The sequence below is a fragment of the Zootermopsis nevadensis genome, unplaced genomic scaffold, assembly GCF_977971745.1.
Source record: "Zootermopsis nevadensis isolate Lab colony 2312 unplaced genomic scaffold, Znev_1.0 Znev_ptg000022l, whole genome shotgun sequence".
Lineage (NCBI taxonomy): Eukaryota > Metazoa > Arthropoda > Insecta > Blattodea > Termopsidae > Zootermopsis > Zootermopsis nevadensis.
In genome coordinates this window covers 6,458,156-6,565,250 of record NW_028259154.1, presented here as the reverse complement: position 1 = coordinate 6,565,250, position 107,095 = coordinate 6,458,156, and the positions used below count along the sequence as shown (strand labels likewise).

General features: G+C 39.8%; 4 protein-coding genes and 1 long non-coding RNA gene across 14 annotated transcripts; 3 read left to right on the top strand and 2 right to left on the bottom strand.

The window, feature by feature from the left end:
• The first annotated feature begins 4,154 nt into the window (after nucleotides 1-4,154).
• LOC110836120 (uncharacterized) lies at nucleotides 4,155-7,382 on the top strand. The gene is made up of 3 exons (XR_002545179.2): nucleotides 4,155-4,660; nucleotides 5,027-5,054; nucleotides 7,147-7,382. It is a non-coding gene; the product is annotated as an uncharacterized LOC110836120 (long non-coding RNA).
• A 7,834-nt stretch (nucleotides 7,383-15,216) lies between these two features.
• LOC110834266 (uncharacterized) lies at nucleotides 15,217-29,049 on the top strand. Of its 3 annotated transcripts, none has more exons than XM_087353357.1 (5): nucleotides 15,217-15,429; nucleotides 26,088-26,240; nucleotides 26,342-26,400; nucleotides 26,835-26,897; nucleotides 28,421-29,049. In XM_087353357.1, the coding sequence occupies exons 2-5, from the start codon at nucleotides 26,171-26,173 to the stop codon at nucleotides 28,457-28,459; spliced, it is 231 nt and encodes a 76-aa protein (XP_087209483.1). In that variant the 5' UTR covers nucleotides 15,217-15,429; nucleotides 26,088-26,170; the 3' UTR covers nucleotides 28,460-29,049. The 3 variants fall into 3 exon arrangements, with proteins under 3 accessions (XP_087209483.1, XP_087209482.1, XP_087209484.1); XM_087353356.1 differs by lacking the exon at nucleotides 15,217-15,429 and adding an exon at nucleotides 19,675-20,054; XM_087353358.1 differs by lacking the exon at nucleotides 15,217-15,429 and adding an exon at nucleotides 25,209-25,390.
• Nucleotides 29,050-29,128: 79 nt separating this feature from the next.
• Nucleotides 29,129-68,548, top strand: LOC110834262 (uncharacterized). Its single transcript, XM_087353336.1, has 11 exons — nucleotides 29,129-30,080; nucleotides 30,258-30,310; nucleotides 30,511-30,576; nucleotides 40,224-40,356; nucleotides 51,347-51,440; nucleotides 52,320-52,657; nucleotides 54,279-54,433; nucleotides 58,180-58,343; nucleotides 59,548-59,717; nucleotides 61,255-61,430; nucleotides 63,302-68,548. Exons 7-11 carry the CDS (start codon nucleotides 54,294-54,296, stop codon nucleotides 63,324-63,326), a joined length of 675 nt encoding a protein of 224 aa, XP_087209462.1. The 5' UTR covers nucleotides 29,129-30,080; nucleotides 30,258-30,310; nucleotides 30,511-30,576; nucleotides 40,224-40,356; nucleotides 51,347-51,440; nucleotides 52,320-52,657; nucleotides 54,279-54,293; the 3' UTR covers nucleotides 63,327-68,548.
• On the bottom strand, nucleotides 66,768-87,754 carry LOC110840396 (uncharacterized). Of its 8 annotated transcripts, XR_015536308.1 has the most exons (11): nucleotides 87,177-87,528; nucleotides 86,565-86,698; nucleotides 85,344-85,451; nucleotides 83,257-83,961; nucleotides 82,628-82,738; nucleotides 76,638-82,080; nucleotides 74,417-76,436; nucleotides 70,273-73,771; nucleotides 68,171-68,885; nucleotides 67,542-67,652; nucleotides 66,768-66,906 (listed from the first exon to the last, which is right to left on the bottom strand). XR_015536308.1 is itself a non-coding variant. In XM_087353351.1 (3 exons), the coding sequence occupies exons 1-3, from the start codon at nucleotides 68,237-68,239 to the stop codon at nucleotides 66,877-66,879; spliced, it is 210 nt and encodes a 69-aa protein (XP_087209477.1). In that variant the 5' UTR covers nucleotides 68,240-68,278; the 3' UTR covers nucleotides 66,768-66,876. The 8 variants fall into 8 exon arrangements, 3 of the variants coding, with proteins under 3 accessions (XP_087209477.1, XP_087209476.1, XP_087209475.1); XR_015536309.1 differs by lacking the exons at nucleotides 86,565-86,698; nucleotides 87,177-87,528 and adding an exon at nucleotides 85,887-85,942; XR_015536310.1 differs by lacking the exons at nucleotides 86,565-86,698; nucleotides 87,177-87,528 and adding an exon at nucleotides 85,887-85,936 and having other exon boundaries at nucleotides 85,344-85,472.
• Nucleotides 87,755-89,415: 1,661 nt separating this feature from the next.
• On the bottom strand, nucleotides 89,416-90,450 carry LOC147872962 (protein CFDP2-like). The gene has a single exon (XM_087354023.1). The coding sequence runs from the start codon at nucleotides 90,448-90,450 to the stop codon at nucleotides 89,416-89,418; it is 1,035 nt and encodes a 344-aa protein (XP_087210149.1).
• Nucleotides 90,451-107,095: the final 16,645 nt, after the last annotated feature.

Sequence of the window (107,095 nt, the reverse complement as noted above, 5' to 3'; positions counted from 1 at the left end):
GAAAAAATCCAAGTGGCTTTCAGATGAAGCTGTGCGAGTCGCTACTGAAAGAAGAAGAATGAAAGCCGGCAGGAGACACGACGATTGAATGCAGAATTTCAACGGCAAGCAAGGAAAGACAAGGAATTATTCCTTAATCAAGAATGTCAGCTAATAGAAGGAAATGACAAAAAACGAATAACCAGAGATCTATTTAAGAAAATAAAAGAAATCTGTGTTAAATTCACACCTAGGTTTGGAATAATTAAAGACAAACAAGGAAATGACCTTATTGAAGCGGAGAAAATGAAAGAAAGATGGAAATAATACACCAGAAGCTTGTACAACCGTGATTGTCAAATATCTTAAATTTCTGAGGTAAAAGATGAATATATAATGGAGCCAGTACCCCTAGAATGTCAAGTAAGGTGGGCATTACGACAACTACATAATAAAAAAGCCTCTGGAGTAGATGAGATACCAATCGAATTGTTTAGGGTCGTAGAGGAAGATTCTATTAAAGTTTTAACATGAATATGAATCACAACCACGTGGCCTACAGAAAAGAAAAGATCAGTGTTTATCCCTTTTTTCAAGAAGGGAGATCCCACACAATGCGATAATTATAGAAGTATAGCATTGATTTCTCATGCGACTAAAGTGTTACTCAAAATTATAAAAAAAGACTATATCCATATCCACAACGGAACAGGCGAGTTTTTGGAAGGGAAGGAGTACAAGAGACCAGATTGCCAAAATATGGTGGGTCGAAAGTTTAATAAAGAAGTATTTCTTTGTCTTTTTGATTACAGTAAATCCTTCGACTATGTAGATCATGAAAAGATGTGGAATACATTAAGAACTGTGGGAGTACCAGCTCGTCTGATAATCCTCATGAGAAATCTCTACCCCATCGACCAGAAAGCTACAGTGAGGATTGAATCTGCAGAGACTGAATGGTTCAAACCAAGCAAGGGTGTGAGACAGGGATGTATTCTCTCTCCATACCTTTTCAACTTATATAGTGAGTCCATATTTAGAGAAGCAGGTCTTGATGGAATGGCAACAGGCATTCGCATTGCAGGAAGAACTATCAACAATCTACGATTTGCAGACGATACAACTCTACTGTCAGAAACTAAAGACGGATTGGGTCATGTCATCAAAAGGATTAAATCAGCAAGGGAAAGATTTGGCTTAAACTTAAACCTGAATAAAACAAAAATAATGTCAACTTCTATCCTTAGACATTTTAAAATTGATGACGAAGAAATAGAAGTGGTTAATAGTTTTATTATATTAGGTACTATAATTAATATTAATGGTGATTGTGCTGAAGAAGTGAAGAGAAGAATAATTTTGGGAAAAAGAGCAATGACAAATCTGGAAAATATTGTGAAAGATAAGGACATTGAACTAAAAATAAAAATAAGAATCATCAAAGCAATGGTCTTCCCTGTAGTAACTTATGGATGTGAAAGCTGGACAATGAGGAGGATGGAAAGAAAAAAAATGGTGCATTTGAGCTTTGGGCTTGGAGGCGACTTTCAAGAGTGCCATGGACTGCCAAGAGAACAAAAAGATGAGTTCTTGGGCACATTAGGCATGACTGTTCCCTTGAGGCCGCGATATGCAAATTAAGACTAAAGTACTTTGGTCATATCATGTGAGCCGATAACAGTCTAGAAAAATCGATAATGCTTAGAAAAGTGGAAGGTAGTAGACACAGAGGAAGACCCAGGATGAAATGGATTGATGGAATCAGGGAACTCTGTGGAAAGGCCATGGAAGCATTGAGGACAGTTACTAGTGACAGAAGAGGATGAAGGGATATTGTTCATAACATCACTAGGGGTCGGTCCCGATTCGATGGTACCTGAACTGATCTAACTAAATAACTAACTAACTAGATGGCTTACCGAACCCGAAGTTTCATGACCGAATTATACGAAGCTCTCCACCGGACCCTGTCCTTGGCCGAATTTAGTATCTTACGATTTGAAATAGTGAAATTGTGAATTAAATTTTGATTTCAAATTGTCCAAGAATTTTCGACATTTTGTAATTGTGGATATTTTAAAATTCTTACAATTTCTAATTTTTTGTTTTAGCTTCAATTAAACTGATTTTTTTTTAAATTTCGAAAACTTGAAATATTTAAAAATTAAACATTACGAGACTTTTGAAATGTTGGAAAATTCTGAGATGCACAAAATAATAATTCTCAACATCTTACACATTTTAATCTTGAGGAATTTCAATTTTTTAAAAAATTACAAATTATAAAATTGTGTGTGAAAGGAATTTTTGACAAATTTTAAGTTCAGGAAATACAGCGTGTTTCAAAAGTAGCTTCACAATTTGAGGGAGAGATATTGGTGAACTGATAGGAGAAACATATAATTTCAGAACATATAAATGTAGTCAAACACTTAAAGTTTTATGTCCATCTGACGTTTATGGTTCAATGCGACTTCCAGTTGTTATGCTGCAGACGTCCCATCTGTAGTCAATATCTTGCCACACGTGGTGTAGCATCTCTGGTGACACTTCAGCAACTGCGGCGGTATTTCGAGTTCGGAGTTCGGCCGCATTTGCAGGTAAGGGTGGCACGTACGCTCGATCTTTAGCAAATCCCCACAAGAAAAAATCTAAAGGTGTTAGATCCGGGGAACGAAGTGGTCATGCTATTGGTGCGGCCCGACCAATCCACCGACCTGGGAAACGGTTGTTGAGGTACTCGCGGACTTCTCCGTGGTAATGAGGGGATGCACAGTCTTGCTGGAAGTGAACGCGTCCTTCCTGGTCATCTTCGTCTTCATCTTCTTGAGGAATAAGGAACTGTTGGAGCATGTCCAGACACACAATGCCGGTAATGGTCTTCTCCATGAAAAAGAAGGGGCCGTACACTTTATCTTTGCTGAGGGCGCAAAACACATTAACTTTTGGACTGTCACGAACATGTTCCAGGAAGGCACGTGGATTTTCACTACCCCAAATCTTGCAGTTGTGGATGTTGACCTTACCAGTGACATGGAACATGCTTTCGCCACTCAAAATTACAGAGTCCAGAAATCCTTGTGTCGTCTTCAACCCACCGCAACATTTCCATACAAAATTCCTTACGATCCAGTTTATCGCCATCTGAAATGGCTTGCACCATGGATAATCTGCACGCTCTTAAGTGTAAACGTCTTCGTAACACTCGCCACACAGTCACATGTGGAATCCCACTTTCCCGAGATGTCCTTCTCGTTGACTTGCGTGGACTTCGAGCGAAGCTCTCCCTAATTTGTTCCACGGCGTCTTCAGAAACACGGTTTTCGATACTACAGTTTATGTGCATGAAACTCGATGTGTCTGGCTAAATTTGTGTATTTAAAAATATTGCGCGCGTCCTTTAAATAAACTTATATTCTCCTGCGAAGTTGTAAAGCTACTTTTGAAACACGGTGTAGTGATCTTGAAGAATTTTCCAATTTTGAATATTGAATTTACAATGTGGTTTCGTTGAATTTTCTTTGCTTTGGTTAGGTTTTTTACTTGTTAGGCTTTGTTTGATCAGGTTAAACTAAGTGAGGATAGAACAGATTAGGTAAAGTTGGGTTACTCTCGGCTAAACTTCGGTCGGTTACGTTATGTTAAGTCAGCTTAGGTTAGGTTAGATAATTATTCATTTTGTGTGTTTCGGTTTAGTTTAAGACATGTTAGGTTGCGATGAATGTCGAGATTTGAAGTTTAAAATCTTTCAATTTCGAATATGAGTATTGACTAGATAATGATTTTTCGGTCTTATAATTTTGAAAACTTTCGGACTTTCAAAAATACTGAAAAATGAAAATGAATAAATACTTCATATTTTAAAACATTATTTCCTTTCATATTTTGTCCCATTTCTTATTATAAATTTGTTTGTTTGGAAGTTTTAAAATTTTCTAGGTATGCGAACTTAAACATTAAATTTCGAAATATTGATAATTTTAAAAATTAAGACAGTATTATGCCAAGAGGTTGGAAAATTTTTAATTTCTATAAATTTCGATTTTGAGAAACGTTTAATTTCGGGAATTTTGTGGGTTTGCAGTCAGTAAAGTCTTAGAACTGTGAAAGCAGATTTTAAAAGTTTTGTACTTTTCGAAATTTTGTAACGTTGTTCAGTCTAATGTTAGACTTACAATCTTCCCATTTCTGTAAATGCCACATACGCACATACATCACAGACCTCCAACCTGAGGCTCCCTTCTAATTCAATTTTTTTATATCCAATTTCTTTCTTTCAATTCACACAATAGCGGTCTTGTAATCAGCACACAACAAGCAGATTCATTAAAGCAGTCACATCGTAACTGTTATAATGAATGGTCGAGGATGTCATCTGTCGTTGTGGAAACGCTGCCGCCGAGGAGCTGATTGTCCAGACCTCGGATGATAAACGAGTGATTACGGATAACAGGTGGGTTATTGATCAGTCGAAACGAAGGACCCGGAGAGAAAAACTGTTTCAGAGCCACTCTCCCGGAGACTGACGGCCTGAGCTATTGCACGGTCCATTTGATACATACGTATCACAATATGGAATCTATTCCCTTGTTTCAGGTCTCTCTCTCACAGCTACAGGGCAGCAGAAATGAAGATTTTTGTACGCTTCGTCCTTCTGTGCTGCATTATGGTGATAATGCAGGTAAGCAAAGCCTTAATCTACAAAATATTTTCCAAAATCAGCAATTTCTGCCCACCGTTCAGAGCTTAGCGTTCAAATATATGTTTCTTCATAATGAAAAATCATGGATTTACATGTAATTTGTGTCTTTTCCATGAATGCAGCATGGCCACCAATAAAACTTGTTTCCTTCAACCTACTTCATTAGGTAATCTAAGAATACCAAACCAGATGAAGATGAAGTTTGTCAGCTTCTTTTGTTACGTGGGTCTGTCATCACTCTGTGACGCCCAAGAATGACTTTCGAGAAATGTCTAGTATGAAATGTGTTGCATTCCAAATTCAAATGAGTGTGATATTCTAAACATTTGACGTCAATTGTTTCAGGAATCTTCCTTTTCTAACTGGAGTGTCAGTAAGTGAATTCCATCATTGTCTTCTATTATAATCCAGAAGAATGTTATAACTAATTAAGCCTACATCCGTGTAATTGACTGCAGTGTGAATTACCTCGTCTCAACAGGAGGGATGCCAAGCTCAGGGCCCTCGGTCGAAACCGGCCTTTTTTGTATGCTTTACGATGTTTGATCCAGAAACTAAATTTCTAACTATGAGTGGCCATACATGTCCCAGTTTTAATACATTACATAAGTTTCAAATACATGTTAAATACCTACTTGAGCGTTAATGTTCGTATCTTACATAGAGCGGAAGTGCATTTTAATGAAATTGGCATTTGTGCTCGCTTCTAGGATAACAGTTGAAACAAACGTAGGCCCACACCCTTTACAAACTTATCATTTATGGAACAGAACACAAATAAAAAAAATTATTTATTAGCAGAATAAAAACAAAACTCAGATATACATAAAAATGTAGACTAATGACAGAATATAATAATGAAACAGGAAATCAGAGCCGTGAACATGTGTCAGATATTTGTCCCACTTTTAAAGCCAGAAAAAAATCCAGCAGACCAGAGCACACTCTGATGGGGAAAAACGCAAATGTTAGGACACGGTGATGTTAAACAAAGGTAGGAAAGTACACGACGATAAAACGAAAAATCACACAATAAAAAAAAATTATATATTCTTTTTAACATAGTCACTAATAATTATCTCCGCCCATGAAATGGCTTCGAAAACGTCGTCTCTACTTCTTAGCTTATCCTAGAACCAACTGAACAGCAGTCGTCTGCTGGTGAAGAAAGTCATTTGTTTTAAATGACCCCAGTGTTCATACCATTCAAACAAAAGTTAACAAACGGATCTTCGTCCGATCAATCCAATCCAACCCACATCATCAGAACACGATATTCAAGGAAGCTATTGGCCTTTACACTAACGCAATGACGAACTGAGCAATTTGGCGTTTTGGCGAAATGAAGCAACGGAAACGTCCAAACGATAAATGTAATTAAATCTCAAGGTCTTCTAAACACTGATACACATTTTCATGAGTGGTATCCTGACATTTATGTTGTGCTAAACCTCGGAAAACACCTGGTGGCGATCACTGAAATTACTCCTTCGGCAAAAATGGATTTCCACTGTTTGGCTCGTTGCGTCACTGGCAACGCCATCCATTCTGATAAATGCATGCACACATCTGGCTCCAGTCCTTCAGGTCTTCATTCAGAACTAGCTTAAAGAGGGGAGATGGCGTCTTCTGGATTGTTGCTCCTTGCGGTATGTTAGAGGTATTCCAACGTTTCAGAGGTACTTGCTGCCTCCATCTTTAGCGCGATGAGTCGTCACAGCAAGAACCTCTGAAACGTTTGAAAATTCCACCAAAATACACGGGCAACCCACACACCGGCCATTTTTGGACTCACGGTCGTGAGAACCTCAAATCCTACTTAAAGTAGAAACGTCAAAATCAATCAAAGTTAATAAAATATCCCTACAATGCATACGATAATTAGCAACTTTCAAAATTATTGGCAGTGTCAAGAGAAACTGGTCGACACAAAACCCACTCATCTTCTCCTTACCCTTGCCTCAATATGCAAAATAACTTACAAGTAAAATTAAAGCTGTTCCGCAACACGCCAATGCAGGCGCTTGGGGGGAGCGCAGGTATAACTCCTACTTTTTCTTGATCTCGGCACCAGATGGAGTGAGTGGTCAGGATCACGCCCCGGCCGTGTTTATCCCCGGGATAGGACTTCGGTACCCACTGGACAGGAGACTGGGTGGGCCCCAGCACCGGTCTGGACGCAGAGGCTAGAGGAAAAATCCTCTGCCTCCGTCGCGGATCGAACCCCGATCGCCCAGTCCGTAGCTAGTCACTATATTGACTGAGCTATCCCGGCTCCTATGCAAAATAACCTAAGCCGTGCTTAACCCAACTTAACCAAGCCTAACCTAACCTAAAATAACAATCTAACCTAACCTAATTAACCTAGAATAACCAAACAGTTCTGATAACAATTTCGGTCTCCCCACAGCCTACTTAACATTTTAACAAATTAGCCTCAATGTACATTTTCCATTTACCCACAGAACTTCCCGGCACCTACGACTGTCTGCAAGAACATCCTTTCACGTTCGGAAAGTGCCACCAAGCTTGTTCCGAGTATGGCAATACCATAGGCCGCTGCTCCAATTCGGAATGTGTTTGCATTTTACAAGGTTAATAAGTGTCGCTGTAAAATTATAGAATTTGTTAACCGAATTCTGTGATGTTAATTTGTGTATGATGACAAATAAAAGCACGAACACGAATAAAAATAAACTAATTGTTTCGCATGGTTCGACTGTCAATATCTACACTACCTACCTTTTGCCAAGTATAAATATTCTGGATTTCCTTGGTCCCAAGTTTTACCTACGGAACTGTCTTCTCGTTTTCTCACTAGACGGCGTAACTTTGTAAATAATAAAGCGACATGCATATTCCACACAGACCGTACGCGTTGGTTGAGGCAATAAATTTCGTTTCCTTCTTCGGGACGTAAAAATTTAGAAATTTGACTTGGACGTCGCTTCAAATTTCATCTTCATGTACGCCTGAAACTTCACTTGCCAAACAGGCCTTGGACCAAGTAAACCAACCACGAAGGTGAGGGCGGAGTCCACCACAAGAGTAGAATATCGCCTCTAGAAAGTTTAGCCATTTCTCCGCATGAAATAATTTCCTGGAATTGTTAAACCGAGCTTTAAATACATAACGGGGGTGTGATGCAACCAACCAAGCAAACACCTTTGAATAAGTTGGCCCCGTTGTAGGGTCTTGCACTGTCTCGTTCGAAACCCAAACTGATCGTCACTCGGAACCAACCCACGCTCGTTTTCCCCTCGTAGGACCCGACTGAGTTGTATCTTCTCCAAGTCCTCGACGGTGTCATCCGCACCGTATAATGAAGTCTGATGTTTCTCGGTTCAGTCGGTAATGTTTTGTGACCAAACCACTGGAAAAACCTGAGAAGTGTGGTGGATGATGGGGAACCCATGTTGACCGCAAATGCAGTGGTGGAAACCATTTTTATGTACATATATCTCGGGCATCTAAGAATTTACCAAACCCATCAGCGACAGTTCATTCCTTGCGTTAGGGAGAATCCTGGAATTATAACAGTGTCCTTAACCATCTTATAAATCTTCCGCCAGCTTCACGTAAAATCCAATTTTCCCCTCTTATAAATACATGACACATTATATAACGATACATAACATAAATCGAACGTCGCGGTCAATTGAATAGCGGGCATGCTTCGATTACAGAGGTCCGCGCTTCAAATCTCGACCTGGAGACCGGATATCCTGAGATAAGATGTTCCTGGTTTTCTTCAGGCACCCAGAGCAAATTCTCTTACAGTATCTAATTTTATACACTATCATTTGACGCTAGTCTGATCTACTGAGAAACCGATCTTAAATAAATCATTAGTAAGTGAACAGAAATTTTCAGTGATGGAGACTAGCTCTTAATAATAGCTCCAACTGAGTTCGCACCTCTCGCCTGATTACGGAAAAAGAGTCGGTTTCCGAAACGTCGTAGTTTCTTCTTATAAACAAAGACGATGGAAAAAGTCCAGACAATGAATACTTTTAAAAAAGGCATGAATTAAAGTGTGTTATGCTCTACAGGTCAAACCCTCTCTCTGTCTCTTTCTCTTTTTAGCCATCGGATAAGGACTTTGATAAAGGAGCAGTAAATATGACATACTATATAAAACTCCAATTACAAAAGCTACATTAATAATATTTAATTATAAAATACATTTCCCTGACCCATTAACTAGCTCAAACCAGACCAAGTATCTCACCTACAGTCACAGTAAAACAAACAAGTACTCACCCAGACCACACACCACCGCGAGCACGAGCGACACAGATTCCAGTAGCAACCTTTCTTATTAGCGAGAGCCCCTTTTTAGTACCAATCCTTCAATTTTATACAGATCAAAAGACGCTGTTATGACGTGGTTCACGGGAACCGCCCTGGAATCGGCGTTTCTCATTGGTCAATTGGATTCGTAATTCCCCTAACCACATTAAGGAAGTCACGTATGCATTATTTCCCAAGAAAACACAGAACTTGGATGTTAACTTCTGCGGTAGGACGAGTGGTTGGTTTAATCCGACTTCTCCGGACTTCCTACCAGTCATCCTGTATATTGCGTAACACTGTGAAATCCCAAGACTTCTGAAACAAGTGCTACCCAGGGGTGCAAATACACGGCAAGGGGCCGCTGGCACAACAGTTCTACTGCTGTGCATTTCCAGCACAAAACAGCGAGCACCTCACACTGATGTGGTCCTGACTTGCCCAAAAATTGTCATGGCACAAAGATAGGTTTCTTCACTAGACTTAAATATTTTTGTTCAATATCTGTGAATAATTTATTATTCATCTAGAAATTCAGTATTATTTTTATATCACCCACAATGAATATATTAAATGTATCACAGCCCATTTAATTGGTATTTTAAATATAATCACATAAGTTTTGAGATCGTGTGAATGCAAATGGGAATATGTAATGTTATTACACTGAGGTCCTATTCGGTGTCATCCAAGACCCAAGAGGATGAATATTTTGAAGGATCTGGACGAGCATATCAATAATACTGAATACCCAACACATACAATTGAATGAATTTCAACAGAACACGTTGCATGCGTCTCTAGGAGAACAGAGGCACGACGACTTAGCCTAACGGCAATGTTTACAAGAATAGGAACTCTGCGAAAACATTCAGCAAGCCCCAAATAAACATTGGAGCGCCTTGGCTAAAAAACCAACCTTTAAGCCACTGCAAATACATAATACGTTATACTGCCTGAGACAGTTCATAGGGAACCAATATTAAAGTTAAAAACTAAATAATATACTCGTAACTGTAATAAATAATGGAAAATTAAGTAACTGAAGTTATACACATACAATGTGTCAGTTCACTTACAGTCCTAGAAATTTTAGTTAATTACTACGTGAGACTAAATAAAATCAAGGCTTTGCCTTAATAACTCAAGTGAACCATAAACAAACTAATGACTATATATATATATATATATATATATATAAAGTAAGTTATACTGAACCCTTCTTCCACTATCATGCAATCTCTCAAACACAAGCACCAACTTGAGAGAATTTACTTTACAATCGTTCCCAATATCACGTGTGATCTCATTAACAAATCACCTTTACCCATATGAGAAATAATGAAAAGTACGTCAGTAATAAAGGAACAAGTAAAACTCACGGACAAACCCAGAGATTCAAGATAAATACATTACATAATCCACAAAACAATTTAATTTAAATATTGAAATCAGTTTTATTTCTGCTACTTGTCAACTGACCTCCATTTAGAATCACGTACTTACAATGGCGTAACCATATATTATCCAACGAGTTGCAAAGCTAAATTTTCTAACACTTTAACTTCAATACAGTAATGATATGGAGCAATAACTTTACAGCTATGCTGTCACGGAGCGTCACACGCTTACTCGTACAAGTATAAGATAATTGTTATCATCATTTCACAGTGAAGATTTGAAAAAGGTTTTCAAAAGATATTAGGATTGTCCTCCATAGTTTTGACAACTAGCACTGACGTACCTAAACACTCATAAGATTTAATTCTGCTTGCGTAAGGAGACTAAAGATCTGCTATTCCAATTCTACATAAGCATTGGCTTGATAAATAAATAAATAAATATATATCACAGTTTAGAATGTCGGCAATGCCAATGGAACTTCTTTTTCCTTCCAACATAATTTACAGATATTTGCAAGTGCAGTTATTTTCAATTATTTGTTTAAATAATAATATTGAGGTACAATATGTCCTAATACCGTCAAATGTGAAGAGAACATTACAGTTCGGTCCAGGTGGTCTCTGTTGGTGCCTGCAAATACAAGATAAAGTTTACTTCCTAATAATAAAGTCACGTTTAAAAACCAGACTGGCAGAAATATTTTACAGTTAACCTGAAAGTACCGCATTTACATCTGATTTATGGTAAATGAAATGAAAGGTATCAGAAATGTCTAAATAATTTTCTGGTTCTTATGTTACATGGTGAATCAACACTAAAGAAACTTCCAAAAACTTTCTGTTACGTCACTGCAATCAGTGCTTTTGCCATATTTCTTATTATCTGTATTGACTATACTATGCCACTGGGGAAAATGATGTGGAAAGCTCAAAAATGGTAATTCTGACACAACTTTGCAAAATCCATCGTTCAACGTGTAATTATTTTAAATTATAAAAAGCTTAAAAACCGTTTCCATACATCATGTATATTTAAAGAATCGGGGTCTCTTTTAACGTGGCTGAGAACAATCCCCAGAGGGAATCTTCAATCAAATAAATTGCAGATAGCGTCTAAGCCAGCTGAGCCACCACCAGCTTCTCAAGGAGGATTCTCGTAGGTCAATTCAATAATACGTTTCTAGGTGCCCACTTTCTAGAAAAGCATTTATTTCTGAAACATAATAGCCTTCATATTTGCGTAGAAATAACAGACTCCATTCAGCGGCCTTGCCTCCCCCCAAAAAATCGGTCTTATTTGACCATCAGCCAAAGTGATCCCGCTTTGTTTTTTGGGTTCAAATGGTTATCTTGTGGGTTGATGCGTCGTGATAATTTAGTATCAGATTACAGACTCTTCTGTGGTAAATGCTGCCTCCATCTTCAGTGCGCTGCTGGTGGCAAAGCCATCTTCACGCTTCTCGCCGTGAGAACCCGAAATCTCACTCAGTTGATGCGAATGAAGTAACAGGGATCAAAGTGGAGGGGGAATACGTTTTTGCTTATGGAATGGAGGGATGGGCGGGGCATATAGCACGCGTCGAATAGAAATCAATCAAAACATATTTGTTAGGAACCCACAAGGGAGGAAACTCCTTGCGGGGCCCAGAACAAGGAAGAATAATTAAAATGTATTGGAATATGAAAAGCCTCTGAAACTGCTCTTTAAGTGCAATTTCGAATACGAGGCTCCGTTAAAACGTGCGTTTTGGGGTTACTCTTGCATGGGCCACCCCCCGGAAAATCACGATTTACGAAGATAAAGTGTACAATTCCAGAAATCAGATTTATTGGTAACATTTGAGGTTCTGACGGCGGCGAAGACGTGGCTTAGTCATCGCACTCTTGAGCCCTGAATGGCTCAAGACTCGATCTTACCGGGGAAGATGTCGTGGCGTTCCCTGCATGGGCGTGCAACTCTATTAGCACGTGCAGGCACGTGCCAATTATGGCTGTCACAATGACACCAACAGACATTCCAATCCTAACAATAAGACGGAATGTCTGTATGGTGCACCATTCAACAAACCAGTGGCGCCAGCGCCCGTGGCAGTGCCCATAGATGTAGCCCCGGCAAATCTGAGGCACGGAACAAAACAGAAAACAAAAATAAGAAATAAGGCATTTCTTAACTTACATCTGAAATTAAATGTTGATTTAAGTTACGCCAGTGAATCGAAATTATGCTCTTGTATTGTTTCTGCTGTACTTACAATTCTGTGCAGTAGATTAGCGGCTTGAAATGGCAGGCCTAAATATATCAGATAAAGATCCCTTGGTCCTGTCCTCATATTTTAAACTGGAGTCTGCTTATTTATTGCACGCAGTTTTAAAAAGTCATGGGCGTTTCCCCTATTAAAGGAAAGAACATGTGATTCGGAGACTTCCTTCGATCTCCGGGATCTAGCCACATTCGAAGACTGACTTCATTTAGTTTATAAAGAATACGGAATGTTCGTGCCTGTCAGCGAGGTTTTATGACTTGCAGACTAATTAAATTGTCTGATCAGGTGAGCGAAATTACAATTAGCTCCAATTTGCTTCACTTAATGCCGATCCTAGGCACTTGAAAGCAAATTTCCCTACTTGTTAGATCCTGCACACTCTGCCATTTATCTTATTATTACTGATTTATTTCGGTTTCCTTCTGGCTCCACTTTCTCCGCTCCTCCTTCTCCTTCTTTTAAATAATTTACACTTCTGCGTAATAAGACTACGTCAAAGGTCATCTCATAGATCGTTCAAGGCTTAGGCAGGAAAAGAATGGGCGTGCGAGCAATGAACACAGAAACCTAAGCCTTCGTGTCACTTACCGCGAAAAAGAAGGCGATGCCAAAAGACATCGCCATTACAACGAAGCCGGTGGTGGTTGTGTGGCCAGTTTTCGTAGCTGCATAGATGGCCGTTCCCTGATTAACGAGGCCAAAGAAAATGGCCACCACTGCCACAATCTTTCCAAATTTCTTCCATTTCGGGTGCTGTAATGAGAAAGTGCAAACATTTTAATCCCTGCGATCAAGATCTGCAACTGCGTATCCTGATTCATGATTTATGCATCACTTAAGGACACTCCAGCACCCAGCACTTGTTATTTACCTCAGAATAATGTTTGTCTCTGATAATAATAAGTTGTTTAATTATCGCATTCATAAAAACGCTTTCTCGGCTTACATCGGGGAATTAGCCTGGAAGAACCGAGGAAAATCCAGTTTTCTAGACATTCAGACCTGGGTCATTTTGATTTGCTAATTTCTCTCTCCGTGCGTGTGTTTTAAGGGCAAATACACAGTCGAATGCCTGCGTGCCTCATTCTCGCTCGTGAAGGAAATGCCGGACGCCTTAAGAGTTCTTTACATGAATGTGGAGTCTTTCAAGGACGAACAATCTGCATAAATTCGACTCTCCCACCTCTAGCGTAGTTTTTCGAAATGAAATAAAGTAATTTCTCTGGCAAAAATCACGTGACTGTACCATTAGGTCCACTTATGAGTAATGTTGAGAGTAACCAATCGACGTAGAGCCCACACAAAAGTATTTTATTTGTAAACAATTCGGAATAGCGTAACCCACACCCATGACCTACCCGACTGATCTAGAATTAGGATTAAAAGATCACTTTCATTTAATTGAGCAATCATTTCGTTCCTTTGGTAACATAAGCTTCATTATTTACAGCGTGCCAATGTTTGTTTACGTCAATGGGTGTCTGATTTATTCGTCAAATTTTGGTTTAATTCTTCGCTAATTTTTCCATGTGAGTTATCGCACTGCAGAGGCCACAGGAAACGAAGTTCATTGGCGTCCATTGACAAAAAAGGTTAGCAAAAGAAGGCCAATTTGACTGTTGTCTGCTATTGCACTCCAGTTGACTTATCGTTATGTTATCTCCTACTGCGTCGGCCGCCCGCCACGCCAACTACTACTTGGCCTCAGATTTTCCTCAGTCACTCAACTCAGTGACTGTCGCAACTGCGCGACTTTGTTTGTGAACATGAGAGGATAAAAAGATTGCAAACAAAGAACAGAATCGCTCTCACGCAGCGAGCGTTTGATTTGTTTCTGCCTTCAGCATTTTTCATTGGTCGAAATTAATCGACAGGCAAGTTGGCGCAGGTCGACTACACGCGTCGAAGTGTCTGACATTCTACGATTGGTTATGGAATTATCCAGAATTCAGAATTACACTCAATCAGAGTTTTTAAAAATTAAAATGGAGATAACAGCTCAAATGTAAGAGCAATAACCTAATGAGGCAACAAATCTCCTTTGCTATCAGATAGAACAGTCTGCGTTATTTCTACCCATCCGTTCCATCAATCGATTCCAAGTTTTGTCTCTGTAAATGCAACATCGGAAGACAATTTTACATTTCACTTTTATTCGGGGGCTAGCCGGGACCTTCGCGATTCTAGGGAGGAAGCTCTGTCCCCATCTTCAGGGTTCTGATGTGACTAGATCCTCGGAAGTCGCCTGTGTAACTGCGTGCACTGGTCCCGATCAGCCAGTTACATCATAACCCTGAAGATGGGGACAGTTTGTTGCCGAAACGTCGGTTTACTGCGGTAACCAGTTAACGCGGCTGATTACTTTATAGTATTGTGAATTTGGTCATTCGTCCATCCGCACACAGCGCTTAAATTTCACTGCATTTCAAACTTAACAGCTTCAAAGTTTGAAAGTCAATTTTAATCCATTTCTACGCGGTTTCGTGAACGCGCAGCAAAATTCTTTCGCCAATTTGGCAACTGTGCGGGTCGCAGCTTTTATCAAATGAGATACCCATTTGGCAACACTGCTGCGTCGTCAGAGTGATAAACCTGGTTTATCGATTGCGTTCACAAGAGTCGCCACTTGGCATCCGTCGATACGTCATTGAAAAGGTACCACATATTACGGGAGTTTTCTTTTCTCAAACTGAAGCCCGCCGCCTCTGCGAAGTTCGACTAGTGACAAAGTGTTTGGGCAGAAGTGATATTCAAATCTGGCCGCCTCTTCAAGGAGGAAATGGCATCAGTAAGTTGACCTTCTTATACGTATTTTTGCTTTCTACGCACATTCATTTACTTCGCGTTAATTTAGAATTGGCATTAGATCTTACTTAAATTCCAAGGTACGTTTTGAGCTGGGATTTGAGACTTTCGTGGCGAGTACAACCAATAAAATCTTCCTGGGCAATCAGCCGCGTTAGCTGGTTACCGTAGTAAACCGACGTTTAGGGAACAAACTCTGACCCCATCTTCAGGGTTCTGATGCGACTGGATCCTGGTCACGAGCAGGCAGTTACACAGGCGACTTCCGAGGATCCAGTCATATGAGAACCCTGAAGATGGGGACAGAGTGTTCTCGAAACGTCGGATTACTACCGTAACCAGCTAACGCGGCTGATTGCCCGAGAAGGTTTTATTGGTTTACTTTTTGAGCCTTCGACAAATTGTTAATCCAAAAGTCTTGCCACCTTTTTCCAGTCCAGCAAAATAACAAAGTGAGATTACACAAAACTATTGATGTGACCTTGGACCATCCTAGAAGACATGTTGGATGTCTTTGAAAGGAAAATACCAAGAAAAATTTATGGTCCAAAGCTGGTAGATGGAGAATTGGGTATAATTATGAAATTTGTGATTTGTACAAGGAACTAAAATTTTCCCTGTTTATTAACCTCATGAGATTGCGGTGGGCTGGCCATGTAGCAAGGATAAAGGATATGACTCAAGAAACAATACATGTATACGGAAAGAGGAGAATATGTAAACCCAGAAAGAGGTGGGAAGATGCTGTGAGGGAGAATGCCAATGAATTTCTAGAAATAAGGAAAGATAAGAAATGAATGGAGGCAAAAGATTTGAAGAGGCCGGGGTTCAACTTTGAGAGGTTAAGGCTGGACAAGCTTTCTAAATTTTACTTGTTATTTCATCTTAACCGGATGAGTTTTCTTTAATTTCAGGGACCGCGTTACACTTTTCACCTCAGTTTTAGTGGTTGGAATAATATTAATACTAGGAATTTTTACAGGAAATGCGGCTTTTAAAAATGAAACAGCATCTTCTGTCCCTGCTTGATGTACATTTAAGCTTTCCGTAATTGTTAGAAAAAACTTAAGCCACTTTTCCAGGATCTTTTACTTTTTCATTGCTTATTAGAAGATCTGATAAATATATTTTTCCTGTCTCCCTTTTTATTATGTTCCACTTTGTTTTTATTTCATCATCTGATTTTGCTATAAGTCTCCTGTAATGCTGCTTTTTAGCCCCTTTCATAACATTATTCAGAATTTTACAATTCTTAATATAAAACGCTTCTGTGTGTGGCTTTCCTAAAGCCTAATTTAGTTTAATGTCAATCCACAAATAAAACTATTTCACTTAATGTCAGTCGCACGACCACAAATAAACAGACATAACCTAAATTCACCCTCTCAGGGGCTCGCGTCTTGCGAGTGCGGGGAGCAGCGCTCCCGAGGTTCATGAGCTACCCAGTGCCTGGGGGATGTAAGTTCGGGGACCTGGATTTCCAGGTTGGGGGTTGACGACCCCCACCTTGGAAAAAGCAATTCTGTTGAGAATTCCCAAAAAATGTGGCAACCTAGCAAGAACATGGAACTCCGATTAGGAAAGTGTAATTAGCTTTCATTATATAGAAGTGGGGCGCTGGAACAATTAATTGAAGTAACAAATGATTATAAAATTGACATTCTTGCCATCCAAGAGATGAGATTGGCCAGAATTATAGTTGCCATAAGAATTTACACAATTCACAGTCCATAAAACAGTGAGACATCTTCCAGCCTTTGATATGAAAGAATGTCAAATAAAAATGCGAGGCAGATTTCATGATTATAGCTATGGCAGCGTCAGAAAGACACTTAATTACGCATTCTTTTTACTCTGTCAATGAATTTATGTTGTTTACAAATAAGTGGTAAATTCTCTTCTGTGTGCAATGGGTAGATCTATTTGTAACTTATCATTTCTTTAGGTGAATCCTTAGTTTGCATTATTTGAAATTTATATAATAGTAGAATTGTACTTTATAATAAGTATTGTATTATTATGACTTTTTCCACATCCTATCATCATCTGACTGTCTTATGGATCCATGAAATGCAACTCAATATGAAGCAAATTTTTATGTTTTGCAGAAAACAGTACATTTTGTGAGAAGCTCAAGCTCAGACGTTGGGTGCAAGACAGACACACAGAAGAGAATTTTCTTATGTATGGACACTAAATTTCACTAAAATTGCAGAATCTCGCTTTGAAAACAGAAGACGATGCTAGAACCCTTTTCTGAGGACTTACCTGGACTTGTGCAGCATCTTTGGCTGCTGCTGCTGCAGTCTAAGTTGCTAAAGCACTTGTTGCCGCTGTTGCTGTCCGTCGCCTTGCGTTTCTTGCATCCACTATTCTTTGGATCAGCCCAACCGTAAGTAAATTATCAGCAGCACAAGCAGCATCAGTAGTAGCTGCTCCTGCTGTTTCAGTAGCTTTCACTACTGCAGTTTCTAGTGCCGTGACTAGATCAGGCTGAAACACAAAACTCTTTAATTTATTGAATTCGTTCCTGAAACGTCGCTTTACTACGGTAACAAAGTTAACGCGGCTGATTGCCCGAGAAGGTTTTATTGGTTTACTTTTGAGCCTTCGACAAATTGTTAATCCAAAAGTCCTGCCACCTTTTTCCAGTCCAGCAAAATAACAAAGTGAGATTACACAAAACTATTCATGTGACCTTGGACCATCCTAGAAGACACGTTGGATGTCTTTGAAAGGAAAATACCAAGAAAAATTTATGGTCCAAAGCTGGTAGATGGAGAATTGGGCATAATTATGAAATTTGTGATCTGTACAAGGAACTAAAATTTTCCCTGTTTATTAACCTCATGAGATTGCGGTGGGCTGGCCATGTAGCAAGGATGGAGGATATGACTCAAGAAACAATACATGTATACGGAAAGAGGAGAATACGTAAACCCAGAAAGAGGTGGGAAGGTGCTGTGAGGGAGAATGCCAATGAATTTCTAGAAATAAGGAAAGATAAGAAATGAATGGAGGCAAAAGATTTGAAGAGGCCGGGGTTCAACTTTGAGAGGTTAAGGCTGGACAAGCTTTCTAAATTTTACTTGTCACTTCATCTTAACCGGATGAGTTTTCTTTAATTTCAGGGACCGCGTTACACTTTTCACCTCAGTTTTAGTGGTTGGAATAATATTAATACTAGGAATTTTTACAGGAAATGCGGCTTTTAAAAATGAAACAGCATCTTCTGTCCCTGCTTGATGTAAATTTAAGCTTTCCGTAATTGTTAGAAAAAACGTAAGCCACTTTTCCAGGATCTTTTACTTTTTCATTGTTTATTAGAAGATCTGATAAATATATTTTTCCTGTCTCCCTTTTTATTATGTTCCACTTTGTTTTTATTTCATCATCTGATTTTGCTATAAGTCTCCTGTAATGCTGCTTTTTAGCCCCTTTCATAACATTATTCAGAATTTTACAATTCTTAATATAAAACGCTTCTGTGTGTGGCTTTCCTAAAGCCTAATTTAGTTTAATGTCAATCCACAAATAAAACTATTTCACTTAATGTCAGTCGCACGACCACAAATAAACAGACATAACCTAAATTCACCCTCTCAGGGGCTCGCGTCTTGCGAGTGCGGGGAGCAGCGCTCCCGAGGTTCATGAGCTACCCAGTGCCTGGGGGATGTAAGTTCGGGGACCTGGATTTCCAGGTTGGGGGTTGACGACCCCACCTTCAAAAACGCAATTCTGTTGAGAATTCCCAAAAAATGTGGCAACCTAGCAAGAACATGGAACTCCGATTAGGAAAGTGTAATTAGCTTTCATTATATAGAAGTGGGGCACTGAAAAAATTAATTGAAATAACAAATGATTATAAAATTGACATTCTTGCCATCCAAGAGATGAGATTGGCCAGAATTATAGTTGCCATAAGAATTTACACAATTCACAGTCCATAAAACAGTGAGACATCTTCCAGCCTTTGATATGAAAGAATGTCAAATAAAAATGCGAGGCAGATTTCATGATTATAGCTATGGCAGCGTCAGAAAGACACTTAATTACGCATTCTTTTTACTCTGTCAATGAATTTATGTTGTTTACAAATAAGTGGTAAATTCTCTTCTGTGTGCAATGGGTAGATCTATTTGTAACTTATCATTTCTTTAGGTGAATCCTTAGTTTGCATTATTTGAAATTTATATAATAGTAGAATTGTACTTTATAATAAGTATTGTATTATTATGACTTTTTCCACATCCTATCATCATCTGACTGTCTTATGGATCCATGAAATGCAACTCAATATGAAGCAAATTTTTATGTTTTGCAGAAAACAGTACATTTTGTGAGAAGCTCAAGCTCAGACGTTGGGTGCAAGACAGACACACAGAAGAGAATTTTCTTATGTATGGACACTAAATTTCACTAAAATTGCAGAATCTCGCTTTGAAAACAGAAGACGATGCTAGAACCCTTTTCTGAGGACTTACCTGGACTTGTGCAGCATCTTTGGCTGCTGCTGCTGCAGTCTAAGTTGCTAAAGCACTTGTTGCCGCTGTTGCTGTCCGTCGCCTTGCGTTTCTTGCATCCACTATTCTTTGGATCAGCCCAACCGTAAGTAAATTATCAGCAGCACAAGCAGCATCAGTAGTAGCTGCTCCTGCTGTTTCAGTAGCTTTCACTACTGCAGTTTCTAGTGCCGTGACTAGATCAGGCTGAAACACAAAACTCTTTAATTTATTGAATTCGTTCCTGAAACGTCGCTTTACTACGGTAACAAAGTTAACGCGGCTGATTGCCCGAGAAGGTTTTATTGGTTTACTTTTGAGCCTTCGACAAATTGTTAATCCAAAAGTCCTGCCACCTTTTTCCAGTCCAGCAAAATAACAAAGTGAGATTACACAAAACTATTCATGTGACCTTGGACCATCCTAGAAGACACGTTGGATGTCTTTGAAAGGAAAATACCAAGAAAAATTTATGGTCCAAAGCTGGTAGATGGAGAATTGGGCATAATTATGAAATTTGTGATCTGTACAAGGAACTAAAATTTTCCCTGTTTATTAACCTCATGAGATTGCGGTGGGCTGGCCATGTAGCAAGGATGGAGGATATGACTCAAGAAACAATACATGTATACGGAAAGAGGAGAATACGTAAACCCAGAAAGAGGTGGGAAGGTGCTGTGAGGGAGAATGCCAATGAATTTCTAGAAATAAGGAAAGATAAGAAATGAATGGAGGCAAAAGATTTGAAGAGGCCGGGGTTCAACTTTGAGAGGTTAAGGCTGGACAAGCTTTCTAAATTTTACTTGTCACTTCATCTTAACCGGATGAGTTTTCTTTAATTTCAGGGACCGCGTTACACTTTTCACCTCAGTTTTAGTGGTTGGAATAATATTAATACTAGGAATTTTTACAGGAAATGCGGCTTTTAAAAATGAAACAGCATCTTCTGTCCCTGCTTGATGTAAATTTAAGCTTTCCGTAATTGTTAGAAAAAACGTAAGCCACTTTTCCAGGATCTTTTACTTTTTCATTGTTTATTAGAAGATCTGATAAATATATTTTTCCTGTCTCCCTTTTTATTATGTTCCGCTTTGTTTTTATTTCATCATCTGGTTTTGCTATAAGTCTCCTGTAATGCTGCTTTTTAGCCCCTTTCATAACATTATTCAGAATTTTACAATTCTTAATATAAAACGCTTCTGTGTGTGGCTTTCCTAAAGCCTAATTTAGTTTAATGTCAATCCACAAATAAAACTATTTCACTTAATGTCAGTCGCACGACCACAAATAAACAGACATAACCTAAATTCACCCTCTCAGGGGCTCGCGTCTTGCGAGTGCGGGGAGCAGCGCTCCCGAGGTTCATGAGCTACCCAGTGCCTGGGGGATTTAAGTTCGGGGACCTGGATTTCCAGGTTGGGGGTTGACGACCCCACCTTCAAAAACGCAATTCTGTTGAGAATTCCCAAAAAATGTGACAACCTAGCAAGAACATGGAACTCCGATTAGGAAAGTGTAATTAGCTTTCATTATATAGAAGTGGGGCACTGAAAAAATTAATTGAAATAACAAATGATTATAAAATTGACATTCTTGCCATCCAAGAGATGAGATTGGCCAGAATTATAGTTGCCATAAGAATTTACACAATTCACAGTCCATAAAACAGTGAGACATCTTCCAGCCTTTGATATGAAAGAATGTCAAATAAAAATGCGAGGCAGATTTCATGATTATAGCTATGGCAGCGTCAGAAAGACACTTAATTACGCATTCTTTTTACTCTGTCAATGAATTTATGTTGTTTACAAATAAGTGGTAAATTCTCTTCTGTGTGTAATGGGTAGATCTATTTGTAACTTATCATTTCTTTAGGTGAATCCTTAGTTTGCATTATTTGAAATTTATATAATGGTACGAATTGTACTTTGTAATATGTATTGTATTATTATGACTTTTTCCACAACCTATCGTCATCTGACTGTCTTATGGATCCATGGAATGTAACACAATGTGAAGCAAATTTTTGTGTCTTGCACAAAACAGTACATTTTGTGAGAAACTCAAGCTCAGAAGTTAGGTGCAAGACAGACACACAGAAGAGAATTTTCTTATGTACGGACACTAAATTTCACTAAAATCGCAGAATCTCGCTTTGAAAACAGAAGATGATGCTAGAACCCGTTTGTGAGGACTTGCATGGTCTTGTGGTGGTGATGATGATGATAGGGGTGGGTCGTCTTGTACTGGGTTTTGCTGTAGATGAAACACAAACCCTTAAGTTATAATTTTACAATGACACGTTTTTTATAGAACTTGCACTCACGCCAAATTTCACTAAATTCGAAGAATCTTGCTTTGGAAAGACTTACCACCTGCTCCTCATATAATAACTTGACATAAGTTAGATCCACATCTCCAATCTGTTCACTGTTATTAATAGTTCTCTTTAGTCTAAGCCTTTGTAACTTGAGTAAGTTTTAAGATAAGAATAGGTCTAATGAGTTATCAGGCAAATGTGGCTCGTGCCAGAAAGAAGTCTGTAAAGGTACATTATGTGACAACTGTAATTGGTGGTTCCACTGGGAATGTGCCAACACCACTGTTAATAATGTAGATGTAGCTAAGCCATGGTTTTGTTTGATGTGTAAACAGGCCAGGATAGTTAGGGAACAGGAGGAAACTATTTTGGATCTACGGAGGGAGTTGGCTTCGGCTTATGATCAGATTGCTAGTTTGAAAGCTGATAACAGCTCCAATATTAAATGTAACTATTCGTCCACTCTTTGGACTGAAGTTAAGGCCAAATCGGAACGCAGAAACAAACGTCTTTGCTCCAGTAAGGGTTCAACATTTACTGTTAAACTGAGCAACAAATTTGAGGCTTTGACTGTGTCGGAACCTTCAGGTGCTGCTCAGTTAAAGGAAAAAGATGCAAAACAAATTGTTAGGAATAAAAAATGTAAGAAGGTCCTGCTCTTAGGCAGTAGTCATGGTAGGGGACTACGTGAACGTCTTCACTCAGTCCTAGGGGATGAATATATGGTTACAAATATATTCAAACCCAATGCTACACTTGGCAATGTTGTTGGGGAACTAGAAACACTAAGCAAAGATTTCACTAAGGATGATAATGTATGAAGAATCTTCATACTAACCGCTGTGAAAACCTCAAGTCTTACGATGATAATGTAATTATAGTGGGAGGACTGGGAAATAGCCTTGACATGGACCGAAATTACAAGATTGAAAATGATATGGACAGCATTGCCAGGAAAAGCTTACATACTAATGTTGGTTTTGTTGGCCTTCTCGAGCGGCATGACAGGCCTCATATGAGCAAGTGGGTTAGGAGTGCAAATGTGAGACTTGAGCATGCGCTTTGGAATGCGGACAGATCGCACATTAGATTAATTGATGTGCCATCTGTGAAAAGGTATGACCACACCAGACATGGATTGCACCTAAATTCAAGGGGTAAGGAGAAGCTTGTGCAACTCATTGCCAATGAGATTAGGAGCAAACCAAATACTGGTAAAATTCCTGTAATCACTGGTGTAAGACCTAGGCCTTTTTTAGGTTAAGGCCCAAATGTATCACTAAATTCCTGAAAGATATCCAAGTCAATGTAAATAAGCCAGTTCTAAATTTAGATCACAATCAAAATAAAAATTTCATGTTATATCATTAGAACATTAGAGGCCTTTCAACCAAAAACTTAGAAACCACCCAGAAAGAAAATCTCCTGGTTTTCCATCAGAACATCAGAGGACTTTCCCCAAAAACTGAAGAATTGATAATTTCTCTTAAAAGTGCCAAATTACCACATATTCTTTGTCTAACTGAACATCATTTGAAAGCACAATACAATATACATACACTTCAGAACTTTCTGTCGAGCCACGGCCACGTGGAAGCAAAATTAATTAAATTTAGATAATATGATAAACGTATTACACAAAATTAGAAATTCATATTACTTTCGCATTAATTAGATGCCAGAACTTATATTTTATTAATCATACGTAATAACGTATTTCACAGAGGTAGCACATCCATTCGTGAAAACCATTTCAATCAATCACAAAACTTCCTTAAAATATCTGAAATGAGCAAAATATAGAACTCACCATTGTTGTAATAGATAATTTGATGACTGATAACAAAAAACAGTTTTAATAGTTAAGCGTTTCCAGCACCCAAGTACCTAACACACACTGACAATGCAATCAAATGACGCTGTGCATTGGATATATAGAAATTCTGGCGGCATAGAATGCAGACATCTCAGTGGTTCGTATGGGTGCGGTCCTCCAAGACACGACACCTTATTGGCGAATTTAAACAGGAATCATTTGTACAGCTATTTAATCTATAAACGATTAAAGCATAAAGTATTAATAAAGCCATAATCTATTATGAAACAATTCATTTTAAAAACAAATATCAATCAAGATATTTGTTTATTTTAAACGGCTTTACAAAATTGCGTACATAAAATATTTGGGGTGGGGTAAGATGATGGAATAGCCGCTGTTGCATCAGCTCCGTATACGCCACAATAATTTACCTTAAGGCAGGGGTGGCCAACCCAATTGATCTTTCGGGCCACTTTGGAAATGCATCATAACTCCGCAGCCCACATATAAAATTATATATCCCCATATTCGATTTAGATACACTATAGACTTTTTTTGGAGTGAAAAATTGAAACATAACGAGTTATTATTATTGTGTTTACTATTATTCTTACATGTAAACATAGATAATATAATAATAAAATGTTCAAGGCGGGCCACATGCGGCCCGCGGGTTGGTCACCCCTGCCTTAAGGTATACTTTGGCTGTACGCGACAGAGACAAGCGACCGAGACAGGCGACAGAGACGGCAGACGGACACATCGCAGCTTGTCGACACACACTTTTGAGGTGACGACCGAGACATGCGGCAAAGTGTTTGTTTTCTTTGTTTTGTTGAGACATACGTGTACATATTCTGTAAAAAATGAGTACAAAAATGCTTCTAAAAACGTTACTCGAAGAAGAAGATGATGTGTTGCTGTGTTATTTGTTGCGAAAGAAACAAAGAAAACCTATGAGTTCAATATTCAAAACCAGACGTGAAGAAGGATCTTTCTGTCGGTGGTCAGTGGTCGGTTTTCTGCTACTGATTCTACCAATTGCTCATCTTGGTCACCAGTAAATTTAATTTCTGCCATTATTTTACTCAACAACACACGTGCTGCCTGAGCCCGTCGCGAGACACTACTGGTCCGAGAGCGGTAGCCTGTGCTTTGTCTCGCGCTCGTAATTGTACTTCATACGATTGTACAGAGAGCAGACAGGAAGCGACCAGTCTCGGTCTCGTAACTCTGTCGCCTGTCTCGGTCGCTTGTCTCTGTCGCGTGCAGCCAAATTGTACCTTTAACCAAAAATTGTCAGGTATTATAAAAACATGTAATAGTGGTTATGTTTTCTTGTGTAATTAAAATTAAAAACCTGAATTTGTGAAAGTGGCAGATATGTGGTTTAGCTTCAAGGGTTTCTGAAAATCACTTTATTATTTTTAATTATTTGTGATCTTACTCAGTGAAACAGTAGATGCTAGCATGTATTTAGCATTCTGTCGCGGCTGTGATTCAGCTCATCGCTGCATTGGTAACAGTGACTATGATAGTACACAGTGATGGAACAGCTTGTTACATCCTGTGGAACATCTATTTGTTTTTTTAGATTATATTTACTTTATAGTCTGTGGAGTGCTTTATTTCAGGAGAACTGTGCTTTTTAAGCACTTCATCTAGTATTCAATCCTATCAGTGCCATTGTTTCTAGGAATGTGAAGATGGAGGCAGTATGTACCTTTAAAATGGTGGTAAGCAACACAACATGATAAGGTTGTGAGGTAGCTGGATTACAATCCACAGTGATGCCAATATCCATGATCCTCTGCAGTAGCTGATGATGTCATCACCTCTTATGCCATCATTGACTGTGTCACTGTTTGCATCATTACTTGTTAAATGAGAATGGCTGACAAATTTTCATGGAATTTGGTGTGGATGTCATGTCATTGGAGGTTATTCCAGATTGTTACTTTTAATTCCATTTCTTATGGAAATTGGTTTGTTTGTTTTAGGTTAGCACCCATGGCTACCCTCAGAACCTTATACAAGCTTGGAAGTATCCTAGCCTGAGACAAGCTTGCAAAACTCCCTGGCCATGTCTACAGATGGAAAAAGCCATCGTAACCGGCGCCTGGAATGTGTTCAGCGTAGCTCGTTTAAAGAAGGTAAGATGGGGGAGACATATATCTTGTAATGTTAACATTTCCTAAGGTTACATTTGTAGACATTTATAAGAATGATTGATGTGATTTTCATCTCATTTCAGGAGAAGAAATCAGTCCTGGACCCCTTCACCAGCATCCGATGAAGAATCTGCAGAAGCTGGTTAATGCATTGTCCATTTGTTTTTGCTCTGTGTGACTGTTTTGTTCAAAGTCCTGCGCCGTAGCCACACGGTCTGAGGCATCATGCTTCGGACCGGTGATATGGAATGCACGCTGGTTCGAGTCTCAGGGAAAGGAATTTCTCATGAGATTTTCGACCAGTGTATGGGACCGGTGCCAACCCAGCATCGCGAGGAAATTGGGAAGCTACAATGGGTAGCATAATCCAGTTATGAAAACCATCAATGGCTGGAGGAACTTCATCATCATCATATCTTTTTCATTGTCAGTTCTTGCATTGGAAAACTAACTTGTAGTTATCCTGAGATGTCGGGCAAAATATGGATTTGATGCTTCTTAATAGCACTTAAGACATTAGTAACCTATTGTACATCCTGCAATTCATTCTATACTTTGTAATGGTTTGTCTTGTAGGCTGATGCATCGGCATCCTTCACTCATCATGTTCCAGTCTGTGAATCGTCTTATCCCGCCATGGTAAGAGTAGAGTAGAGTAGAGTAGAGTAGAGTTTATTTACATTCCATAGATCCTTCTTAGGACTCAACCAAAGGATGTACAACATGTCATTTCATACAATATACATACACTTCAGAACTTTCAACACAAGTACAAGAACGTGTTTCACATGTGAATGTACATAACCTTCAGATTCTGCAATACAAGTATGAAAAATAATTTTACAAATTAATATACATAAACCTCAGAATTTTAAATATAAATACAAAACTTGCTTTGCATATACGTAGATTATGGATATAAAGCTTAAACATTTTCAGCAGAGATGAAATCATCTACAGAATAGAAGGAGTGAGTAAAGAGGTAATCTTTCAATGCAGGCTTGAATACGTTTATATCATAATTTAGACTTTTAACTGTTGGTGGAAGATTATTAAACAACTTGATACCTGTATAGTACACTCCTTTCTGATATTTAGTAAAGTTAGCATTTGGCACATATACGTCTTGTATTTAAATTATGTACATCTGTATTTCTTTTAAAATTATCCAATTTTTCCACCACAAATGATAGCAAGCAGAGTATAAATTCACTTGCAAGTGGAAGTATATTAAATTTACGAGACAATTTTCTACAATAAACCGTGCTTTTGACACCTTCCATTATTCTAATTATTTTCTTTTGCATGTAAAAAACCTTATTACTGTCTGTTGAATTCCCCCAAAATATTAATCCATAAGACACCACAGAGTGGAAGTAAGCAAAGTGAACTAGCTTTAAAGTATCTGTTGTCATGGGTGGTATGACTGTTCTCATGGCAAAGCATGCAGAGCTTAATTTGGGAATAATATACTCAATGTGTTTCTTATTGCTATTAACTTTCCATTGTATATGTTATTCAGACATGCCGTTCATCATAATTAACCACTTCATTTGTCTTCCCAAATTGACTCGGGTTAAAAATATATCTTGAGTTAACTCATACCAGTTAGAATTTTGTGGCTGCTGTCATCACACAATATTAGAGTCTGATCAAATTTCTGATCTGAGAAAGAAGGTAGCCATATTTCTTGATAAAATAACAGATTTCTGAAAATTAATTAGTTCTTCATACTCTTTAGGTAGGTTTTGAGAAATTGTAATCCTACAAATTGATAGCTGCCAATGATTCAAGACTTGCTGTACCCATCCATAACTGGCCTTGAATTTAGTTACAGAAATGTTAAATGTTTGTGCTATTTTATAAACTTCCAGCTACAGAATTTAAGTAGAAACTACATGTGTTCCCCATGGCACGGCATAAGCAGAGTTCGTCTTCAATTTGAAAGAAGCTGATTTGCTTACTGTGAAATGTCTGCTTTCTGTCATTGAATTGTCTAGACTTTTCATTATGTTTACACCATTTTCTAAAACACCGTTTGTTCACATCAAACTTATGACCTACAGGTCTTTTGCCTTGTTTCTCTGCATATTGGTACAGCTTGTAGCTTAAAACTTATGGTGTTACTCAATATCTTGTTACCTGTGCATTTGTTACTGCAGCTCACAAAAACCAACAAACTACAAGAAGGATGCAGATAAACGAAGTGGGTCAGCAATTGTTTTTTGAGTTTTGCATTTTCTGTTGCTGTAAAAGAAAAGCCATCATCTGACTGACTTTAAATATGAATGCATCTACGTAGGTTTCATAAAATACCAGCCATAACAATGAATGCTGACACTGTCTGCATAATCTTCAGACATCTTATACTACAAAACATTTTGTTCCTAAACATGTTAAACACAAATACTTAATTTTTTAATTTTCAAATCCAAAAATAAAGGTGTGTGTTATATGCAGATAAATGTATATATTCCTTTTTTAATGTAGTGATCACAGAGTGATATTTTGTGTTTATGAAACATGAAAGTGAATGTGTTGTTTTTCTTACTAAATTTGAAGACTCCTCTATGGATGAATGGGGAAGTGGTACTCCTACTAACGTGATACCAATTGCAGGCTCAAATTCAAATATTTCTGTTGACATTAAAGATTTACAAAGCGTGGGAATAAAAAATTCAGTTCTAGTATACAGTACAAAACATCTAAAGAGAACTTGAGATAACTTAAGATAATGCAGAAGGCTTTCTTGTATTATAAAATGTATTTTGAAATAAATTTCTTGAAAGCATTTTTGTACATCACAGAACTTTACTAAAATACAGGTATACCATTGAATACGCAACCCAGTATCATGTACCATGGTACAAAAATCTGTCTGCGTTCTACGCATGTTGGTGGGCTATGGGAGGCCGGTGTGAAATCATTTAAATCTCATTACAGAAGAGTGGTTGGAAACACTGCTTTGACCTTGGAAGAGCTCATTACCTTGACAACTCAAATTTAATCTTGTTTCAACTCCGCACCTTTGACAATGTTTCCCAGTGAACATTCTGACCCATCTCCAATCACCCCAGGTCACTTCCTAATTGGAGACTCCCTCATAGCTTTGCCAGAAACTGATCTAACGACAGTATCAGTAAATCGCTTAAGCAGATGGCAGCATTTCTGGCATTGTTGGTCCAAGGAGTACCTCAATGAGCTTCACAACGAGGAAAATGGAAATTTGAAAAACGTAACATCAAAGTGGGGCTCATCCTGCTTCAGTGAGAAGACGGGCTGCCACCCCTTACCTGGAGAATGAGCAAGGTCATAGGAAGAGTTGGCGACAGTTAAAGTTGCAAGGGGTCAGGTGAAAAGACATAAATAAACTGTGTCCACTTCCATATTACTAGTGAAACGGGCTTTAAACAAATTAAGTGTGAATAAGTTTTTGTTTTAGTGACCGATGAATACGAATATCGTTCAACTTACACATCATTTTTTGTTTTGTTTACATTTGGACAATTTGGATTTACAAGTAATGTAATTTGTAGTAAGTGTTGACATCCGTCAAAGTAGACGGAATGTTCGGTGTTCATGTTGGCAGGACTGTAACCTTAGCTAATGTTCGATGTTTTAAAGTTGGTATGACTGTAACCTTAGCTGTTGTTAGGTGTATAATGTTGGTACTGTAGTCTTGGCGTCTTCTGCCTTGTGCGTTTGTCGAGGATCGGTGGATGCAAGTACTGTGCGAGTTTGAAGTGTGTTTTAATAAAGAAATAGTGCGCTGTAGTGGGACATACACCCAATCAAGGAACAACAGTGTTACATTTAACTGATGTAAGAATTTACGTACCTTTGTTACTGTTAAGTATTGATGAATTATGTAAAGTGAATATGTAGAGAACGCCATAAGTGCTGGAAAATCTGATTGGCACACTTGTAACTTAATATTCCTTTTATGCATAAAAGCGTCTTGTTACAATAATTAATTATCTTCATATATCTGGTTTCCAGTGCGGTGCAGCTGTCCTGTGTGTGGGAGGAAGCAGCTTTGAGTATTCAGAAAGGTGAGTTTTTATTTGTAGGCTTTTGCAATAAAATTAATATTTCAGGTACTATATCACCAAGTTCAACAGAATAGAGAGGTCATTTACGACATAATGAAGTAAAAGTGTTATATATAACTGTTATATGGGACCATTAAAATAATATAACTCCTTCATGTTAAAATAATTAATTATCTTGCTATATCTGTTTTCCTTTTCAGTTTGGTGCAGCAGTTATCCTGTGTGCTTGCCTGTGTAGGAGGAAGCTGCTTTGAGTATGCAGAATGGTGAGTTTTTATATGCAAACTTTTACAATTATATAATATCTTAGGAACTATTTCACCAAATTCAATGGAATAAAGAATACAATTGATCATAATGAAGTATATGAGTTATATATAACTGATATAAAAGGCCATTAAAATAAAAATTTACATACACAAATTCCTGTCAATTATTGATGAGTTTGTGGATGATCAGTGTGAGTTCAGATGTAACAGATCAACAATAGTTATTGATCAGATCTTCTGCATTTGTCAGATACTAGAGAAAAGATGGGACAGTACATCAATCAATTAAAAGTTTCTGAATGGCCTACCACTCTGTTTAAAAGAAAAGTGTTACACAATATTCTCATTGAATTTGGTAAACCAAAGAAGCTAGTGAGTCTAATAAAAATGTGCTTACATGAAACCTGTAGCAAAATTCGTGTGCTTAAATATTTATCAGAGTCTTCAAGACTGGTCTGAAACAAGGAGCTGCTTTGTCTCCATTGCTCTATAATTTCTTTGTTAGAATATGCCATCAGGAAAGTCCAAGATAGGCCGGAGGGTTTGCAATTGAATGGGACACGTCAGCTATTGGCATTTGCTGATGATGTTAATTTATTGGGGGACGATATGAATGCAATAAAGAGGAACGCAGAAGTTTTGCTAGAGGCTGGTGGACAGGTGGGGCTAGAAGTAAATTCAGGAAAAACTAAGTACATGTTGGTATCTTGTCGTCAGCAGACAGGCGGGCAAAATTATCATAGGGTGGCTAATAAATCCTTTGAAAGTGTGACAAAGTTCAAATATTTGGGAACAACAATAACATCAAAATTATATTCATGAGAAAATTAGGAGCACACTAAATTTAGGAAATATGTGTTACTTCTCAGTTCAAAATAGGGATAAGCTATATCGATTGGGCCCAACAGATTAGGTTTTACCTGAAGACGGAGATAGGCGTATATTGATTTCATTTAGTATTGGAGAAATTAATGTAAAAATTCTGTTGTAGATTTTATAAGTTTGAAGCAGTTGATATTATTTTGTTATGCTAAAGAGAGGTCTGATGACAAGCTCCTAAGATGCTACATTTTCAGGGGCGGAGGTTGGTAGGTCTAGGGTGCGACCTCAGCGGGCTATCAGATTAACAGGAGCGTATGTTAGCCTCGGCTGCGTCTGTAGCAGGCAACTGTCTCAGATGCTAGGCTGCTTCTACAGCAGGGTACCATCTGATTGGCATAGGTTGGTAGGTCTAGGGTGCATCCACAGCAGGCTAACATTCATAGGTTATTTGGGCTCAGGTGTGTCCTTGGCTGACCACCAGTTTAGTGTCATAGGTTTCGTTTGACTAGGCTGCGTCCGTACCTCGCTACTTTCTCAGTAAAATTAATATCTCGGGAAGTATTGCACAAAAGTGATCACAATACAGAGATTGTTTGAAATATATTGGAAGTAAAACAGTTATATATAACTGTTAAGAAGTGTCCGTTAAAATAAGAAAACTTTGGATACATTAATTACTCTTATTTATACATTAATTATGTAATGGATATATGTAGCTAATGCCGAAATTACTGGAGCCCTTGATGCACACATGTTTGTGACTTGGTATTCCTTGAATTTTATCTGAGGCGATGTCGAAAGAATGCTACGACAACTCAGGTGGGGTATATAAATTTATATGCAGACTAAAATTAAAAATAAATAACTCGGGAACTATTCCCAAAAATTAAACAGAATTAAAAAAATTATTTAAAATATACTAGAGTAAAACAAAAGTTCTATATAACTGAAATGAAGGGCCACGAAAATAAAAATTTTCTTACATTAATGACTGTTAATTATTAATGAATTCCATGTATGGTGGGGGTCCCTCATACCACCGCATGGCGTGTCCTCAGGTTGCGGATAGAGGGACATCCTCCAGGTATGGATGTTGGCTGCGAATATATAGAATAAGGAGTCCTGGACAGCGGTCAAAGGGTGGTCCTCAGTTTGGGGGGTAAGGCTAACAACTTTTCACCTTAAAAAAAGCATAGTTGCGAACACATTAACTGAGCCTCGGACCATGACGGACTCCTTGGCGCGACCATGGAAATTTAAAAAGGATATGGGATTTGGTACTTGGAACATTAGGAGCCTCTATACGGCTGGGGCACTGAAAGTCAGTGGAGAATTATTTGTTAGACTTCGTGGCAGTGCACTAATGGGATATAATAAATAGAAATTGACTTTACTCGTTTCTGCGGCCTTTAATTTCTCAGCACCATATTTCAAAACATTACCAACTTGTCCTTTGATCAGTGACAGGCATATATATTAATGCTTTTAGAAATTGTCTTCGTTGATTCTGGTATGACCATAAGTGGTCCTTGCCACACTGTAATGGTGAAAGTGGGGTTTAACCTCGCGGGCCTACCTCAGTTACGACAAGCGTGGAATGGCATATTTTCCAGACGCAGTCTGTGATTTTATATACTTCACTGAATTTTATGTTTGTTTGTTGTGAATACAAATCCATTGTCGTAGAGATAATTACAGTAGAGATTCATTATTAATGTTTTCATTACTTCATTATCATCGCCCACGTGTCACTGCTTACACAGGATCCAGCTGGCCGTATACGACTTCAGAGCACCACTAAACTTGTTCACCCTGAGTTAACATCCATCCAGCAACCCCACAGCACAAGGGTTTAAATCCTCTATTAACCATACAATACAGGTTAAATATTCACATATAAAAACTGTTGTCAAATAAAACAGAAATTGGGAGGGAGGATATCTTCAAACCCACGATAGGCAGCGAGAGTCTCCATGCACTTAGTAATGATAATGGCGTCAGAGCAGTGACCTTCACCACATCAAAAGATTTAATTGTAAAAAGTACAAAATTTCCACATGGTGATGTTCATAAATACACTTAGACGTCTCCAGATGGCAGCACACACAATCAAATAGACCATGTGTTAGAAGATAAGAGAAGGCGGAGAGATCATTCAGAGGAGCAGATTGTGACACTGATCATTATCTGGTGGTAGCAAAATGGGGGAGCAGCTTTCAGTAAGTAGACGAACTAAACAAAATTTTGACACAGAAAGATTTGATTTGAGAAAATTAAGTGAGGGAGAGGCGAAAGAACAATATAAAGTTGACATTTCGAATAGGTTTCAGATTTTAGAGACAAATGAAGATAATGAAAGTGTGGACATCAACAGGGAGTGGGAAAATGTCAGAAACTGCATCAAAATTTCAGCCAAAGAGAAACTAGGATACTACAGGAGAAGGCAAAATAAACCGTGGTTTGATGAGGAATGTTCCAAATTAATAGATCGAAGGACTCAAACGAAACAAATGCGGATAATCTATGTAACGTGAGGCTAGTAGAAGCTTTGGGAATAAGAAAAGGGAATACCTGAAGGGCAAAATTGTTGATCTTGAGACAAATAATAAGGGAAAAATATCAGAGACCTGTACAGAGGCATTAAAAACTTTAAGAAGGGATATCAACCCCAGACAACGATGGAAGGAATCCATAATTATTCCTATTCATAAGAAGGGGGACAAGACTGAGTGTGGTAATTACCAAGGAATTTCTCTGCTATCAGCCTCATACAAAATTCTATCAAACATTCTTTCGGCAAGATTAAGTCCATGTGCGAATGAAATTATTGGAGATCATCAGTGTGGGTTCAGACGAAACAGATCACATCAGCTATTGGCATTTGTTGATGATGTTAATTTATTGGGGGACGATATGAATACAATAAAGAGGAACGCAGAAGTTTTACTAGAGGCTGGTAGACAAGTGGGGCTGGAAGTAAATTCAGAAAAAACTAAGTACACGTTAGTATTTCGTCATCAGAAGACAGGAGGGCAGAATGAACTTAGGGTGGCTAATAAGTCCTTTGAAAGGGTTTCAAAGTTCAAATATCTGGGAACAACAATAACAAATGAAAATGACACTCATGAGGAAGTTAGGAGGAGATTAAATTCCGGAAATGCTTGCAACTTCTCAGTTCAAAATATTTTGTGTTCCCGTCGGATTTCTAAGAACCTGAAAATTAAAGTATACAAAACAATAATCTTGCCTGTTGTTTTGTATGGGTGCGAAACATGGTCTCTCACTCAGAGGGAGGAACACGGATTGCAGGTGTTTGAGAATCCGGTGTTGAGGAGGATATTTGGGCCTACGAGAGAAGACGATGGGGCGTGGAGAAAAGTAATTAATGACGAGCTTAAAAATCTGTACTCCTCCCCCAATATTGTGAGGGTGATTAAGTCGAGAAGAATGAGATGGGCAAGGCATGTAGTGTGCATAGATGGGACAAGAGGTGTGCACCGGGTTGGGAAGCCTGAGGGGAAAAGAGACCTCTGGGGAGACCTAGACGTAGATGGGAGGATAATCTCAGGCAGGAGGAAGCCTGAGGGAAAGAGACCTCTATGGAGACCTAGACAAAGATGGGAGGATAATCTCAGGCCGGATCTATGGGAGATAGGAGTTGAAGGAGACTGGATTTTGTTGGCCCAAGACAGGGCTTTGGTTAATTCGGTGATGAAACTTCGAGTTCCATAAGCCATCTGGTTGGTTATTAATGATTACATGTACTGATCAGTGGAAGTACTGTCAAATGTGATCCACATATAAATTTGGCTTGATTTTCTTTTTATTGTGTGGCAAAGACTGAAGTAATTCATGGAACTTTGGTAGGGAGATTAAATTTATGTGCAGACATTTACAGGAAAATTAATACAAGATGATTTATAATATAATGAAGTGTTATATATGACTGATATAAAGAGACAGACAGAAAGAAAGATGCAATTAAGGAGAAATGAATGTAAAAAATCTGTTGTAGATTTTATAAGTTCGAAGCAGTTGATATTATTTTGTTATGTAAAAGAGAGGTCTGATGACAAGGGGTGGAGGTTTCTTATGACTGGGCTTCGTTCGTAGCTCCAACTTCTCTGTTTGGCGAGTATTTTTAATTGTTCTTTTTGCATTAATACATTTATCAGGAAGTAAATGAATTGATTATTAGAATTAGGAAAAGTGAATGTGAGAATTTGTAAGGAGGGCGTACCAAAGAGACTTGCATGCCAGGAGAGTGGAAAACCAATGTGGTAATTGTATGGAAATACTTTCGTTGTTGAATGCGTGGAGCACGGGCCACGCCCCTTCGAACGACCTGCCCAGGGCCATCGGTTGCTTGGAGACAGCATCGTCCGAAGGAGGGCACTTTCCGGTGGGCATACGTTGGTAGGGCTGGGCGCGGGTGCGTCCGCTGCTAGGTAATTTAAGAAAATAATTGAAAATATTTTTTTTTTTAAATCGTTCAATAAGCGCGCAAAACTAAACAATAACCAACCAGATGGCTTACGGAACCCGAAGGTTCATCACTGAATTAACCAAAGCCCTGTCCTGGGCCAACAAAATCCAGTCTCCTTCAACTCCTATCTCCCATAGATCCCGCCTCAGATTATCCTCCCATCTACGTCTAGGTCTCCCCAGAGGTCTCTTCCCCTCAGGCTTCCCAAATAGTGGACCCAACCAACCAAATGGCTTACCGAACCCGAAGGTTCATCACCGAATTAACCAAAGCCCTCCACCGGACCCTGTCCTGGGCCAACAAAATTCAGTCTCCTTCAACTCCTATCTCCCATAGATCCCGCCTGAGATTATCCTCCCATCTACGTCTAGGTCTCCCCGGAGGTCTTTTCCCCCTCAGGCTTCCCGATCAATACCCTCTTGCCCCATCCATGCGCGCTACATGCCCAGCCCATCTCATCTTCTCGACTGTGCCAGTCCAGGTTCCTAGTTCGACTCACGAGATGAAGGCAGACCTGGATTAGGCGCTTATATAAACGAGGGAGGCGTGATTTGATATTTGATACGCCTTACTTCATCCACATTTATCGAGATTAATAATTTTGGCTTTGTTAATTTATTGGATCGGAGAGAGAGGCGACACTCAGTGGCTTGAACGTGAATTCAAGTGCTGTTAGGAGCTGGTCTGATTTCCTTTTTAACTTGCGTAAGACGGAAAGGCGCTTTGCGAAATATGGTCTGAGAGGATCGCAGTTCCTCGTTTGAATACTGACCGTGTGAAATATTTTTCACGGACTGTACCACTGACGCCAGTGTCTTTGTGCGTCCTGTCTTTCGATCGATAAGACTTTGACGATGTCTAAACATCATTTCATATTCTCAGAACTAGGCTTCCTTTCGAGCTAATTTTTTTCGAAAGTTCAAGACCGGGAACGTGAAACAGAAGTCACTACCCATGAAGAATGTTTGATAAGACGACGAAAGAATACTCTCATGTCAGTGGCGGATTGTTCTATGCGGCAAAGATAATTAAAAAAATAGAATTTCCTAGTAGGAAGATGGGACATTTGTTTTTTTAACTTCATCAGATATAAAATATTTTTATTCTAAGTAAATACGACAGCGACACACTCGATGGTCGTTCCTTCGCTCTGTGACGTAAGGCTTCAGTTTTCTCTCCTGCCTCCTTTTGCTGTTACCAGGAAAACTAGGCTAGAAATGGGGCAAGGAAGAAGGCTCGAATGATGTGCCGACAGCCTCAGTTCGACTCCAGATCACGTAAAACAAGTGAGGAACTCGGTGCGACAAAGGGTTAATCTATTTCGAATAATTAATGAATTTAAAATAAAGGCGGATAATTAGAACATCAAATAGAACATTTTTTTTGGTTGGGGTCGATTCTTAAAAAGTCGCGGCCAATCAATGCCATGCAGAAGGAATTTCCAGCCTAATTTTTATTGTGCGAGCGACCTCGACAAAATTTGGTCTGTGTGCGAGTTCGATGCGTAAGACGTGGACTGTATTAAAAAATAAACTGATGATAATGTGAAGAATTTGTAAAAAAAGAAATGCAATCCAGAACCCAGGATGAGGTGTGTTTATTTTCAGCGCATTTTTACAAAATGAATTAAGTCTCCACAAACGAGAAGCTCGTGGCCTGCGCTCAGAAGCAATTTTCTTTTCCTCCCAGAGGTGGGCGTGGCTTGTTCAACGTCGCCCAGACAAAAGCCTCACGTGATAACTCGGTCTGAGAGTGAACGAAAGCGAAGTTTCTTATTTTTTAAAATTTTAGGTGTTTTCGAGTTTCGTATTTCTGGAACTAGGAAAAAAGTAGCTGTTTGTGGAGATTCTTTATTACTTTTATTGCTGTTAATTTTGTTGTTTAATTCATTTCAGGTCTGCATTGAGTTTTGTCGTACTTGTAGGTCGGTCGTAAGTCTGCAGACTGCAATGCGCGTACCATCTGATACCCTCTGGAGCAGCGGCCCCGAAACATACATTCATCAGGGCGTCGGGAAACTTTTAGCCTGATAACAATTCGTAGTGATGATTACGTTCATATCAGATCGCAGGATGACCGAGACACTGAACGAATGACCACCAAATTACGTATCAGCTTTTGGTCCTGCCTTCGAACTCCGGCTCGTTCGTTGTTGGGTTTTCTTCTCTCTCTTTGGCACGTGCTCAAGTCTCGGCCGGAAGACGCTCTCTGTCTCGACAGAGGTTCGAAGGTCGTTTCTTTCAAACAATGAGCAAATGGTCTTTATCAGCCCTAACACGACATTTGCTTCGAAACAAATCGCCCTCGCTATTGCGCCAATAGTTACACAGAACGACGCAGTGGTTTTAAATTACAAATTGCGCCCTGGCGCCATACTTCCGGCGTCAGCCTTTCACGAAGTGTCCCGAACCAAATTATTGTTCGCTGTCACAAGACACTAGAAAAATAAAAAAAGTTTTCCAGACAAGCGTGAGGTGGAATATATTTAGTCAGCACTTCACAAAATGGCCCCTTGGGATTCTCAGACACTGTCGTTTCAGTACATTTCAGGTTAAAAACGTAACTTACGGGATTTGAACTCTGAAATTGTATTAATTCAACCGTGGATAATGTATGAGGGGATGACAAGGTCCGTCTAGATAATCGTCCCAAATAGCAGAGAGGAAGTACCCCAAGGGATGCTGTGACATCCTGAATATAATTCATTCTAAGCGTTCCGCCTTCTCAAACCGGTTTGCTGAGGGGTCGCTGAACGGGGCGTAGTTATGCAGACTTGAAATATATTTTATTATAAAGAATACAAATCATGTGTAGCACCATCGTCCCCTTCTTTAAACCAGTGGTCTCCAAAGTGGAGTGCGCGAGATAATTTCAATTTAATTTTATTTGTGATTTTATGATGTGCTGCTAGATTAAATGCGTACCATGCAAATTATTTATAAATAAACATAATAAAAATTACACTTATATATTTATTTGTTCCGGGGGTGCGCGACCAAAAAAGTTTGGAGACCCCTGTATTAAACCACTTCAAACAGACTCAATAGCCCCCCCCCCCCCACTTTTAGGCTGTACAACTGCGTCAGTCTGAAAACACGTGCAATATCTCGACCATCTTGAAGGCAACTCCACAAGACAAACAGAAAACAATTGCACGACTTGCCCACGTGACCTTGCGTCGAAAGAATAACTAAGTACAAAAACACTTCGAAAGAAATTAACAGTTGGGATTTGTTAAAGTCCTTGATCTTCCAAGTCATCACCAACAATAGAATCCAAAAATCAGAAACTACCACGTGTCAAACTAATACAAGCCGTGAAATACCAACAATGGACGTGAAGTGCGCGCTCGGGACCAAACTAAGGTTTGCCCGATTGCAATTTGCAGTACATGAAATTTTATTAATACGTACAAAACTGCGAAATATTAAAACAAGAACCCGTGACGAGAAACCTTTGTGCTCCAAGGCCACTTTTAAACTGTCTGAACCCTGCGTGAGCCGTAAGCCAATTGTTAAAACTGAAATTAATGTTTTTCAATAACATTTTGCATTAAGCGTTTTAGTGACGAAAGAGTTGATTGTGAATGCAATGAAACAATTCTATTTATATTGGTTTTCTTAAGACTGCGAAAACGTCTTTTAGAACCCGTTCACGGTTTCCTTTCCATTACATTAACAAAGTAATTAAAAGGGGATTCCATAGCTCGGACGTTTTCAAATATTATCATCATCCTTATTTATCAAAATAAGTAAGGATGAGCACGAATGGGAAAGATGAGATTGCTCGCATGAAAGAGACCTTTTGGAATACTTTAACGTTGACGGGAGAGTAATATTAAAGTGGAACTGAAATTTGAAATGAAGGAGTGGCATGACATATAACTTGCTCAGAACGGACACGAACAGTAAGCTTTTGTGACTGCGGCAATGAACTTCATAAAAATCTGTTTACCGCGTGGGGAAACGGCTTGGGTGCGGCCAAGGGGGGGGGGTTACCAGGTGGACTAGAGAGCTGCTATTGGTGGGAAGTTCATCACACCATCGAGTCACACTGCTACACACAGACTGAAAACATCAAGCAGTTAAGAGTAGCGTGTAGTGAGTGCACTTTTAATGTGTTCTGCGGGTGTTGCGATAATATTCTAGATTAAATAACTTTGCCCCTCTGAGGTAATCTTAAAGCTGTACCCATCAGAACACATGAAAGCCTGTCGTCTGTTGTTCGTTCAGTGGTTGTGGAACGAATGCTTTCAGGATGGCTAGTAGCAACGCGTCATTTCCCCCCCCCCCCCATACTCGTTACATTTCAAACTTGTGTTCTTTGTTCTTTGCAGAAGCTTCCCGCCTCGCAGTCTATGGCGTGCGTTTGTGAGGAAAGGTTGCAGTTCCTTGATCTTCCATGGCGTGGCGTTGCGTTGCGTTACTTCACTTCACTTCACTTCACTTCACTTCCCTTCATAGACCCAGGTATTAAATCTGAATATTCATTGCAGTAAGGAAACTGAGGTTTCCCTTTTATCATTCGATTATCCTTCAAGACGCTGCAACGTACGTTGTTTGTGTTTTGTCTCTTGAGGTTGTGATGAGTTTGCAAAAAGGGGGGGGGGGGGTGAGAATGGAAAAAACCCTGTGCCTGTGAACTTCAATGATGCGTGGGCATTAGTTGATTTTATAAATGTACAGGTTATATTTTAACTCTGGAATCATGGTGGCCAACTATTGCATAAGAAAGTTACTTGTTTCTGTTTGTAGCAAGGTCAAATAACACATCGGAGTCATGGGCCTTCTGTTCATTTATGATATTTTGGTGTTTTGTATTTATGGGATTTTTCTAAAATGTCTGAGAATTTTACCGTTTGAGGCTTTGATCTCGTCCTCGGTGCTAAAGTGTTGATCACCTTGAGGATGAATATGTTTCTTAGAAAACAGATTTCCTCGTCTTTCAACCACCTGGCATGGCTGGTAGCCTGAGAGAAATTCATTATATAAGTGAGATGCAGTGTTTAAATGACAGTTTTATCATGCAGCGTGGAATAATAACTTGTAAGACTTGAGGTTCTCACAGCGGTGAGTATGAAGATATCCGTCTTCTGGGTTATTGCGCTGATGATGGAGGCAGTATGACCTCTGAAACGTTGGTTAACATCGACCAGACTACACCGCGCAATAACCCAGAAGACGGAAATCTTCGAATAATAACTTCATTCCAATAGTGTAAGATAATGGAAAGAGATTGATTTGCATCCCAAACCATTTTCTTTCATGGACACTTTCACTATTTTACCATTTGTTTTGCTGTCTTTGCCTTGATGTCAATTGTTTAGAGCCAATTACGTAGCAGAATCAAATTAAGTCATGTCCCAGGTTCTAGTTCTGGTTTTCACAGGTGCCATGACTTGAATAAAAGTCGCCTAGCTTTCTTTTGTCGTGCCACGCCTCGAGTGAGCGAATGGAATTGAATTGTCTGTGGAACAGGTGCATAATGAAAGTATAAAAGAAAGAAGAATCAGAAATAAATTTGTAAATGTAGACACTGCGGTTATTTCTACAAGATTTTGATTTTTTTTGATAAAATTAAATGCTAGAAATGGTTTTATTTGAGGATGTTCTCGGAATTGGTGAGTTTGAAAACAGTCTCTTTCTGCGCTGAGCAATTTTAGGTCTACTGCCTTTTAAGTTTTATCATGAAAGTTTTAAATTCATCTTTTAATTACGTCGACTGGAGGCGCTTAGGTTTGCGGTTATTGAAATGTGCCTGCACCAACAAGGCAGTTATTCAGACCACATTTGTCTGACAGTGCGTAGGATGATGTATCGGATGCTGAGGTGTGAAAGGGCTGTTCTCATGGCGTAACTTTGGAAATTCATATTTATCTGAAATATATAAAATGATGCATACAAACAGAACAGTTTGAAAAGCATTTAGTGCCAAATGTGTTTCGACCTCATGAGGTGATCATCAGTGGCAAAAACATTAATTCTTTAGTCTGTCTATTAAAATCTTACAATTCAGGAGACGATTGTTTGTTATAAAGCGCTCGGCATAAAAAGGTTGCACTTTTTGAAACCGTGCTTCGTGTAATACCACACTGAATGATAAGCTTTATGTAAATTTAGTTGGCTTAATGTCCGCTGGCCTAATTTGGGGTTTCCGTTGTTGTTCTGCTGTGAGCCGTGGTTGCGTTGTCTGACTGGATTGTGAACTTCAATATTGCGTGAGTAATACTGTCACCACGGCTTGCTTACGAAGCACCTTGTTCATGCTCGTAACGTTCTTTTACATGTCGTAAATCTGCGACATGGGACTGCTGGCTTTCATCGATTGTCTTATTGATCATGTTTGAAGCGGGAAAGTAATGAGCGTTTTCATAATTTTGTAATGAAACATTTTCCCATTTGTTGGTGTTGATTCGTGTACCAGTAAATGAATATTGAAAAATGCCCAAACTTATATTCTGCCTTTTTTGTTCATTTGGATTTATTAAAACTGATCTCTATACTCAAGTGTATGAAAATTTCTTTGTTATTCTGACAAATTTCTGTTGCTGAAGCAAAACCACTTGACCCCAGAGTACCAACTGAGAGGATGAAGGAATAACGTTCATGCAGCAACAAGAAAGTAGTTTTTCATAAATAGTTTGATTTTTGTCATCATCTTTATCCCCCCCACCCCACCGAATAGTCTGTCTATACTGAGGATGATGTTATTAAATATGTACAAGAGTCCTATTACATGGAACATATCAGAAATACGGTGTTCTGTAATTTTGATGAGAATATTACTAAAATGGTGAACAGAAATTGATTTAATCAGAAATAATGAAGTGGTTTTATTTGTTGCTTGTTGAGGTTCTTGGAGTATTTCATAGAGGGGCATGCCCTTCTGGTTTGCTGACTTTTCTCAGTAGGGGAACTTGGGTTGCATTTTTTTCAGTAATCTCTGCTTTATACGCTGATCTTGTGTCGTCTGCCGTCTCTTACACAAATTTAGTAATTTGAATTTTATTCTGGGTCCGGAATAAAGGTTATAATATGAGACCATGGAATTGTGTTTCATAGGCTATTAATTAATTTAGGAATTATCTATATTTACCTCATTTGATAGATTAGTAATTAAAGTCAGCCACGTCTCTTTGTATTCAGATTTGATTTGTGGACGTAGAGTATGGAAGTGTGTGTTGGTTTTTGTGGTTGTGATGCCATGTGGCCTCTTAGATAGGCACCAGTGCTTCAGAAGAACATGCCTCCTCCATCTTCAGGGCTGAAGTGAGGTTTTTGCAGAAGATGGAGGTGTTTCTCAAAAACTGTATCTGCCTACGAGTCCACGTGGTGTACCAACCAGAATGCCAACACTGCCATCAACTTGGCCACTGCTGTAACCATTCGTCAGCTGCTCGTGGTGGGATGTTTAGTTGGGTGAATGGTGCGGATTTTTTTTTGTTCAGGGTCACATTTTCTCGGTCCTCAGGACGTGTAACGCTCGAATCGAATATGGCGGCGGAAATATATAGCTCACAAGTTATATCAGTATTACCACACAGTACAAATGCAATTCATAGAATGCATCTACTGAATAAAATGTGCGTTCTGATAGGTAGGACGTCAGCTCGTTCTTGTAGGTCCTAATTTCCTCCACTTTCCTAATTTGAATTGGTAATTTATTGTATAGTTTTATTCCTATATTCACCGCACCTTTCTTGAGAACATTTGTTCTACAGAACTGGGCACGGAAGTCCAACTTTATGTGGCATCTTCTTTCGATTGTATACATGCATGCTAATTAAATTAAATTAAATCCGTGGCGTTGCAGCTCCAGGGAGCCAAAGCCGACTAGCTGGCTGCTGGCTTCACGTTCACATGCCTAAGCAGAGGTGAACGATCATCCAACCAGATATAGGGTGACGTGTGGTCAGCACGACGAACCCCCAGCCATTGCTAGTTTTCCTGACCGGGTTACGCTACTCATTGTAGCTCCTGGGTTGGCACCGGTCCCATTCAATGGTCGAAAATCTCATGAGAAAATTTCTTCTTCCCCGAGACTCAAACCAGCGCGCCTTCCGTATCGGCGGTCCGAAGCACAAAGCCTGAGACCGCGTGGCTACAGCGCGGGACTCATGCATGCTAATGGGAGTATATTTATATCCTTAAGCAGTTGCCTACATGATGCATATCTCCCCACACCACTGATTATTCGTAAAGTCAGGTTTTGTAGTTTAAGGACCCTTTTACTTTTTTTGTCAGCACCCCAGAAAATTAAGCCATACCTCAGATGAGCGTGGCTGTGTGCAAAGTAAGTGCTCTTTATGATGTGTGGACTCGTTACATTTTTGAAGGATAATCTAACGTAATTTACTAAGTTTGGAACTTAGAAACTTTACATGTACTTCACATTTCATGTTTAAACAGAGATGCAACCCTAGGAATTTTATTTCTGAATTATAATTTATATCTCTATTGTCAAGTTTGACTTGAGGTACAAAATGACATTGCTATTGTCTTGTCAATGTTTTTTATAAGACCGTTTGCGTAAAACCACGAAGGCAAATTGTTCATAGAGCTATTTATTTCCTGTTCAAGGATGTGGCCGTTCTCTGCTGTTACTAAAATATTTGTGTCATCTGCAAATAAAATTATCTTTGATTCTTGGATATTATTTTCAGGTCGCATAATGAAAGTAATGTCGGCTCAGGAATTGAACTCTGTGGCATTCATTTCTGTTACAGCTGAAGCATGTTGTCCTTGATTTGCATAGTTACTACCTTTATAGTTCATTTAAACAGCTTGTTTCCGGTGTGCTAAATAAGATGAAACCACGAGTACGCAGTGCCTCTAACGCCGTATACTTACAATATGGCTAATAGAATTTCGTGGGTTATGACATCTAAGGGTTTCGTTAAATCACAAAATTTCAATCTACTTTTTTCCCCAATGGAATCCTGCGTGCCGTTGAGGATGGATTGCATTGCTGTCTCTTTTGACTTTTTTCCCCCTAAATCCATTTTAGGTTTCTGTTAATATATTGCTTCTTGATAAAAAGGAGATTTTCTAAAATTTTCGGGAATGACCGCAGAATGGGTATCGGTCCACAACTTTGTATGTAATTCTTATCCCCCTTTTTTTAGAGTGGTTTTTCTTTTGCAATTTTAAACCTATCTGGAAAAATACCACATTCCATAGAGGCATTTCAAAGATGTGCTAAAGGTTTTTTTAATTTGCTTTGTACAATTCTTGAACAAATAATTTGGTATTTCATCAATGCCTGCAGAAAATTTTCCCTGAAATTTTTTATCGCATCTTCTATTTCAGTCTCCCACTGGAAAAGTAAATACTCGCATTAGAGCCATTTATTTTGTTGACATTTGACACAAAGATTTGTTTTAATTATTTTGTTTTATAAGTTCTGCTGTTTCTGAAAAATAGGAATTTCGCTATATCCCGTGGATTTGTAACTTTTTCCTGTTCATTTGGTGGGTTTTCCCCCTGCTTCTTTATTTATTACTTGCCACATTGCTTTGGTCTTATTTGCTATGTGCGTATCATTTTCCCGTTTTCTGGCTTCCTCTGTTCCTCTCTTAAATATCGTTCTGTATTTGCTGATATAAACTTGACTTTCTCTCGTGTTTGTGATTTTCTTGTCTAAACCATTCAACCGACGCGTGTCTACTTGAAGTGACCCAACTTTTCCATTGTGGTCCCTGCATTGAACTACTTTTAATGGGCAAACATTTCCATAAAGGTTTTAAATTTTGCGTTAACTTCTGATTCTGGAAACAAACATCTCCTGCCACGTTTCCTTATTTGAAACACTTCAATTCTCTTGTGCCTTCTTCATTAAACACTCTTTGTGCTAATGGTTAATACTTGGGCTTCAATAAACTTATTCTTATCCGTGATGATTACACCAAGTAAAGATTTAGTACTTTTTGTAATTCTTGTTGGAAGGAATTCTGTATTTCACAGATTATATAATAAAAATAGAATCTGTAGCTCGTTTAACTTTACATTCCGATGGAAGGAATTTCTATTCCTTTAACAAATAATTTGTGGATCACTAGGTCTAACTTTCTTGGGAGATATCAAAATTTCCTTAAGGTGACCTACGTACCTGCCCCTGGTCGTGTGATTGAGGCGAATAATTTCTTGGGCTGAACTGAGTTCTAATAAGGTATAGCAGTCCAGAACCCCTTTAATTGTTTGACTTTAAACTTGAACTGGCCAGCAAATCACGTGTGCTGGCAAGTCGTGTGTGGAGGTTTCCACCGCTGCAACCTGCATTACTGAACGTGCGTTTTAAATTACCTTGGTAGCGTCTCTTTGTTGTTTGTCCAATGTTTGGCTGAAAATCCTGAAACTGGATCACCATAGAGTAGGATCATTTAGTAGGTAGGGTCAGTCCTTATTATTGTTTCAGAACTCTGATGATGGGAGCAAATGGACCCTGAAATGTCGGTTTCTTATTTTAACCATTTGATGCGGCTGAGAAGATTTTATTAAGCCATTACAAATTATGTCTTGTCCTCAATTCCTCTTCTTCTGGCTCTACAGCCCTTCATGAGCATTGGCCTCCTGGAGAACCCTCCTCCTCCATTCATTTCTTTCTTGTATTATCACCCACCAGGCCTGAATATTTAAGGTTTTGAAATCATTTAGTACACAGTTCCATGTTCCAGTTCGTAGTTCCTTAGCAACTCTTGGTTTTCTTTGTCTACTTCCTGTATCTTATTCTTGGTTCTGAGTTTCCTAAAGTTTTTCTTTTTACGGGATGAGGTTGTTGGCCGAACCCACAACCTAGAGGACCTGCCCCCCATATTTATATCCCCCCCTGAGACAGGGTTTTCCGGTTATACCCCAGACAATGGATAGCTCTGGTACCCACTTCGAGGGCCCCTTGAGGGGTGTCGTAGATTAGGCAATTTTTTATATTTCCTTTCGGTGAACACGTGTTTTATCCACAGATTTTGTGCGTCTGTGTTGTGACGCTTGGTCGCGTAGGTGTTTTTGATGTTCCGGATGGAGTTGTCTCTCCATGTTCGGGGTTGAAGCCAGAGAAGGACGCGCATTTCTCCAAAACTTTTACCTCTATGGAAGCATCAGATTTCTTACCAATGTAGGCATTTATTGAAAGTGCCTCCGTGTGTCCTCGGAGAGATGCCCTGGTGTTTGCATTGTAATGCATGGTTCGTCACGCTGCACGAATGTGCAATGCCTACAAAATTTGTTTGTTTCGTGGGGGTGCAGAGGCGGAGCCCCCCAGACAGATCGTCTCGGTCTTTGTTGGAGGAGCCAAGCGTGATAAAGATCCTGTTCAGTCATGATGAGTTAACGAAACTGTTGCAGGAGTTCCCTGTGCTTTGTGCTTCGCTTGTCGGGATGATGAAATATGCCACGTGTCTGCAACACAGATAATCTAGACTTTGCAAACATTTTAACCGTATGAAGTTTTCAAAATGTGGGAAATTACGGTATAGCCTAAACTAAGTTAATTTTGTTGCGTTATATTTGGCATTAGTTTGGTTGTTTACATTGTTTGGGTGAAGTCAGGCAATTCCAAGCTAGGGTAGGCTCATTTTAATGCAGATTTAGTCAGGATTGGATATGTCTGGTCATGTTTACTCTAATTTTAACAGGTTGGGCAGCCTTAAAACTTTGCTTGCCGTGTAGTGTATTAGAATATAAAGTAAACAACCAGACAAACTATTCACACTAAGAAGACACTTGCCATACGCGGTTCAACCTCAAGAGGTCATCACCTGTGGTAACAGGGAGATTAATTCATTTAATCTAAATGGTTTAAAATTGGTCTAAATATGGTTTAGAAAAATCATGACGTGGAGTTATTTTACAAAAGCACGTCAAGCGAACATTACACTAGATGTTGATATCTCAGGAGTTGAACTCTGCACTTGGCTATTGATCCGATGGTCCAGTGGCCGTAGCTGGTCTGCGGCGAGCTGTTGTTGCGTCGTCCGTACTTTTTCGTGTATTAAGAAAGCTCTGAGACATTCATGTCTTTGTACTCGAAGCCCTGACAACCTCAAGTTCTATACATCTTATCTTCTATTCATCCATTTTGATTTGTTATTATTGTTTCCAGATATTTGAACTTTGTAACACTTTCAAAGGACTTATTAGCCACCCTAAGTTCATTCTGCCCGTCTGTCTGCTGATGACGAGATACGAACATGTACTTAGTTCTAGCCCCACTTGTCTACCAGTCTCTAGCAAAACTTCTGCATTCCTCTTTATTGTATTCATATCGTCCCCCAATAAATTAACATCATCAGCATATGCCAATAGCTGATGTGTCCCATTCAATTGCAAACCCGCCGGCCTATCTTGGACTTTCCTGGTGGCATATTCTAACAAAAAAATTATAGAGCAATGGAGACAAAGCATCTCCTTGTTTCAGACCATTCTTGAAGACTCTATATTGGACACTTTTAATTGGAACCTGCGAATATCCTATAATTTTACATGTCCACAACACCCTATATCTTGGACACCCCTCTATCCTGGAACTTGAACACCCCTTTTGTTGTAAGTTGGACAGGTTCATGCACTTAGCTTCAATGTTTTTATGGGAAACATTTACAGTTAGTATTTTGTTATTTTGAATTTCTGACTGATGAATGCCTTCTACCTGAGGATTAGATTATGATTGAGGGTGTGAGACTTTGAACCCATCATTGGAATGCAGTGAAAGTGTATATTTATTCTTTTGTTGAACCCTTCACTGGACTACAGTACATATTGCTGGTACAGTTCTAACTTTGTCAGTTGTCTTCCCATTGTTACTAAGGTGCCCTGGTACATTAGTAACAGGCAAATACATGAGGATCTGGGGGTCCCTTTCTTTGCTGACCACACCAGAGCACCAGAGTGGTTAGACTACTCCCCTACCCTGACTGAGGTTTTCCGTGCTTTTCCTCAGTTGTAAGGCGAATGCCAGGGTATAACTTAATAGGGGCACGGCCCGCCACCCCGATCATGGAGGCCATCAGCTGAAGTGATCTCCCCCCCATGCCGCAGAGGCCTTCAGCCGAAACGGCCCTTCCCTCTCTGTGTTCAAACCCCAGAGATCCAACCAACCAAATTCTTTTGGACAACTTGCCTGATGGGATAACCTCCCATCAGCAGCAACAGATCCCAGTTTGAATGGTCGAGGCTCCAGCCACGCGTAACCCCGTTAGCGTCAGCAAAATTTCCGTTTTTTATATTAAGACCGTTTACCATTTCCAGCAATGCGCCTTGAGCGCAGGAATGGTGTCACCTAGGTAGGGACGATGCTTGCGCTTGCTCAGGCCTCCACCCTCAGTTAGCTTTTTGGTTGGACTTTGTCAGTACTGTGCTTGCAGCTGAGTTAGCTTGCAACAGTGTTAACAGAAATTGGACTTTTCTTTTTGCGATGGGGAAACGAAAATTGGTGGAATTAACTCTGGAAAAGAAGAAAGAAGTTTTGGATCTTCTGAAGATAGGAGAAAGTTGCAGGAAGCTGGCAGAGAAATACGGCATCTCAAAATCTACTGTTTCCAACATCAACAGCAACAGAGCCGCAATTACCGATGCGTGGGAAAGGAAGTGTAATGCAGACAGAAAAAGACTACGAAAAACACCTCATGATGAACTAAATGACAAAGTGTTAGAGTTTTTCCGGTGTTGTCGTGCAAAGAACATTCCCATTAGTGGCACACTTTTACAGGAGAAGGCTAGAGAAATTGTAACTAGACTCCACACCGAAGATTTCTCGGCGAGCAATGGCTGGTTGGATCGTTTCCGTAAACGAAATAACATAAGTCTGCACGTCCTTTCTGGCGAATCAGCTTCTGCTGATCTTCAAGCTGCTGAAGATTGGAAACGCAAACTTCCAAGCCTTTTGTTGGGATACGCAGAAGAGGACATTTTCAACGCAGATGCATCTGGATTATTCTACCGTCAACTTCCAACGCGATCCTTAATAGAAATGAGAGAGACATGTAAAGGAGGGAAGAAATCTAAGGAACGGATTACTGTTTTGCTATGTTGCAATTCGCGTGGAGAGAAATTAAAGCCATTAGTTATTGGAAATGCTGCACGTCCTAGAGCTTTCAAAACGAACAATGTGAAATTGGACGATCTTCCCGTAATTTGGTGTCACAACAAGAAGGCTTGGATGACATCTAAAAATTTTTCTGAGTGGTTGAACGAGGTCAACCTTAAAATGAAGCGGGCTAATCGGAAGATATTATTGTTTTTCGACAACGCTACAAGCCACGTCAGTTCAAATCTCTCAGACGTCAGTATACAATTTCTGCCGCCAAATCTGGCCAGCGAAGTGCAGCCACTAGATAAGGGCATTATTCAATCTGTGAAACTGCTCTACAGGAAGCAACTAACGCAGACACTAATCAATGCTGCAGATAAGTGCAAAGACGTGACCGAATTTTCAAGAAGCGTTACAGTCTTAGATGCCATTCGGTGGATTCATGGTGCCTGGGCAGAAGTTTCTCCTCAAACCTTTGCAAAGTGTTTCCGACATGCAGAATTTATGGCAGATTCCATTCAGGATGAAGGGGAAGGGATGGAAGAAGACAGTTTTCATGAAGAAATAAACTGTCTTCCTGAGGAGTATCGCAACCAAATTCCTGATGTCCAAGCTCTTCCAACGTTCGACAACATTCTAGAGGTTCACGACGATGTCGCTGGAACAATCGATAATGTGCTAGACAAAGTGATGACTTCAAGTGACGATGTGTGTAAAGAATCTTCAGAGGAAGAAGAGTTATCTATGTACGAAGAACCACCTACACATCAGAGGGCTTTGCAATGCACGGAAGAATTAGAACGGCATGCTTTCGCTCATAATCAACCAACAATGGTTGAAACTTCATTCGGGTTGCGGCGAAAATTAGAAAGAGGATGGCAAATTCCAAGATAAAAGCAAAAAAGCAGTGTCTTGTGACAGACTTTTTTACAAGAATTAAGTGATACCATATGTTGAGCTAATGCCGTAAGTACAATTAAAAAAATACATTCTGAACATTTAAAATTTCTTTGAGGCTGGGGTGTAATGTGCAACCATGAGAGTGGGGTTCAAAAGATTATTAATACTATTGTCATCAATTCTTAATTCAAGCAAGCCTACAGTAGTTAGATTATGTAAAATAGAATACATTGTCGGTAAACGTAAGGTATTGGTGCCCTTTCCTTTGAGCTATTCAACCAGCAGATTTAAATTCTTCATTTGTGCTTGGAGCGTAGCTGGATATAAATTTCCTCCATTCTGCTGTGATTGTCGCCGTAAAATTTTAATTTAGTTTTCCTGTTAAGAGTCCAGTGCAATTACGTTATGTGGAGAATTAATTTTGTATATTGTGTTTTATTTCAAGATACTAAATTGGTCAGCTTTGGATTAATTTTGGCCCAAAATTCCAGTTATGTGTAATTAAATAAAATTTGAAATTGATTTTTTTTCCTACAGGAAAATGCTACTACAGGAAGTGATGCAGATTGGATTGGACTGTACTAGAGTAGCACAGATCATACTCCTCCAGAAATATTGAAGGGGTATAAAGGTAGGTGTCGAAATCTACCTCTGTAATTACCTATAATGTGCTGTAGGAGAGCGGTAAGGGAAATTATGTAGCCCATGCTGTAACATGAGATATACTGTACCCAGGCGAAATGATCTGAGTTGTGACTATGAAGGAGATAATGTTTTAAATAGCATATAATTACATGAACAAATTATGTGACAACCCCAATATTTATATATAAGATGAATATTTCTAAAATATGTGAATCTGTTACTGTTCTTATTTTGTTGTATGCTATAATAGTTTTATTTTGGTGACATCATATAAACCATCTTCAGACTCACCGCTGTGAAGCCCTCAAATCCTGACAATTGGTACTTGACAAAACCAAATTTCTAATATTGTATAGCTTCATATATTTTAATCTTTACATTTGTATATAGTAGATGTCTCCCTATCATAGCCACTGAAATACCATGTCCCAACAATATTAAGCAGCATATATAAACCATGGAGTTCCTCATTGTGTAATATTTTAAATTGCCACTTGCTTAATTTCTCTTAGATCCATATATTTTCCTCAGTAATTTATTTTTATATCCTTGTAGTTTATGTTCTTCTCTCAAAGTAAAGTACCATGTTTCATACCTACAGAAAACCACTGTTAGAACTGGTGTTTATGTATGTTTTTCTGTAGTGTTTTGAGAGCAGTGATAAAGGTCTATGAGTATGTACATATGAAAGAATTTAGGTAAATAGGGTGGAAGAGAGTGGTCCGAATTTAGTCAGTTCAGGATAGTCAGTTCTTGTGAACATGGTAGTGAATCTTCAGGTTGGTTGGTTTGTTTGTGTTTATGGAACATAGTTTTGATACTCTTTGCACTGACCTCAGTATCCAACTTTGCTTCTGTTCTCCAGATCATGGCTGGATATTGTCTTCCTTCCTCTGGGTGACACTGGCCATTGTTTTTCTGGCTGGCACAAACCGGCTTAACATATTTTCACTGGGGTACCTGGTGGGTGCCTTTGTGTTCCTATGGCAAGGAGAGGATATATACCTGCGACCTGTGCCATGCATCCTGAAGTGGTGGAACACTCTGTTGGGTTACAATGTGGCAGTTATGATCAAAGCTTTACTCATGGCTGCATGTTCCTCCTAGAAGTGAAGAGCCATGCTTGCTGGGCTGCACAGTTGCTTGGAATAACGTGCATCAGGAAGTTTCCTGCTCCAGTTGGATCATTGCCCGCATTTGAGGGTGAGTAGTGACATGCTTGAATTAAAGGACCCAGATGCTAAAAGAAATTCAAACTTATCTCATCGATTGTTTTAAAAAACTATCTGTCACATATTTACATTGAAACCTCGATGCATGGTTTTTGGCGGGAGTGGGAAATAAAAACTATGAATACGCGAAAACGATAGTTGCGGGAAAGCATTAAATTTTTTTTAAAAACACTGAATGTTTCTCCTTCAAACTTACTTCTTTTTACCAAAAAAGTCTTTAGTGGACAACTGGTTTGTCGAAACTTACGTTTTAGGCCAAACAGAGCCCTTTCCACGTTCAAAATGTTTTCCTCGTCACATTCACTAATATTATGCCCTTCACTTTTGCCAATGCAGCGTGTGCTTCGGCAAAACTCGGCACAGCTTCCTCACCACTCCCCCCCCCCCGCTAACAATAACAGGAAAAATGGAAGTACTATTACTGCCGAACTCAACGTAACGTAGCTGTAGAAGACATGAGATGAACCAGAAAAATGAAAAGTGTCGCCCGCCTTTCCGTTGTACTTATAATAAAAGCATTTGTGAAGGAATTCACACTGCACATGCCATCTGGCATGGCTGGAACGAAATATGAGCACCGCCATTCACTTCAACTATCACCCCTGCACCGCTGACCCCTCATTCCAAAATTGTCTGTGCTGGTTGTGCCACATAACAGGTTACCACTACTGTGTATTTCAAAAACATTGTGCACCTTTCGGTATTAATTTATCTCGAAACCCAGCATTTTAAATTCTAGAACCATCTCATAAATTTCGTTCTAATTTCTCAGAAACGATCGTTGCGGGAAAATTGTGGGCCGGGACTAAGATTTTTGAACGATCGATGCGATAAAACGATAGAAGCGGGAAAATGTAACATTATTTCATATGGGATGTATCTGGGACCTAACAAAACGGACGATGCATCCAGGAAAACGTTAGTTTGGGGAACGATGGATAGAGGTTTCACTATAATCTGGTATTTGGTGTTTTATGAACATGGTGTTGATGCATAATGGCTGGTAATTTCTTCAACAGTTGATAAAGTTCTCTAAGAAGATTTTGTATTATGGAATTAATTAATTATACTTCATATTAAAAGTGTGCTGTTAGATTCTGTAGAACATATTTTTTTTGGATTTGTAGTGGACTGGACTCTAGCTGAGATGGGAGGATCAGGAAATTCCCACAATTTTGTTGGAGATTTCTTAAAAATATATTACTTTGAAGATTGAATGATAATTTCTAAAGTGTTTTGCAGAGAAATGGTTTATAAAGCTGTGAATTTTATTTAACTAGCCAAGGATTGATCCAATTGATGGCTTCGTATTGTCAGTCTTGAATATTCATGTTCTGTTAGATCCTGCTGCTCTCCAAAATGTTTTCTAACTAGAGTTGCTCAGTGAATACCTACACCACATTTGTCACTGGCAGCTTTAGCCTTAAAACTGCAAGTAATGTCTGTGGAAACATTCTTCTCTCTATCTGAGTGGAAAGATGGAAGAAATATAAGATCCACTGTAATATCCTTTTTATCTTCCAGTAGTCCAGCAGATTTTTGTGGGCTCCTAGATGAGGATAAGTAGTAAAATATTTTTACATTTCTTACAGATTTGACACTATGCAATGTGGCAAAGGAAAATTGAGAGCTTATATTGGATGTTCTTTTGTTTTGGATGCTTGATCATGATGAGAAGGTCATTCAACAGTTACTATTTCATCCATCACATCATTGAGAACAAAACCATGACTGTGCTTGCATCCAGGTAATTCATGCTTTTTTATTCTGATATCAGTAATTATGGCTGTTAGTCTATTAAGGGGGCAAAAATGACACCCTCAGCATTTTCATCATATTTTATATCTAAATGTCTCAGAATTACCACCCATCTACAAAGTCTTACAACAAATAATTAAAATCCTTGATGGTGAGGCCATTATACAAATTGAAATCTGTTTTAGTGGGGTGGATTTTAAGCGGGTAGGAGGCCAAATTTAAAGCGTGTCGTACATTAATGTAAACCTCAAGTTTTTTTGTGGTGTATCTGGGTATTACAAATGAGGCTGTGGTGTTCCAAGTATTGTGAATTTTTTTACATAACATCTGCCGTGGAGCAAATTTCACTACATAACTGCGGCAGGGGGGAGGAGATGTCAGTATAACTATCACATCTTCTATGAAGAAAATGTCATAACAATTCAAGAACTCTGGTAATGCTGGCATAATGAATGAATCTACTGTAGAAGTGTATTAGTACATCATATTAAGATGTATTAAAACACTTTGCACATTAAAACATTAAATTGTTCTTCCATCATTTTGTTCGTTCAGTGTGTTGTATGTTCGAACATTCTCTGATTCACTGTTCTGTATCTTGTCATACATGTTGCATTACCAAGCATTCATTGATATCATACCCTGTGAGCTGTAGATGTAGGCTTGCATGTTGTGCTGTTGAATTCAGTCCATACAACAGTCCATACAATTTTTTAAAAGCTAACCACTGAATGATTGAGTAGGATTTTAAGTTCTCACAGCATCGAGTACGAAGATGGCTGTCTTCTGGTTATAGCGTTTTGTAGTCTGGTAGAAGCTTACCAACATATCAGAGATCAGTAAACTTCTGCCAGACTACACAGCACAACAACCGAGAAGCTACCCATATTCACTAAATGAAAAACTGTGTTATTTATGTGAGGTGTGCAGTGTCCTTTAAAGTATTATGGCATTATGTATGGCTCACTATTGATGAGCATGTGGTGGTAATGTGTCATACATAATGACATAATATTTTATGGGACACTGCAGACTTCGCATGAGTAACACATTTATAAAGTAAAGTAACAAACTACCTAGACATTAGCCAGCATCATCTCCTTTCCTAATTTACATGGTCATGAAAATGTGTTTCATCATCTTTTCTCCTTACTATGTGGCTTTAAAAAAATCTTTTTCGTGACCTGTTTTCCTTAACAACGTATTTGTTACCATGTGGATAGCAGCCGACTCACATGTTATGTCAGTGAGGTCCTTCACATTCCACTCACCACTTCCTGCCTGGTTCATATAAGGCTACATGAAACTCCCAATACACATTCACCCTGAAGATGGTGACTGCACTGTTGCCAAAATGTTGTAAAACCTACAGCATCCGATGTGGCTTATCCCCAGAGCCAAAGTTATACGAGGTGCGATCGGAAAGTTTCAAGACTTGTGTCAATAGAGGGCGAACCGGATATGGTACGAGCTTCTGCCGCTAGGGGGTGCGGCCTACATTCATAGTGAATCAGTGTGCCAGCCGGCATCATCGAATTAGCATTTGTTTCTTAGTTACGGGCGTTTTGGTAGTCCATTACACCGACCTTCCTGCGATTTCGGAATGGCGGATTTTCATGAACAAAGAGAGTGCATCAAATTTTGCCAAAGACTCGCCAAAACAGCTACGGAAACCTATGAAATGCTAAAGCAAGCATTTGGGGAGTCCGCAATGGGTCGTGCACAAACGTTTGTGTGGCATTCACGTTTTAAAAATGGCCGAACCTCTGTCGATGATGACGAGCGTTCTGGACGACCATCTTCGAGCACAACGCCCGAAAATGTTACGAAGATTCGGCTGGCCATTCACGAAGTTCGACGTCGTACCATCAATGACTTGTGCGACATTGTTGGGATAGGCTATGGGACCTGTCAGCTGATTCTAAAGGAAGAACTCCACATGCGACACATCATGACAACGCGCCAGCGCACACCGCCCTCATAGTTCGGCAGTTTTTGGCCTCAAACACCATGGCCGTCATCCCGCACCCTCCTTATTCGCCGGATTTAACTCCGTGTGACTTCTTCCTCTTCCCAAAGATGAAAATTCAGCTAAAGGGAAGGAGATTTGAGAGGATAGAAGAGATTCAGGGAGAATCGCAGATGGTGCTTGACAGGCTGACAAAGAAAGATTTCCAGGCTTGGCAGCGGCGCTGGGATCGTTGTGTTCACTCCCAGGGGAACTACTTCGAGGGTGATGGATGAATTTAATACCTGAGATAAGTGTACGGGTTTTTTATAGGCGCAGTCTGGAAACTTTCCGATCGCACCTCGTACATTACACAGATACAGGTAAACCTCGATTTACGCCGGGGATGCGTTCCTGGATGAACCGGTGTAAATTGAAACTCTTTTTATAATGTAAATCAATGAGAATCAATGACATGCGTTCCCGGCACCCAAACATTGACAACTTAAATTCCTCAAAAACTGACTTTGCCTTATCCGTGATAGCAATTTCAGTCAAGGGAATGTTTTTTCGATTCATGTCATCCACCCATACCAACAGTAATTTCTCCATTCTTTCTTAAAGTTTACTTCTGCTATAACTCACTTGTGTTGCACTTACTGTCGTAGCCTGTTGCATTGACTGTTTTATTTTATATGAATTTTTCATTATGGTAGTCACAGTGGAAGGAGGCAACTTCATACTTCTGCACACATTACGACGGGTATCACCACCTTCTACTCTACGAATTACGTATCTTCTAACGTGTTTGACCTACGCAACTTTTTAGCAACACATTCACTTCTTTTACCAGACATGGTGGCTCTTCTACAATTTATAAATATAAAACAGTTGCTACTGCAGAATAGTGGTCGAAGAACAACACAAACACGTTTAGCACACAGTTTTCAGCACATTCAATGTGTCAACAAGAAGCGAACTGAGTGCATTTTTCCTTACTCCCTTATCAGGCTGAACGCAAATGACTCACCATGAAGGGCGACTGTTGCACAATGTTGGCGGTTTTTTAGGAGATTATCTCTCAACTACTTGGCAATGAATGCAGAGGTGACTGTATTTATAATTTTTATTCAAAATCAGCGATGTAAGAATTACGATTTAGTATAAGAATCAGTACGAGAAACATTGTAAAACGTTATAAATAATGGATTTTTTTAAAAAAAAAGTTTTGATTTGCTATTTTCAAAAGTGGTGGTGTTCTGAACCGGCGCAAATCGAGGTTTACCTGTATACTGAAAATAGTTGTAGGACTAAAAGTAAAGTAAAGTAAAGTAAAGTAAAGTTTGTCCCACTATACGCCATGTAGGCGTTTGGGGTGAGTGGAGGTATAGCTCCTCTCTTCCTTGACCCCGGCACTAGATGGGTGTGAGTGGTCAGCATCACGCCCCGGCCGGCTTTACCCCCGGGAAAGGACCCCGGTACCCATTGTCTGGACGCAGAGGCTAGAGGAAAAATCCTCTGCCCCCATCGGGGATCGAACCCCGGTCGTGTAGGACTAAAAGGCATCTGCAAATATAAACTAAAGAACAAAATGATAGCTGATTGGACTGGGAAATGTAAACTTCCTGAACACCTAATTTACCTTGATTTTAACAAATAATGAGTATAGTTACAAATAGTTTTTAACAAATCTGTAAATCTAGGTATTGCCACAAGGGTATGAGACTAGTGTTTATATTAAGTAATGTAATATGTATGGCAAAGTGTTACTTAAGTGTCTGACATAGGGGTGCCGAGTTGATTGAGGAACTGCGGATGAAGCGGATACGAGAACAAGAGAATCAGGAACATCGCTTTCTTGACAAGATCGGAGTGAAGATGGATCAAATCAATGCAACCCAACAGAAGACTCGGGGACCCATGTTTAAGGAACCTGAGAGTCACCATGCTGGTGAGTCCACTTGGATTAATATTTTGTAGTATTACAGCAGTGATAATCATACATAGTAAATTTTTATTGTAGAAATGAAGCCACTTACTATTTTATAAATGTTATTTGAAAACAAAATTACTATTTTTAAATTGAAGGCAGTAAACTTATAAATTGAAGATTTCCAGCTCATGCCTAAACTTCGTACTATTTTTTCCCCTTCAGGTCTCGTACTCAGGTATTCATGTGTTAGAAGCAATTTATTCTGTGTGATTGAAACTACTGCCGACAAGATGTGCAAAAGTATTTCAAAACCAAAAGTCCTTCTAAATAACATGTACTGTTCTTTTCTATTAACGATTGTTTTCAGTCAATTCAAAAACTGTTTTCTCTTTTACTATCCAAAACACTGAAGATCAAGATATATAAAACAATAATTTTGCTGGTTGTCTTGTATGGTTGTGAAACGGTCTCTTACTTTGAAGGAAGAACGTAGATTAAAAGTGTATGAAAACGGTGCTCAGGAGGATATTTGGACCTAAGATGGATGAAAAAAGTTTGAAATTTAGAATATTACATGACTAGAAGCTGGGTGAATTGTATGGGTCACCCAGCATTGTGAGAATAGTGAAATCTAGGGGACTCAGATGGGATGGACATGTCGAACGCATGCAGGGGTTGGGGGCAATCAGTGCATACAGGATTTTGGTAGGGAATCCTGGAAAAGGACCACTGGGCAGACCAAGGAGGAGATGGGTGGATAACATCAACGTGGATCTTAAGGAGGTGGGCTATGAGGATAACAAATGGATGGAGTTGGCTGAGGATCATGGTCAGTGGCGGGGTTTTGTGTATTCAGTGTTGAACCTTCGTGTTCTGCTACCAGGGAATTTGTTACTTCAGTTCTTTTCTATGTAACAATGCTCACCTAGAGAAAATTGTCATTATTCCATCCTAAGCTGTTGTATAAAGAAGTGACAAAATTCCACCCATAACACAGTTTACTCCAAAATGTTCTTTGTTAAATTTTGATGATAAAGATGGGAGTTTAGTGGAACATGAAGGTAATTTATTAAAATCTTCTACCACATTTGTCACATCCAAATTATTTCATGTGGGTGATGATATGGGATGGCCTTGGAAGAAAATTTTTCATTTGAAGGCATCCAAGATTTGATGTTTTATTGTAGTAAGAATAGGTTGTTTATCGTGAACAATTTTTCAGATCTTGGGGTCCATCTCTTCTTGACTGGACAGGCAATAACAAATTTCCATGCTACGGGTCTAATTCCTTCACTTGAATTAGAGTGCCTATTTGAATTATCGACTTGCCTATTTGTTAAAGCTGGACAGCAGTCTTCCACAATATTCATTTATCCATACAGCGTGCTACTTGTGAGTAATTAAGCACTTCAAATTTTAGGCATTGAACAATTAAAAATTGAAATATATTGTTTCATCTACGTAACTGTTTTTGTGTACAAAATCTAATATCTTGTTTCAACTAAAATATGGCTGTCCATGACCTATCCTTAATTCGTGATGAAAGATGTCTTACGCAAGGAGATGTGAATTGTTTCCTAATACATTGATAGTAAAGAAAGAATTTCAGTGAAATACTGCTGTATCTCTTGTTTAACGTAATAATATTTGCAGAGAAGTGTTTCTTTTTTATAAAACATTTTCCTCTTATGAATGAATAGAATGGCAGTTCTCATTTATAATTGTAGTCACTACTGTGGTAAATGTGAAGCTACTGTTTTAAATAGTTACATTGTGTGGCTGTGGCAACAGTTCACCTCTTCTGCAAAGCGTTTCCTCGGCAAAGTTGTTTGTGGGAACAATCACCAAAGTTTGTCATTTAATTCTGATGGGATTTAATCAATACCTGGAGATTTATAACTTACCAACTCCCCAATGGCTAGTTCAACTTCATCAAAGCTAGGTTCTGGCACTAAGAGTTAAGCTGTATGTATTTTAATCTGTCTAACATCATCAGTCTTGTGAACATTTAAGAGCTGGTTAAATTTTTTTTTCCATCTGTTCAAAATTTTGTTTGGATTTATTAGTAAATTGCCATTATCCTTTACCAAATTAATCTGAGGTTGATATCCTTTCTTAAAATCATTTATGCCTCTGTACAGATCTCTGATATTTTTGTCCTTTCTATTTGTCTCAAGCTCAATAACTTTGCCTTTCAGATATTCCCTTTTTTATTCCTAAAAGTTGTTCTAGCTTCACCTCTCACATTACAAAGATTGTCCTTATTAGTTTGGGTCCTGCAACCATTAAAATTTTGTTTGCATCCTATGATCTATTAATATTGAACATTGTTCATCAAGCCATGGTTTATTTTGCTTTCTCTTGTAGTATCCTAGTTTATCCTTGGATGAAATTTTGATACAGTCTCTGACATTTTCCGATTCCCTGTTGATATCCACACATTCTTCATTTTATCTGTCTCTAATATTTGAAACCTATTCGAAATTTCAACTTCACATTGCTTCTTTACCTCTCCCTAATTTAATTTTTTTTAAATGAAATGTTTCTCTGTTGAAATTTCGCTTAATTTGTCTTATCTCCTGAAAGCCTCTCCCACACTTTTGCCAGTACCAGATAATGGTCAGTGTCACAATCTGCTCCTCTGAATGACCTCATATAAATTATATTTGTCTGCCGTCTATTATCTGCTAAAGCACATTCTATCTGATTGTGTGTACTACCATATAGAGATGTCCAAGTATATTTATGAATATCATGATGTGAACATTTTTGACTGTTTACAATTAGATGTTTTGATTTGGCAAAGTTTGCTGCTCTAACACCATTGTCATTACTAATTATATATGGACTCTTGTTGCCTATTGGTTTGATAATATCCTGTCTCTCAATTTTTGCACTAAAATCTCCAAGCAGAATTTTTATGTGACAGGATGGTGAAATGTTGTTGGCCTCGCGCCCAGCTCCCAATCTGGAGTACCACCCCTTGTCGGCTGTCTGCGACTGCCAATTCAATATATTCGCAGCTAACCTCCAGAACTGGAAGCTGTTCCTCCATCCACAACCTGAGGACGGGCCATGCTGGGTGACAGGGACCTACCATACGAGGTACAGTCTGCAATATAAAAACGAGTTTGATTCCAGTTTGTTAAGAGCTTCGTTTTTACCAATGTGAAACGTGTTTGTTATTTTACTCCCATTATTATTTATTCAGATCAGTTTTCCGTAGTCTGTGGTCCCAGTATCGTTCACATGCTGTGAAACATTGCCTATTTTGGATAATATGCCAACAAGCGATTTGAGCTTCCATGTTGTTGTTCTGCTGAAGCTGATCAGTTACATTTTAAGGCTGTTACGCAAGAGACCTTCATATCTGAGGATGTCAAGGACTATTGAGCTACAGAGTAAGTATGCAAGCCCCTTGAAATATAAATTAATTCCTACTGCAGGACGTAAATTAGTAGAAGTGAGTTATAAACTATAATGCCTAAGGCAAAAGCACACGAAGTTTGGCGTGAATTGGCTTATCCACTCTCGAGGCACGAGGGAACATAAATATCCAACCACAATGGGTCCAGTGATGGCGTTCGCCTTATATAAAATATTGTGTCGGAGATGCGTCGCGTCGCCTGGCTTCAGGTTTCTAGCTTTATAGTGTATGGCGAAAATTAGGTTATGTTAGGATGGGCAGATTTTGGTTCTGTCTCTTTAATTCGGTTTAGTTCTGTTTGTTCCCTTAAGTTCAGTTTATTTCAGTGTAGTTACATACTAAGTACATGTTAGTATCTCGTCAGTGGACCGGTGATCAAAATCATATTAGGGTGGCTAATAAGTCGTTTGTAAGTGTAACAGAGTTCAGATATTTGGGAACAAGAGTAAAAAATGATAATGATATACACGAGGATTTTAGGAGAAGACTGAATTCTGGAAATGCTTGCTACTTTTCAGTTCAAAATATTAAAATGTACAAAACAGTGGGTTCCAAACATGATCTCTCACTCAGAGGGAGGAACATAGATTGCAGGTGTTTGAGAATAGGGTGCTGAGGAGGTTATTTGGGCCTAGGACAGAAGAGGATGGGGTGTGGAGAAAACTGCATAATGAAGAGCTTAAAAATTTGTTCTCTTCTCCCAGTATTGTCAGGGTGATTAAGACAAAGAAGAATGAGATAGGCGGGGGATGTGGCGCGCATGGATGGGACAAGAGGTGTGCACCGGGTATTGGTCGGGAAGCACGAGGGGAAGAGACCGCCAGGGAGACCTCAATGTAGATGGAAGGATAATCTCGGGGTGGGATCTATGATAGATGTGAGTTGAAGGATCCTGGATTTTGTTGATTCTGTTAATTAGGTGATGATACTTCGGGGTCTCTCAGCCATCTTGTAGGTTAGTTCTGAATAGTTTGGTGCTGCTTTATGTTATGCGGGGTTTTGATGGTGTTTGTAACTATAAGTATGAAGATATTTTACTTTGAATGAATCTCTTAAACACTGCTTTTTAGAGTCAAGTTTATGCCATTTTTATTGTTAACTGTGTTAAAGGTTGCTGATACACGTATTGTCCTAATGCTTATACCCAGTGGGATCAATCAGACTTCTCTGCTTGTACTGCGCTTCGTAATTTGAAGGTCACTCCCGCAGCCAAATGTGTTTCTGCTTTGAACATCATCTATAGGAATTTGATATACTTTATGTTGCATTCATTTGGCTTCTCAGCTGTTGTGAAGGACATCAGTGAACGAATTGAATTATTATTCTTACTATTATTATTGTTTTTAGACAATTTAGCATTATTGTGTGATTTTGGGGGGAGACCATTTTATAAAGACCTGATTTCCATATGGGAATTTGCCATGAGATGTTCATTATTTTTATATTAATTAAATTGTTTACATTCAGTTGAAAATTTTGTAGTTTTTTGTTTGCTAGAAATTATTACGTCTAATACTTGTACAACTACTGAGTAAAATGTTGGTTCCAGGGGAACAGTGGTCATCGGAGTGTGACCAAAGGTATGAAAACAGCTGATATCTACTTGTGTCCTGCGCGTGGTGGTGCGACTGTTGTAGCAGCTCCAGGTACAGCGTCGCCATCTGCTGGTAGCTGTATGAACAAGGAACAGACACCAGTCCCTCCAAAAGGTAGGGAAGCAAGAACATTTTATCGTACCACAGAACCATGGCTGCGTAGCCAACAGTGTGATTTACAGATGGAGAAATCTGCAGAACGTGTGACAGTCTACCTCGGATTATTGCTGCTAATGCTCAGGACACTGAAGAGGGCTCTAGTTACATCAAAATTCAGGCTGAGGCAGATTTTAAAGCATTTAAAAACTGCGTAATGTGTACTGAATTTGAGAATTGGTTCCGTTAAGAGATTCTTCTGATGTGAATAGTTTGCCTTGTGTCAAATTGAAATTATGTGGTTTTTGTGACTGCGTAATTTTTCCTTATTGATTTATTTTTTATTTTAACATTTAATGAACAGAAACAAACTGGAATGTTTGGAGTGTTCATTTAAAAGGGAGTTTTGAAACAACCTATTGATCGGTTGGTCTGCTATGTTATGGGTTCAGATATGGAGATCAGTTTTGTGGAACCAAACCAAGCGCTATTCATGCCCAGCAATGGAATAATCCATGGTTAACCAACTGGCCAACCCATCCTTATCTGGGTCTTGGTTGCTTATTTGAGAACCACATCAGCGAAATAGGGCCTCAGAAATATTTAAGTAATTCAGTTTTTCTACAGAGTTCAGTAATGCAATTTTTCATGTAGGTTCAGTATCTTTTAAGAATGGTGTGCAAATTGCAACAAACATTTTAATTGGGAGACTTCTCTACATATACAAAGTTATGTAGTGAAAAATATAAAAAGGAACTACGGTCTGTCCGGGTTTAAGGCTTTATATTTAACAGTTTTTAAAATATTTTATACAGTGTTACATTTATGTTAGAATTAAGTGCAGTATAACTGTTACGGTGAATGTTCAGGCCTTCGAATTTTTTGTTATGCAGTCGAGCAAAATATATTGAACTTTTTATGCCGCTCTCCTTTCAGATGCCTGATATGGAAATATAGAACAATCGAAACATATGTCACTTGCTGGTTTTATGTGTATGGCATTTATAGAAACATTGTAATGCAGTACAGCCAACTTTTAAAATGATATCATGGAATGACAAAATGATGAAGGAAAGAAAAAGAAATAAAGGAAGCGGTGAAGTCTTGCTATAGTTAAAAGAGCTCAGAAATTGTATTCCGTACAGGAATACACAAAATATCCTTATGTATTTTTTCAGCCTACATTTAGAAAGAGGTATTTCATTCCAACTGTTCGATAGTTCTCATTTAGGCCACTAGATTGCAGTATCTGAGTGTCTGCCTAACGACATTCCTTGCCTGTCATTTTATCATCACCGCCCGTAGGATATTCAAAGTACGTTTCTTATGTCGTGTAGAATGCCACATCAACTTTCATCCAGATACATCCAGTGGTTCTGGAGTTGAATTGATTGGACTGACGGACAGATATAACCAACTGATAATTCATTCTGGCTATGCACTCTGCGCAAAGAACGCGTAATAAACAAACACTGATTAACAAGTGTGTGGGACTGTATAACATAAGGTATTCGAAGACACTTGACATTCACTCTGTATAAATCAACTAAACATTTCTTCACAAAATGTGCCCAAAGATGGCTATCTTCTTGGTTGTTGCACTGTGTAGTCTGGTAGAAGGTAAGCGATGTTTCGGAGGTCCCTGCCTTCCTCCATCAGGGCGATCGCCTTGGTGATGGAGGCGGCAAACACGCCCGAAATGTCGATTAACCTCTACAGGGCTACACGGTGCAACAACCCAGAAGACGGCCATCTTCAGATACACTGCTGTGAAAACCTCAGCTCCTACAAAGTTATGCCTAAAAGTAAAAAAAATATATATATGTGAAGTAAAACTCAAACGATAAAAAAGAAAAAAGTTGGGAGTAGTTACACATACAACAAGTAAGGTCATCAGATTCATTCACATCAAGGAACAAACATATTTTATTGCATGCTCAGACTACAATTACAAAATGCGAAAGATGGAACCATTATGAACAATTATCACCCCTTCCATACAGGGCCACTTTAAGGCAGTGGTGAGGCTATGGAAAAACATGATCTTGGTGTCCACTGTCCCATTTCTTAAAAATAGGGGGGATTCACAGCTAATTTACATTACTGAGAGATTTAAAAATCTTAATCAAAAAACTATCTTTGTTTTCACAAAATGTATTTATATTAACAAAAACTGAATGAATAGGAAAGGATAAAAGGATACTATAAAAATTTATGCATACAAGCTAAAGTGTGATATGCCAAGTTACCCACGGATAAAGAAAGGTTTTGAATGTCCTTTGTGTTTCAACTGCCCAAATAGGTGAATACAAAGTACAAGTGAACTAACTGTTTAAAAGTCTGCTATACTGATGGCGCTCTTCGCAGCAAACAGCAATCAGAGACCCTTTTAAATCGGTGATCATCATCATCATATATATATATCAGGTATTATTCCAAGTAGCCTGTTACGGTTTCATTCCATCTTTTTTAACGGTCTTCCCAGGCTTCTCTTTCTATTCGGTCTGTAGTTCAAAACTTGGTCTGGGATTCTATTAAAGTCCATTCTTTCAGTTTGATCTTTCCAATTGGCACGATAATTCTGAATAAATTAGAGACTGGTTTGGCTTTCAGTTTTTCTAGTCTTTCTTCATTTCTTTTGTGGTCAAAAAGTGTAAAGCCAGCAGTTTTCCCCATAAATTTCATCTCTGCTGCTTGCAATACATTCTCGACGTAACTCAGCTTTGTCGATGTATATAGGTATCTTTGCTCTAACAGATTAGCATTATCTGAACTTTCAAAAATGGCGGTCTGACCCAACTGGCCAATCAGTTAATAGTAGCTGCGTGCACAGAGCCCCATTGTGACTGCTGCTGCCAGATGTGAATACGAGAGTGTCGCCTGTGGTGTTCCAATGCGTCTAGCTTAGACCGAGTATGCCAATGCCGTAATCATTCACTTCTTGCTCCAGCAATGGAAGCTTTCCAGGTTGTCTCAACCCTCCTCGTACGTTCAATGTATTTCTGAACAATCCAATCCGACTTGTGTAATCGGGTATTCTTAGCACCCCTGCCCAATTTAATGGGCACCGGGTCTCGGCGCCATTTTGATTTATGGCACTGTTCATCAGGATTTTCTTGCTAGAATACCACTGTGGTTTCACCTTGCCTCTCGTGCTATATACCTACACGAAAAATATCCCAAGCAAAATGTCCGATTGTATTTTTAAGAAGTAAATATATTCTTGTTTCTGGGAATTATATATGTTGTAAAAATGGCCCTGCATTATTTGTTGTTCTTTGAGGTTAAGTACAAAGCTTCATCATTTTGCTTTTCCTACATTATCTCACCATTTTTCACTAACCCCCGGAGAAGTGTGAACGCGGGGTTTCAGAGCAAAATCTTCTGCAAATTGTTCCAGTTTTACCATGTCTTCATCCTTTACTTTCGGTTTTCACGTGGCTAGCGCCCGCATCATGTGTTCCTGTTAACAGATGTGCAAAATGCGACTCACTTTCGGCCTGTCAGCGTGCTATCCCAAACAGATCCTAGTGTCACTGTGAAGGACTTTACACTTTGCTCATCAAGAGTGAAAGGTTCTAAGAAAATGACTTCGAAAGATGTACAACATGGACAGGCTAATGAAAGTCCTATTACTATAGTGCTTCCCTAACATTGCATGAATGCATCTTTTATAATTTTACAAATGTAGAAGAAATTGATGACGTGCAGAACAACGATGCAAGCAAATACGGACCAGGCCGTCTAAAAACCGTGCATCTTGATGTTTAATGTTTTGCAAGTGGATAAGATACTTAATGGTGGAAGTATTTGTGGAATTTTAAACAGCAAATTCCAGACAACAGGCAATGCTGTAGGTAATAAATTCTGCGAACTTGCGATGTCCCTGTTAAATGTTAGTACAAGAGAAGTACTCTCTGAATATGCGTGCCCACATTTCGGACATTTCATATATTTATATTTTTATTGTTCTGATAGTCTGAGTTCCCCCAAGTAAAGAGAGTTACTCCCTGATGGAGAGAGATCCCCTCATCCGCTACATTCCAGCTTACTCAGTGAATTAAAGAGACAGAATAAAGTAGTTGGCACTAAGCTTACCTTCAGTTCACACGGAAACTCCTTGGAGAGGCCGAAATCTGTCAGAACAACATGGCCCGCGGCGTCCAGAAGGATGTTCTCCGACTTCAGGTCCCTGTGCACGATTCCCAACTGAAAGAAATAAATGAACACGTCTCAAGAGCATTGGGGAGAAGGAAACGCATTTTGCATTTTTAATATGTGCATTTTTATGCATTCTTTATAGTTGATTTAACGACGATGTTCGTATATGGATTATATGGCATTGGGCTTCGTAGATCGATCTTAATTACACGCCGTGCATTTTAATTAACTAATTCTTGTGTTTCAGCAGGTAACTATCTATGAATCTCGCTTACGTAACTACAGAAAGAATAAATATGAATGTTCTATTACAGTGAATTGAGAGATATGAAAGTTGTAGAATGAACTTTTCTGGTTACGGAGAATTACTTGGCGGCTGAATAATCAGACATGACAGAACTAACCAATCCCTCTATCCCATATAGCAAATGGACGTGAAATGTGCAATTTAGACCTCTGCACTTCTTTATGAAATTCCTCAATGTACCTGAACTTCTTGTTGTGCTCACAAACGAAAGGGTCCGATATCTTGAATACCGGCGTACTTCTAGCCCAAGAATACATACCGTTGCGTGCTTGGTCGAAGAAGCCCTTGGCTTTCTTGCTGAGCCACTTGGCTTCATAAAAATATTCATTTTCCGCTGCCACTTGAGCAGCCTCTACAAGCCTCCGCGCTTCCTGCAGAAAAAAAGAAAGAATGTGGTAAACATTTTCCAACCTGGACAATGATGCTTACATCTGTGATATAATATAGCATGCTTTATTCTTCTGTCTTTTAAAGCATGTCTATTACAGGGACGTTATTCCGGTGAGTAAAACCTTATGTCTTGCATGCAATGTTTTTGACTGCAGGAATTACAAACTAATTAGGGGAGATGGGTACAGTGACAGAATGGGATATATGATTTATATTCAGTGTTTCAAGAAATAAAGTACACAGGCATTTATCTCATTTCTGTTTATTGAGACTTCTTAAGCCTTCTCGGCGGCTGCAGCTTCTTTATTCTGAAAAGAAAAAGTTCTGATAATATTTCCTGGTTGGCAGCTCATATATCTTAAAGTGAAATGCTATATGCAAAAATAAAAACTCGAAAGCAGAGAAAAATGCACCTCCCCTGCGCAATTAATAATTTTTTAAGCGTTTTTTCAAATACGCGACGCTCCGTCCACGCGTGGTCGATGTCCCTCCTCTCCAGTGATCTCCTCTTGATGATCTTTCTGGCGTAAAGTTTCCCGGCGTCACTTCCGCCCTTCTTCTTCGCCAGGTAAACCTTGCCAAACCTGTAACAGAATCGCAGTTACGTTTCATCTTGATATCTGTACAGGTACGGGCTGTCATATCAGCAAAGTCTCCTTTCAAATAATTATGATACTCTACCCTTTTTTTTTCCAATACCAAAACTTTGCGATGAATATAAAATTCATAAATACGTGGTTCACCTTCTCTTTAACAAGCTCTAAAGCACTCTCCGATAGGCCAAGCCCTTGTGCTCAGGATATTACTAGACTTTATAGTTTCCTGCGTGGTGACAGAAACGAGGTGAAATACCGTTTAGGTCTGTGAGTTTTCATGACTGCAACTTTTATCGTTAATGTGCTTACGTGTTGAATCTCCATGGAGAGTGAGTGGTCTTTGACCCATTCGCGAGCTGTCTGCATAATTTGATTGATTCTGAATTGTTTGAAACCCTGCGTTTCTAAATGTCTCCGAAAATACATGTTGGCAGTTGGTAAATGATCCATCTTTTAACATTTTGTAGCATTCATGAGTAGAAGTAGAATATGGCCTACACAGTTCTTAAGATCCCTAATTCTGATTTCTTTAAAGTAAAAGGAAATGTACACTGTGCATAAGATGAACTGCCTCTCGTGTTTATCAATTTCGATGTTGTGGTATATCGATACAGTGTAAACCAGAACGGGAAAATAGAATGTCGTTAACATTAGGATGAGAAAATAGGCCACAGACATGTCTTTCTTGTTGTAAAAATGGCCCTACATTGCCTAATAATTTACCTACATTATTTGTTGGGTATTGAGGTTAAGTACAGAGCTTGATCTTTTTGCTTTTCCTAATATTTCCCACAGTTACACAATTTTTCGTTAATCCCCGGAAAAGTGTGAACGTTGGGTCCCATTGAATTGGATCTTCAGACACTTACGAGGGATTTAGTAGCTATTCTTTATTATGATTTTGTTATATTTTCTGGTGGTGTGTCTAGCTTGTTTCTTTAGAAGCTTCTAATAATATTTTAACGTTTAAGTCTTTTTTTAAATTAAAATCAACACGGATCAGTAACTGATGCGATTATTCAGTTTCGATCCCCCTCCCCTCCTCACATCTGCTGTGACCTTTACCAGAACTTCAACACTGAAGCTGTCAACACCTGATACACTCGCCATTTTGACTGGTGGGTCATCCATCAGACCAGGTTTCAATTTATCCCAAGTCATTTTAATTGTTTCTGGGCCACGTGATCTGCACGGTTTGAACCGGGGCTCACAGTTATTATCACCTGTATGGCGAGTGGCAGTGGTAACGTCTCCCTCTAATGGTTTACATTATTTGTTGGGTATTGAGGTTAAGCTTTATATTTTTTATTTTCTTGCATTATTGCTCACCATTTTCCACTAACCCCCGGAGAAGAGTGAATGTGGGGTTCCTTACCAAAGTCTTTTAGAAATTTTTCTAGTTTTGCCACATATTCAAAATCCACTTTCAGTCTTGAAGTGGCAATCGACCGCATTATGTGATCCTGAGATGATGTTGTATACTTCGACGGCAATGTCCGGTAGTTTGCTGTAGTTGGCCTCGAAATTTTGTCGCGGCTCAATTTCTGTTACGGTGATACTACACCAAAGATTGCCTCTGAGATGACTGGATCATTTCTTTGAGGAGTAGGCGTTTGTGGCATGTTTACCCTTGATGGTGGCGTTGGGAGTGGTGACTTTGGCCCAAGCCTCTTTTGTGGTGGTGTTTTCTTGCCTGTGTTTACTGTTGTTTCGGTGGAGTCTTTTGTTGTCTGCTGGTTCTCCGCGCCCTTAGTGGTGTTCGGAGTTCGAATCCAGTTCTGTCACCGCTACCGTTGTGCGTACAGTTGATGCATCTCGTTGTAATTACTGCATGTCCGGCCCCGAGTTAGTCTGCGCCATTTGTAACCGTTCCTCTTCTTCTCTTCGGGTTTATTTGTTAGCCTTGATTCTGCTCTTGGGTAAACGAGACACGAGACTCTTATGCTGGGTTTAATTTAACCGTTGGTCCAAGTTCGTCCTCGAATTGTTCCATTATAAAATATTATTCGGTTATCACGGATGCATACGTGTATTCGCTTAACTCTGTTCGCAAAGAAATTTGCATCATCCGTCAGTATCGTGCAGAGAAATTAAATTAACAATCACCTGCAATAAAGACCTAAATACACAGCTGAGGCGATCTTAATTGAGAACTCACAACTCTTAATGTAATGTTAGAAGATTATGTTTCCATGGCATGACATATTGTGTACTCTTTATTAGATAACACACGTAATGAAATGCGACCATTTACTGCAAATTTTGATATAAACACAAGTCTACATTAAATGAAATTTGCAGCCAGTAACGTATGTGAAATAGCCAAGATTGCAATTGGAACATAAATGTTCTCCAAGTATGTTATGCAGTATTGTTGGCTTTGCTACACATTCTGACGTATTTACATTGCAAAGTAGAAAGTTTGTGCAGTCTGTCATTGCGAACGTTTATCACATTAATCTTTCTTAAGCCCCCAGGAACAGGAAAGACCTACTTAAAGGAGGCAATTCCTGCAGAGGTTATTGCTACATTCTCGACGTAACTCAGCTTTGTCGATGTATATAGGTATCTTTGCCCTAACAGATTAGCATTATCTGAACTTTCGAAAATGGCGGTCTGACCCAAATGGCCAATCAGTAAAACAGTAGCTGCGTGCAAAGAGCATTGGCACCGTCCACGATTTGTCTCTCTCTGTTATTTATCTTATGGCTATATTACAACACGTGTTATAAAGATTGGCAATCCATTCAAGTGCTGGTGGAGAGGATAGGAGGAAGTCCGATTGTTCCCCTGGATATGCCCTCAGGCGGCATTTCTGCACAATATGTTTGATGGTCTGATGACTCACACCACAGTCACAGTTGGCTGTTTGAATATTTCCCTAGTTGTTAAGGACGTCTGCACATGCACCATGGCCGGTGCGGATCCTGTTGATGGTTTTCCATGTTTGTCGAGGAAGGCCTTGTCCCGTTGGTGATTTCTGAGGGTTATGTGGCTGTTTGCGTCTGGAGGAGTTTGTTTCCCAAGCAATTTTGCTTTTAAAATTGCCCAGCTTGAAGGCGTTCTGCAGTAACGCGTGGGGGGTCGCCTGGATCTCAGTCTTTGAAGATTAATATGAAGGATGTCGTCGTGAACTGGGAGGTTAGGATTTACTTGCAGTTTCTTAAATTCTCGTAACAAGGCTTCTTGTCTACGTATTGCTGGTGGTACGATTCTGCTCAGTACAGGAAGCCAGTGGGTGGGAGTTGTTCTGTGACAGCCTGTTATAGTCCTCATTGTAGTGTTGAGCTGTGAGTCTAATTTGTTTACAGGTGAGCTGTTAAGCCATACCGGAGCACAGTATTCCGCTGTCGGGACAACCAGGCCTAATGCAGGGTAGATGCTGAAGAGCCCCAGGTTGTGCTGCGTAGTCTCTGTAGAATGTTGTTCCTGGTTGTTATTTTTGCAGCAGTATTATGTAGACATTTCTTGAAGGACGGTGTTCTATCAAGGAAGGGCTAGGGATCAATCGCCACTTCTTGAGGTATTCGTCAAGCGTTGTAAGGTCTCTTGAGAGGATTGTCTCGGTATTCTCAAAAAGCCCGCGGCGTCCAAGAGGATATTTTCCGCCTTCACGTCTCTGTGTACGATTCCCAACTCAAAGAACAAATGAAGACGTGTCATGTTTCAGCATGTCACTATGTATGAATCCCGCTCTTATATTGTTGCTTATGTAACTACTGAAAGAATTATTATGAATGCAACTTGCCCTTCTCCACAAATGAAGATCAGAGTACTAGGGAAGGATTTTTCGTTGAAAGTGTATATAATCAGTTTACAACAGCCATCATCATCCATTTCCCTCAAGAATTTGTGATAGTTCTCATCATCACATGGATCCTTGAGGGACCACCATCCCTGGCTGTCTACACTGAACTGTAGGCTAATGTCTCGGTATTCTCAAATTTGCTTGCGTTGGGTTTCCAGTGCCAGGTTGTCCGCATATCCGTATTTTCTCGATACTGTGTGTGGCTCCGGTAAACAACTCCGGAAACCGTCAGGGGAAAAGTAAAATTCCCTTAAAGGATTTCCGGGCTCTTCGAAACAGCTCTGGGAACTTCATGGGGAAAACCACGTAATCCATGATGGCCTTCTAGGCCTGCCCCAGGCTTGTGCAGGTTGGAAGCGGTTGGCTTCCTCAACGAGCCCCTTAGCTTCATAAAACAGTCTGTTTGCTGCAGCTGCTTCTGCTCTCTTGCCGGCTTGTGCAGGTTAGAAGCGGTTTCCCGCTTCCAAGCACAGGAACTTAGCAGATTTGTAATCATGCTCTTTCAATGCTAAAAGCGCTGCTTTTAGCATTGTCGTGCCTTCCTTCAGAAAAAAGAAATTCTGTAGACAAGGCTTTCCTTGTTGTCTGCTGGTGCTAGTGAGGACGCTTCTCTGTGCTTCCTTTGCAGCTTCAGAACATTGCCTTTTGGCCTCTTTAGTCTTAGCTGGCAGTTTTTTTGATACCAAAACTATGTTTATGTTTTTCTTTGCATCCTGAAGAAATAAGAAAAAGGAAGAATCTCTGGTAACATTTTCCAAACTGGACAATAGTTTCCAGACTCGAAATCACCTTGATCCCTCCATCGAACTTCACTGACACCCACAATGCACACATTATTTTTATCCATTTCGATCTTCAGATTTTCCAGTTTTCCTCCCTGTTGTAGTGTCCTGACGTTCCACGTTCCTATGGTGAATTTCCTAAAAGAATTCTCCTGCCTTATACCTTCTACCGAGACAGTCCTCGCCCGGAGATCCGAATGGAGGACTAGTTTACCTCCGGATTGTTTTGTCTCTGGAGAAAGCATCATGCACATTGTGACTGCTCCTGTTGGGCAGAAGCTGTCCTGGAAAAAAAAAAGTAATGTGGTAGTTTTTCCATTTGCTTTCCACAGTTAAAGTTACCTCTGTGCACAAGCATCAAGTCATGCGAGCGTACATTTCCTATATTTGTTTTGGGGCTTAAAAATTCATGTACATTTTAAGACTGTCTCGAAACCTTATATTAATAAACTGCAAATTTGTCTAAAATACATACCTTCCATTTGGTTTTCCAAATATTGTGCAGCAAGCTTAAACATCTTCGATGCTTCATGCAAATATCCTTTATCTGCTGCCGTTTGTGCTTCGTTTGCACGCCGTGCATTTTAATTAACTAATTCTCGTGTTTCAGCAGATCACTATCTATGAATCTCGCTTACGTAACTACAGAAAGAATAATTATGAATGTTCTATTATACTGAATTGAGAGATATGAAAGTTGTAGAATGAACTTTTCTGGTTACGGAGAATTACTTGGCGGCTAAATAATCAGACATGACAGATCTAACCAATCCCTCTATCCCATATAGCGAATGGACGTGAAATGTGCAATTTAGACCTCTGCACTTCTTTATGAAATTCCTCAATGTACCTGAACTTCTTGTTGTGCTCACAAACGAAAGGGTCCGATATCTTGAATACCGGCGTACTTCTAGCCCAAGAATACATACCGTTGCGTGCTGGGTCGAAGAAGCCCTTGGCTTCATAAAAATGTTCATTTTCCGCTGCCACTTGAACAGCCTCTACAAGCCTCCGCGCTTCCTGCAGAAAAAAAGAAAGAATGTGGTAAACATTTTCCAACCTGGACAATGATGCTTACATCTGTGATATAATTTAGCATGCTTTATTCTTCTGTCTTTTAAAGCATGTCTATTACTGGGACGTTATTCCGGTGAGTAAAACCTTATGTCTTGCATGCAATGTTTTTGACTGCAGGAATTACAAACTAATTAGGGGAGATGTTTACAGTGACAGAATGGGATATATGATTTATATTCAGTGTTTCAAGAAATAAAGTACACAGGCATTTATCTCATTTCTGTTTATTGAGACTTCTTAAGCCTTCTCGGCGGCTGCAGCTTCTTTATTCTGAAAACAAAAAGTTCTGATAATATTTCCTGGTTGGCAGCTCATATATCTTGAAGTGAAATGCTTTATGCAAAAATAAAAACTCGAAAGCAGAGAAAAATGCACCTCCCCTGCGCAATTAATAATTTTTTAAGCGTTTTTTCAAATACGCGACGCTCCGTCCACGCGTGGTCGATGTCCCTCCTCTCCAGTGATCTCCTCTTGATGATCTTTCTGGCGTAAAGTTTCCCGGCGTCACTTCCGCCCTTCTTCTTCGCCAGGTAAACCTTGCCAAACCTGTAACAGAATCGCAGTTACGTTTCATCTTGATATCTGTACAGGTACGGGCTGTCATATCAGCAAAGTCTCCTTTCAAATAATTATGATACTTTGCCCTTTTTTTTTCCAATACCAAAACTTCGCGATGAATATAAAATTCATAAATACGTGGTTCGTCTTCTCTTTAACAAGCTCTAAAGCACTCTCCGATAGGCCAAGCCCTTGTGCTCAAGATATTACTAGATTTTATAGTTTCCTGCGTGGTGACAGAAACGAGGTGAAATACCGTTTAGGTCTGTGAGTTTTCATGACTGCAACTTTTATCGTTAATGTGCTTACGTGTTGAATCTCCATGGAGAGTGAGTGGTCTTTGACCCATTCGCGAGCTGTCTGCATAATTTGATTGATTCTGAATTGTTTGAAACCCTGCGTTTCTAAATGTCTCCGAAAATACATGTTGGCAGTTGGTAAATGATCCATCTTTTAACATTTTTTAGCATTCATGAGTAGAAGTAGAATATGGCCTACACAGTTCTTAAGATCCCTAATTCTGATTTCTTTAAAGTAAAAGGAAATGTACACTGTGCATAAGATGAACTGCCTCTCGTGTTTATCAATTTCGATGTTGTATATCGATACAGTGTAAACCAGAACGCGAAATTAGAATGTCGTTAACATTCGGAAGAGAAAATAGGCCACAGACACGTCTTTCTTGTTGTAAAAATGGCCCTACATTGCCTAATAATTTACCTACATTATTTGTTGGGTATTGAGGTTAAGTACAGAGCTTGATCTTTTTGCTTTTCCTAATATTTCCCACAGTTACACAATTTTTCGTTAATCCCCGGAAAAGTGTGAACGTTGGGTCCCATTGAATTGGATCTTCAGACACTTACGAGGGATTTAGTAGCTATTCTTTATTATGATTTTGTTATATTTTCTGGTGGTGTCTCTAGCTTGTTTCTTTAGAAGCTTCTAATAATATTTTCACTGATGTTTTTTAAAATGTCATTTGGTATGCCATACATTGTATATGTATTTTGGAATGTCTTTCCTTTGCATTGAACGTGCTTACATCTGTGATATAATTTAGCATGCTTTATTCTTCTGTCTTTTAAAGCATGTCTATTACTGGGACGTTATTCCGGTGAGTAAAACCTTATGTCTTGCATGCAATGTTTTTGACTGCAGGAATTACAAACTAATTAGGGGAGATGGGTACAGTGACAGAATGGGATATATGATTTATATTCAGTGTTTCAAGAAATAAAGTACACAGGCATTTATCTAATTTCTGTTTATTGAGACTTCTTAAGCCTTCTCGGCGTCTGCAGCTTCTTTATTCTGAAAACAAAAGTTCTGATAATATTTCCTGGTTGGCAGCTCATATATCTTAAAGTGAAATGCTATATGCAAAAATAAAAACTCGAAAGCAGAGAAAAATGCACCTCCCCCGCGCATTTAATCATGTGGGGAATAAAGCAATATAGTGAAAATGCAGCTAAGAAATGCGGCCAATGCAAATTATATAATTGTAATACCTACAGCATTCATTAGTTTTTGCTGTTGTAGGCCTCGTCAATCCACCGGGATTTCTACATCTTTGTGTTATTTTCGTCACTAGTGTTGAATTCGCCCATCAATACGAGCGGTATGTCACTATTATATTCTAGTTCGAATGTCTTTGATACCATGGTATCGACACTCACTGGGATATTGATCACTTGGCCGACGATACCGTAACTCGATCCTCGCAGCCTGCGTATCTGCATGTAAAGGGAGTCGCGGTAAATTTGTCTCAACATACGTTGCTTTGCTCTCTGGAAGCACTCTTTGGCTTTCTGCACGATATATATATAGCCTCATAATGGCTCTTGTTCTCTGCGGCTGGTTTTGCTTCAGTCATCAGTGTTACTCCTTCCTGCAGTACTATAGATTTAGGTCCAAGATTGGCAATCCATTCAAGTGCTGACGGAGAGGATAGGAGGAAGTCCGATTGTTCCCCTGGATATGCCCTCAGGCGGCATTTCTGCACAATATGTTTGATGGTCTGATGACTCACACCACAGTCACAGTTGGCTGTTTGAATTTTTCCCTAGTTGTTAAGGACGTCTGCACATGCACCATGGCCGGTGCGGATCCTGTTGATGGTTTTCCATGTTTGTCGAGGAAGGCCTTGTCCCGTTGGTGATTTCTGAGGGTTATGTGGCTGTTTGCGTCAGGAGGAGTTTGTTTCCCAAGCAATTTTGCTTTTAAAATTGCCCAGCTTGAAGGCGTTCTGCAGTAACGCGTGGGGGGTCGCCTGGATCTCAGTCTTTCAAGATTAATATGAAGGATGTCGTCGTGAACTGGGAGGTTAGGATTTACTTGCAGTTTCTTAAATTCTGTAGACAAGGCTTCTTGTCTACGTATTGCTGGTGGTACGATTCTGCTCAGTACAGGTAGCCAGTGGGTGGGAGTTGTTCTGTGAAAGCCTGTTATAGTCCTCATTATAGTGTTGAGCTGTGAGTCTAATTTGTTTACAGGTGGGCTGTTAAGCCATACCGGAGCACAGTATTCCGCTGTCGGGACAACCAGGCCTAATGCAGAGGTCCGTAGGGTAGATGCTGAAGAGCCCCAGGTTGTGCTGCGTAGTCTCTGTAGAATGTTGTTCCTGGTTGTTATTTTTGCAGCAGTATTATGTAGACATTTCTTGAAGGACGGTGTTCTATCAAGGAAGGGCTAGGGATCAATCGCCACTTCTTGAGGTATTCGCCAAACGTTGTAAGGTCTCTTGAGAGGATTGTCTCGGTTTTCTCAAAAAGCCCGCGGCGTCCAAGAGGATATTTTCCGCCTTCACGTCTCTGTGTACGATTCCCAACTCAAAGGACAGATGAAGACGTGTCATGTTTCAGCATGTCACTATGTATGAATCCCGCTCTTATATTGTTGCTTATGTAACTACTGAAAGAATTATTATGAATGCAACTTGCCCTTCTCCACAAATGAAGATCAGAGTACTGGGGGAGGATTTTTCGTTGAAAGTGTATATAATCAGTTTACAACAGCCATCATCATCCATTTCCCTCAAGAATTTGTGATAGTTCTCATCATCACATGGATCCTTGAGGGACCACCATCCCTGGCTGTCTACACTGAACTGTAGGCTAATGTCTCGGTATTCTCAAATTGCTTGCGTTGGGTTTCCTGTGCCAGGTTCTCCGCATATCCGAATTTTCTCGATACTGTGTGTGGCTCCTGTAAACAACTCCGGAAACCGTCAGGGGAAGAGTAAAATTCCCTTAAAGGATTTCCGGGCTCTTCGAAACAGCTCTGGGAACTTCATGGGGAAAACCTCGTAATCCATGATGGCCTTCTAGGCCTGCCCCAGGCCAATTACTTATTCCAACTTGACAGAGGGCTTCCTTGAAATTTTATTCAGAAAGTCATGCCTGGAGAAAAAATCAATAAAATTATAAGAAAGAAGGAACAATTTTTTTTCTGTGACAAACACTTGTACAGAGGATCTTGTGTTCTGGTAAAGATAACGCCTGTACTCCAAAACTGACATACAGAATGGAATTAATATGAGCTTCTCAAATGACTTATTATATATAACCAGAGTAGTGACATTTTATTTAATTACTTTACTACTGAAACTGACCTGTTCATACGTACTTTGAATTAGCATAAATTCAGACCAAAATTCTAACCTAAATTCAATTTGTAAATAGGGTGGGTATAATTGACATGCAACCTACATCCTGTCAATCTGATAATCCCAAGCACACGAATTCAGTCTCAAACACGTCCAGGGTCTTCAAATCGTTTCATCTTTGAAATAAAAGAAACACGAAAGATTAATAATATATATTGCTGGGCGTCACTCTTTATCAAGCTTCGACGTCAAGTTCTAGTTTAATTTTGCTTAGAACTTGACGTTGAGTAATGTGTTTGAAAATTTAATTTCGCTCTTTTACTTCTCATCTGCAGGTCGCAAAAATGCATGTGATCAGTGGTACAATACAAACCAGAGATACACGAGTAAAAGAAATACTGAGATTATAATGTCACATGCATCTTTCCCTAAACATTTTCTTGAAACGAAGTTATTATACTTCCAACTGCTCTTACGGTTCCAACACATATTGTGTAGCTTGAACGGGAGGTGCCGCGTGAGTCCCTCTCTGGCTAGCCAAATAGTACGTCACAATATTTTCCAAAATTTAACTAATGTAAGAGAAATCACAATGCAATGTTTCCCATTAAATTTGACCATTACAACGAACGTCGTCCTTAAAGCGCTGGTGGTGAGTGGTTCTCTTCGGAACATCATCTTCTTCCCAAACTGTACGTAGTCTGACCGCATTCGTGCACACAGCGACTGGTGATCTGAGCCTGGGAATGTTGTATCCCTGCACATTGCAGAGCGCCATCGCTTTTCGACCAGAATGTAATCGATTTGGTTTCTTGTTCGATCATCATTCGACTTCCATGTGTACAACCTTCTTGGCAGTAGACTGAACCACGAGTTCATTACTGTCATCTGTCCCTCAGAGCAGAAGTGCAATAAACGCTCGCCACTTCCCTTTCTGTCACCTAGTCCGACCTTTCCCTTCACGCCGTCGTATCCATCCGTATTTCCAATTTAGCATTGGAGTCGCCAATAACGAATAGAATCTCCCGACATTACCGCAGTCGGTCCAGCGTTGCCCCCAGGTTATGGTAAAACGCTTCTACAATGCCATCGTTTGCATAAACATGTGCGATATTCACTAGTACTCGGATCCTGGCAGGTCGATGACAGGATCACTGTACTGAGAGTCGCGGGGAACCCCATGCCGTATTATTGTGTTTCTGGTGTAAGGTGATGGAAACCCCATTGTGACTGCTGCTGCCAGATGTGAATACGAGAGTGTCGCCTGTTGAAGTTAATTCGTGTTAATTGGTGTTCCAATGCGTCTCGCTTAGTCCGAGTATGCCAACGCCGTAATCATCCATTTCTTGCTCCAGCAATGGAAGCTTTCCAGGTTGTCTCAACCCACCTAGTACGTTCAATGTATTTTTGAACAATCCAATCCGACTTGTGTAATCGGGGGATTCTTAGCACCCCTGCCCAATTTAATGGGCACCGGGACTCGGCGCCATGTTGATTTATGGCACTGTTCATCGGGATTTTCTTGCTAGAATACCACTGTGGTTTCACCTTGCCTCACGTGCTATTGAACCGAAACTCCGGTCCACCTTATACTCGCTGACTCGGTTGCTCGTGTATTCTACGCCCCGAGATATTCGTGGGGAAACCAAGGAACATTGAAGGCAGTTGAACATAACAATCAATTAAATTAAATCCCAATCAATTTTGAAGTTAAACAAACAAAATGAATTTAATGTGAAAAATTGATAAAAAGGCAAGAATTACAAAAAAAGAAAACTGTGTTACAAAAAACAAGAATACAATTAATCTTTCGGAAGATAAAATTAAAGTTACACAAACATACGCCCAAGTGTGTCCATACTTGATGGCAGCCACACCTTTAACATCATCGAAAAACCCTTCTTCATTTTAAACAGAATACTACGTAAGGCCCCCCCCTTTAAAAATATGAATGTTTGTAGGCGCAGTTGGCTACCTACAAACTCCCCTTTAGCCGCCAGACCGGCTTTACACTGATATCAACACAATTAACACATCACCTCGTACACTCGACCACAAGTAAATTCAAAATACATAACCAGTATTAATATATGGGTCGCAGTGCTTTCACCAACAAACGACAAAAAGCTTCCATTAGCTTTGTGTTACAAGAGACCAAATTCCCTTTTTGGTCTGACAACGTTAAGAAGATCAAGTTCTATCTTCTTGATCAACCCTCTTTTTCTGAACCTCACACGGATTCGAACTTAACACTCTCCTCACTTGACGTTTCAATCTCCGACTGCCTCCAGCCCGGGATTCCCATCCAGACAAAGAGCGGTCAAGCGGACGCTAGCCTCTCACCAGGTATAGCCTCGTTATCACGCGACTTGCTACGCAGTAGCTCGTGATCAACTTGGTATTTCCCCCGACTTATCACACAGTGCTAGCCTCGCGACAGGTGTCCAATTTCACTTATTGCAAGACCCCACACTTTCTCGTGAATGACAACAAATCAAAAATACCCTTTTTAAACACACACACAAAAAAAGAACAAACAAGAGAGTAATAGTGATTAAAAACAAAATAAAATACTCGTCAACCTATACGATGAGACATATGCCTAACACACTGGGCTACGCCCGACCACACACATTCAATACTTACAATTTCCATTTACTCACAAAAAATAACACAACAAGAAAATAAACTATATACACTAGCTGCAAATTCCGTCGACCATCGTAATAAGCATATCAGACTTAATTTTGAACCGAAATTGAGAACAAAGAATTTTGAAGCCAAACGCACGTCTGCTTATGATGACGGTCGAACCGGAAAGAGGAAGACCCAAGCCAGGTCAATCCTAATCACGCGTCTTCCCGAGCCTGAGACATGGAGGGGGAAGAAAACGCTAATTGGCTACTAATGACGTAAGGGAACATAGAGGATTATGCTAGCTGGATCATCGTCTTGCGGTACTTCACCTTCTCGTGGCCAGCTAAACACAGTTCAAGTGCCGGCCGCCAGAGGTCATTGAGGCCCTGAACCTTAGAACGGTTCACTATATACCTACACGAAAAATATCCCAAGCAAAATGTCCGATTATATTTTTAAGAAGTAAATATATTCTTGTTTCTGGGAATTATATATGTTGTAAAAATGGCGCTGCATTATTTGTTGTGCTTTGAGGTTAAGTACAAAGCTTCATCATTTTGCTTTTCCTACATTATCTCACCATTTTTCACTAACCCCCGGAGAAGTGTGAACGCGGGGTTCCAGAGCAAAATCTTCTGCAAATTGTTCCAGTTTTACCATGTCTTCATCCTTTACTTTCGGTTTTCACGTGGCTAGCGCCCGCATCATGTGCTCCTGTTAACAAAGAAGGGCTATGTTAGGGAAGCACTATAGTAATAGGACTTTCATTAGCCTGTCCATGTTGTACATCTTTCGAAGTCATTTTCGTAGAACCTTTCACTCTTGATGAGGAAAGTGTAAAGTCCTCCACAGTGACACTAGGATCTGTTTGGGATAGCACGCTGACAGGCCAAAAGTGAGTCGGATTTTGCACATCTGTTAATGGCTGCATGAATGCATCTTTTATAATTTTACAAATGTAGAAGAAATTGATGACGTGCAGAACAACGATGCAAGCAAATAATAATAAATAGATAATAAATTCTGCACTTGTTAGTTGACACCCTCAGAATCTGAGAACTTGCGATGTCCCTGTTAAATGGAAGTACAGGAGAAATGCTCTCTGAATATGCGTGCCCACATTTCAGATATTTCCATTTTTATTGTTCTGGAGTTCCCTCAAAGAGTTACTCCCTGATGGAGAGAGATCCCCTCATCCGCTACATTCCAGCTTACTCAGCGAATTGAAGTGACAGAATAAAGCAATTTGCACTAAACTTACCTCCTGATCAGACGGAAACTCCTTCGACAGGCCGAAATCCGTCAGAACAACATGGCCCGCGGCGTCCAGAAGGATGTTCTCCGACTTCAGGTCCCTGTGCACGATTCCCACCTGAAAGAAATAAATGAACACGTCTCAAGAGCATTGGGGAGAAGGAAACGCATTTTGCATTTTCGATATGTGCATTTTTATGCATTCTTTATAGTTGATTTAACGACGATGTTCGTATATGGATTATATGGCATTGGGCTTCGTAGATCGATCTTAATTACACGCCGTGCATTTTAATTAACTAATTCTCGTGTTTCAGCAGGTAACTATCTATGAATCTCGCTTACGTAACTACAGAAAGAATAAATATGAATGTTCTATTACAGTGAATTGAGAGATATGAAAGTTGTAGAATGAACTTTTCTGGTTACGGAGAATTACTTGGCGGCTAAATAATCAGACATGACAGAACTAACCAATCCCTCTATCCCATATAGCAAATGGACGTGAAATGTGCAATTTAGACCTCTGCACTTCTTTATGAAATTCCTCAATGTACCTGAACTTCTTGTTGTGCTCACAAACGAAAGGGTCCGATATCTTGAATACCGGCGTACTTCTAGCTCAAGAATACATACCGTTGCGTGCTTGGTCGAAGAAGCCCTTGGCTTTCTTGCTGAGCCACTTGGCTTCATAAAAATGTTCATTTTCCGCTGCCACTTGAGCAGCCTCCGCGCTTCCTGCAGAAAAAAAGAAAGAATGTGGTAAACATTTTCCAACCTGGACAATGATGCTTACATCTGTGATATAATTTAGCATGCTTTATTCTTCTGTCTTTTAAAGCATGTCTATTACTGGGACGTTATTCCGGTGAGTAAAACCTTATGTCTTGCATGCAATGTTTTTGACTGCAGGAATTACAAACTAATTAGGGGAGATGTTTACAGTGACAGAATGGGATATATGATTTATATTCAGTGTGTCAAGAAATAAAGTACACAGGCATTTATCTCATTTCTGTTTATTGAGACTTCTTAAGCCTTCTCGGCGTCTGCAGCTTCTTTATTCTGAAAAGAAAAAGTTCTGATAATATTTCCTGGTTGGCAGCTCATATATCTTAAAGTGAAATGCTATATGCAAAAATAAAAACTCGAAAGCAGAGAAAAATGCACCTCCCCTGCGCAATTAATAATTTTTTAAGCGTTTTTTCAAATACGCGACGCTCCGTCCACGCGTGGTCGATGTCCCTCCTCTCCAGTGATCTCCTCTTGATGATCTTTCTGGCGTAAAGTTTCCCGGCGTCACTTCCGCCCTTCTTCTTCGCCAGGTAAACCTTGCCAAACCTGTAACAGAATCGCAGTTACGTTTCATCTTGATATCTGTACAGGTACGGGCTGTCATATCAGCAAAGTCTCCTTTCAAATAATTATGATACTCTACCCTTTTTTTTTCCAATACCAAAACTTTGCGATGAATATAAAATTCATAAATACGTGGTTCACCTTCTCTTTAACAAGCTCTAAAGCACTCTCCGATAGGCCAAGCCCTTGTGCTCAGGATATTACTAGACTTTATAGTTTCCTGCGTGGTGACAGAAACGAGGTGAAATACCGTTTAGGTCTGTGAGTTTTCATGACTGCAACTTTTATCGTTAATGTGCTTACGTGTTGAATCTCCATGGAGAGTGAGTGGTCTTTGACCCATTCGCGAGCTGTCTGCATAATTTGATTGATTCTGAATTGTTTGAAACCCTGCGTTTCTAAATGTCTCCGCAACTGTTGGCAGTTCGTAAATGATCCATCTTTCAACATTTTGTAGCATTCATGAGTAGAAGTAGAATATGGCCTACACAATTCTTAAGATCCCTAATTCTGATTTCTTTAAAGTAAAAGGAAATGTACACTGTGCATAAGATGAACTGCCTCTCGTGTTTATCAATTTCGATGTTGTATATCGATACAGTGTAAACCAGAACGCGAAATTAGAATGTCGATAACATTAGGAAGAGAAAATAGGCCACAGACATGTCTTTCTTGTTGTAAAAATGGCCCTACATTGCCTAATAATTTACCTACATTATTTGTTGGGTATTGAGGTTAAGTACAGAGCTTGATCTTTTTGCTTTTCCTAATATTTCCCACAGTTACACAATTTTTCGTTAATCCCCGGAAAAGTGTGAACGTTGGGTCCCATTGAATTGGATCTTCAGACACTTACGAGGGATTTAGTAGCTATTCTTTATTATGATTTTGTTATATTTTCTGGTGGTGTCTCTAGCTTGTTTCTTTACAAGATTCTGATAATATTCTAACGTTTAAGTTTTTATTAAATTAAAATCAGCAACTGATGCGATTATTCAGTTTCAATCCCCCTCCCCTCCTCACATCTGCTGTGACCTTTACCAGAACTTCAACACTGAAGCTGTCAACACCTGATACACTCGCCATTTTGACTGGTGGGTCATCCATCTGACCAGGTTTCAATTTATCCCAAGTCATTTCAATTGTTTCTGGGCCACGTGATCTGCACGGTTAGAACTTGACAATGACTATCGTGTTTGAATATTTAATTTCGCTCGTTTACCTGTATTATCTACAGGTCGCAAAAATACAAACGCTTGTATGTGATCCGTGGTACAACACAAGCCACAGATATTGAGATTAGAATCACATGCATCTTTCCTTAAACATTTTCTTGAAACGAAGTTATTTGCTAATATACTTACAAGAGAATGTTACACGTTCAGTATTAGGCTTCCAATACAATTCTGTGTGAAGCTTGGTGTCACCCGTGGGGTAGCTTTGGAGGGGAGCGGCCGCGTGACTCTCTCCCTCTGTCGCAAACGTACCAAATACTGCGTCATAATATTTTCAAAAATTTAACTAATGTAAGAGAAATCACAATGCAATGTTTCCCATTAAATTACCCTGTCAGTAATGCATCCTTTATGTAATCGATAGAAAATGACGGAGGCATATTTAATCTGTTTACCTCAACCACACTTTTTCTCGAATGGAAGTTATTCGTAGAAAATATTATACTTTAACTAAAATTACACGCGGTCACAAACAGTTCTGTAGTACTTAGTTTCGCGTCATAACAATTACGCTATATTGGTAGGGTTACTCACTGGCTAGCCTACGCAGTCATCGAGAATTACTTAATCTACCAACACTGATGTGATAACACGACACTGAGATTGGAATGTCACATCTTTCTCTAAACTATTTCCTGAATAGAAGTTATTCCTAGAACACCTCATACTTACATGTCAAACGTCTTCAGTCAGCGCTAGAACAAAACTGTGGACTTCAAACTAAACGCAAGAGTAACGGACGCGATACCCCTCACTTCCCCTACTCACTAGATCGAACGATAATGTTATAGCATTTTCTACAAAGAAACAAACAGTTTTATAAACTGAGTCAAATGAATGTGGGGCAGAAGGCCACTTTTTTGCCCAGGCGATGGAAGACAACACCAGACGATTTTCTAAATAAGAACATTTTAACTTGCATTGACAGAATTCAGTGTGGTACAAGCCTTTATTCTAGCAAATCATATCACTTTCTTCATTATCCGTGTGCCCCTGAATTTTGTTTATCGTATCCAAATTCAACAAAACGTGATACTAATTATGTGACCTGGAACAACAGTTTCTGCAAGCAGATGAAGCATTTGGGTGGAAAAGGAAACTCTCATCATCAGACGCCTCTGTACTAAAGTTTAGGAAGAAAGTACTGATACCATCTTGAGAGATGGCGATGGAGGCAGTATGTTCCTCCGGAATGCAGAAATGTATTTACGTGTGCACATGGCGTTACAACGCAGAGGACCATCGTCAACATGGGGTGTCATTTTCTGGGCACATTTGAAGTGAAACTCATCTGAGGAAACATGAGGCACAAGAAGTAGGTTTGTTCTGAAATTACGTCACGTATCTCACCTGATCATGAAGGGACACAATCTTGGGATCGAGCATGGGATGGCGGATGGTGATTGTCCTCGGTGCCGAGGAACATGGCGTCATGAAAAACCGACTGAATCGGCTTTTTGAGCCATTTCAGCCCAGTTGATGTTCTGTGGGATGAAGCTCGAGCATTAACGGTGATTGCAGAGTGAATGTCTGGCTGGCAAGGCTCAACTGGGAGCATCTCATTTGAACAGACACTTCAGTTGTGCAGACAGAACAAAGAGTCTGCAAATAGTCTTCAGCGTGGCTACAAATTTTGGTCTCTGCTGTAAGTTATTTAGCAATAGTACAGATTGCAAGGAGGGATGTTTGAGGACGCACGCAAGGTTCTAAGCAAGTTATTTGGAAATCTAAGGCGTGCGGTGAGAGGTTGTTTCTTTAAAACGGCATCTGTCAATGATTTATGCATTCTCTTCCTAACTTGTTACTGTGAACTCTTGAAGCAACTTCTGCCAGTGTTATGATATTTGTTGCACACGATGAGTTCTGCTCACGAAGTAAGGGGAAACCTTGATTTTCTTAATACAAGTCAACGACACAGTTCAGAACTGAAACATTTAGAACAGACACGGAGACAGAACTCACGTTGAAGAATCGGTGCCTTTTGATGTCATCGACTCCGTTCTCGCCTGCACCTAGACGTTTCTTTGGTTCTTTAGTTAACAGTCCTTTGACGAAAAGTTTCGCGTCAGTGGAAAACTCTTCCGGGATCTCCGGATCCTGCTCCAGAATTCGTCTGCAATGGGAGAAAAGAACGGTAGATGAAGCCCATCTGGGGGGAATAACAAATTGCTTATGTTCTGTTGTGTTTCCGTACTTATTGTGGCTGTTAGATGCACACCGAGCAGTTTGCTTTTCTGCTACACTGTAGCTGCTCTGACTAATTTTCCACAATTATTGTTATTTATTAAGTTATGACTATGCTCATGAGTCAGGAAGTTTCGTGTCACTGAGTCTGAAAGCGGCGGAGGGGGGAGGATTAGGGACAGGAACCGTGTGATCTTAACAAATGACCCTTTCTAACACAACTCATAAAAAATAATTATTTATTTACTTACTGAAAACAATCGTGATTCCCCAAACTGTTGGCTGTCATTTTCAACCCGACACAGAAATGGGCTATATGAATGTGCAAACAAACAAACAAACAAATAAATACTGTATTTGTTAGGCAGTTCATTGGCGAGGGCTGCAGTGCGCCTACTTTGTGCAGGTGTTCGATACCGAGGACGATCTTCGATGTGTAGAATTTAACATCATCCTCTGGAAGTTTCTGTTCATGGTCCAGAAGGTCATGTAAGTCTCCACCATTCAGAAAGTCTGTGAACACATTAAAAACAACAATAATTTCCAGACCTCGTTATTTTAACGATCATTATGCTTACTAGACGTCAGTCTTATTAAAAATTATTGAGTATTTACAGTGTGACATGAGGAGACACAAAGTTCAAACACAAATCAGCTGTGCTGAAAAGGAAGTTCACAAACTGCAAGACACTTTTCCACTCACGCATCTGACTGCTGATCAGTCTCAGAATTCTGATCTACATCGAGTCCCATAAATTTCTTTTGGGTCTTAAAAATACAATACATTTTAAGACTGTCTCAAAACTTTATATTAATAAACTGAAAATTTGTCTAAAATACATACGTTCCACTTTCTGCAAGTCGTCCGCAGCTCTGCGAGAAATACTTATGGCGAAGTCAACCTTTTCCTCCAGTTGTTCTGATTTTAAAATTTGCTCTATCTTATCCTTTGCATCCTGCAGAAAAAAGAAAAAGAAAGAATGTGGTAAACATTTCCAAACTGGACAATGTTAATGCTTGGTCGAAGAAGCGCTTGGCTTCCTCAACGAGCCCCTTGGCTTCATAAAACAATTCGTTTCCTGCAGCTGCTTCTGCTTCTCTTGCCGGCTTGTGCAGGTTGGAAGCGGTTTCCCGCTTACAAAGCACAGGATCTTTGCTGTTTTATAATCTTCTTCTCGAATAGCTAAAAGCGCAGCTTTTAGGAAACTCTTTCCTTCCTGCAGAAAAAAGAAATTCTGTAGACAAGGCTTCCCTTGTTGTCTGCTGGTTCTAGTGAGGACGCTTCTCTGTGCTCTTAGTGGTGTTCGGAGTTCGAATGCACTTCGGTCACCGCTACCGTTGTGCGTACAGTTGATGCGTCTCGTAATTATTGCTTGTCCGGCCCTTCGTGCCCCGCGTTAGTCTGTGCCATTTGTATCAGTTATTTAATAATAATACAGATGATGATATTCGGCTTTAGCCGAAAGACGATGATTTCAGACTTGTAATATATTTGCTTGTGACTGCGTCGAAGGTTTGTTGAAGAGTGTCTGAACTGACGCGCTGCAGTAAGCGTCTTGCCCCTGGTTCGAAACATTCAAAATCAGTATCTCTGGACCTTTGTCGACCTCGTCTACTTCTTCTTCTGGTTCCAATTCCATCTCCTTCTCATCCAGTCGATTGGCCTTGTCATAGAGCTCTTCAATATAATTTTCCCACACAGCTTTAACTTCATTCTGGTCACTGACTATCTTTCCTGAAGGGTCTTCTATTTCCTTGGTTCTCTTTCCATCCCAGTTCTTTCGCCTTTGCATACTTCAAATCGTATCTTCCAATTCTCTGGAGTGCCATTATCTCATCACATACTTCGTTGATGTAATCTTCTCTCGCCTTGTCTGTTTCTCTTCTCAGTTTGTTGTTCAGTCTTCGATATTTCTGTCTTCCCTCTTCACTGTTGATATTCTTCCATCTCCTCCTCTCATCCATCTTATCGAGCATAGCCTGTGTAATCCATGCCTTCCTTGGTATCCTTTTCATCCTACCAACCTAATGCCACTGTTAGGCACTTCTTGGCATATGTCCATTCCTCTTCAACGCTTTTGCCTTCACTTTCACTTAATTTTCCTTCCAATTCTTCTCTTACTTCGTCTCGCGCGCTCTTCAGGTTCTCCAGGTCCCATCTCTTCTTCCTCACCCCCCTACTCCTGATTTTCTTCATTCTTGTGCTGACGTTTGCAACTAACATATTATGATCCGAGTCGATGTCCGCTGATGGCACTGTTGTCACATCCTTTACGCTATTCCCAAATCGTTGCTTCACTAAGATATAGTCTATCTGGTATCTGCTCCTGTCTACTGGGCTTTTCCACGTATACAATCTCCTGTGATGCTTCTTGAACCAGGTGTTGGTGATTACCAGTCCATTTCTTCGGCAGAAGTCAACCATCATGTCCCCTCTCCTATTCCTTATTCCCAGTCCATGAGGGCCGACAATGTTGTTTTCTGCTCCTTTCCCCACGACACTGTTCCAGTCTCCCATTATTATGGTTTGCACTTTCCCTCTTCCTTCTGTCCTGATGATTTCTTCTATCTTCTCATATATTATTTCCACTTCTTCATCGTCATGATCCGACGTTGGCATGTACACCTGCATTATCAGAATATCCACTGGTTCTGCATTCAACTTGATATACATCAATCTGTCACTACACGCTTGCACTTTGATTATACTTTTCTTGATCCATTTCTGCATCGCTATTGCAACACCTCTTTCAGCACTCTTACCTCCCGAGTAGTACATATGATAGTTTCCAGACTCGAAATCACCTTGATCCCTCCATCGAACTTCACTGACACCCACAATGCACACATTATTTTTATCAATTTCAATCTTCAGATTTTCCAGTTTTCCTCCCTGTTGTAGTGTCCTGACGTTCCACGTTCCTATGGTGAATTTCCTAAAAGAATTCTCCTGCCTTATACCTTCTACCGAGACAGTCCTCGCCCGGAGATCCGAATGGAGGACTAGTTTACCTCCGGATTGTTTTGTCTCTGGAGAAAGCATCATGCACATTGTGACTGCTCCTGTTGGGCAGAAGCTGTCCTGGAAAAAAAAAAGTAATGTGGTAGTTTTTCCATTTGCTTTCCACAGTTAATGTTGCCTCTGTGCACAAGCATCAAGTCATGCGAGCGTACATTTCCTATATATCTTTTGGGGCTTCAAAATTCATGTACATTTTAAGACTGTCTCAAAACTTTATATTAATAAACGGCAAATTTGTCTAAAATACATACCATTCAAAATTCTCTGAAAATACTCAGCAGATTTACTGCAGTATTTTGATGCCATGGAAGAGTAGATTTGGTCTGCCGTGTGGTTTGCACTACGTGCATTATCAATTGCTTCCTGCAGAAGAAAGAAAAAGAGAATCTATGGTAAACATTTTCCAACCTGGACAATGATTGTAACCGTTGACTGCTCGTGGCCTCGTAACAACTACCTTATCAGGGTGTAGGATTGTTAGGGGCTAGATAGCTAGTCGGGATGTAGCTCTTGTCTCAGGTCGTGTTAACGGCCTGATCACACCAGCCAATAATGATTCGGATTGAAGTTGGAAGGCACTACTATTTATTTCTATACAATATACAGTTTCCAGTATGTCCTAGAACCTCCTCTATCGCGACTTAAAACAAGAGTGAGTCTCTACCCTAATTTTCTTCGGCGCCTGGGTCCCGGGCTTGGTGCGAAGCACCCCCCGCTGTCAGAGAGAGATCTCTCACGGACCGCCCAACATGATCCTCCACACTTGCTCCTAAAGGCACTTCTTTGTCTGTCGTAGACGGAGTCGAAATCGGATGTTAAACAGATGGCCTAAACATGACTTCTAGCTCTTAGGGCTGAAGTCCACCCTTGTTCTCTGCAGGTGGTGCTAGAATCTTACAGAAAGGTTTTGAAATACTGGAAACACACAAAAGAAAAACTAACAAAACCTAACTACTTCCAGATGAGCGGTTACATGATGAATAATAACCACTCACAGGAATTAAAGAGAGACAATCTTTTTACATAAACAAAAGTTATACGTACAATGCCCCTTAATAACAGGGTTAGTTCAACATATCAGATGTACAGGTGGCTTGATTGTTCAGTTAAAATAGTAAATGGCTGAAACTCTTGTTCTTTCACTATTAAAATTTCAACTCTGCCACACCCAAGCAAGTTGGGTTGTAGTTAAAAGAGTAGTAATGAACTTTTGCTTTCCACAAAGCGTAGAGAATGTTTTACCAGCTAAGTAGCCATCACTTCCTCATCAAGACCCCTGCACTACAGAACGAAACAGTTCCACATTAATGTGAAATGGAAGTCACATTCAAAGTACATTCACTTCATTCATAAACGTGTAACTTGATTTTGTTTAACCTTTACTTAAAAATCAAACAAAATCTTACATCAAGTGGAGTTCCCTCTTGCATTTGGTAATGTTCTAAAAATAAGCAAGAAAGGAAAAATTAATTTATATTGCATAATATTTCTTACTAAAAAAAACCTTGTTAGTTATGAAACATGGCATCATTTACATAGGACTCCTCCGTGTTTTTGTTTGCCTTAAAATCCTCCTAAGCCCTAATCGCTGTGCCACAGTACAGTTAAAGTTGCCTCTGTGCACAAGCATCAAGTCATGCGAGCGTACATTTCCTATATTTCTTTTGGGGCTTAAAAATTCTTGTACATTTTAAGACTGTCTCAAAACTTTATATTAATAAACTGAAAATTTGTCTCAACATACGTTTGAAAGCGTTCTCAAAATGCTTTGCAGCTTTCAGGCAGTCTTTTGATGCCGAGAAAGACGAATCTTTCCGTTCTGTGTTTCTCGCACGCCGTGTTTTCTGCTGGTTCTGGTGAGGACGCTTCTCCGCGCCCTTAGTGGTGTTCGGAGTTCGAATCCAGTTCTGTCACCGCTACCGTTGTGCGTACAGTTGATGCGTCTCGTTGTAATTACTGCATGTCCGGCCCTTCGTGCCCCGAGTTAGTCTGCGCCATTTGTAACCGTTCCTCTTCTTCTCTTCGGGTTTATTTGTTAGCCTTGATTCTGCTCTTGGGTAAACGAGACACGAGACTCTTATGCTGGGTTTAGTTTAAGATCGCCTGAGCCGTAACTCAGCTTTATCGATATATAGGTATCTTTGCCCTAACAGATTAGCATTATCTGAACTTTCAAAAATGGCGGTCTGACCCAACTGGCCAATCAGTAAAATAGTAGCTGCGTGCACAGAGCATGGCACCAGCCACGATTTGTCGCTCTCTGTTATTTATCTTATGGCTATATTACAACACATGTTATAAAGTATAAATACAGTACTGTAGATTTAGGTCCAAGATTGGCAATCCATTCAAGTGCTGGTGGAGAGGCTAGGAGGAAGTGCGATTGTTCCCCTGGGTGTGCCCTCAGGCGACATTTCTGCACCATATGTTTGATGGTCTGATGACTCGCACCACAGTCACAGTTGGCTGTTTGAATTTTCCCCCAGTTGTTAAGGACGTCTGCGCATGCACCATGGCCGGTGCGGATCCTGTTGATGGTTTTCCATGTTTGTCGAGGAAGGCCTTGTCCCGTTGGTGATTTCTGAGGGTTATGTGGCTGTTTGCGTCAGGAGGAGTTTGTTCGGCCCAGGTAATTTTGATTTTAAAATTGCCCAGCTTGAAGCCGTTCTGCAGTAACGCGTGGGGGGTCGCCTGGATCTCAGTCTTTGAAGATTAATATGAAGGATGTCGTCGTGAACTGGGAGGTTAGGATTTGCTTGCAGTTTCTTAAATTCTCGTAACAAGGCTTCTTGTCTACGTATTGCTGGTGGTACGATTCTCTCAGTACAGGTAGCCAGTGGGTGGGAGTTGTTCTGTGACAGCCTGTTATAGTCCTCATTGTAGTGTTGAGCTGTGAGTCTAATTTGTTTACAGGTGGGCTGTTAAGCCATACCGGAGCACAGTATTCCGCTGTCGGGACAACCAGGCCTAATGCAGAGGTCCGTAGGGTAGATGCTGAAGAGCCCCAGGTTGTGCTGCGTAGTCTCTGTAGAATGTTCCTGGTTGTTATTTTTGCAGCAGTATTATGTAGACATTTCCAAACACAAATCAGCTGTGCTTTAAAGGAAGTTCACAAACTGCAAGACACTTTTCCACTCACGCATCTGACTGCTGATCAGTCTCAGAATTCTGATCTACATCCAGTCCCATAAATTTAATTTGGGTCTTAAAAATACAATACATTTTAAGACTGTCTCAAAACTTTATATTAATAAACTGAAAATTTGTCTCAACATACCCTTCACAACAATCTGAAAATTTGTTGCAGCGTTTGAGCACGCTAATGGGGCACTGAATAAATTGTTTGTGTTGTATCTTGCTGCATTATTCAGATACCTCTTTGCGTCCTGCACAACACTGAAGCTGTCAACACCTGATACACTCACCATTTTGACTGGTGGGTCATCCATCTGACCAGGTTTCAATTTATCCCAAGTCATTTTAATTGTTTCTGGGCCACGTGATCTGCACGGTTTGAACCGGGGCTCACAGTTATTATCACCTGTATGGTAACCCTTAAAGCGAGTGGCAGTGGTAACGTCTCTCTCTAATGGTTTACATTATTTGTTGGGTATTGAGGTTAAGCTTTATATTTTTTATTCTCTTGCATTATTCCGCACCATTTTCCACTAACCCCCGGAGAAGAGTAAATGTGGGTTTCCTGACCAAAGTCTTTTAGAAATTTTTCTAGTTTTGCCACATATTCAAAATCCACTTTCGGTTTTGAAGTGGCAATCGACCGCATTATGTGATCCTGAGATGTTGTTGTATACTTCGACGGCAATGTCCGGTAGTTTGCTGTAGTTGGCCTCGAAATTTTGTCGCGGCTCAATTTCTGTTACGGTGATACTACACGGAAGAGTGCCTCTGAGATGACGGGATCATTTCTTTGAGGAGTAGGCGTTTGTGGCATGTTTACCCTTGATGGTGGCGTTGGGAGTGGTGACTTTGGCCCAAGCCTCTTTTGTGGTGGTGTTTTCTTGCCTATGTTTACTGTTGTTTCGTTTCGGTGGATTCCCTTGTCTGCTGGTTCTGGTAAGGACGCAGTGACAGAACTGCATTCGAACTCTCAACACCACTAAGGGCGTTGTGCGTTTAGTTGATGCGTCTCGTTGTAATTACTGCATGTCCGGCCCTTCGTGCCCCGCGTTAGTCTGCGCCATTTGTAACCGTTCCTCTTCTTCTCTTCGGGTTTATTTGTTAGCCTTGATTCTGCTCTTGGGTAAACGAGACACGAGACTCTTATGCTGGGTTTAGTTTAAGATCGCCTGAGCCGTAACTCAGCTTTATCGATATATAGGTATCTTTGCCCTAACAGATTAGCATTATCTGAACTTTCAAAAACGGCGGTTTGACCCAACTGGCCAATCAGTGAAATAGTAGCTGCGTGCACAGAGCATGGCACCAGCCACGATTTGTCGCTCTCTGTTATTTATCTTATGGCTATATTACAACACATGTTATAAAGTATAAATACAGTACTGTAGATTTAGGTCCAAGATTGGCAATCCATTCAAGTGCTGGTGGAGAGGCTAGGAGGAAGTCCGATTGTTCCCCTGGGTGTGCCCTCAGGCGACATTTCTGCACAATATGTTTGATGGTCTGATGACTCGCACCACAGTCACAGTTGGCTGTTTGAATTTTCCCCCAGTTGTTAAGGACGTCTGCGCATGCACCATGGCCGGTGCGGATCCTGTTGATGGTTTTCCATGTTTGTCGAGGAAGGCCTTGTCCCGTTGGTGATTTCTGAGGGTTATGTGGCTGTTTGCGTCAGGAGGAGTTTGTTTCCCAAGCAATTTTGCTTTTAAAATTGCCAGCTTGAAGGCGTTCTGCAGTAACTCGTGGGGGTCGCCTGGATCTCAGTCTTTCGAGATTTATATTGTGACGTGTTGCCTTGAGAGCAGCATAACAATGTCATAAACAGTTTAGTTGTCTGTTTATTGACATTGTGGCGTCTGGCATTGTTGTTAGTTTATAGACATTGTTGCGTTAGACATTATTGTCTGGCAAGTCGGCACAACGAGTGGTTAGACTACTCGGCTACCCTGACTGAGGTTTTCCGTGCATTTCCTCAGTTGTAAGGCGAATGCCAGGGTGTAACTTAATAGGGGCACGGCCCGCCACCCCCCCTCCCCCCCCGATCATGGAGGCCATCAGCAGAAGTGATCTTCCCCCCATGCCGCAGAGGCCTTCAGCCGAAACGGCCCCTCCCTTTCTGGGTTCAAACCCCAGAAATCCAACCAACCAAATTCCTTTGGACAACTTGCCTGACGGGATAAACTCCCATCAGCAGCAACAGATCCCAGTTTGAATGATCGAGGCTCCCGCCACGACGAAACCTCGTTAGCGTTAGCAAAATTTCCGTTTTTTAAATAAAACCGTTTACCATTTCCAGCAACGCGCCTTGTGCGCAGGAATGGTTTCACCTAGGTAGCGACGATGCTTGCGCTTCTTACGCAGGCCTCTGCCCTCAGTTAGCTTTTTGGTTGGTTGGTTGGTTGGCTTTTATCTCCATTTTATCTCCAGTTGACCGAGATCGTCTGCCTTACTGCTGGCCCCTTTTTTTCTCTTCTTAAGCCTTCTTGGCTGCAGCTTCTTTTTCTTCCTTTGCTGTTTGGAAGCGTCGAAATTCTACAGCGTCTGCGCTACTCACAAAGGTTACAGAAAACTGAAAATGCTTTTAATAGGCACAGTAACCATCTTTCATGGATTTTCCTCTTCTGCAGTTTTTCCGATGCGCGTCTTCTGACCTGTTCCAATTCACAAGCAAGTGAGAATCCTTGAAGTCACTTGGCAGGACTCCTTTGACAAGGGAAAGATGTCCACTTACACAAAACAGCAGTGAAAAACGCGAGTGGGATGCGAACCCACAATCCCAGTGCTCATGATGCCCAAAACCGGCTGTGGTCGTCATCTTCTATAAACTTGATTCTAATTTATTCTCACAAAACTATGCAGAATGATTGAACAAAATTGGATCGAGTATTCAAAATATCAAACTAAATCACGTACAACACAACTTTCTCCTTTAAAGTTTATTAGACAGAAATTATTGCGTTAATATGAAGAAACGCGCCGTCACAATGGCCGCGCGGTCTGAGGCGTGGGCCTTGTGTCGCTTGGACTCTGTGATCGTGGGTTCGAATCCCGCTCAATGCATGTCTTTCTGTGTTGTGCGGTCCTGTGTACGGGTAGAGGCCATGCGACGGGCCGATCACTCGTCCAAGGAGTCCTACCGAATGTCCCGTAGATCAGTGCCAAAGAAAGTTGGGACCTGCAGATGCTCAAGGCACTGAAGAACGGGTCGTCCAAGTATCCTAAGTAAGTAGTATCGTCTTTTTTAACTCTTTTTAACAACTTCCTGTAATTGTCACGTGTTATTCCGCTTCTGTATGTAGTAGCCATATATTTTGGATGCGAAAAAAACAGAGTTTAATATGTGATTTAACAAACTATAAGTTTCTCATCATTCATCTTGAATTTTATGGAGTTCACCATATGAATGCTGAAAATACACTGGAATCGTTTGAATCATTGACATTGAAACCTAGTCATACCAGAGACAATTGTGACGGCATGCTTATTTATATCCATGCCCTTCCTTTTCTTTAGCCTTCTCGGCGGCTGCAGCTCTTTTTTCTGAAAACAAAAAGTTCTGATAATATTTCCTGGTTGGCAGCTCATATCTTAAAGTGAAATGCTATATGCAAAAATAAAAACCACAAAGCAGATAAAAATGCACCTCCCCTTCGCATTTAATCATGTGGGGAATAAAGCAATATAGTGAAAATCCAGCTAAGAAATGCGGCCAATGCAAATTATATGATTCTAATACCTACAGCATTCATTAGTTTTTGCTGTTGTAGGCCTCGTCAATCCACCGGGATTTCTACATCTTTGTGTTATTTTCGTCACTAGTGTTGAATTCGCCCATCAATACGAGCGGTATGTCACTATTATATTCTAGTTCGAATGTCTTTGATACCATGGTATCGACACTCACTGGGATATTGATCACTTGGCCGACGATACCGTAACTCGATCCTCGCAGCCTGCGTATCTGCATGTAAAGGGAGTCGCGGTGAAATCAAGGGATCGAGTTTGGGCAGAGGTGGGTCTGGGATCGGCGGATATACGAAACCGTTACTCCGACTCAACGCTGGAATCCGCCCCTTAGAACACTGCGCCTTACAGTTGTTACAGAGCTTGAAACCACTCACGTCCTCCGTAGGGAACTCTTCTCGCAGTACGCCAGTGATACTCCTATTGGTAGGCTTCAAATCATTTTTGAACCACAAGCGGTCGCAAATGTCACGTTTATGGCCAATGTCGTTGTCTAAGAATGTTTTTTTAAAGTAGTTGGCGACCCCCGTCGCCATATTGGGCATGCCAAGTGAGTCCGAAGGGTCTGGGTCGACCTCCATTGCACTCTCCATCTCATCAGCAACGAAATCCACATCCATAATTGACCCAGGCTCGTCAGATGCAGCCTGAGTTGTCCGAGCGCGCTTACGTTGCCTATATTCGCGGCAGTACCGCGCGTTGGTTTTGGGTCCGGGCCCGGCGTTTTCGGTGTCATTCTCTTTGGAATTTAATGCTCTACGCATTCGTGCCCGATTTTTGTAATTCTGGTTGTACTACACTTCAGAATGTTGGTCGGCGTGACACAATGCAAAATTAAAATCTCATTGACGTCAGGAGCAAGGACCGCGCCACAGAAATGTCCTGTCACCCTCTACCCGCATATTTCACTCTCGATTGAGTGACCGGAGCTAGCGGTGAGATGCTGGTCTCCTCATTGTCTGCTGCTTAAGAATTACGTTCGTAGAAGTCCATGGAGATGGCAAAAGATTCAGTGCGGTTCCGTGCATTTGGTGCAGATGTTAAGAAGTCTTCTACCCTGTTATGAACTAGACCTAGCGTCACATAGAGGATCAGTAAGGATATGTGACGACAATGTGGAAGCATTAGTAACAGCTCAGATTTGCTAAAGTACTTTGCTAGGAAGGCGTTCAATAACATGTCAGCCATCAGAGAAAAACTTAAAAAAAATCATTATTGCTACTGACACATTTCCATTGTCTTACATAAGGGATAAATAAATTCTGCGTTATTTTAACTTATCTCCCACGACTTATTCTGACTTCTAGGAACAAGGAAATATTGCAGATGATTACGATGCGTTAATTCCATGGTCTTCAGAACTTTGATAGCGACAGGGATCTGAGTGGAGAAAGAAGGTTGTGCTCAGACAGTTGTTACTGATATTCAGTATCTTTAAATTTTCTGTAGTCACGTACCTATAAAAGTTGTGACTGATTCAAAGCTGGGGATGGGCTCCACTTCCCTTGCTTCTGCTGCATCTACTACTACTACTACTACTACTACTAATAATAATAACTTTACTACTACTGCCAATCTGTCCATGAAGGTTCGGGTAATCAGGTTTGCATTCTATAAGCAGCAACATTGGCTCAGAATTAACAGAAACCTGCACTTGCCTCCTTTTCCTAGTACCATCAGGCCTTCTAAATCGTCTATGCTGATATTGCCTGTCCGTGGTTGTTTCTCTGTAACAGAGCATCAGAATTACGGGTTTAATTGGGGAGCAACTTTTATTTGCACTAATCATTATATTAGTCTTATGAGTAAAATAAACCAAGATACTGAAATGTACAAGGTTTCTGTGGGCTGGATACAAAGTAAGGTATATGTACAGAAATTAGGAATCCTTTGGAAAGCGATCACTGAGTATACCAAGAAGGAGATGGAAGGATGGAATGAAGATTGGTCTTAGGGAGGTGGAGGCTGTGAGGAAGGCAAATGGATGGAGTTGGCTCAGGATTGTGTCTGGTGGCAGGCTTAGGTGTTGATGGTGTTGGACCTGCAGCTTCTCATACAAGGAGTTAATTAGTTAGTTAGTAAAATAAACCATGAAATTCCCCATCGTGCTTTGTTATAGTTATGGAGGAACCAGTCAGTGCCAGTTCGCATGGCGGTCTGTTTCCTGATATGCAAAGTTATCATCTTTAAAAGAAACATGTCAGCTGTTTCAAATATTGCCAGCAAACATAGCACATTGTCTAATGTTATTGTTGTCTCTTAAATGACGCTAGCAGCTAGCTAAATGAAACTGGCTAAGATTCATGTGGCTCTGTATTCTTCCGGATGAAACACAAATTCCAGATAATGTGCTGAGTTCAAGGCTAGCGTAAGCAAACTCCCGTTTTAGTTACAAGGCTCTGTTTACCATTTCCAGCAATGCTTTTCGTACGCAGGAATGGTGTTACTTTGCGCTTGTGCAGGACTCCGCCTTTACTCAGCTTCTTGGTCGGTTGTCTGATCGCCTATAACCTAACACATAAATAGAATAAAATGATACATACTCTATACATTTATATTTCTGATCTCTCGTGACTGCTTGGATGTCTGTAGCTTTGACTTCCATCTGAGCACGAAGAGCGTCTTCATGCTTCTTTGCAACAAATTTTTGAGATCTGATTTCATTCTTCATATCTGTCACTGCAACATTTCATAACTGTGTTAGTTCATCTTGTTAGGCCTTTGTAGCTGGAGTTAAGATTATAAACTTGGCTTCCAGGAATGAGACATGTCATATATTTAGGATCATCCCACATTACAGCTGACTTTGAAATGACAACTGAAATATTTGCCAAAATGTTGGATAACATTCATTCCTGAGAGCCATTGTTATTCAAAATATTATAGTAAAGTCTCTTGTTCTTTAGAAGCAAAACTTCATTTCTAACTCAGATTTACGAAAACATTTTGTGGGTAAATGGAACAAAATGCCAAGCAAGATGCTGCAGTTCTGAAGAGACGTGCAGTAACGTGGTATATATGTAGGATTTGAGGTTTTCATGGCAGTGAATCTGAAGGTGGCCATCTTCTGGTTTGTTGTCCCCTGTAGTCTGATAGAAGTTTGCCGACGTTTCAGAGGCCGCCCTAATGATGGAGGCACCAAAGACCTCTGAAATGTCGGTAAACTTCTACCGGACTACAGGACACAACAACCCAGAAGACGGCCATTTTCAGTAAAATGGTAATTGATAAAATTTCATAATTTGTATATCATCTGTACACTTCAACTTTGTACAATAATAGAATAAAAACCTACATACACTGTGTCTGCAGTTTGCTTATTTCTCTTTCCTGCCCTGAGAGCTTCCTTATTCTCCTGTGTCTGAGCACGAAGTGCATATTCGTACTTTTTTGCAACAACTTTATGAGATCTGACTTCATTCTGCAGTTCTGTTTCTGTAACATTTTATGATGATATGAAGTGGTCTGTTAAATTCCTCTTTGGAGAGAGTTTCAGGAAACAAGAAATTAAGCATTCCAATTGACAGCATAATTTATACATAGTTACAAGTTTAACAAAGTTTTGAAGTCTGGCACATATTTTATTTGGACACTACGTATTTAAATGCACTAGTTGGTCTTAACAATTTTTGAATCATTGTGTGGCAAACAAGCAGTGGCTGTTCCAATTACAGTTTGTGATGTCATCCTAGAAACATTTCTCCAAAGAGTGATGTGGGTGGAGCAGGTAGCAGGCATTAGAGAGATGGTAAATTCATAAATTATTTTGGAATAATGTAAGGGAATATTACTTTGACAGGCTGAGAATGAATGACAGATTATTATTAAAAGGGAACACTCCGTTCATCTGCCTCATGATTGGGAGTAATTGTGGGATCAAATGAACACAAAAATGAACCTTCGGGTTCCACAAAATGTGGGAAATTTCAGGACTAACACAGCAACTGTTGACTTCTCAGGAGTATTTTGCACCTTGAAATTACATAAACAATGGTGAACACATATCAGAGGGCATCGCTATCACAAAACTCTGTAATGAAGACAGGATCTAATTTGTTTTATGTTTTCAGAGCAGTGATTGTTATTGGACTTGGCATAAGTCACTGTAATTTTAAATATGCAAAACAGTGACACTTCATCTTATTAAGCTTTTGCAGCCAGGAATGAGCTGCATTGAATGTTGAAAGTTATCCCATGTTTGCCGTTACTTTGGATAGTTTTCAGCATTTGACTTGGTTCATTCCCCAGAAGCTAAAGTTGTTCAAAATTTAATCATGGCATTTCTCCTGGTTTGCAAGCAAAACATCGTCTCTGATATAGAGAGAGGAAAAACTGTTGAAGGTAAGTGGAACAGAATGGTAAGCAGAATTTGTTCATTAATATCCATTGTATTACTTGAAATTGAGACTTGGCCGAGGAATAATAGAATGATAACAGAACACAAGTGAAAGGAAGTAGATTTCAAGTTATAATATATGGCTTGCAGGATTTACGTAATTCATCTAATAATAGTATAGAAGTGTATGATTTGCACTTCTGCTGACAATAACTTGTCTCCCTTTCATGTAGGGAACTTGTTTTTGTAAAGTTTGGGGATTGGAGGAATGAAACATGAGGCTTGAAGCTCTCCATACTTTGGACTCTTCACCGAATAATATAAGGAAGTTGTGAGCAGGACATGAGGCATGCATAACGACATGAGAAATTTGCACAGTATAGGGACTGTTGGTAAGCCCTTGCAAACGGTAGTGAACGTTTGGCTTCCATAATAGGCAGGGAACATCCTAAGTAATTCAGCATACTATCAGCTTCTCAAGAACGACTGTGTTCCATGGAGTTAGTTGCTATCAATTAACTGCATGTCCTCCTCCTCATATTAGCAAAAATTATTTGGAGTAAAGTTCTCTTACTCTGATAGAAAAATGTGGATTGGCAGTGAGTAGGAAATTCTGAGGAAGTTACTTAGAACCTATGAAAAGTGAATTAAGACAGGAGTAGAGAAAATTACTTCACAAGGTACTTCATAATTTGTACTATTCACTTAATATTCTTACCTTGATTAAATTAAGACAGATGAGATGGGACAGATATACATTGTTGCCAAATATGAGCAGCGCATACAGAATTTTGGTCAGAATGCGAAAGAAAGACTTGTTGATCGACTAATAGCCATGTAAAGGAAGACCATGTACAATAGAAAACCTATTTCTACATTGCACAGGATAATACATGTTTAATAATATTACCTATGTGTATGGTTAAACGTACTTGTATTATGATAGTGACTGTAGTATGCAGAAGTGGTCAAAACGACAGATGAAGAAATAGTACTTTTTCATGAGCCAAGACATGAAATTTCATACAAAATCAAAAATATGTTTATGATCTAGCTGCACATTAATTCAAAGTTCTTTGTCACTGAAATAAAATGCTGTGTTTACCATAATAGAAGCACATCTTTTTCATTAAATATTATCTGGGAAGTACATAATAAATTTGAAATAATGTTTGTAAAGTAGAAATATATCAAAGTGTTTTATTGGATGAGAAGCTTTCTTCAAAATCTCCCACTAGAAAAAGCAGGCTGTCTATAAGTCAATTAAATATTGTGTTTGTTTTGGTACTTCTGTTCATGATTATGACTGAAAGTTTGAAGTAATTCCTAACCCTGTGAATAGCTAAATATCTAACAGAGGAACGAGCATTACCTACAGTTTGGTGCCAGTGTCACTGTCCGCTCAGAACTGAGGTAACCACTGTGAGGGTTGCATATCCATAGAAACAGAGCGCTCACTTGTACCTGACACAGTCCCAGTGTCACCATCCATAGACTGGATTTCCCTTTGATCTCCATTCTGCAGGGCATATCTCCAGAGAATCTCACCTACAACACAAAAGTAAGTGTCTTGCTACACCATGATTTTTGGTATTACACTTTCTTGTCCCTCATACTCTCGTTATTATCATGCTGCGGAACGTGAGGTTTGCAGTGTCTGACCACATTTTTTATAAGTGTTCCTTATTCTCTAAATTAGTTCTGCACTTTCTGTAATACCTTTCCAGTTTCTTGGTTGTTCACATCATCACATGTTTTTTTTTTCAGAATTAGTGGAAGCCGAACGTATATTTGCCAAATTCCCATCTCTTCTGTAATATCGACTTCACTGTGAAAATTGAGACCTGTTGTTTTGAGAGCCATGTTGTTTGTGTTGTAACAATTTGTTTTTGATGCTTTATGATCGTAAGTATTTCTACTATATGGGTATTTGGTAACTGCTGTTGCATTATCTTTACACTTTAAGTGATAACTGTGTCTTGTCACAAAATTCTTTTGAGTCGGTAGAGAAAAGTGATGCTTGCTCCCTTGTAATATCACATGCACAAGAAACGTCGTGAAACATCGCAGCTGCAAAATATTTACCCTTCTGGGTTTTTCTGCATCTTTTTGCCCAGCATTATATTCTGTTGAACATAGTTGTGTGTTGTTCAAAATCTTAATTTTATTAAACATAGTAAATGTTTTAATTGTAAAATTGTTAGAGATGATGTTCCAGGGGAACTTTCATTCTTCAAAATTTTGTGATAATTTTTTTAAGAAACAGGACTGGTGCTCACATTGCGCACCATGTTGTTCATTATTTGGGCAGTAAGAGAACTGTATTTCTGTAATTGGTCCTCCATTCAAAGTCACACAGTATTGGCATTATTGAGTTGGCACTCTGCAATAATGGCACATTTTATTGTTTGTCATTTTACTGGTACCTGTTATATTCATGTTGTTCATATAGTGTATAGATTGTTTTTTAAGTTAACTATCTCTGATTATCCTTGGGGGGGGGGGGTTCCCGTGCCCAGTAATTTATGAGAGAGAACGAATGTATATTCATCTGTGTGTGTCGCATATGTTTAATAACAGACATGCATGTAAATAGCAAGCTTATTTATGGGTGATGGATTAATCAGGATCTAATTCTGCAGTCCCTAGTAAATGCAGCATTATCAGTTTCACATAAAAATTTGTGCTGTTATAGTCACTTGAGGAGACCTTTGAAAAAAATTGAAACTTCAAAATTTTCGAAAAATCAAAAAATGCTGGAAATTGTCTGAAAAGCTCACAAAACCAACTAAAATTAAGGTGAAATTTTTCAAGTTTTTTTTTGGACAAGTTCCAGCATTTTTTGAAATTTTTCAAAATTCCACACCTGTGCCCTTCAGAACCGGTCTCTCTCTGCCTGTATCTGATGTACTGTGTCTGACGAATGTGATCTTTGCGTGACTCGGGCTGTGCACGGACCGGTCTCTGTATGACAAGGCTCTGACGTGCCGTCCATGAGAAGCCCAGGTGCGGCAGACATCACGTGAGGCAGACACGGAGCTGCTGAGACCAGAGGCCGGTTGGTGCAGACACCAAGGCATTCAGCAACTGGGTGAGATAGAGGCCGAGTACGGCAGAGACAGGATGTGGCATTCACCGAGACTGGCATACATCTCTTGAGGAGACTTTTGAAAAAAACATTGAAAATTTTCAAAAAATAAAAAAATGCTGGAAATTGTCTGAAAAGCGCACAAAAACCAAATATTTTTGAAAAAGTATTGAAGGTATTTTTTTGCGCTTGGACAATTTACAGGATTTTTGATTTTTTGACATTTTTCAAAATTCCACCACCTGATGCCTTGCAGAACCGGTCTCTCGGACTGTTTCTCATGTACTGTGTCTCTGACGAATGCGGTCTGTGCCCGACTCGGGCCCTGCAGGGACCGGTCTCTGTATGACACGGCTCTAACGTGCCGTCTCAGGTGTGGCAGATATCACGTGAGGTAGACAAGGACCTGCAGAGGCCGGTTGGTGCAGACACCGAGGCAGTCAGCAACTGGGTCAGATAGAGGCCGAGTCCGGCAGAGAAAGGATGTGGCATCCACCAAGACTGGCATACATCTCTTGAGGAGACCTTTGAAAAAAATTTCGGTGAATTGCTCCTGCAGTTTTTCAAGTTCTTTGTTTACATGTAAAGGATTTATTAAGTTGGTATTTGATTTGTCAACCTGTTTTATTGCATACATGTAATATCCTGTGAGTACGATACTAGTTCATTTTAAAAGCACCTTAGGAATAGTCCTAAAATTTGTATGTGCCAAACTAGAATGACTATACAGAATGGGGCAGCATTCATTCATCATTTTGATTCACGTAGTACTGTGGTGGCCCCAGGGAGGTGATGAAACCGAGTGCACTATTATGATCGGCTAGGGACATTTTAGTAAATATGAGTCAGTGATTGGCTATGCACTGTGCATTCCCTGTACAGACATTTTAAATATTAAAGACTGTGATAGCAACAGAACAAATATTCAGATGGAATATTGACATTGAAAGACATGGGAAGGTCCCTCATCAGAACACCGTACAGAGCTTGTAGAGACATTTGAAACCACAGCTTCTGCAAGAAACAGAAAAACTGGAGGCAGTGTCAGAACTGTGCAGGCACCAGGAAACATTTAAAGGGCATGAGCCTCCATTGATCGCATATGGCAAGTGAGTTGTTATTTTCAGAGTTGCGCTGTAATGACTTTGACCATACTGCTGTTTGGTTCCAACAAGATGTAGTTACAGGACATCCTACTCAGCAGTTTAAAGAATATGTTCGAACATTGAATAATTTCCCACTATGGCAACATTTCTTGGCCATCACATTGCCCGATCTGTCGGCTTCTGATCTTTATGGGCTGCTAAAGTAAAGCGCCCCGCTACATGCCTATGCGGGCACTTGGGGGGAGGAGAGGTATAGCTCCTACTCTTTCTTGACCTCGGCACCAGATAGAGGTGAGTGGTCAGCATCATGTCCCGGCCGTGCTTTACCGCCGGGAAAGGACCCCGTTACCCATTGGATATGAGGCTGGGTGGGATTCAGAACCACTCTGGTCACAGAGGTTAGAAAAAAGTACTCTGCCCCCATCGGGGATTGAACCTCGTCTAGTCCGTAGCCAGTCACTATACTGACTGAGCTACACCAGCTCTTTATACAGAAGTTTGAAAAATAGAAATACTCTTCCATGTAAAGTGGCAGTCCATTATCTTTAACTAGAATTATGGCAGATATTAAGAATATTTGTCCCCTAAACATCTTCATGGCACAGTCTTATAAATATGAGAACTTTTCCTTCACCTTATATCTTACTACAGTAGATACAGCTATGATAATCTGATATTAACACTTTCTACTCTGCTAGGTAAACAATGGTTTAAACATGAGCCAAATGACTAAATGTGAAAAAATATTGCAATCATCAAGTGCATGATAGAAGCTATACTGTAATGCAAAATATATGGTGCAAGATAGATGAAATAATGATATGTTACAGTGGAGACATTTATATTATCAGATAATGAATAATTTAGTCATACAAAAATAAGTGTTTATATTCATGAACAAAAACTTAATATGGTGCTTCTTGAATTAATTGAGTTCTGATTCATATTTCACTTGAAATCTGATATCACAGCAACAAATATAAAGGTAGCTGTCTTCTGGAATGTTACGCCATATGATCTGGCAGATACGAGGCGCGTCCTCAAAGTAAGTTTCCCACTCGTCCCACAGCTAGCAAACCTTATATTGCGCGAAGCGACTGTGCGTACGTGATAGAGCAATGACGTAGCATGGCGCATGCACTAACGGCACCTCCCGCGTTCTCACAGTAGCATTGTTGCAGCTGTTGAAGATGGAGGTTCTTATTCCAGCTCCCGCCGACTATGAAGTGCGGTCAGTGATAACGCTAGGCCGCACACGGCTCG

Coding starts and splice junctions, on each gene's coding strand:
- LOC110834266 (XM_087353357.1), top strand. CDS start 26,171: ATGTCTACAGATGGAAAAAGCCATCGTAACCGGCGCCTGGAATGTGTT. Junction 26,401..26,834: donor TGAAGAATCTGCAGAAGCTG/GTTAATGCATTG, acceptor TTTGTCTTGTAG/GCTGATGCATCGGCATCCTT. Junction 26,898..28,420: donor AATCGTCTTATCCCGCCATG/GTAAGAGTAGAG, acceptor TTGTTACTGCAG/CTCACAAAAACCAACAAACT.
- LOC147872962 (XM_087354023.1), bottom strand. CDS start 90,450: ATGTGCATGATGCTTTCTCCAGAGACAAAACAATCCGGAGGTAAACTA.
- LOC110840396 (XM_087353349.1), bottom strand. CDS start 87,687: ATGACAGCCAACAGTTTGGGGAATCACGATTGTTTTCA. Junction 87,328..87,649: donor GGGAATCACGATTGTTTTCA/GTAAGTAAATAA, acceptor CTCCCATTGCAG/ACGAATTCTGGAGCAGGATC. Junction 86,699..87,176: donor AAAGGCACCGATTCTTCAAC/GTGAGTTCTGTC, acceptor TTCATCCCACAG/AACATCAACTGGGCTGAAAT.
- LOC110834262 (XM_087353336.1), top strand. CDS start 54,294: ATGTGGCAAAGGAAAATTGAGAGCTTATATTGGATGTTCTTTTGTTTT. Junction 58,344..59,547: donor ACCTGAGAGTCACCATGCTG/GTGAGTCCACTT, acceptor ACAATTTTTCAG/ATCTTGGGGTCCATCTCTTC. Junction 61,431..63,301: donor ACAGGGACCTACCATACGAG/GTACAGTCTGCA, acceptor TGTTGGTTCCAG/GGGAACAGTGGTCATCGGAG.